General features: G+C 31.6%; 2 protein-coding genes across 2 annotated transcripts; both read left to right on the forward strand.

The window, feature by feature from the left end:
- Positions 1-18,774: 18,774 nt before the first annotated feature.
- On the forward strand, positions 18,775-112,011 carry LOC140058774 (potassium voltage-gated channel protein Shal-like). The gene is made up of 5 exons (XM_072104517.1): positions 18,775-20,297; positions 59,700-59,862; positions 80,101-80,190; positions 100,931-101,020; positions 111,087-112,011. Exons 1-5 carry the CDS (start codon positions 19,201-19,203, stop codon positions 111,531-111,533), a joined length of 1,887 nt encoding a protein of 628 aa, XP_071960618.1. The 5' UTR covers positions 18,775-19,200; the 3' UTR covers positions 111,534-112,011.
- On the forward strand, positions 83,157-86,381 carry LOC140058775 (uncharacterized). The gene is made up of 2 exons (XM_072104518.1): positions 83,157-83,870; positions 84,544-86,381. Exons 1-2 carry the CDS (start codon positions 83,420-83,422, stop codon positions 85,899-85,901), a joined length of 1,809 nt encoding a protein of 602 aa, XP_071960619.1. The 5' UTR covers positions 83,157-83,419; the 3' UTR covers positions 85,902-86,381.
- Positions 112,012-116,265: the final 4,254 nt, after the last annotated feature.

The following is a 116,265-nucleotide window of genomic DNA, read 5'->3' on the forward strand; positions in this document are numbered from 1 at the left end:
TTTGAATATTTGTTGTTGTTGAAATGATGGAATCCTAACTTCAATTTCCACGAACCCTTTTATTTAAATTTATTTGAATAGACCTCCATGTAAACTCATTAAAGGCTACATGATTGTTTTATATTTTAATATGTGATAGTAGAAAATCATTGTGTATAATGAGGACTATGAATCTGATATTTACTTGCATTCTCATCTTTTTAAATTATTATTTATAATGCCGGTAATGAGTTTAAAATTTAATTATATTGACTATTTTTTATAATCATCATGTCCTTATAAATTCATTTATATTTCTTTTGTGTAATATAGTTCATATATTATGTATTAAGTAAATTGGTAAGGCCCTATACTGTTACTATTTAAGGAAAGTTTATATACACTATTATTTTATGCCTACCAATATTAGTATTAATTGTTTATGTAAATATTTTGTCTAATTGCCTTGATTTTTTGTATAGGCCAATGGCATCAATGTTTTTCTCAAAGCAAATTAGCCTAATAATAATGCCACATTTAGACACATGATTCATTGATTTCTGATATTCTGTACATGTGTATGCATTACTAAAATAGTAGTTAATATATTTCATTTATAATGTATGTATAAACATATATTCATATTTTTTTTAACATTTTTAAATTTAAAAATTATTACAATACCTATCTACCTTTCTGATATTGTTACTATTATATAATATTCTTTGAGGCAGCAATAAAAAAAAAATTAGAACAATTAATTTGAGTTATACTGTACTATGTTAGTTCAGGAGATGAAGTGTGTGTTGGAGGTTGGTGGTGTGAGGTGTATAGTTGTCACTTTAAGACCTAAATTAGATGTTTTCTGAAGAAAAGAAGTAAGCGCATACGCTTTCAAACAACTCCAAGAAGATTCACACAAAAATAATTACTTTCCAATAAAGTAGTATAACAGTGTATATTACAGTACATTGAATAAACTCGAGCGGAATAATAACGCACATAAAAAACATTCATTTTCTTTTCGAAAAGTGCCCTCTCTAGTTTTCTATTAATTTATTAATAATTATTATTAATTAATGAGTAATATGAACATATTTTTAACATTCAATGCTGGAAGCTGGTTCTACTCCTAACAAAGTTTCATATCTCCAAATTTCATCAACATATTCAAAGCACTTCAATATTAAATATCACATTTAACATAAAAATTCGGGTTTTGGATAGAATTTTGCTTAAAAACATATACAAAAAACATCGATAAAAAATACTTTTCGTATTCAAAAACATTTGATACTTGGTATAAATGTTCACTATAGGTTGCTCTATTCACAGAAAAAAATTGCATTCATGGACGTTTTTTGTTGGTTGTTTTTTCAAAATAGTTATTAGCTTGAAAAAAATGAGTTGGAATTATATGGTCTTTCATAAGTGTACATTTTGTAAAAACGTAAATTTAAAAAATCAGTGATATGGCTTGATAGTTATTTTTTGTTTGCAATATGGATGGAGCAACCTATATTGAACAATTATACCAAGTATCAAATGTTTTTGAATACGAAAAGTATTTTTTATCGATGTTTTTTGTATGTGTTTTTAAGCAAAATTATATCCAAAACCTGAATTTGTAATGTTAAATGTAATTTATTTAAGTGCTTTGAATACGTTGATGAAATTTGGAGATATGAAACTTTGTTAGGAGTAGATACAGTTTCCAGCATTAAATTTTAAGAATATGTTCATATTACTCATTAATTGATAATAATTATTAATAAATTAATAGAAAACTAGAGAGGGCACTTTTCGACCAGAAAATGAATGTTTTTTTATGTGTGTTATTATTCCGCTCGAGTTTATTCAATGTACTGTAATATACACTGTTATACTATTTTATTGGAAAGTAATTATTTTTGTGTGAATCTTCTTGGAGTTGTTTGAAAGCGTATCCGCTTACTTCTTTTCTTCAGAAAACATCTAATTTAGGTCTTAAAGTGACAACTATACACCTCACACCACCAACCTTCAACACACTAGTTTCTGCCCACACACACTTCATCTCCTGAACTAACATAGTACAGTATAAGTCAAATAAATTTTTTAATTTTTTTTTATTGCTGCCTCAAAAAATATTATATAATAGTAACAATATCAGAAAGGTAGATAGGTATTGTAATAATTTTTAAATTTAAAAATGTTAAAAAAAATATGAATATATGTTTATATGCCTACATACATTATAAATGAAATATATTAACTACTATTTTAGTAATGCATACACAAGTACAGAATATCAGAAATCAATGAATCATGTGTCTAAATGTGGCATTATTAGGCTAATTTGCTTTGAGAAAAACATTGATGCCATTGGCCTATACAAAAATCAAGGCAATTAGACAAAATATTTACATAAACAATTAATACTAATATTGGTAGGCATAAAATAATAGTGTATATAAACTTTCCTTAAATAATAACAGTATAGGGCCTTACCAATTTATTTAATACATAATATATGAACTATATTACACAAAAAAAGTATAAATGAATTTATAAGGACATGATGATTTATCAAAAATAGTCAATATAATTAAATTTTAAACTCATTACCGGCATTTAAAAACAATATTTTAAAAAGATAAGAATGCAAGTAAATATCAGATTCATAGTCCTCATTATACACAATGATTTCCTACTATCACATATTAAACTATAAAACAATCATGTAGCCTTTAATTACTTTACATGGAGGTCTATTCAAATATTTAAATAAAAGGGTCATAATATGTCTTCGTCTCCAGTTCGTGGAAATTGAAGTTAGGATTCCATCATTTCAACAACAAAAAATATTCAAAATATCCTGCCAGTTTGCATTCAAGACCTGCAACCTGCTTAGTTTTTAATACGAGTACTGCTTTCTATACACATAACAAAAAAAAACAAAACTCTGTAATAATGTACTTTAATTACTGTAATATTAATCTAGGTATAGATTATGTTGACCGGGCCAGTGAGAGTGCGATCGACTGTACTACCATAAGTCCTGTAGGTGTATACAACTTATTTCTTGTCTACAAAGTGTATAGTAGTATGCTAATAGTACTATTATTAGATTAGGTAGTTGGGAGTAGTTTGGAGAGATACATCTATCTATAAAAGAGTACTGTATATATGGAACTATCTGTGTTAGTCGCCTTTGTATTTTTAGATATAATACCAATAGGTACTATGTATTGGGAAACAATTCAACAGTTATGAATAAAAAAAGTCCTATGTACTCTGTATGTTGGAGGAAATAAGCATAAGAGCAAATAAAGCCTTGACCACAGGGTGTAAGTCACTATTTTGAATCAGTAGTATGACTTCTTAAGAAGTAATTAAAAAAATATCATTGTATGATCAAAAAGAAATATTATAATATCTAACTTTCTCCTTTATATAAATATATTATTTTATCCAAGGGGTTGCAAACACAAGTGTTCACATGTCTTGTTAAGTATTGCACCTTTGTCCTGTCTTTATGTTTTCTGTAATGTCACTGCACTAACGGGTGACCGGTAAACGAGCTTCGCTCTTACGGTTATCCATCCATATAAGTTGTTCATCTCTTATGTTCAGAAATTGAAATGGTAAATAAACTGAAACTGAAACTGTGCTTATGTGGTACAGGTTGACGAGCCAGGAATGATGGTAGTGCCAATATACGGTGTAGTTTAGCCTCAAGGCAATACCATGTAGCTGGAGTAGCTTGGACAAATACAGTAGAGATTTATGAGACTTGGTGTGTGATGATTCAGTATGATAAATTTGTGCTGTGAAAGACAAAATTGTAGAATTAGGAAGAAAATATTGTAAAATATAACAAGGAAATTATACTATAGTATAATTAAGGGGTAACAGTATAATACATAATTAATAGTAATAAAGGCAATGGCAATTACTTATATTATGTATACATTACAATATTACAAATAAATTCATATATTATTTTATTATAAGGAAATCTGTTTTAGAATGAGAAAAAGCCGTCCCAACACAGATTTGAACCCAGCTATCAATAAAGCTATAAAACAAAATAGACCATATTGTAGCCGGACTGGGTAGCGTAGACTTACTTGAGGCCAAGGCATAGTACGATTAGCTAGATTAGAAGGATACAGGTCAACCCGTACCCATGCCATGCCAACACACTCGTACCCAAATTTTGGTTTACATATATCCAGAATTTTGGCTTACTCGTACCCATCATGGGCTGCCTAGTAGTAGTAGTAGTAGTAGCCTAGCCTAAGGCAGCAGGCCCGGCCCTAGCCTACTACAACTTAAGTCTAGGCCTAGCCTAGTAGGCCTCTAGGCCTAGCCTAGATAGGCCCTAGTAGTTAACATCATACATACGCCCAGTAGTAGCTACCTACTACTCACTAGCTAGGCCTAGGTAGTAGCAGTAGTAGTTATTGTAGTAGTATTATTGTATTGTAGTATTAGTTGTAGCTGTCCGGTGATCCTTGGTCACTTGTCTAGATCCCCTAGTAGGCCTAGGCTAGGCCTAGTACGTAGTTATTCTTCAACAGTCACACAATTCAGATTCTGCCGGCCGCTGATTGCTAGTGAACAGGGGGAGGGAGAGAAAGAGTTAGAAGAACTGAAATAAGCCGTGACGTATAATAAACATCATACAAAATAATAATATAACTAACGAATCCGTATAATATAATAATGTTGTATGTTATAAAGTAAAGTAAATGCGTTTAATATAATACAATTATATTATAATATAATGTATTTTATTACTAATATAATATTAAATGTTCATAATATAATGCTAAAACCAAATAATATAATACAAAAAGTCAATAATTTGTTACATTTTTCACATAATATATTAGAAATAGATATAATATAATGCTAAAACCAAGTAATATAATGCAAAACGTATAATTCATTACAATACAATATATAATATAATAGAAAATGATATAATAATATAATATTTTGAATACTTCAGACAGCTGAGGCTTGCCATAGTGGCCACCTCAATCTTCTTTCCCTTCCTTTTAACCTTTCTTCTCTTATTTTATCTTTTTTTTCTTTACCTTTTCTTTTTTTACATTTTCTTATGTTGATATAAAGTTTCCGGTACACCATGTACGTTACTTTTGATATTCTTTTCGCCAGTATAATACTTTTTCTTCTTTATTTACTTTTTTTCTAATTTCTTTTCCTTTCTTATTTTTTCTTATATTTCTAAGTTTTTTTTTTTTTTTGTGGTTTATTTTCTTCTTTTTCTCACCTTTGTTTATTTGTTATTTGATTTTGATTCTTCATATTGGATTCTTGTTATTATTATTTTCCATTAGGGTTTTCTTATTTCCAATTAGGCCTATGATCATTATTTGTTTTAACTTTATCTTTTTCTTTGTTTTTTGTTTTCTTTTTATAGTGTTTTTCCTTCATATTCAATTCTTTTTTTTAATAAATAGGCCTAGTTACTTTTTTATTTATTTTTCGGGTTTTTTGTTTATTATTATTTCACTATCAACGTTTTTTTTGTTTTCTTCCCCAATTCTTTAATTAAATATCTATTGAGATCAATTGGATTCATACTTATCTTTCCAATTCGGTATTATAGGCCTACTACAGTTACCTACTATAAACTAAATAGTAATAAAGTTTGTCAAAGAATTCTGTTTACAAATTATTATATAAATAGGTACAATTGTATCCTTGTAATAAATTAATAAGTACAAAAAGTATAGAAAAGATTATGAAGCAGCTGTAAATTCACTATAATATTTATTTCAATACAACACAACATAAAATAACAATAAACTGAGAATTGAAGCTACATTAATTATAGCAATAAATGTAAAATACACGTGTGAAGGTAAAAACCATTTACTGTGATTAAAAAAAACACTTCAACTTTTCCGGATATACCAATCGGATATTTAATAAGTTTTATTGCTTCCCGAGGAAGTAATAGATAAGCAGTCAATTTAATATGGTTACAATTAATAATGTTATAGGTTGTATTTAATTAACTAAGACAGTACCGGTATTGAAAGTAATCAAGATCTTCCAGTAAGAAACCTTTTTTGACAATAAAGGAATAAACAAAACGTTCGTTCCTTTTCTGCTGCTTTTATTGTCCGATCTTTTAATTGTTTATTTTTTTTTTATAAAAGATAGATAGAAATGCCGCTATGCGAACGGATTTTTGTAACAAGTAAATTTACTCTTCGGTATTGTGCTAACTTCTGGAAATCGGTATTGTTCACTTTTGGAAATCGAAAATTACTCCAAAAAAAGTTGAAGTCATTAATAAACCTTTATAAGGTTAAAAGCAAATTTGTTAAAATTTTGCGATGAACCATTTACATCATTAAAAGTAAAATCCTGTTGACACATTATCTAGGTGGGCCAAACAAAAATAACGATTTAACGATTAAACGACTTTTAAATGTTAAAAAAATGTAAAATAAATAGAAATGGAAACAACTAAAAATATTTTTAACCGGTTTCTTTTGTTCTTTTAGCTATTCAACTTTTTATTTCATTTATTTGTTCATTTCTTGTTCTTTTTCTTTTTTCATTTTGATTTGATTTTTCTTTTACTTTTTCTATTCATCATACTTTTTCTTTCTTTTCTATGTTCTTTTTTGTTCTATTAATAGTCATACTTTGTGCCTTCTTTTCTTTACTTCAATTTAAAGATTCTGAAAATGGTTTATTGTTTTTGTATAAATTGCAATTTCTTTACTTTTGTATTCAGTCGTTTTGCTTTTAACAGATGCAATATTGCCCATGGGCGTGTCCCATGAGTTTAATCGGGTAGGATGAACATAATCCCTATCAATCATCACCTTGTTATGTAACATTGATCAACCTATCCATTATATATTTCGTTTATTATACAATATTCTGACCCATTATCATTGCGTGACTGTGTTTCTGTTCGATTACTTCTTATCACTATCATCTATATTAATGATGAACAGTAATTTACACATTTTTCTTCAGGGAATAGGCAAAATAAAATACTACTATTTTAACGGCGACGGAATTTTCATATTTCATTTATCGTCTAACTTGATGATGATGCTTTTTCAACTTTTCCTCCCAATTTTACATATTATCCCATGTTTTGAAATCATAAACCAGTAAAGATCCCAGGTTTTAGATTCTTTTTTTTTATTTTTATATTTTACTTATTTCCAGTATTCATAAAACAATAACTAGATTCATAAATCAGTAAAGATCACAAGTTTCAGATTCATAAACCAGTAAAGGTCCCATGTTTTAGATTCATAAACCAGTAAAGGTCTTATGTTTTCGATTCATAAATCAGTCAATCTGTTACTGGTTCTTTACCACTACCTCTACTCTCAACACTAAATGTCTTCATAACCTAACCTTACATGATACCACATGTTATAAAAATGATATGCTGTTATTACCAAATATTCCTATGATACTGGGCAAATAGTGTAGTAACTATGTGGAGATATAGCACGAAGAATCCAGTATTCTTTAGTACCATAATATGACAAAAATACCAAACTTTTTTTCAAAATAAATGCGTAATACGACGAAATGTCCCTCTTAATTGAAAAAAAACCACTAATAATTAATAATTGCAGAATAGTTCTGAATGAACAATATCATACGCTTGGATGTCTAATAACTGCTGTGGGATTTGCCTTGTGAGTTTAATGAACAGTCAGTGTTGCAGAATTCAAGGATTTTTACATGGGGTTCTTTTTTTCCACATAAAGTGCAAGCGTACCAATTGAAGAAAAGATAGATTTTAGTCTAGTCTAGTAGATGGAAATAATTGGCCTTATTTATTTATTTTTTATTTAAACCTTGTCTGTCTATATTTGTCTGAAATTGAATATATATCCAATATGTTATCAGTGTTACCATGCAATTCATATTTTTATTTTATATGGAAGAAGATGTATTTTGTAACCAAACCATGGAAACAACTCTTAAGTTATTTAAAAAATGTGAAATAAGTCCAAATACTTAATTAACAGTAGGCCCTATTCATTTATTGTTTAAATTATTTTTTTTTATTATATTGCAATCTGTGTTTTAATGAATTACTAATTTACAAGCACGAACAAATAATTTTCCAAGATAAATGGATATTGTATCTTTAAAATTATGTGTTGTGGAAATAAGAGCATTTGATAGAATAGCGACAATATAGGCACATTATTCAAACATAGTAAACAGTACTATATAACACGTTTCCGATATGTATAATTAACTATAGGCCGATAAAATAGTTAATAACGTTGATATGCATATGCTTGTCACGTGCAGACTAGAGAACGTTAAGTATTATAGTCCATAGAAAAATATATAACAAAAATTGATCGATCGGTAGAATATAAAAGATTGATTGTATATGCTTTACTGTGTTATTGAAGACCTATGGCACACATTATTCCGATGGGTATTTAATAATATTACTCTTGTGAAATCATTTTGTTTTACAGCTCTGCCCGGAGCACTGTAATCCATTATTATTGTAAGAGAATTTTATTTTCTTGGATGTCGTTAACTTGTAAGTCTTCAGACAGTCATCAAGTCAGCGATATGCTGGTCCGGAGGGGTTAGAGTAAATTATTATGTAAGTAGTTAGTGTAATGACATACATATTGATTTCACTCGATGGCCATCTTGTATATGTGACGTGAAGATGTAAACAATGTACATTAAATAAGAGAAGAATTATTATTAACTGGATACAGTTCCGGATGCTATCAATTTGCTATTAAAAAGTAGAGTAGGGTCGTCGCTATAGTTGTGCTTCATAAAAGCAATAAAAAGTACAGTGTTAATGTAGCTAACGGTTTAAAAAGTGTGTGTTAAATTATAATTTATCATTTCCTCGAGTGTGACAACCAAGCGGGTGGTTATATTGGCGCGGTCAGGATGCAATTCTTCTTTTGGTTGGAGCATTGTGCTCATGACGTACATGGAAATGAAGGAGTGGATTGGAGTGGAGTACACGAGGTCTTTCGGTTGCCCCATGCAGCTTTATATGGCCTACTTTTTGGAATTTGATTTAGGCGAACAATTTACTGTAGTGGGGAGTACGAGAGTGGGGTGGAGCCGAATATCCATGATAGCCACCACACGTTCTAATCATGTGATATCCTACTACCTTAATCTACTATTCTAAAGTAACCAATACAGACATTATATATGCATGCTAAATGGCAAGAGATCAAGTGCTGAATTTCATCGGTACATGCGCTCTGGGATTACAAAAATACAGCAAATATTAGGTTCGTGCATATAAATTATATGATAACACAGTTCACAGACAAATTAGGGATTCGCCGTTCTTTGATGTATTGCGGATTACGTATAAAGATGTAAATGCCTTGATAAATTGAACGTAAACTCGTTATGTCATCATCAACTAAATTATTCATTAATATTCAAAATTTGAAAACTCAGCATATGTGCGTTTTTTGTTTATATTATTTTGATATATCACTAGAAAGTGCAAGTGAGTACAGTTTATAGCATAACGTAGTTTGATGACGATGGCCCTACAATGTCTATATTATAACGCTTATCATTGGATGACAAATCCCAGACTGTATACAGGGTGCAATCATCGCCTGTTGAAATAAATTATTTCCCATGCAGAGAGAGCGAAACCCGTAACATGCCTAGGTCGTCTTAGGCCAATGTTTTGTAGTCAAACAATGAACTTGCTGTGCCGAATGTGAAAAGCTGCTACGCAGCAATACGTACTGTTGTTTTAGTATTGTAGTATAAAATGACAATGTACACTATTGAAATCCTTTTTCATAATATAAATTATATCTACTATAATTTAAATTACTATCTAACTTATTTTAAAGGTTTTTTTTAGCCGTGATTTATTCTTCAAGTAACATTAAATAACAGACTTATTCCTTCAAAAGACTGCTGGGTACATTATGTAATGTTTCAAAGACAGACTCGACATTTTCTATTTTTTTCTCTTACGTTGTATATGTAATTATTTATTTTTTAACTTGTCTAATATTTTGACAAGATGACTTTAACAAATGGAACAATCCATTGATTTTTGGCCGGAATCCTATAATTATATTATCATATTGAACATTAGTAATAATACTAATTAAACAGAAGTTTGTAATCAAAAATTGTTGAGGACAAATTTAATTTTTTTTACGCGAAATATATTCAAATTAATATTTCTCACGTTTACTATTAATGTTGCAGGTAGTACAGGGGATTTGTCATAAAGCATCTTCTGAACGTAGGCCTACGTTGTTGACAGGAGACTACGTGGCCAGGGAACTGACCTCCCCGTGCCCTACCACAAAATGCCGAAACAGAATGACTAAGACTAATGACATAAGCTGTGTTTAATAATGACATTTCTTGAAATTTTCGGAAAATACAAAGAGACAATTATCATATGTTAATCGCCAATTATGTTTTGTATTAGGGCCAAATGCCAATGTACTTATAGAATATCTTCTTAATGGGAAAGAAGATACAATATGCATGACATAATTCCCTTTTTGTTAAGTATACCTTGTTGAATTCTTATCAAAGAGACAGGTTTACGCTTACGCGGGAAGCACTGGTATGGTGTCCCATAAATAGATGGAAGGGATTCTACTGTAATTTTCTGTAAATTGTGTTCTTTCCTTTTGTATTTATATGGTGTTTGATTATTTTGTAATATCACAAACTTGTCTAAAAATTTAACAAGTTGTGCTGTGAATCTGTCTCGTGAATAAATAAAGTTTATATATAGGCCTATGCCTATTTTAATTAAGCGATATAGGCCTATCAGTATATTTTTAAAACATCAACACAGAAAACAGGAATTTAAATTCGCAAAGCAATATAAGAATAAGCTTATCAAAAGATGGTTTTACTTTTTAAAATTACTTGTGGATTCTGTTCTATTTTTAATACCTTTAGGCCTATACCAAAATTATCACACCTAACAACTTACGAATGAAGTACTGACGTCACAATGATATTTAAACTTCACGGTCAATTTCCGAATGATAGTAAAAAAATAGTGTTAGTCTTGTGGAAATGAGCCATTACACTATAATATACTTCAACTGATTATGTTAACTTTTTAAAATAGATGTAATTACCTTTGGCTATACAAACATATTAAATATGCTTTTACTATAAAATTGATAAGGTAATAACATTTTCTCACTAAAACTTTATCTCCATTTTCCAACCAACTCTACTAAAAATATGCCAATTATTAAAATTAGATTTTGATTTGATTTGATTGAATATTCCTTATTTTTCACTCAAAATTCATAAAAATACATTAAAAAAAAAGAAAATAAAGTACAATAAAGTTTGAAAAAAACAGGATAATTACAAGCAAGCAAAGCTTTTAATTTGTGGCACCCTTAACTTAAAATATAAATTTACAAAAACATTACAAAAAGGTTTTCATGTAGTATAATAAATTATAAATTATTAAGGAAAATACAACGTACTATAATATATGTATACATCACAGGAAATGTAATTGATTAATTTTGAACGATAAAGATACAAGATGATGAATATGTGATGTGATACGTTTACAAATGTTGTTTTCACATTTGGTACCAACAAAATTGTTCCGGTAAAAAATGACACCTAATAGCACAGAAAACAAGCCCATTGCAACTTTGTTTTTTCCACCACTCCACCCTCCACCCAAATGTGATAATGGCATGAGAGTCTATTATGGTGGCTTTTATCCAATACTCCATGGTTAAAGGCACCTAACAATGGGCCATTATCCTTACCATACAATGTTCATTATTGGGTGGCTTTTCAACAATCATCGTTTTGTTTTGTGTACAGTTTATGAATCAGAAATGCTGAGGAGTGGCAATTTTGATTATCCAGTTGATTATAAAAGGCCACGTTTTTTTAAAACACGAATCATTTTTCGAAATGGAGTTTATTAAGAGTAACAAGGGAGGTCGCAAATTAAGCTATAACGGTTATCTTTATACCAAACGCAAGTCGAACAAAACTTCAATGATTTGGGAGTGTTCTTCTCGTAGGAAGTTTGCTTGTAGTGGTGTGCTACGTACGGACATTGGCATGACCGAAGTGAAATATGTTTCCGAACATAACCACGCGGTTGACACCATGAAGGTAAAGATAGAGAAAATAAGGCAAGATATCATGGAGAGAGCAAAGACTTCAAGAGCAACTCCAGCCCAGTTAGTTAAGGACGAGATGTTAAGGCAACCAGCTAGTGTTCGAGTCATGTTATCAAATGTGGAGAGTCTGAAAAGAAATATCAGAAAGACAAGAAGCAGGAATCGCACTGAAACTTCTCTGGTAATTCCTGTCGTCAAAGACGATGAATGAACTATGGCGGCTGCTGATGATAAACTGAATGAGGATGACTCGTTGGTAGGGCCTAACATATTATGACGTGGATAACCGGTACCAGTGAAGCTATATCCACCACAGCACGGGCATATCGAGTTCCAAGATTGGACTATGACAGAATAAGTGGTGTTTTCTACAAGGAAATTATTATTGTGATGTAGAGTTCTAACTTATTCTGGGTGTCTCTGTGATCTCACTTTTACATCATCTTCATTTTGTACTGCTGGATTGTAATCAAGTTGATATTCTAGATATGATATTATTACTATATTATGTGCTGATCTGGTAGGCGCTGCTGGCTGCCGTGGGTCCGTGGAGGGCCTAATCCGAATTTCCTCAGTTTCCAGTTAAGCTTGAGGACAAATATAAATACCTTTACATTTATGATTTAGATTTTGTTTGATTCACAAAAAAATTGAAACCAAACAGATATATGTATACGAAATGCTGTAATAGAAGAAACAATAAAAAGAGAAACGAAGACATAAGGAATTGTCTGGCGGTTTTACTTTATCGTTTTAATTTAGCTTTCGCTTTTTGTGTATCTCCATTGAGATACAGACACTGATACACGCAGTATTGTCATTTTTTCAGTAATTTGGATCAATTTAAATAAAGGCTTATGTGTTATCTGATGTGATGAATATTATATTGATTATAATAATAAATAGAAAGTGGCAATGTTAGGAACTATTTTGATTAAAACATTAAAGAAAGACATAGGCCCACGTATGGATCATAAATAGTATGTGTCTAAATGAATGTTGTGTATGTAGCTTAATCATGCATTATACTGTAATACTAAAGAGAGTTGCAATGCCGAAAACACTTTTGATTAAAACATGATAATAAAGATATTGCATATCTGAAGGAAAGAAATGAAAATCAGACCACCCACTCTACAAACAATGGACTCTACCAAGTTGGTAGGGTGGGGATGGTTAACCACGATGACGTCACGAAACTATTTGGGTTGGGTAGGTGGTCGCCAAAAAATGTGTAAATTAAAAACCATGATTAAAATAACAACAAGCACAGGTTGACAACGGTAGTACTGTAGTCGGTAAATCAGAACACATTTACCTGTTTATTACCTGAAAATTTAAATAAATAGTGGTTTTCTTTCAATTGGGTTTTGGTAAAATCTGTCTACACCCAAATTAGAATGTGCCATATAGTATTTTGAGTAATTTTGTTGTTTAAAATGTAACTTGCTCGTTTGAAATTATGAATAATTACCGATTTTACCTTTTGGTAAATAGCGCCCCAAACGGTTTGTTTTGATTCGACACCCATTTCAGTTTCAATCTTCTATTCACTATTTTGGATTGATTTTGTCTACCTTTCCAATTATGATGCATCTAATGCAATTTAATTACTTTGAAAATCCACTTTCTCCTATTAATTTTATACATTTAAGAGATTCAGTAGTGATATAAACATAGGAAATGTACATTATGAAACGAAGATTTATGTAGTTTAACTATATATTATTTGTAAAAACAAAGTGCAGTAGTTTGCAGTATAATTATAAAATGTTTTTAGTTACCCTAAATTGTTTTACTTATGGTATTATCTGGGAAAATTCGTATTATTAATTTGCTTTCAATGATTAAAATGAAATTTTGGAAGATAAGCTAAACAGACAAAAGACAAGATGTTTAAAATAGAGGCTACACAATTTCCAATCTATTTCTATTGCTCAACTAGAGAAAAGAACCCTAAAATTAATGGAATAGTCCAAATGTTAAAAATGAAATGCACAAAAAAAATATTCTAGTACCTTATACACCAAGATACAACAATATTATATTAACTAGATTAAATTCGTCACTTTGACGAATTATTTAATTAAATCGTCACACACAACATCCTATTTATAATAGTGTTGTTTCTAATTTTATTTCTTTTGAATTAAACGGAAGTTATTTTACGAAGTTACGAAGTCTTGAATGCAGTATAAAAATGCTGTATATGGAAGCTGTAAGAAACCTATTCAAAATTATTACAGTAACGGTATATTTAGTTTACTTTACTATTTAAGCTTCAACCTGTTTACGCTTTAACCTGTTTACTATTAACCTGTTTACTTTTTAACCCGTTTACTTTTTAACTTGTTTATGCTATAACCTGTTTATGCTTTAACTTGTTTACTCTTTAACATATTTACTATTTAATCTGTTTACTCTTTTATTTGTTTACGCTTTAACCTGTACATGCCTTAACATGTTTACTATTTTACCTCTTTACTATGTTACCTGTTTATTCTTTAACATGTTTACACTTTAGTTTTAGTCTTTAACCGGTTTACTCATTAACCTGTTTACGCTTTAACCTGTTTAATCATTAACCTGTTTACTCTTTATCCTGTTTACTCTTTAACCTGTTTACGTTTTAACCTGTTTAATCATTATTATAACCTGTTTGCTCTTTAACCTGTTTACTCTTAATTAGCTTGTTTTGAGTAATCATACACACTGAATTTTAATGAATGCCTCATACACTTCTACAGAAATAAAATATTATATTATTGCGGTGAAAAACTGAAGTTACTTCAGTAACTCCAGTATAATCTGATATGATCCCTATACTAAATTTGTTGAATTTTAACATGTTTTACTAATGCCGTGTTTTGACATTCATGATTATATATGTATGGTATTAATTTATTTGAATTATATTGCAGTAATGTTATGCGGAAAATAAACTGAGTTGCCAGTAGTCGTAAGCGATATAGTTTATCTAATAAAATATATTCATGTTTTATGAGAGAGAAATGATATCTTGAAATCTGACAAAGTTAATGTTGATTCATACTAGTTTTTTTGCAAGAATTTAGTGCGCCTTACTAATAATTTAGGTCGAAGCTAGGAAAAATCACAGAGGATGCGTATTGTATCATCTTATAATATAAGATGGTATAATGCGCAAAAAAAATTGATTATAATATTATCGTAATTAATTTTTATATTATATGCGATAATTAATTTATAATGCACAGTCATATTACATTTATTTATTTTATTTATTAAATGCATATTCTAGAAAGGACACCATTATAATTAATTGTTTCCTTTTTCCTATAACTTGATTAGTGAATATGACCACACGACAAATTCAGAAAGCTTTTGTCAATGTGGTTTGGAACAAAAGTCGTCTGAAGACCCGAATGGTTGTCGAGCCTTTGACATTGGACTTATAAACGATGGAACAATCGTCCTAATCTATTTTCACCTTCTACCAACGTTTTTAAATCCCATTTAAAACCTCATCTTTTTAATTCATTGTAATTTATTCAATTTCGTTTCAATCGCTTTGAACAATATGCTGATTCTTAAACGGGCTATATAAATTCGACAATATAATAATACATTCAGTATAGTAATGTGGAATATAATTATTGTATGCTGGAGCAATATTGGTATGTCTATACAGTAGTTGCATTTTCATGAACGGAAATGTGTTTGCTACCGCCAACGGTGAACAAAATAAGGAACTTCATCCACCAGTTGGCCTTAGTATCATTCAATCACCCCAGGGAAAGATCGCCTTGTACGGTGTTCAGTATTCAGGTCCAAGCTTCCACAATTTTCATTAATCATTTTTAGAGTGTAGCACAAAGACTAAACTAAATCAATAAATCAACTCTCCAAAACAAAACAAAAAAATTAAATAAAAACATTTTTTAACCGACTGAAAGAGACGAATTGAAAACTAAGTTATTCCCAAAGTTTGTTAGAAGTGTAGACCAGTTGACACACTTCGTCAAACTCTCTACATTAGAAAACTTTAATGGACTACAAACAAGTGGACTTGTTACAAACTCGGTAAGGTTTGCTAATGTAGGAATCTGTAGATGTTGGTATTTTTTTCAAAAAAGGAAATCAAGTTGAAAATGTCTCGACTTTGTGCTCTACAACCGTCTTCAATATGTTGGTTGTGCTGCAACCGTCTTAGATGTTTTTATGATGCAACCTTCTTAGATGTTGTTGTGCTGCAACCGTCTTAGATGTTGCTTTGCTTCACCCGTCTTCAAGATTTTGGTTGTGCTGAAGCCGTCTTAGATGTTGTTTAGCTACAACCGTCTTCAAGATTTTGGTTGTGCTTCAACCGTCTTAGATGTTGTTGCTGCAACCGTCTTAGATGTTGTTGTGCTTCAACCGTCTTAGATGTTGATGTTGTGCAGCAACCTTATGTTGTTGCCTCAACCGCCTTAGATGTTTTGCCTCAACCGCCTTAGATGTTGTGTAGCGGCCGTCTTAGATTTTGTTTAGCTGCAACCGTCTTGATGTTGTCGTGCTTCAATCTTCTAAGATGTTGTCGTGCTGCGTACAACCTTCTTAGATGTTGCTGAGCTGCAACCGTCTTAGATGTTGTTTTTCTGCAACCGTCTTCAGGAATAAGTGACTACTTTACTAGTTAGAAAAAAATATTATAAAGAAACCTGAGAATAGCTTTTTAAATTTCTAAATTGACTTTTTAAAATCCTTTATTGCAATTTATGTAAAGCTCTGTCTACAGTATCAAACTAGTTTAACTATAAAAAAAAGTTCGATTTTCCCAAATATGGTAGTGATATGCTTAATGATGGTAGTGATATAACGACACCGTGTCCATATATGGGAATCACATTTTGGTTCACATAAAGATTGACAGAGCTTTAGATATCGCCAGTTATTGTGAGGAAAAGATTATTTATTTCTGTGAACGCGTCTTTGGCGCTCAACAATGTCGTGGAAATCATGGATTAAGTTGATGACACTTCTTTGTAATCCCATTCAATGTCAGAACGTCAACATTAATCTTGTATGGTTGAAAGTTAATAATAGTGTTGCTAATCACAAGCTTAAAGATTATCCTTTTTTATCCCCGTTGATAAAGATCTGTTTACACTATCAAACTAAAACTGTGTGACAAATATAGCAGATAGAAGTGACCTGACATCATCGTGTCCATATTTGGGTACATTTTTTGTCACATAAAGTTTGATTGGTATAATAGGTATAATTCAAAAGTACACACACGTCGAACATTTGGCATCGGGTTTAATTCAGTGACTATTCTTAAGAAACTTTAAGCTATCCTAAAACAATTGTTTAAAAAGTAATGCTATAATGACTTAACTATGTCTATTTAAAGAATAGTGCCATTTATATACGTTCTACACGTCACCTGACATTAGGCCGATTTCCTCCCAATGTTAATATAAAACAAGATAACAAATGGACTCGGACTAGGCCTACTTGTTATACGTTTGGCCACTCTTCGTTTAACAGAACTAAACTTAGACCATCAACAAAACTTTTGTCTTCTGAAAAATTACTATGTGTGTGTTTTATTTATTTCTTTATTCTGACATAAAACCATAGGATAAAAGCACAATAAAGTACCAAGACGGCAAACTTATTTCCATTGGTTCCCTTCAACTTTGGGTAGGCCAAAGTGTATGCCGCATATTATATATTTTTTTTCTCTTTCTCTGAAAAAATCTGTCTCTAACTCACAATGCTCAATATTCAATTTACTCAAACTTTATAAAAATGTTTATTCCAGTTCTTCAATGAAAAAAAAAGACTCTTGTGTGTATGTGTTTTGATTATTAATGCTATTGCATAATGCCCTTGCAAGTTATGTGATGGTAGGCATCTTGCCATGGTTAAACTAAATGCTTATTAGGCCTAGGCCTATAGGTGACTGAGACCTGTTAGGCCTATGTGACGGGACAAATTACGTCATGTTTTACAGTTTGTATTTACTGTATATGGATCAGGGATTACCATTAATAGATAAATAGAAAGTAAGGATGTGAGAAAAATTTGTAAGGCCTACAAATAAAATATTTGTAGAATGCACCATTAGGCCTACAGCATTATAATACATTAACGCTATGTGGAGCAACATTTATCAACTCCATCATTAAAACACAGCATTTAGAATGTTTTATAAATCTAATTTTAAGCATGTGTTTTGTCATTCCAATTTTCAGTTGTGTTCCAAAAAGATACACATTTATATAAGGTGAGCTTCAATATTTAACATTATATTAATATTTGTATGATATAAAAAAAAACCATATATTTATAATATATAAGTACATATTATATATATAAACATCATATATTTGCATAATAGAAAAATATATATTTGTATAATATAGAAATACCCGCACTCTAGATCGATATTGAATATTCCATACTTAATTAAAGTTCGACCAATAACAAGGCTTAAAGCTATGTTGTATGACCTCCAATTTTTTAGACGTGTAAATTATCATTTTGGCTTATTATTGCAGTGTTTTAAACGAATGGTATACTATGGACATATATTTGTAGTTAATATTTATTAAAGAAACCGATATTGGATATATATAGAGAAATAGTAATATTTCAGCTGCGGCATATTATAATTGCTGATCGTCGTACAATTCTCTGTACATAATTAAGACCGATCTTAGCACACACAGATCATAGACTGAAAACCAAGCGATCATGGCGTCAAAACGACCAACATTTCGCAGTATTAGCGAGGTCGTATATTTAGTTTGCAGAGGAAAATAAGGTTGGAATTTTTACCGTAAGACTGCAACAGACATCCTCTTTATCATGGATGTCTGAAACTGTGAATTTATTTTTGTTTAAGCCCGTTTGTTTATAATAAAGGTTGTCGATCGTGGAAACAAGTATCTGAGCTTGGCACCGCGATAGCGATCAAACAGCTGGAGGAAGATAAGCACCGTACCCTCGATCGAACCGCTACATTTTAGGCCTGGATTTTACTTTCGTTTTTAGCAAATAAGGAATATAGATAATCATGGCGGCGGCATGGCTGCCGTTTGCGAGGGCTGCGGCAATAGGGTGGGTGCCGATTGCAAACACCCCAATGCCAGATATCGCCAGAAGAACATCAGAAGGAAATATGAACTCTCGTGTCATTATAAACATTAGTGGACGAATGTTTGAAACGTGGAGATACAGTCTTGAAAAGTACCCGGACACATTACTTGGGAGTAACGAAAAAGAATTCTTTTACGACGAAGAAAAGGATGAATATTTCTTTGATCGTGATCCAGAGTTTTTTCGTCACATACTAACATTTTACCGTACTGGACACATGCATTTTCCCCGTTCTGAATGTATTAGCGCGTTTGATGAAGAGCTATCATTTTTTGGAATACTCCCTGAAATTATTGGTGATTGTTGTTACGAAGATTATCGGGATAGAAAAAGAGATAATAGCGATCGTGTAGCGGACGAGAAATCATCGGAAGTTGAAGATACAGTTTTGCCATCTACATTCAGGGGGAAAGTTTTTAGAGCGTTTGAAAATCCTCAATCTAGTACGATGGCACTTGTCATTTATTACGTGACTGGATTTTTCATTGCCGTCTCTGTGATAGCAAACGTTACTGAAACGGTTCATTGCGATCCATTTCCGGGAAAAACATCTGCTGTGCCTTGTGGAGAAAGATACGAAAAAGGATTTTTTATTCTTGATACAGCATGCGTAATGATATTTACAATGGAATATTTAGCCCGATTATGGGCCGCAGAAGATCGGTGCAAATTTATGCGGAGTGTTATGTCCGTTATAGACGTAGTCGCAATTCTTCCTTACTACGTTGGACTTTTCGTTACCGGTGATGAACTGACTGGTATGTTCGTTACACTTAGAGTTTTCCGAGTATTTAGAATTTTTAAATTTTCCCGGCATTCACAAGGCCTACGAATCTTGGGATACACGCTGAAAAGTTGTGCGAGTGAACTAGGATTTTTACTCTTTTCGTTGACTATGGCGATTATCATCTTTGCGACAATAATGTACTACGCGGAAAAAAGTGATACCAATACCGTGTTTATAAGTATCCCAGCAGCATTTTGGTATACTATAGTGACCATGACAACCCTTGGGTAAGTTAACATGTTAAACGTTCAAAATCAAAATGTTACATGTCGTTTTTATTTATTACAATCATTTATATGTTCTCGTATTCTTCATTGTTGGTTTTCATCTCTTTGTGTTCCATAGCAGTTTAGTATAAAATATAGATTTTTCCTTTCGTAAAGCTCATTAAAAATTAATGTGCATTATTGTGAACGGAGCGTTCATAAGTTGGTATAGTCCATTTCTTTATATAGGTATATACTGTACTTATACAAATTTAACAGGTATGTGCAGTATAATATGCACTCGAAATTAATTTGTTTGGTTGTGCTCTGTGCATATGGCGAAGTTTGCAGTCTCGAATGACCATTAAATGTTGAAAGCAAAATAGACATGACATTACCGGTATTACTGTCTCAGGGCAGTTAGAGGATGTATGTAACATTGATCACTGTCAGTAAAATAAAGAACAAGCCATTTGGTTTTCTGAAAATGGGTTTCTGTTAGAGCAATTTGTTCTACTGTGTGAAAAAATTATTGTGTTAAAAATTTACTCCTAGAACAAGTAAAGAAACACAAATTTCAATTGACATACACGGTACATTGTACAAGTCGTTTTATGTTGGTTCAACAGGGTTTGCCTGTAGGTTTTTTGGGAGTTTTGCAGAGTTTATCACATTTTTAACCAAAATAGGAGTGTCACAACACAAATTTCAGTCATATGCTACTGTACATGCTTTAATAACTTTTATTTCGATTTGATAGAGGTTTGTTATATTTTATTGGGAGGGTAGCAGGGTACATTGATAATTTTTAACCAAAACATTATATTTTACCAGAAAATACGTAGAAAGCATTCTAACATACGGTAATAATATTTATTGACATACAGTAAGAAAACTATATATACCTGTACCTACAATACATCAGTGGCTCTCAATACTATATTTAGATTTTGATAGCAAACAAAATAATTTGACATTTCTCAAGAGTTGCTATCTGATAACTCAAGTATAATTATTTATTGTCAGTAAGTTTATCTAATTGATTTAAAGGTTTACATATGTACATTGATTCTATTTAAATCTTGTCTGATATATAAAATCCCATTTAAAAACATTGGTCGCCCCTTTTGTTTTCTTCCATTGTTCTTTAAAAGCTACTTTACTATTTCAGGGATATGTACTGTATGGCTCAATCTTTTGTTAAACTTGATTATTTATGTATTTAAACCACACAATACTGTACATATACTTTACTTGACTATTCCACTGGTAATTGTCAATGTTATCCGAAAAGAGCTGGTTTTTAGTGAAAAGAAATATTGTATTTTTTGTGTAAAATGACATTTGACATGTATTGTACTGTAGAGGTGCCTGGAAAGTCCTTAAAGTTTAAACATGAAATGTGTCCTGGTTACTGACATTTACCTGATGGTAGCACATAATATACCTTTTATCCAACAAAACTTTACAACAGTGTAGAGTAGGCCTACTGTACCGTACATGCTGAAAATATCTCTCAACTACAGTTTTTTGTATTGTGTAGTCATTTTTGACTAATTTTAATCTTCCTTAAGGGCCTCTTCATGTTGAGTTCTGTCAACAATGGCATTAATTCTGAGATGGCCCAATATACACTGGGGTAACCTCATACTTAACCGAACAAATTATTAAGTTTTAACTGAATATAAGACACATGATAAGCCAGTTTCATTTGTACGCCGGACCTCCATTAGTTGTAAGCCCTGCCAAGTACACTTTTTGTACTGTACCACCAGGACTATTTTCGGGGAGGGCTTTGAATCTGGCTGTACTGTATGCTGATTCGTTAGCTACATGGCTTTGTCACTCCAGCCTTGGTGTTCAGTCACTCAACTCAACTATTTCTCAAATATACTGGTGTTATGTTTGGAAACATACAGTGCTGATTGTTAAATGCTTTAAAAAATTATCCTTGTTAATTTCTAAATTATAATCTTAAAATTTTGTGAACTAATGTTCTAAGATATTTTTAATGAGTTTCTGGCGTCATTATAAGACCACATTAACAGCATGCTTTGGCAAGTGTGTACAGTGGATGGTTAATGTCATACAGACGTATTCCATCCTTGATATTAATTACTTTGGAGAACATCTACAGCTTGCTAAAATGCTAATGTTGTTATGCGTTTAATGTTTATGTCATGACAACACATCATACTGTAGGGAAACATGAACACTTTGAATTTTATTATTCATAAATGGTTTTCTAATAAAAATACACGGTGTTCTATAATTTGATACAGTGATTCTGAATGTTATGCTTTTTTTTAAATACACAATACAGTACATAATTATTTGATACACAGTATGATTTACATGAGATGAGGTGTACAGTACTGTACCTTAGTAATAAAATCTGTAGTACTGTCGTAGTCCCCATTTAGACTTTTTTTTGACTAGGGTAAGTTGGTTCCCATCAAAGTTTGTGATACATTTATCAATTAAAAACCAACTTTAGGTATTTGGTGATACTTTAACTAATAATCTATGGATGTACCGTAATTGTGCCCAATTGAAGTGGTGATTGGAGGCAACCTACTGTACCCTCAAGCATTTTTACCTATCCAAATTTCATCCAAGCTGAGGGGATACATTTAAGAACTATTTATTTTCCCCACCCTTTCTTAATTTGTTGACAATATTGCTTTTTCTTTTTCTAGTACTGTACATTAAGCAAAAACCTCTAACCAACCATACTGAAGATTATAAGTGATTAATGGTATTTTAGGGTCACCTTATAGTTTTAATGTAGGCCCCTCTATCATACTGATACTGGTTTTCAGACTTATCATAACCTGGAATAGACTACAGTAAAGCCTGGTTTCCATAAAATCGCTACACCGTGTTGCCGACTGCTGTCGCCGACACAGCGTAGCGATTCTATGGAAACGTTAGAATTTATCAAGGATCTAGTACGCGAGCGCTAATTATTCTTTTTTACACGCGTATACGACAAAATCGGCAAAGTTGAACATGGTTGAACTTTGCCGATTTTTCTGCGATGAATCGGGGAGACCTCCCTGATGCGCGTCGGCGACATCTGCGCGTGTAGCGATTTCAATGGAAACGGTGTAGCAATTTTATTGAAACCAGGCTTTACATGCACAGTACTACTCGAGGCTCACAGTTCAGTATGCCATATGTAGATAATGATTTGGTCAATGTATTCTGAACAATTTTGTTACTGTAGTGAACCACATAAGCAATACATTGTAATATACAGTGTACACTATAATAACAAGCTTCAGGATATACAGTACTGTACATTGCTATATACACACAGTATAAGCTATGCACACTTGAATTTAACGATACTTTAATATGTTAATTGCATTGATGACATATGTGTGTGCTGTAAGATAGCTCTTCACAAGTGTCTGTAATCAGTGGCTTTACAACCCACATCATTAGAATGTTTTAGAGACTCCTTGAAAGCATTTAAAGCATTGTGTCAAGTACTGGTTTGCATGTTCAATCTCTTGCAGTACTTTATTGTTAATAAGTTTATGGTCAAATTAGAGAAGAGTGCTGTCAAACGTGAAATGATGATATTAATAATCTTTATTTTGAAAGCTTGTTAATGTTAGTGTTGAGTCTAAAGCACTGTTTCGCATGTTCAATCTCTTGCAGTATTTATTGTTAATAGGTTTATGATCAAATTAGAGAGAAATACTGTACTGTCAAACGTGAAATGATGTTATTAATAAAATCTTAATTTGGAAGCTTGTACAGTAGTATTGAGTCAGTACTGTTTGCATGTTCGATCATGTTCAATTGTAGTAATAGGTTTTTAGAGAGAAGTACAGTACTGTCAAATTTGTGAAATGATGATGATTATCAATTTGTTATTTTGAAATGGAAGTTTGTTCTCAAACTGCATGTTCTTCCACGAGGCCGTGAAAGAAATAAGATCCTTATTATTTAAATATTAGAAGTTTCCTAAAAAAAGGTGTTCTACCCATATTTATCTAAGACTAGGAAGGCGGAGTGCAAATGGTTTACATTGCCTCAACCTCTAGAAAAATATGCTTATATAGTACAAATAACAAATTGTACTATGTACAATTCATGTATTTGAAAGAACATGGTAATGTGTTATTCAAACAATATTAAAGCTATTCAATGATTATTGTTTACTACCAACAAATGTACAGTATGATGTCAAGGTTGGAATTGCGAGGTCACTAAATTATATTTCTCAATTCAAGGTAAAAAAAGCTAATTATGTTTGAGTTTATGTACTGTAAAAAGTACTGTCAAAATATATGTTCATTTATTACTGGTAATACTGTAATTTCACCGCCAATTATTGAGAATTCAAGTTTACAATTGTGCAGCTGTGTACAGTAATACTGTAAATGCATGGTTGTGAGTTCAAAGTTCAAAGACATGGGCTTATATCCGAGGACCGAAAAAATATTGAGTAATAACATAGAATTACAGCATTTGCATATTTACTTTATTCTGAAGGCGAGTCAGGTACAGTTAGTCATTGTACTTATGGAGACTAATTTTTGCCTCACTTACCCGGATAAACCGATAACAGCCTTTTCTCCTCAAAACAACCCTTTCCATAAATGGTACAGTTTGCAAAACACGCTCTCAAGTGAGAGAGTCTCTTCAACTTACATTGTCTCGAATTGCTTTACTATAATTGATCAATTATAATATAATAATAGCAAACGATTTTATACTGTATTATAGTTTAGGAAAACCATAGCATTCCAAATGTATTCATATATGCTGAAGAACATCCTCTCCATAATTTAAAAAGTGGATTTTGTAAGAGTTGATATGTTCTGGTACGGTTGGATGAAAATGTAAGGGCTATTGTCAACTGGCACTTTTATGTGTATACTCTAGGCTTTCACTAGTAGCTACTGTGTCAATAGAAGCTGTTTGCAGGGCCTACATTACCTGTTGTCTGTGTACAATAGACTTCATTCAATGTTAGTTTTAAGACGCACCTTAACTTTCTACCATGCCTATATAGGCATACTGATAGACAGAGCATCACACTCGTACCTCCATGATGAGACTAGAGGAAACACATTATTTGCAGACCTTTTTTACCCATATTTAAAATCTACCGTACGGTTAACCTCATGTACCTTTATTTATTTCTGACCTGAATTTAGTAATTACATAGGCATCAACAAAATATGAATATAATACTGTGATATTTTCAAAATAGATATGGATGTTTTTTTTTAGCCATACAGAAGAGTAGAAATGATAATATTACAGTAGAGATAGTTAGATTTGATATTTGTGGACTATACCATTTGTGGAGTAGGGTGTTTTTGTTGGTTTACCACACTGTATACAATTATAAGTTTGTGTCAAAGTAACCATCCATTTGATCTTCTTAATTTTGTCCTAAATACAAATACAAGTTATTTTATCTGATTCTTATTAATTCTGAAACAGTCGTCTGCTTTTACTAGGAACGCTTCAATTATACATTAATAATACATTTGGGAATTAATCCTCAACGATGAACGATTGAAGAAAAATTGATAAATGTCTTAAACAATTCATTAACTGACCAACAGGCGTTCTGAAAGTAGTAGTCATCGCAAATATGTGTTGAAAGTTTAATAATCATTCGGAAATTACTTGCTCCCGGTTTTCTCGTAAATATGACTTGTATATAGGACGACAAAAGTTATGTTAATTTGTTGTTCAATACCTGTACCATATTGTTTATTAGAAGTTGCTGTTTTCTTTTGGTAAATAACACAGTGAAAAGGCTTAAAATCTAAATAAAGAGCCTCCATAAAAACTATCCATCTCTTGTTTATGTGTCAGTAAAGTTTAGTAATTCCGAACATGTTTTAAATGGTAAAAATGGTAAATTTGTACATGTATCAAGAAAAGTCTGGTTTGTAGCGAGTTCCCGGTTTTTAGAAAAGCCTGTGTTGGGAGAATTTACAGTATTTTTAAATAGAATATGTTAAAGTGTCAATTCAATCCATTTTTTTTAATTCAAAGCCATTGTTAAGCAAATCTTTTGTGAATAATAATTGTGGGAAAACTTTCAGTGTTCCGGAACAGTTTTAAGCTGTGACGTTTAATCCTTCTGAAGATATAATCAACATTTGTGTTTTTTATACTGATCTTGGCTAGACTGTTACTATATTTAAAAATGTGTGACGTTTTTATCAGATATTATAGGTTAAATAACACTTAACATAATTTTCATGACTTTTGCTTTCACGCATTAAATTTGTAACAAAAATGTTATCTACTATTCTGTTAAAGAAGAGATTTATACATTATCGGGCGAAAACATTAAAAACACCTAAAAACCACAGGCCATGAACTTGATAAATCCAACGTCAAGGTTTTATGTCGAGAGGACAAATTAATTCCCAGGAAAATAGGGGAGGCTATTTATATTAAGAGAAAATCCAGTCCAACCTTAAACAGAGACAGGGGCCGAGAACTTTCAAATGTTTCTATCAGTCGTCAGTCAGCCAACACCCGCTGAGGACGGATAATGGTTTCTCCGAAAGTATTACGGAAATTATTTTAGTGTGAGTGTCGTAGAACAGTATTAAACCTTAATTTAATATTCTGTTAAAATCGATTGTCTCTACTGTATTGAAGGCATAGTAAAATGTCACATGTAGTATTATGTTAAGGCTACAGTATGCTAATCTTGATACAGGTGTCACATGTTACATATGTTACACTGTATTGCACAATTTGCCTACATGTTTCTGAGTTAATTATAGATACCATACCAGTGTCAGTTATCTCTACAATAGATGACTAGATAAGTTCTCTGAAACATGTCGTTGCCATCTATTAGGTATACATGTCAATACGCTACTGCAGTAGAATCTTTTATTACTGTATAATAAAGTTTTTTCCATCTTTCAAAAGAGAATAACGCACATGGCTACTGTATGCCCTTAATCTTCGTCTTACCCCACTTCTTGTTGACTTGGATTACTTTCTATATAATAAGTATAAAGAAAGAGGTTTGTGTTGCCCCCAAAGCTCTGCAATTTCTTTCTGGCTATTTATATAATTTTGATTAGCTTTTATGTTATTCATATCTCTATTGAGATCCAGCCACTGATACCCACATCATCAGTAATTTGCTTTTTGATTCATAAAAAAACTAATTTATAAACTTTTAAACAATATTTAGTAACATCCAAGCTAATTATCTCTTGTGAAACTTGTGTCTGGCAATAAATAAAATAAAATGAATTCTCTGAAATCTGTAAAGATAATTATCTTTGAAAAAAAAAGTGAAAATAGAATCAAATTACATACCTAATTGAAAAGAGTAACATGTGATTCATCATAGTTACTGTACCTGTCACTTTATGGTCATATTTCTACCAGACAAATTAATATTAATCGCTATATAATATGATGTTATTTTCCAAGAAATAATTTTGTTTCAAAAGCAATAATTGGTCAGATGTTTTCTTTACTCTGATGCAATTTATACACTGTATGCTATTAATACATTTGAAATGTATGGTCTACTTACGATCCCGACAAGACGGGTGATTACAGGTGATTACAGGTGATTAGGTGATTTGAGAACACACATTTTTTTTAGGAAAAACTTTACAATAGTAACTACTTTGTCTGTACACTGGATTGTAATGGGATTTTATGTAAAAAATTAAGAGTGAATGAGTAGAGAAAAACGTTAATATCAAGATGTAATTGTACAGTACTTACAGTAGGTGTTGTGTTGAAATTAAGTCTTTTTGGTACAGTAGGCTTAGACTGAGTAAGTGTAGAGCTGTTGGGTTTATCAGGGTATGAGAAGAAGTGCTAAACTTACCTAGATAAACCGACAATAGTCTGAGCTCTCCATGGGGAAGCCTTATATAAGTCGTAACATCTCAGTACAAAAATAAAATTGATGGCATTTGGGACATTCTCACATGAGTGCGTGGATGTGGACTAGTCCATTATAATATAGAGGTTTTCTAGGAACTTTAACTTTTCCTATATCTAGGCCCTCCTGAAGAGCACTGGCTATTGTCGGTTTATCCAGGTAATCGGCACCCATAGACTACTAACTATTGGTTTTTGTAATTTTGCTCTTTTTTTTGGAATGAAAAACATAATTTTTATATGATGTATGAATTTAGAAATTTACAATTGGAATAAAAAACTTGGTAAAACAGGGCTGAGCGAACCCACTTGCCCGACGCCCGGGACAAGTGTTTTTTACGGTCGGACAACCACATTTGACGTATCCTCTTGTCCGAGGACAAGCACTTTTGAAATTCAGGAAATTAAACTAAGAGCACAGAAAACCATGTGCCAACACAGTTAGCCATGTGCATTAATAAAAATAGCAGGCTTCTTCAAAGCACATTAAACCCAGTGCATTTAATACATCACTGATTGGTCAATGACCCGAGTCACATCATTATAGATTACACGATTTTCTATTTGGGGATGTAATTAAAACATTTTTGGACCATGCAGTGGTTGAGACATAGGTTAACTGGGTAATTAAAAAAATGCCCAGTTAAAAAGAACCCCCGTAATTAATGGACTCTACCAGGTATTGTTGATTAAAAATACCATGCATCAAGATGGAAGCTGTATACACGCGAGGAGAGGTAGTAGGCCCAGTATTTAAATTTTTCTCTGTACATCGTGCATGGAACGGACAATTGATAAAGTGGTTTCATAGGGAAAAGAATGTTTTTTATAAATTTACCTGTGAAATGCAACAAGCTATTTTATTTAGTGAATTGGATAATAACAAAAACATCCTCTCTCCGTCCGTACAGAAGTTGTAGAGTAGGAGGCCTAACTTTTCTACTAGAGTAAGGATGGCCTGGGGCCAGGAGGTATTTTTCTCTCTCTCCGTGGTGACGGTCTAAGGCCTAGTGTCTGGATGGCAAGCTATTGGGCCTAGCCAGACCTACATTAATTCGGTATTATTTGTTAACTAATTATGCCTGGACAAAATAATTATTTTTAAAAATAATTTTAATTATGCCTGAACAAAATAAAAATTATTTAAAAAAATAATTTAAATATACATAGCTAGCCGGCATAGCTACAGTAGGCAAAGATCAGTTCACATGTATGACTAGGCTATGATACGTTTGTACAGTATATAATATTAATAGATACCACAGTTTTTTTGGTAATTCAATTCTTTTATTTTTTATTTACTAACTACTATTTATTAATTAGGCCTACAGACAGTACTCTACACACTGTTGTGTTAATGAAATAAAACCTAAAAATTACCGTTATTTTTATCAAAATATTGAGCAGGCTAAAAAAGTCTAGGCTAGGCCTATAAACTGCTAAATTTTAAATAGACAATAAACACTTGCGTGACATTTGTCGACACTTGTGTAATTTTTTGCCTATTGCGCAATAAAGAGGGACAAGTACATTTTTTTCTCGGACAAGTGAATTCCGTGCAGGTACTTGTCCGGGGACAAGTGAAAGAAATTGAAATTCCCTCACCCCTGTAAAAGCTTTAAAGATTTGGTTTGTTAAAAAGAAATGTCTAAAATTCATTTAGTATTTCAAACCAGATAAATATCAGTAATCAACCATTGTTATTATTAGTAAATGGATTTAATTAATGCATGAAATCCAACGTTTACAATGCGTCTGTTAATCGCAATGTATGTTTGTTGTTCATATTGAAAAGGTCATGACTAGAGTTTGTCTGAATATTGACCATTTGAATGAGATCATTTGAATGAGATCATTAACATGAATTATTGGAGAGGTTAATTAAGCTGATGCGTTGCCTCATTCTCGACAGGGTAAAAATAGCATCAAACATTGTATTTTTGAAAGAGAAATGATTAAGTACTGTAGTTATAACACTACATAAATAGTATTCTGAAATTATTCTATTAGCTACTTGTACAATAGGTAGCACGCACAGGGAGAATATCATTATAATATTTAACATTACAATGTCTGTACACCTGCATGGCTAAGTATTGTACATACTCTTTGTGAATTTCAACAAGGAATTTAAGATATGGAAGAAATATTTAGAATATAAAATAAGGAATATTACGTTTAAAAAATAAATGAACACAAACCAGATGTAAAACCAAAGGATCAAATATAATTGAACATCTCCTTTTCAGGAGATATCCACTATTAAAGGAAGAACAATACAGTTACAGTATCTCTCCCAAAACAGGACACACTTACGCCCGTATTCTTAAACCAGACATTAGTCATAGTTCGAGCTAAAACTAAAAAAATGACGTCATTTTAATTCATAAACCGAACTTCAACTAAATCACCGACTAAATCAGGCCAACCTCGACTAAATCGAGACGGATTTTGATCGATTTTTTTAGTCCTGGAGGGGGCAGGCTAAATGGTCGACTAAATGGTTTTTAAACGATGTTTATAAAAAATGTAACAGTCATTGAGTTGTTATATTGGCCAGATATTGAAGAATGAAATATCTATATTCATATTAGCTTAATTAAATATGCATTGGTATAAGTTATAATAATGAAAATCAACTTTATTTACAACTGTATACAAATTACATTATTTTCTTTGCGCAAGTCCGACTTGAGCTACGTCACGCCATAGCAACAATGGGAGATGCGGCAATTCACCACGCGATGGAATGTTTAGGGGCCTAGCGCTTTCTTGTCACGCTATGAAGTGCGTGGTTCGTCGCGATCATACTTTGTCTGGGGGCCTAGAAAATATAAAAGTTACCGTACCGCCATGGTTCCTAAATATATTTTGAAGATTTATTTTGTTGTTAATCAAATATACTTCACTGTTAAATTAATACTGATATTGTTCTAATAATTAACGATTAAAATTATTTTTCATGTATATAGTCCTGATGCGTAAAAAGTGTTGTAAGAAATGGAAAGTGATATCAATGCGCAAAATTTTGTCTGCTCCTCAAATACTCTCTTGTCATTGGCCAATGTATAGCCTTTGTGCAACTCGACTAAAAGCTCGACTTCATTAAGTCGAACTGAAAACTTCGACTACTTCGTTTTTGAATCGAATTTGAAGTAATAGCTCGTACTACGACTTTTTCAAGTCGAACTTCGAACTACGACTAAAGTCCGGTTTAAGAATACGGGCGTTAGGCTGGGCTAATATGTCTGGTTTTATAGAAAGTCTGGTATTTAGAATTGTGTTTTAAATAGTAAGAAAGATTTTAGGACTTCTGGAAAATCTGGTTTATAGTGGAGTTTTCCATGTGTTTCCAGTAAGGATTTGGATGTTTCCCCCTTCCACACCTCTTGGGCAATCCAGGTTTACAGCTAGGCCCAAAATACTATAAACTATTTAAAATAAATTAGTTCTTGAATATTCAATTTTTACTAATTTTTATAGTCTATTTTGTGCCCATTTACTTGGATAAACCAATACTAGCCCTTTTCCCATGAAGTGAGGCACAAATACAAAATGGAAAATTGTTATTGGGATATTGATTATTTCAATGGGACAGTCCGCTATGGCCACCCAATCATTGAAACATTCCAACGTATTTCTTTTCCTACCTGTATACATATATATATAATCGTGTAGACATTTTTAAAATTACTTATTTGTGTTTATAAACGGGGTAATACAAAATGTCTTGTCGGTCTAAATTTGAAAAAGATAAATATTTTCCTCTAATTTGTAGGGAAACTTCATTTGACATGACTGTGACCTTTCATGACGCCTATATGCCCAATCCAGCCGTCATCTTCAAACTATCGCAATGTCCAATGGTCAGTTAACCGTCACTGAATGTATTCAATTAATTAGCGGCAATTCATGGTTCAATAGAATTAATAATACTTATTGCAAATTTCGTCACATGTGGATTAGTGTATTGTCCTTTTGCTTCAGTGAATATATTGTTCCAGCGCAGCCTAGTGAGCACTCTATTCATGCTTGAGTGATTTTGCCACGCGACACTGTGTACATGTCGCGTTTAATGCGTTTTGGCTCCTATTGGAATGCTTGGACACAGACAGGTATGCCTAGGAAATATTGGCTATTGCTGGAGTAGATTTTCTTTTGTCTAAAGCCTAGATCGCGCTGGATTTTATTTGGTCAAAGTGACCAAGAAAAGTCCAATCCCAACATAAAATTTCCTGAAGGTTAAATTACCCAACTCTGATGGTTAAATTTACCGACCACTGCCTGCTCAGTAGAACTTACCATGGTCTCTGGTAAACACATGACCTCACAATGCTAGTCAGTCATAGTTTTTAACAACACTGTTAAACCATGGTAAAACTAACTGCGTGAAAGTGCGAACAATGGTCAAATTTTCCAATAGGTCAAATTACCGTGGTTAATTTAGCAGTGTGAACAAGGCTTAATTGAACCAAGGCAATCAAACAACACAAAGAGTTTATCTGTAGCTGCGACTCTATCAGTTCCACGCTCCCGGAAATAAGACTATGTTGTAGTTAGATTACTGTACACTTTCCTGTTAAAAAAAACTTTTTTTCGTTTTTTAATTTAGAAAAAGCACAACCTGCCCTTTTTATATTTAAAGCATCTTAATATCAAATGTTTTTACCAAAGGTTACTCATTTACTGTATGTTTCAATCTTTAGTATGTAGTAATATTGGATTGTTTTGATCGGTTCTAATTTGCAGTATATTTAATTATCCTTACTTTACCGTATTGTCTCCAACAACACAATAAATTAAGTACTGAGAAACAACAGACAAATATTTAGCAAAATGCATTTTCCTGAAGTGGAACATAAAAAGCAACATGAACAAAAAAATATGAATAGAAATGACATTAAATAAGCTATTTGTAATTTTGATATTCATTTTATTATTATTCACTTTTGCCACATAAATATTTACAAAACGATTGGTTTGCTTATAAGGAAGACATTTGGAACAGTTTACATTTTACCAGCAACCTGACTTTTAGACGATAGATTTCTAGTTGACTATTAACAAAAAAAAAAAAAATGCAGTTTTATCAGAGGTAAATTCATTTTTTAGATCTAATGTTTGTATGGTAAAACTGAAATATTATTATGTAAAATTAAAACAGTTTTAAAAATAATTTTTTTGGGAAGAAATATTTAAGGTACACCACATCCAAAATGTTATCTTTAATGTAATCTGCGAACCCCACCTTCAAATAGAAGAATCTCAACAACATACGATTATTTCATGAACACTCAATATATTTCTGATTACATGAATTATCAAATTGCTTATTAATTATGAAAAACAGGCCTTTCATGCCCGTTGAGATGACATTCATCACATTCAAACATGTGACAATCTTCTGATAATGAAAGCAGATGAATTTTTAAAAATTGTTGAAATGTATTTTAGTGCTTTTAAAACATTTTATGCATACATAATATTTCTCAGTTCGAAGCTCATTTAAAAAAAATTAACCTTAATACTACTGTATATTGCTTAAAGTCAAAACCAAACAAAAATTCTGCAGAAAAATTTGTTGTTGAGTTGGTCAGTTTTGCTGAGAAAATATTTTTGATATAGAAATCTAGAATTTCCAAATTCCCTAACATTTTCAGTTTTCCCTTTTTGAGCTAGTGCTTTTGAAAAATTGTATGCATACATAATATTTCTCAGTTCGAAAAAAAAATTATAAATGTTGTTGAGTTTGTCAGTTTTGCTGAGAAATTAATTTCACAGGAAACTCTGGAGTTCCAAATTCCTAAATATGTACCATTTGTAGTCCCCCCCCCCGCCCCACCTCAAATATCATGATCTACCAGTATGTCTTTTTAATTGACAATTAACAAATAGTCACTGTTTACTGTTACTCCCATGTATTGTATTGTAAATAAAAAAACAACATGGAATTAACAACTTTCATGTCAACTGTAAATAGAGGAAATCCGGAAAAAGCCACCCCTGTAGTAAAAATAGAACAGTCAATCTTTCAATGCAAGAAAACATTCTATACAATCTACTCTTTAACATTCATTATTTGTATATAATAAACTTATCAACATTTTCGGATATTCATTACACACATTATAGATATTCTGAACTGCTATACATGCATTTAATTATTTCACTGTGCATACATGAGCATCATATAGAACTATTAATAATAATGATTTATGTTTTTCAAAAGATATGCAAGCTTGTCATGTACATATTGAAGTTTTCTTAAATAAATAGCAAAACATACAATTAATCAACAGTGATGTCAATTGCTGATAATTAGTTTGGGACTATATAAAAATACATTCTACTGCAGTTTTTGCAGTAATTGTATTTTAGCAGTTTATCCAATTATTGAACAGGTATCTCATAAACTTTTACATAGAAACAAACTGAAATCCCAATTTATTGCTGTAAAAAATTGTAGTTACTGCAGTAACTACAGTAAAGTAGTTTGACTAGGTGGAATTTAATACTTTTTTCAGGATTATACTTCATATCATTTCATGTTTTAAAATTACTAAACATACTTTTATTAGATTTATGGTATCTCTGCAAGCATGTTTAAATACTTATTATTTGCTAATGAAAACGTTGAAACCGTAATTTGTTCTTGATTTTTTCTTAACATTTTCTGTCTTCCGACATTAATACGCTTTCCACAATTTGTTTCCATGTTTGTCTGTTTATGGCAGGATGGTTTGTTAATTGTGTTAGTGTCTACATGTCCTTGTAAGTCTTTCTTTATTTGGTTCATCTGGTTATTTTATACATTATCTAATTAATTATTAATGATGTTATCCAAATTCCTTCACTTGCACTGATGAAGGGCTAGTGTTGCCCGAAAGCTTTGCTAACTTTTCTGGCTGTTTTTCTTATCGTTTTGATTTAGCTTTTCGCTTTTTTTTTTGTATCTCCATTGAGATCCAGCCACTGATACCCACAGCATTGTCATTTTTTCAGTAATTTGCCTTTGGATTTAATTAATTAATTATGTGGTAATTAGGTATTTTATACATTAATTAATTAATTATGTGATAATTAGGTATTTTATACATTAATTAATTAATTATGTGATATTTAAAAAAATTACCTGTACAGTAGATACTGTACAAATGTAGAGTTTGATATATTATTATATGGCTAATGAATACTAAATATACTCTATTTAAATAATTATACTGAATTCTATACATTAATGTGATGTTTTAAATTTTCCGACTTCTTTACATAAGGGGTGTTTTAAAGTTATTTAACTTGTCTTATTTTATTATAAAATTTATTTACTGTACTCCCATTGTTGTTTGAGATTGTCAGTTAAAAAGCTAGGTAGTTAGTTTCCCTTTTCAACTTTCTCAGATTTCAAATTTAAATAAAAGAACATCCCCAACCAGCCAATTGTTTTGCAGGGATGGCAATCCCATCCCTGTCTATCAATCCCATCCCTGTCTATCTGCCCCATCCCTGTCTATCTGCAATTAATTTATTTGTAAATACATTTGTATGTTAATCTGCTCACAGTACTCACTCGCAGTTTGTAATTTCTAGTATTTCTGAGTTCTTCATTGAAACTTTTGGCATTTTGTTTACTCTATATTGTTTTCTCTTGATTTCTAATTATCTATTGGTTGCATTTTAAATATATATTTACACAATAATTTCGGAGTTTTTAATTAAAATATGGGAGTTTCCTGAAATGAATTTTAGTACATACAATGTTTATTGCTCTTGATCAAAATTTGATGCCTTTTTTATACATTAATGTAGTTGTTTTCGAACCATTGTTTTGTTTGTACAGTTAATCCAAATATTCTGTAACATAATACAGCACTAAAAGTAAGTATAGTATAACCTCCACTAAAGGATCGTACAAATTGGCCCCTTAACAGGGGTGTTCCCCAAATAAGGACCATGACCATAGTTTTAAAACATAAATATCTCCTTGTTCGTTTGACATGAAAGCATCCCCTTAATATTCTACTGTTTAATTACAATATACCACAAAACATATAGTATAAACATAAAATCAAATAACTGCCTCAATATAATTTTATTTTTATAATAATACAAATCAGCCAATCAAAGATGTTAACAAACAAAGACATAGTTATAAAGGCACGCCTCCAAAAGCTTTGGAGTATTCAGTATTCAGTATTCAGTATTTATTGGTACTCACTTTCGAATCAGTGACACACACCTTTCGGTGGTGCGTCCATACAAATATAAACAACAACATATAAAAGGTAAATGATGATAAAACTTACATAATTAACTTACATTGAAAAAAAACCAAAAAAAACAAAACAAATGTACAGTAGTAATTGCAAACTTGAGGGGTACTAAGCAGAAATGGTTGCTTACAGTATAAAGCAGAAAATTTAAAACAAAGACAAACATTTCAAGTGTGAATAATTATTAATATGTGAATGTCTCTGGCAAAATTAATGTTTAATTAATTGTTTTATTATGTAATTTTGTGACTTATATATGTTATCCTTTGTTACAATTCTCTTCACCTGACTATGGGCTGTGCCCGAAACATGTCGTAAAAATAAACTTATATTGAGGCAGTTTTTTTTTTCTATATCCTTCCTATGCAGCTCTTTGATTTATATTAGTATAAACATATATTTACAACAATACCCAAGATAAAAAGGTGCAAAACAAAAATTATTAATTATGCAATATTATTTATACACTAGTTATGTCAGAATATTTATTAAATGTGGTGTTTTAATATTTATACTTGCATACATGCATATGTTTTTACTGGCTTCGTTCCGATGATTTTGTATATTCGCTATATGCTGGTATCGTATCACGATTCTATTCTAATTATACCAATTGATTCCACAATGTCATGAAAACCTTGATGAAAATACTCCGCACACATCAATATGAGATTGATTTCTTCAGAAAAATGTAAATGGTTAAAGAAAGGAACTTCATTAATGTTTGTGTTAATGCATTTATGTTAGTGCTAATTTGTAGTAATAATATGATACGATCAAATACTATGAAACGACCATCGCAAAGGCAACGTAAATGTTATTACGGCATTGTTATAAATCTAACAATGTGTTTGTAAAATATATTTTCGAGGTTATTGCTACCGCATTTGTAATTCTCGATGCGATCAATATGATCGCCAAGTCTGCTTCCATTCAGCAACCTCTGACTGCTATGACTGGAATGAGTTGATAGAAATTAATATTTATGAGTTACTCAAGCGTGAACTATGCATGAGTTACTCAAGCATAAATAGATCTATAACTTAAATGAATATGTTAACCAAGTACTGTTTGTGGCGTCTTCTGTTATGACCTCTTATTTGGGGTCATATCTGATTTTAGTTTACATATTTTTGATAAATAATATTATTTAAGGAACACTGTACTATTCATGGTGTGATGTGACTTATGTATGTAGTTTTATTAATATTCATAATAATATTTATAAATGTGTATAGCATTCGTTATATTAATGAATGGCATTAGACAATGAAGTCCAAGTATCTTTTACATTTTAAAAGTACTTTCCCTGAATCACTTACGTTTTACACTTTTCTGATGGCCTTTCTGGCCATTTAAATATGGCCACATTAAAGGACAACTTGACCGAGGACCATATTTTCACAACGTATTTAGGGATGTACATATGTTGTCAGAACCAATGCGAAATTAAGAATATTGCCGCATGCGCTCGCCATACAGCCATCGCCGTAAATTGCTGTGACGTCACAGGTGCATCGCAAACTGTACGTAATGAGTTTTCTGGCAAAGTCTAGCAAATCGGGAAAAATTTCTAGTAAACACACTTTGTAAATAAATCATAAAAAATATAAATGTTGATTTTTTTTATTGTTTCTTTGCTTATCTGGACTCATTAAGTAGATTTTGCGATGCACGTGTGACGTCACAGCAATTTACGGCGACAAATGTACGGCGAACGCGTTCTGCGATATCCTTAATCTCGTGATTGTTCTGAAATTATATGTTCAGTACATCCCTAATACGTTGTAAAAATATGGTCCTCGGTCAAGTTGTCCTTTAAGTCATTGGTAATTATCTTCAAATTTATCCAAGTGTCGCTGGAATTAGCTCTTTGGCATTTTACCGAAGATGTGTTATGTAGCTGTCGTAGCCAAGGGCGTGGCGTAGTTAGTGAAGTTAACAATGCCACTACCCAGGCGTGGATTTAGGCGGGGCTAAACCTAAGTCCCCCCTAAAATTTAACTCTTTAAAATAAAATAACTATTTTAATTTTTCCACAACTTGACAGATCATTTTTATCTTTTAATATATATTTAGCCCCCCCCCCCCCTAATCTATAATGCTGGATCTGTCCCTGCTACCTACAGTGCTGTAGCCACAAGAAATAAAGTGGTGCTATTGTCGCATGAAAAGGGAACAATCTCTGGTCAAAACAGGTTGTCAAAGGCCTAAGTTGAAACCATACCGGTAGCTATGTCCCTGGCTTAGTTTAAATGCAAATGTGCAAGACGTACGCCAGCCATTATCCGCAGATACAGTACATGATAATATAGAACATGATGTTTATTGTCTGTATGAGGGTTAATAACATTTAAACTTGTTTTGCCTCAACTTCTTAACTGGCTATTTTTATGTTTTGAGTAGCACGTTGAACTCTTAACATTGCTCTTTACACATATGCAACATGTCAAACATAGCACATTTTTTCGCAAGTAATCTCAATGTACTTGGTATAAAGTACAAATTACGTCAGAGTAGGGCAAAACATCTGACCAATTACTTCTCCACTTTAGTTACAAACAATTACAAAATAAAAAATCTTGTATAAAATAGATAATTTATATTTGCGTTCAAAAAAATTATTTTATGACTGGGACGGAAGTCTTAATCAACCAAGCAAATTTATATTTTCGTATTATAATTTGTTTTCTAATTTTAAAGAAAAAGTAATGTGTGCTATGATTTTATGTTGCTATTCATTAAAAACATTGTCCACAGAACATAATTTTTTGTTTGTATTTCTGGATGTAAATGTAAAACAAATGTTACCGTTCTGTTAAAAGAGGTGGAGATGAGAAGTTAGGAGGTTGAGGAGGCGGTGGGGTTCTATAGGGGATGGGGAGGGGTGGGGTTCTATAGGGGATGGGGAGGGGGTGATAATGTATACCCATGCGTGATGTGCGGTATATTTGTTAGATGGGACTGGTATCAGTGATTAGTGGAAACACTCAAAACTAAAATATTTTAATCTGTGTACATTTGCGTTCCATACTTATCACTTATCACTCTTGAGCAAAAAAAGTGTTTGCCTTTTTCAAGTGGGCGTCTCAATAAATGAATTTCTTAAAAGTAGGACTTGCGAATCTGTCAAATTGACTGTAGAAAGTAGGCCTCTGAATATCAGTAGGGGACATAAGATTTATTATACGTTTTTAGTTTCCTAAGAGGAATCTCACAGATATTGGGTAGTTTATCAGCATGTTAGTTATAATGTTTATGGATTGGTTCTATTTATAGAATGTATTTCACCAAGTAACCCATTCTGAAATATAACGTAGCAATTCTATCAACACTTCGTATCTTTTTCTTCTGTATTTTTCTACTGAATATATCAGAATTGTGTTTTTGTCTGAATATAAGGTATTTTAATTAAGAGTTTTAATACCAAAATCACAGTGAATTCTTGAGCTCTGTCTACACTATCAACTGTGACAACATTTTGAAATAATAATAAACTTTTCAAAACCAGAATTTTTATTATTTACTTATTATATATATTCAATTGGAATCTGTGAATTTGTACAATTTGTTAGTGCAAGGATAATTAAAATCACTAATTCACTGTAAAATTATGTTTTGTGGAGTTTTTAAAAAAATAGTTACACAATTTTGACTCAATTTTTGGTGACCTTTTGCCTGCTTGATTCAATATTTTCCTCAATTTTAATATAATTGATTTGATGATGATTTAAAATTTAAAAAAATAAATTTAAAAATAAAAAAAAATTACATAAATTAAAAAAGAAACAGAACAAAAAAGTTTATTTTTAAAAGTAGGTAAGATTCAGAAACATGTTACAAACGTTCCAACATCTTGTAATGTGTATTTAGTTTTCAGTTAAAAAATGAAAATGCATTATTGTTTTTTTCATTCCAGTACAATTAAAGAAAAGAATTATACGTAATGTACCATAAAAGAATTTTCGTGGAAGGAGACATACTTTTGTAAAAATTTTGGATTGAATCTGAGACTGCAATTATACGGATAATTGCCTAGTCATAACTCATTTTGTGTACTTTTATTTTTTGCTGTATATATATATATATATATATATATATATATATTTTGTTTGATATATAGAAAACGGCTGATTTCAAGTCATCAGATTCAGGTTTTGTTGATGTTTCATATTCGTTTTCCTTTGACTTTAATTGCGATCTGTTTTTACATTGATTTATTGTACTGATCTGGTGTTTTAAAGTTTTAGCTTTCATACTTCAGTTGCTTCTTCATCAACATTTTCAAGATTTTAACAACAAAACATTGATTATTTATTTTTTATATCCTAAATATTTGTTTGGTTACTTTAGATTTATTGCCATTCAATATTATACAAATAATGAATTTTTATGGTACACAAAAATTCATGAGGTGAAAGATGAAATTCTATTTTCAGGTAAAGCCCATTCATTATTTGTATATCATGCAATATAACTGACTCTAAATGATACATGATACAAAGTAACCAATCAAATGGCAAGGATATACTCATGTGTGTTATTATTTGAAATATTGAATCGTTTGAGGATGGCACGTACAGTATTTCATTGCTTTCAATATGTATACTTTAATACGTGGAAACAGAACATAAGGTTATGAACCCTACTATTACAAATATGCATAGAAATATTGTCTTAAATAAAAAAATGTGGTTTAGAATTCCAGAAAATACAGTTTGAGTTTGAATTGATTATGTAAACTAATGTATAATATTATGCGAAAAAATTGGCTTTGAGCCAATTTATGATTCTTCGCATTTTATTTGAATATATTTTTAAAAATCTGATTTTGTTTTTCTGTTATTTTCATATTGTTCTTCAAATACTATTAGAAATTTAAAATCGGAAAGCTCTCCTCCCATAGTCTTACCTTACGTTCATGAATAATGTATTTTCATAATTCACCTAGTTTATACTTACACTGGTTTCATCATTTTCCATATCAATATTTATAGTTTAACATCTAAAATATTTTATTTCATTAAGATTATGTTGAAATTCACACATTTGTACCCTTAAACTTTTGAAGTAATCTGTTGTGGTTGAGTAAATTTTTTATATGAACCCAATAGATATAGACCCATATCATGATTTGTGTAGAACTACAATTTTGCACAAACTGGCAGTTTTCTACTCCGTGCCAACTTACCTGGATAAACCGACATACAGTACAGAAAGAAATTACTGCTTCGTATCTACGCGTAGGCTTTCGTAGGTAGAACGTAGGTCATTGTTCTCTCCTACGATGTATTGTTTGTAGCCTACGATGTATTGTTTGTAGCCTACGATGTATTGTTCTCTCCTACGATGTATTGTTCGTAGCCTACGATGTATTGTTCTCTCCTACCTACGATGTATTGTTCGTAGCCTACGATGTATTGTTATGAAATCTAGGCTACGCCTCGATCGTAGGGTGGTTCGTAGAAGCATGGACAATGCAAACAAACAATGTATTGTTTGCTAATTAAAATCCTACCTAAAGATAGTAGGTCAATTTTTGTAGCCGCCCTACCCATCGGTTATCCTAATTTGGACGGAAATCCGCCGACGAAACGACATCGGGCCGGTGGACCTCAGCTCATGTAGAGAGAGTCGAGGCTAGGCCTAGCCTGTTTCGGCGGCCTACACTATAAATTATTTATTCCTACCTTGTTGGGTTAGCGAATTATAAAAACAACGACACCTACGCTAGGACACCAACAAAATATATGCAAAATAAATATATATTCCATATTAAGATTTAACATACATAAATAGGCCTTTTTTAAAATGATTACGACATGTATAAAGAAAAAGGCCCGACCAGAATTTGGAGGGGAAAAAACATGTGAGCTGAGCACAGTAGAGAGAGTATTATGTTTCATGTCATGTGACACAAAATCCAGGTACACGATCTTAATTACTGTTTTATCGTCGTCAGACGGTAGCCACCCTCTCGTCGAGCTCGTACTGAGTAAAAAAAAACATGTGAGAGATTGCGGTAAGCAGAGAGTATCGCGTTTCATGCCATGTGACAAAAAAAAACTAGGTCTGTATTAATTACAGTCTTCTGTCGGCAGTCTTTTTGAGCGACCGATTGAACGTCCTGATGCTATATTTAGAATGAATTGTTTACGATCTTTTTTTCTCGGCATCGTTTCTGGATATGGATGGGACGTTCGCTATATTATGTTTATTATATTAGTTGGCCTGTTCGTTGCGGTTCACCACCTGTGTTGGATCGTGTCTCTCTCTACGTTATACATCGTGGGAAATTTATATTTATATTCGCCGTTGAGTAGGTAAACACGCACGAAGGAAAATATTACGATTAAAAAATATTATTTATTTTTTATTAATTTACAACTTTGTCCTCCGCCAATTAAATTTAACACATTAATTTCACACCTTACTTCACTAAGAACATCGTAGGGTTGTTTATTTAGGTTACGAACTCCCTACGAAGTTCAGAACGTAGCTCATTGAAATTTGTTTATTGAGGTTACGAAGCCAAACAATGGAACCTACGAAGCCAACAACGTAGCCTACGTTCCATCTACGAAGCTACTTCGTAGGTAAAGTTGCAGTATTTTCTTTCTGTACTGTAGGCCTTTTGCTTTTTGAATTATGAATAAATGATTGCCTCTCCAAGATAGTGGTATCATCTGTGAGCCACAGCCTCAAGTGGGCAAGACCACATACCTCGGCGTATTTTGACAAGAGGACATACGGTACATTACAAGAACATGAGAAAGAAATACATTACTTTAGTGGGTTTACTGATATTCCGTCCGTCGTCTTAATAAAATTTACATTTTGTTTAGGTGTTCAAAGTATTATAAATTAGATTATTCTGAAAACATCATTTAATTTTTTCTATTTCTGTTTTCTACAAATTGGAAGTAAATTTATTCACGGCTTGCACTCAGATTTGTTCACCTTTATATTCAGCATGTCATTTTGTAACGATCAAAAAAGACAATTATTGATAGCAAGGAAATAATCATATGTACAGTAAGATGTAGAGTAATATCTGTCTTATCAATCTCTATCTACCCTATGTGAAGTATCTCAACCGCAGCAAAAAAAATGCAGCTTAGCGACTTTTGGTACCCCATCTTAAACCACTCATTTCAACTGATTGTATTGTGTTGTTTTTTGTCCCAAGCAAATCTCTCAGACAGCGCTACTAGTCCATATAGCTTTTATGTTAATTGCTGATGTATTGGTAGGCCTCTTTGTGGAGTATCTCAGAATGAGAAGAAACAAGGCAGCTTTGCGACTTGTTGGTACCCCATCTTAAACCACTCTAGGCCCCTTTCCTACTGATTGTATTGTGTTGTTTTCTGTCCCAAGCCAGCCAAGCTACTCCATAGAGTTTGGTCATTGATTGCCTAAAGACGTACTTCATTGCTTTTTAAAATGATGTTCGATTTCGATCTTTAATGAGTCTGGCATTTGTCTTTTCAAATTGTATCTGTGTGTTTACATTAGTTCTTCTAAATTATGTGCTGATTAAAAAATCTTAAATTTAGTGGTTTAATTTAACTTTAATTTACACTGATTTGTAAACAGATATTGATGTATGTGACTTCAGGAATCTCTCTTGCCTTGGTATTTAAAAAAAAATAACTGTATCAAATCTGAGGATTTGATTTTTCTGAAATGTTTGGTGGTCTGGAGTTAATTTTGTTTATATTATATTAATCAAAAATAAAATTTATAAAATTAAAATAAATATCTGTATAGAGTTCTGCGGTGTGACGATAGAGGGCACTGCATGGTTGCTAGACAACCAAAAAATGCGTTCAACACTACTATGTTGATAAACTGTATAAATCTGTAAATATGTATCTTAGTTTGATTTTTTTTAACTTAAACTGTAGTTAAAGAATAAATAGATGATTAAAAACAAAGATCTAGTGATCTTTTAAAGTTGGTTATCCGCACTTGTTTTAGCTTGTTTTTATTTAAAATTATTAAGTTTAAAATGACTACTTCAATAAGCCTTTTCCAAACCATTGGTGACCTGAGAGTCACTCAGGCAAGTTGAACGCCTGACGTTAGCACTGCAGAACTCTATACAATTCTTTTTACGTTGAACCAGTAATTAGATATGTACAGTACGTGTGCGACGTTTTAACTTGCTGTAGACAATTTCTAATTTGTCAGTGACTGGTTGTTTGTCATTGCTAAGAGTAGCTTTGCTATTGGTAGAACAGCATCCCCTATTTGCAAACCTGGTCTGTGATTTGCCGAAGTTTTCCGTCTTTTCAGTTATGTTATTCTCAAGAAAGAAAACCATTTCAATAAGAGGATGAATATCGACGGAAATGTTAATATTACCCAAAATGCAATGCACTCGAACAGTTACAGGGTTGTGCTAAATATTACACAGCAATAACCGGTTAAATGGCGTTCCAACATCCAGTTAAATGGCGTTCCAACACCCAGTTAAATGGCGTTCAATACCCAGTTAAATGGGGTTCTAACACCCAGTTAAATGGCGTTCCAACACCCAGTTAAATGGCGTTCCAACACCCAGTTAAATGGCGTTCAACACCCCGTTAAATGGCGTTCAACACCCCGTTAAAATAGGGTCCTAACACCCATTTAAATGGTGTTCCAACACCCAGTTAAATGGTGTTCCAACACCCAGTTAATTGGCGTTCCAACACCTAGTTAATTGGCGTTCCAACACCCAGTTAAATGGCGTTCCATCACCCAGTTAAATGGTCTTTCAACACCCAGTTAAATGCTGTTTCAACACGCAGTTAAATGGTGTTTTAACGCCCAGTCGAATAGGTAGTTATGTCATTCAACCAGTAATTCCAAATTTCTGCAGTTACACAGGTGTAAAAAATACATATGTATAGAATAGGCTTATATTGTATTTCTATAGTATACTGTGTATAACTTTTTATACTGTATTTAGAAATATATTGTACTGTATATTATACAATAGTGCCTGCTTAGAGGTTAAATATAAGATTTGATATCCCCGAGGGAATGCTATTTCGTTCGAGGGAATTCATTTCCCGAAGCGTGCAAGCACTGTACCATTGACAGTATAGAGTGTGGTGTTCAATGAATGTTTTACTTTTCGAGTATATCTCGCTCTTTGAGGAGAATAAGGCATATTTGTTTTTTTATTTATTTATGGTTTATTAAAAGACATGGCAGTACAAAACTGAATTGCGTCCAAACGCCTTAACCCATATGTGTCGGTTTATCCAGGTTAGTGGCAATCATAGACTACACCCTTTCTGGTTTGTGTATTCTCTATCTTTTGCGATTAGTAGTTAGTAATTTATTTTAATGATTAATTAGTTTGATAATTATACATGTGATATGTCTAGTTCCATTACCACAAGTTTGTTTAATTTTCTTGTTGCTGATTTCTGCTGGTTGTATAGGCATTGTTTGTAGAATTTAAGTATAAATTATTTATTTGGTTAAATTAAACATTTAAATCTATGTGTGTTTAGATTTTTCAGTATGTATACACCCATATTATGAATTTACAGTTCAAGTTTGAAATGTTAAATAACTAAAACAAAAATTAATCATAATTGATATTACTGTATAAATAATAAGAGAAATGTCCAATATATAGATATAATTTAATTTATTAATTATTTAAGGAAAGCTCCCAGGTTTGAAATTTCTATTTCGATTTTCTGTTTAAACCCTTTGCAACAGCCTACCTTTTTGGTATATATAGCATTTGGTACATGTAGGATTTTTACTATTATTACAATACAAATTATGTTAATGTTAAAAAAAAAACCAGAAGATAGTTACTGCTCAGTAGACCTTGGGGTAGGCTTATTGTAAGAAATTATTATTCCAACTAATATCATGTAATGAGAAAGCTATTTACCATGTCATTTTGAAAATGAGAAGAACATAGCTTGTCAATTATGCGGCGTGTAGTAGCAACGTTAAGCCCAGGAGACCCGTGCACGCCTTGCATATTACGTCACGAGCCAGCTGTGTGTTGGTTGTAACACCGGTAGATCCAATCCTTATCGCTCAAATAATTTGTATTGAATTATATAGGTCAGTGGATTAGTTGGAACCGCTGCAGGGAAAACATTGCCACTGTCTGAGGCTCCCTAGCTTGCAGGCTAAACAAATATTAGTATAAAGGCACTGCTAACAGTTATTGCGAGGGCATCGGCATGTTCAAAGACATGATTTGATTATTCAGATAATTTAGTCCATCACTTTTTAATTAGTAATTCATAATTTATATCGTCTCCCTGAAAAAAAAAATTAAATTTGCATATGCATTTTTAACTTCGCATAATAATTATTCCCTTTGACCAAAAATTTGATTGGCTTAAAAATTATTTGCCTGAAAAAAAATCTTCCTCTAATTTAAAGCAAAACAATAGCCAATTTTTTTAAATTTTTTTTTTAGGTAAAGTTTTACTATTTATTTTGTCGTCTTATATTTATAAGTTAAATAATTTTTTTGGTTCGTTTTTTCGTAAATAAATTCATTAAAACTGCCAAATGGCCCATTCAAATTCTGATTTTGTAAATCTTTATTTTTCATAATTTTGGGTACAATACATCTTTAAGATTTGTCTTTTTTTAAATTGTATAAACATATTGTTCACTAATATAATTTTAAGAAACTTGAGTTTTCAATGATTGGTGAATGATCAGAAACTGAGTTATGACAAGCAAATTGTGAACCCCTTTTGGTTTGTGTTACTGTATGTACTATGATGGCCATTGAAAGACTGATTTGTGGACTATGATATATTTTAGTAACTTGTTTGGTTTGTGTTATACTATGTTTTTTTTGTTTCTTTTTCTCTTTGATAAAGTTTTTTAAATATTTATGTCAACTTCATCACTGTTTACTGGATGCAATAAAGGAGAAAGAATAAATAGGCCTAATAGTCATTATAATTTTTCTACATAATTATCACTGTTTTATGTTCTATTGCATATTCTATCGACTACTCTTCCATTACGGTAGTTGCATTTCCATCAACTTTGCCTTGCTTTGTTGCTATACTTAAATTAACTTCTCCATTTAAATATGGTTTTACTATCTGCAATAAAAGGGAGTGTAGGAATGAGTGATGAATATTCTCTGAAAAGCGGGAAAACTGCCAAAATAGGGAATTGGACCAAGATGTTTTAGTCTCATTACCTCGTTCTTCAGATGGAACATAAAGTAGTTTGTCCCATACACATGCACTGTCAAAACTTTGATACATTATTTGAAAAGAACAGGAAATCATCTTCTGGTGTGCTGACCTGGATAGGCACATAGATAGGTCATAGGTTAATAGAGTTTCAATCCTCAGTTTTTCTTGAGGACGATTATTTCTATACAGTATGTATATACCATAATGCCATGATTAAATGTAGTAGAAATATTTAAAATTGTAAATTTTTGGAGTAGTTTTTTGTTTGTGAATGTAATTATGCCGGATTGAGGTGGGCGGACACACCCACCTTCCTGTCTAAAACCAAGCATTCTACCCAACCGACTGTTTACCCACTCAAGACTACCTCAAAAGTGACTTTCACACCTACTCTTAGATTTGTTATCACCCAGCTACAAATCTAACATTAATATACATAATCTACAAAACATTATCATAGCATAGAAAAGTACTAACTGTAGTTCTGATATTTTGATTCTCTACAGATTACTTAGAAAATAAAAAATGCAAAACATTGGTAATTAATGTTGAGAAAAACTACTTATTATACAAATTTCAATGACCAATTATAATATATTTTATCTCTAAGGACGTATAAAACTGATACAATCTCCACGTTACAGCGAAGCATTACTAAAAATAAAAAATAAATTGTAAAAAAAATCATAAATAAATCAACAATAAACCTGCTCTAGACGTGCATATCAAATTTGAATTATATTTAGAAATATACTATTAAAAATGACTTTATAATTTATATAACAAGATTTCAGAAAAATATAAAAAAAAACTTTTCCAGTACAACATCTGCAGCCGTAGTAATATCTTTCTATAAATTATAAAATTGAGATTTATTATTTTTTTATGACTAGGAAGTGGTATATGTTGAAGCTGCTGTGAAAACTGTTATTGTTTTTCCCAAACTTATTAGCCCTCAATCAGAGAAAAGTGGGATTGTTTAGTATCTTCTTGATTCTTTCCAGTTTTATTTTCCACTTGCATTTTATTCCAAGAGCTAAAATATGGAATTATAGATAGGCTTTGTAGATGTTGTTTGTCTGTTTTGTATTGTTATGTTCAACAGTTTTGTAAAAAACTTGAAAAGTCAGAAAGTGATATCACCATATGGAATTTATTTAACTGCAGTTACTGCAGTAACTACATTTTATTTACTCTTTAAGCAGCAATTTTTAATCAACCATTTTTGCAGTAATCGTATGTCATTGTTTTTTTTTCAAAGACTGCCTTAAAAACTTCTACATTGAAACAAAATCATTTAGGGAAAAAAATTCAGTAAGTGAGTAGCTGTAGTAGGATAATTTTGAAGTATCAATAACAAATGAAAAAGACAATAATGACAAAAACTACAGTAATTATGGTATAATCAATACAAATTATAAACATTTATAATTTCCTTTTATATTCTAACATCCATAGGGTATTGTACAAATTTACTGACCAACTGTGTTTTTTTGACCATCTGTGTTTTAGTCGCAGCTGACTGATGTGTTCTATAATTAGAAAGTGGAGAAACCAGCAGTGATTTTTCTGGTCTATGCTGAGTGGACAAAGCGACGCTCAGTTGACCAAGCGCCTGTTGGTGTTCGTAGCAACGTGTCAAAGGGGCAATAATATTGCACCTGATGGTCAATCTGAAAGGCATATATGGCAACTTTTCAACTTTAGGTGTTGGGTAGACCTATAGAGAATCAGCGTTTGTTTGGTATTAACATCTGTTAAGGCCAATGTTGCCTGTGGAGTTTTTTCAAAGCTCTCAATGGCAAGTTGATAGATCTTGGGTATGGCCTACCTAATTGATGTTTACTATAAAAGATAAATACTTTATACATTTATTTGTATTTGCCCATTACAGTATTTTTGCTATTGCACACCTCCATACACATGGGGAATCAAAATGACTGGAATTACACTGGGAAGGTTTAAAATGTCATTTGAAAACTACCCACAATAAACTAGACTGAATGGGAGGAGGTGGGGAAAGGGCAGGCCTACTGTTTCTTGTGTTCAATAAGTTTAGAGGTTCAGGTTAGGAGTATGAGGTCAGAGCAGGGAGTAACTTGTTCAAGCACCGCTATATGCCTGTATTTCAGCATGTTAACTGTCTTAACGCAAGAGCATATTCATTGAATGCAAAAATTAAGACTTTCACAGACGTTTCAATGCTCCCGATTTCTCCAGGAGCCTCTTGAATTTTCATCCAATCTTCCGAATAGAAAATATATTTGTATCATATGTCGTAACGCTTCCGAAAGATGACAGTGGTACGTTAGACCGTTCCCACATGATGGCATGTTTGCGGACTAGTCCAATATGGTACAGGAGTGTTCTAGAAACCTTTTAATATTGTATCTAAGACCTTCAATTTGGAGAGCACAGTAGGCTGTTGTCGGTTTAAATAGGTAAGCTATCACTCATACTCTAACACCAGTATTGGTGTGTATTTAAGATAAAAACATTTTTACCCATGTTTTTTAGAAGGTTATTTATTTAATACATAATTGCATCCGATTAGTTACTAGATTGTGTGACGTACGTCTGGTAAACATTAAAATGCCGTTTGCGTGAGGTATTTTGTGGTGAATTTGAAACACGTCAAATCCTGAAAATATTAACTTTCATCTGCTTTTACCAAAAACATTTTGTTGCCATAATATTAAGTAGTCTGTATGTTTTGAAATTGTCTCATTAATTGTTTAGGGGCTATTTCCTGATCGTATCTATAAAATAATTAATATGAATAAAATTAAAATGAATAACATCATCATTTGCTTTATTAATTTGTTGATTGTGATTACATACAATCAAATCAGATATATGTAGAAATTAATTGTATTCATAAATCCATTTTTGCTAATTAACAACGGTGAGTGACCGACCTTTGGACTCGAGTAGGGAGTCCACTCATATGCAATTACGCACCATGTTGTATTAACACATAAACCATGTTAGCCTGTTAGGCATCAGTGAACATGCAACGCATATAATTAACTTAATTATATTTCTTTTGAAGAGATTGCTCATAGTTATTTTAAACCTTGGCATCGTAGATGTTTAAACACATTACAATAATATTTCTGTTGTTTATGTTTGGCATACCTTAAAAAAAATGTGATTTTATTACCTCTAACAAGGGTGCCTTTAACATTTTGTGATGTTCAGACCACATGAACAACCTCCTGGATCCTTCAATGGTTTTATAAAATGAATGTATGCATCTCCAGTCATCATTCATAAAGAATAATCTAAAGCCATTCCTATTTTAGGTAGTTTCAGTACTATCAATAATTGCATTTTAGAACCTGTATTAAGGGGACACCTTTGGGTTCAACAAATTTCCTCTTTATAGGTGTCCTCTAAGGGTGTACTTGGTGTCCACTGAGTAGGAGATGATTATAGTGTTACAAAGTATTGCCTCTTGTTCACTTTACAGGAAAGTGTCTTTTTAATCAAGAGTGTAATAAAAGTGTCCTTTAATTTAGTACTGTTTTTTTTTGTTAAATGTATTTCGATAAATTCTGCTAAATTTATTTACAAATTATATTTAAAGAGAGTTACAGAAACTGAATCTACCAATTGTTAAAGCCTTATGCAAGCATATTGATTAACTTTGTTTGCTCAATTGAAAATAATGCTAGTACTAATCGTAAGTCTTAGAGGGCGTTGTATCGCAGTGTATTGACTGGTTATGGATATTTATCGAGGCTTGCGAATTGTTGTAGTTCAGTGTTTGCGTGACATAGTTTGAACTGAGAACAAAGTCAAGGTTATATTGATTGAAGAGTACATTGTACTATATTACAGCATGTACAGTCAAAATACAGTACACACAGTATAGTAGTCATGAGAAAAAAAGTGGAGAGGTGGTTGCAAGAAAAGGGAACAATTTGTGTGCTGGTCATAGGGTTGTCCTATTTCCAATAGGCCTAGCTATGAAAAAGTGGTGGGCTAGGTTGAAACCTTACAAACCGTACAGTTGGCTATGGCCCTGACATAGACAAAGGTGCTCGAACTATACCTTGCTGTACAGTATGGTTGAAATATCTTTAGGTCTGCAGAAAAGTATGTGTTGTGTGTGATTTTGCCTATGCGAAATTAAACATGAACATATTTATAGTAGGGATGCATTTGTCATAAAATCTAGGGAATAAATGTCCTTCAGCAGATGATCCTAACCTGCACTATCCAATGCAATAGCTCAGGAGTAAAAAGAGAGAGAGAGTTAGTAAATGAGGAAGTTAAGAAGACATAAAAAGATCAATGCGAAGGACATGTGAACGTACCCTGATATAATTGTATTATAAAAATTAAGTTTTGAAAAATCTCTACCTTTCCTGTTTTCTTTCAAAATAAACCTCTGATATAATAGACTAGAAGAGTTTCCTAAGCTTTTAGTGTTGTTGTTTCCTTGTCACTATCATACAATTTGTTGTGTTTCTCCATAAACATGCCTTGAACACTTTAAAGACCCCTTCCCTGCAATTTTGGACGTTTTTTGGAAAATAATACATATATATCACTTTAAAAACATTAAACCATGTCATTCCTTGTCTTAAATGTACGTTTTATGGTAAATTATGATAAAAAGTGAGAAACAATGCACTACCTAAGTAGCTCGCGGCGATCGACCTCTCGTGGACGGTCTTAGGCCTAGCCTAGCTAGGCTTAGTTTTGTAGGCCTAGCTAGTAAACATCGGTAACGTACGAACATCGTACGCGAGCTATATACCTAGCCTGACGTTGTATAGTTGCTGCATTAATTGTCTTTCTATTTTTGCCAGACTCCGTTGATACAAATTGGGGAAAACCCGGTATTTTCGCTGAAAAGTTAGGAGTCTTCCATTTGTTTTGGCCTCACGATCGATCGAAAAGTGGGCGAATTACAGGTGAAAAACAAAAATATCAATCCGCGCGCAATGCATTTTGGGATTTATAGCGGGCCGCTATAATTATTAGAATCGGCTTATTTTTCACATTTTTAACCGTTTAAAGACGAAAAAAGTTATCGCAATAGGACCATATAGTATTATTTTTACATTAAATATAGTTTGTGATCTTAAATTAGATCTAAAAAACGTAGGGAATGGGGCTTTAAGCCAAATTGTATCTTTCTATGAGTAGTTACTGAGATACAAGACTACCTTAGTCAAAAGTAAAACATTTGCTCCCTTCAAAGTCTTCATCCAAAATAAAATTATTACTACTTTATTGTCAAAATGATATAAAAAATAATATTACAAATTTATATTAAAATATATGTTTTAGACAAAAGGTGTCATATATGGCATGTTTCTATAAAAAAATCAGTGGGTAAACTTTGTTAATAGTAGGTCCTCTATCATCATTCAAACTAATCAACCACTTAGTACCAATGGTAAGATTCACAGTCTGTCAAGAAAATGAATATTCATCATTTAATATTAAGTCAATGTCTTAATTTGATATTTTACATTAAAAAAAATTGTTTCATGATAATTATACTCTAAAAATTGTATGAAATGTTAATAATATTAATTGTCTTAAATTAGTAGATAGGTAAATATCTTATTTGAGTTTTACTTTCAGACAGCGATAAATTTCAAGAAAGCTATTATCCGTCACATTTATCAAACTAATTTTGACACCTATGTTTAAACATATCATTGTGTTTGTATAATTTGATGATAATCTTCTGCCATGTGACACTTACAAATGTCAAAGCAATCAAATTTCTCCAGCTCGCTTTTTTTACTTTATCTATGTTTTATGATATTTCAAGTTTTCTTTGAATATTTGAACGATTGTTTAGTATTATACACATCAATTCACTCGACCATTTCAGAATTTTAAATTATTATGGAACGTCCGTAATTACTAGGGATATTTGGTATAGTGTTAAATTATGATTGCTGTAAAGCAAAACAAAAGCATGAGTAAACATGAATAATAAATCAACTACCCACACACAATGAAAAGCCATGATCTTGTAATCATTGTATAGATTGAAATTCGTAAAAACATGCCTATTTTAAATCAGTTGGCTCTTCGGAATAAATAGAGACCACCACATTTATTTTCCAAATATAGTCAATGAATTTTAGAATTCATGTACTACTGTATTTGGCCTATAAAATGTTGTAATATCATCACCACCAAAAACATGATTTTCATCAACTTTGCCATAGTTAGTTAGATACAGCGTATCTCGCATCTTTGGTCGATACATATATGCTGAAAAAAATAGGTATTTTGAACTGGGCATTCTCAAACCCTATAAAAGCACATCTGGGAGAAGAGAGTCTATGAGATGTATCTAGATAGTAGTCTGGCTTTCAACATATGCATTTATTATTGAATGATGGTCAAATCATTCCTCTATGGTAATGTTGAGTCTTGTTTTTTGTAAGAAATATTTCTTGTAATAATATGATATATTCTAAATTCAATGTATTCAAACTGCCAGCATATTTGTAAATACTTATAATATTAAAATCTTTTTCCTTGCATATAGATTTATACTCACCGTAAAATTACCTTTTTTCAATATGGAAACACACTCTAAATAATATAGTGTTTATTCTAAATATGTATTCATTTGTATATTTAAATTCATATTTCATATTAAAATCCTTTTCGCGGCATATAGATTTATACTGAATGTTAATGAAAAAAACGTTGATGGATATACGGTCAACCGACAATCTCGATAATCTAGATTGTCAATGTGGTCATTTTACAGTCTATAATTAGCGATATCTTTTTGCGGTTAAGCTGACACCACGATCAACGCAAATGCTATCGGACTTGGTATACAATATCCTAACACATGACGTTATTCTAGCAACATGATTATGTTTCCCTTAATGTTTGATTTGATCAATAAGAATAACATATACATATTATGTATATATGTATAATCACACCTGTGTATTGCCTTGCGCTGTAAATGGCTCTTGATCAATTATATGATTATTATTTGAAACAAAACCATTAAGGTGTTTTTATGCACCTGGCTATTTTAATTATTTTCTATAGATTTGATTAGAGCATCTGTTATTTGATATCTTTTCAAACAATGCTTTTTTTGAAAGCATTTCCAACAAATTGATTTTAAACAATATTTCAATAGATTGCTGAATTTATTTACCAGTGGAAAAATAATTTGTTTGACACAAATACATACAGTTAAACAATTTCAATTTAAAGTGTTTTGACAAAACAGATACAGATACAGATTCATTTATTGTCCAAAATATTAATGGAAATTACAGTGCTCATAAAACTTGGCTTGCCTAAAATAAATAAATATATATATATATATATAAAACACAGGAAAGCTTATGATAACAATTTTCTGTCGTCAGTTTTTCCAAAAAACTAAGGTTACCAAATATCCTGAGAAAAATAGAGAAAAAATAAATATAAAAAATATATAAACGGACTATAAAGAGCAATAAAAAAGGTGATGTGGAAGAGATCTACTGGACCTTTAAAGCAGTCAAGTACCTTTTTTTTTGTTTAAATATTTTAAATATTTTTTTACAAACATGATTTACAGAATTTAGAAAATGCTTATTGAATTGGATGACATTTGGAACATTGGCAATAAGTTACTTAAGAAACCAATGTTAAGTTTAGCATTAAACATTTGTCAAAGTTTGCTAATTGTCCAGTTCACAAACTTTGGAAAACTGCAGAAAAATAGTGTACAGAAGTTAGGCCATGCAATTTCATGACTTGCTGAGATTTGCAAACTCAGCCAATCAGAGTTTTGTAGTTATGTGATTCTGCAGGTGGCGTGGACAAAATGAAAGCCCCAAGTAAACATCATGGTATGTTTACTTCAAGAACTTCTGCAAACAGTGGAAACCCACAACCAACTGACTAGTAGACTAGGCTCAACTTGAAATAATGTGACTTATTAGTGCATATGCCGAGAGAAACCTGAAGCTAAATGGAGCCATTGAGCATATAGTCAATGAGTGCAATCAATAGATATCAAATAAAGTAATATACATATTTATTACTACTCCATATCTGGCCTTGGGATTGTGTTTCAGTCAATTTGACGGAATTATCGAACGAAATCAATTAGTGAGAGCAAACAAATCTGATTCGACAGCTACCTGTGTGTTGGAAGTAACGTTACGCCACTGTCTGTGTATTTATCCGATTCTAAGTATTGTGTATATACTGTACAAATGGCATTATTCGTCCTGTATCATTGACAAATTCTGCAATACAGGGTCCCATGTGTATCACATATACAGTAGTATCATAGGAGCAATATCACAAATGTCACCTAACCTTGATGATACAAGAATTCCCATGTTACTCTATTGTTTGTAAGGTAGCCTTGAGAAAAATTTTATATTGACTTATTCATCAACTAATCTATGTAAATATCTTTTCAAGTTTATGCAAATGTCTTCATGTAAGTTTATGCGAAAGTGTAAAGTATGCAAATGTCTTCACATTTATAAATGTCTTCAGGTTAATACAAATGTCTTTTCAAGTTTATGAAAACGCATTTTCTAGCTTATGCAAATGTCTTTAAGCTTATGCAAATGTATTTTCAAGTTTATGTAAATGTCTTCAAGCTTATGCAAATGTCTTTTCAAGTTTCTGCAAATTTCTCTTCAGGTTTTATATACAGAAGTCTTCAAGTTTATAAAAATGTTGTATTTTCAAGTTTATGCAAATGTATTTTAAAGTTTATGCACATGCCTTCAAGTTTATTTAAATGTCTTTTCCAGTTTATGCAAAATTCTTTTCCAGTTTATGCATATGTATTTTCAAGTTTTGTAAATGTCTTCAAGCTTGAGATAACAAGTTACTTGAAAATACAAATGTCTTTTCAATTTTCTGCAAATATCTCTGGAGTTTTTATTTACAAAAGTATTTAAGTTTATAAAAATGTATTTTCAAGTAGTGTATAAACATTTATTTTCAAGTTTATGCATATATATATTCAACTTTATGCAAATTTATATTTCAATTTTATGCAAACGTATTGTCAACTTAACAATACTTGATCCAACTGAGTTTTGCATTCAATTCTCTAAAGCTGCTAGAGAAAGATTATATTAAATCAATCAATCAATGTATGGAAAAAAATGTTTGATTTGTATTGACTATAACCCCAAGCTAAACAAGTGTTTAACATTTGTTAATTATTGAATTTTCCATTGTATATATAATGTATTAATAATTGTATTTATGAAATGCTTATTAGTTATTAGTACAAATGCGGGCTTTGGTTTCATTATCTACCAAAAAAACAACTATTGTGTTTCTGCTGCGGAGTGCAGTTACCTCGTCGAATCGGTAACTAAATACCGTTGAACTGTTGTGTCAACAGACACAAATCACAGATATTTCATTAATAAATGTAAAAGGCTAAGTTACAAAATCAAATTACGTTTAACTTATGCAATTTGTATGCTGAACTTTACTCATTTGAAAATATAATTTTGTTTTAAATACGGCGACGTGTTACGGCATGTGGATAGTATAACATAATTTCATAAGTTGTATGGATAGCTAAAAACAATAACACACTACTACATTTGTTAAATTACATAAAAAAAAAAAATTCTGTTAGACTTTTTTTTTCATAGATTTATGCAATTTTTTTCATATATTGTATAATTTAGTTATTTCCATTCAGAAAAATAGTTGCTTTATCATAGTTTCATTAATTTCATAAATATTATTTCAATATTAAAATTAAGTTATTGTCAATCTCAAATTTGTTCTTTATATTGATGATTAAATAAATGGTATCTTGAGATATTCATAGATTCCTCCCAGGAGAATTATATATTTGTTTGATCATAGTTCAATGGTTTGATTAATTTATTCATTCATTCGATCTTTGATTCCGCTATTCTACAAGTACATTTTTTATATAAATAAGTACATGAATTATTCATTTCATGATGTATACTATCTCATTGGGCCCTATAGGCCCGGATGCTCCTTATATTTTGGAAGTTCATGCTTTTACTTTCAGGAAAAACGTCGTTGTTTTCTGTATGTACTTAGCAAATATAAATAAATCAGTTAAGTGGCATGGGTGCTACAGTTGTTTAAAATTTCAAGTTGTAGGCCTACTCTTGCCGACAATCAGTTGGTGCCAATTGTAATGGAGCTAGCAGTGGCATAACGTAGGAGGAAAAGTCCCTGATTTAGCACTGTTAAGACACCCTCCAATGCGAGGTAGTTGCATCAGGGCTGATCATGCTCTGGTGCCTCTTAAATCCAGAAACCCCTGATTTAGCACTGTTAAGTCACCCTCCAATGCGAGGTAGTTGCATCAGGGCTGATCATGCTCCGGTGCCTCTTAAATCCAGAAACCCCTGGTTTAGCACTAACAAAGGACCCTCCAATGCTGGGTTGTTGCATAAGTGCTGATCATGCTCTGGGGCCCCGTAAGTCCAGGAACCCCTGGGTTTAACACTCTTAAGTAGCCCTTCATATGCGGGGTAGTTGCATCAGGGCTGATCATGCCCATAAGCTCTGGGGCCCCTGGGTTTAGCCATTGACATAATGCAGTGATTGACTCAGGATTTAAAAATGGTGCTGAAATTAATCTGATATTTTGCATACAAATGTCCAAATTTAGCAGGGGTCATGCCAGCTGGACCATGGCTGGACACCTCCTTGTATTCCTAGTTGATGGTTTGCAGCTTAAATCACTTAGTCACTAGACTCACCTTGATTTGCAATTCATAGGTTGATAATAGGTGCTGCCACCGCAACCCCATGACCATTTGTATGGCAGCATATTGCCAAATAAAATGTTAGTTCTAAAATAAAATTGATATATCGACCCAATTTCTAGTAGGTTTGTGCTGCCAAAAAACACCAGTCCAACAGGTTTCATGTTATGTTTGATTGGTAAAAAAAAATTGTTAGTAATTAAATGATTAAACATGTTATTACTTAATCTCATTTTTACTGTAATGCATTTATTTTCTATCCTTGTATTTCATTATTATGAATTATTATCATATTTATGACAAGTATGAACCTGGTTCAATTCATTCCTGATGATGTATTTATTACTTTGCTGTCAAATTTGATATGATTAATCAAATAATATATTCATATAGAATTCTTGACTTTTGTATGGCTTTCATTGTTTCATCTCTATGATATTCCAATCAACTTTCCACCTCTCTGAAAACCTGCAGACTCTCCTAGACTTTGTCCAAATTCTTTAAAAAAATAACACACTTAAAATACAGTGAAACCCCTAATTAAGGGGACAGAGATATTGTTTCTTTTTCGTTTCACCAGAAAGTGGCTCCTCAATAGTGTCCCCTGAATAATGGTGTCCCCTGAATAGGGGTGTCCCCTGAACAGGGGTGTCCCCTGAACAGGGGTGTCCCCTGAATAGGGATGTCCCCTGAATAGGGGTGTCCCCTGAATAGTGGCGTCCCCTGAATAGTGGTGTCCCCTGAATAGTGGTGTCCCCTGAATAGGGGTTTCCTAATGGATAGGTTCTATTGTAGTAGCCAATAGTTTGTAGAAGATATATAGAATAGGAACCTCGTACGCAATAGGTTTCTTGTTTCTTATTTTTCATTAACATTTATTTTTCTCTCATTTTCTTTTTTTTTACATTTTTTAATATGAATTTATTGATGTTGTTTTGTTTTTGAGTATGTGATAGGCATGGTTTCCAACCTATCAGTACTATATTGATTATTCTTAGGCAAGATATTTTACTCTCAATGCCTCATCCTTTGGATGAGACGTAAAGCTGTTGGTCCCATGTACTTAGAACTTTGTATACTATTAAAAAAGCAGGGGATCGTCTCCAATTGAGCTGATCTGGGTAGGCGCTGCACTGCTGGCTGCCGTTGGTTCATAGAAGGCAAATCCAAATTTTCTCAGTTTCTGGTTAAGCTTGAGGACATACCTTTTAATTTGTTTAAATAAATCTTAATATTTATTGTCTATTTCGTGCCTAACTTACCTGGATAATCGAAATATAAAATTTGTCTTTTTGTATCTCCTAATAGGTACGGTGATATGGTTCCAACAACGATCTTAGGAAAAATTGTAGGTGGTATGTGCTCACTATGCGGGGTGTTAGTGATAGCTTTACCCGTGCCTGTTATTGTCTCAAACTTCAGTCGAATTTATCACCAAAGCCAGAGAACAGATAAACGAAAAGCACAAAGAGTAAGTACACAATCGTTTTTTGAATCTTTAAATCAATAACATTATCGCTTTTTTTTATATGGTACCATTTTTGTGATGCATGTTTTCTTAAAATTTACCATGAATTGTTTTTAAAGGGTTTTTAAATTGAAACATTGAAAATTTATGTCTAGCTAAACATATTTCAGCCCTTTCTCGCCAAAAAAATGTGGAATGACATATTAAGGTCTGTAAATATCTAACATAAAAATCAGAGTGAATATTTTTTCTTGTTTGATCTAAAAGTTCACTTTGCAGTGCTGTAGCCACGAAAAATAAAAGTGGTAAGGTGAAAAGGGAAGGGAATGACCAATCTGTGCGCTGGCCAAAGGGTTGTCTTGGTCATATTGAACCAACCATATTAGTGGCTACGGCCCTGTTTTGTTTATCAATTGGGAGGCAATTCTTTTACGCATACACATTTCATGCAGTTTTGTTTGTATTTAGCCCATAACTAGTATTTTTACAGGCGTTCGTTCTTCTACAAAAGGGCAAAATGTTATCACCACCTAGGCTAGTTACATCTGTTTATCATTTCTTCCACTGATGATCTCTTGTTGAAGAGAGCACTTTTGAGGCAAAATGGTGATTCGTTGTTATTATACTGATTATAAAAGCAACATAATTTCTTAATTTAAAATTGCAGATTATTCTAAAAAATTTACGACAATATAATATTTTTATTCAATTGATATTCTTCAGAATTTAAGTCTTTGGGATTTGTATTTGATTAACACACTTTAATAATTTGCATGAAAAAGAAAGTACTGATTGAAATGTAATTCCAATTTTTTGACCCAGTTTTGATGAATAAGTTTGAATAATCTTCGACAAGGAAAATTTGTGTAAAGTGTGCAAGTGGCCAAGTGGTTTAAAGACAGTGGAATCATGATCTAATAGCCATATTTTGGTTTGGGTTTGGTGGTAGTCTTCTTGGAGTCTTCTTGGATAAAGACTATATAAATCTGTTGAGACTTTTTAGGGGTTACCATGGTGTACTAGTTCACACACACACAGAGCCTCTGTGTTGGGAGCACTGATATGACGTGATCCTTCAAAGGAGTAGAAGCATGTAGTTGAAAAGTGTAACATAAAGTCCAGAACACCATGGACAATGATCGGAATTGTGCTACAAATGGAAATATATCATCAACATTATTATTATAAATTCAAACGCATATGTTTAAAAAAATATAGTTATTATTGTATAATAATTTTGACATGATCATGTTTGTATTTTAGTCCTTGTCAGTAGGTTACTTACAGTACGTAGTCCCGAAAATTCTGTTGCACTATCTGCTTCCTTTCTTTCATATACTCTCTTTAAAGTCACTCCATCCTCCCACCCTCAATCCACACCTGACCTCTGTGACCTTCTATTTATACCATCCTTGCTAGAGTTTTCTCCTGTACTTCCACACACTAAATCAGCTTGAATCTCTAGAATACTTCCCTCCCCCCCCCCACCCCAAGATATACAGTACAGTCGACCTTCTCATTTACACACTTCTCAATTACGAACCTTCTATTTTACGAACGCCGTTCGAACGATGACGTCATCAGTAATATTAATAAAACTTTTACGTACCTACTAATTTATTATCTTCTTAATTTATTAAACTACCCCAAAACAATTATTTCATAAATAAAGCAAAGCTTATTAAAAAAGATCCACGATTTATTTCTAGTTTAAAAGTTGTCTATTCCTAGGCCGTTAGCTAGGCCGTTTAGCTAGGCCTAGGCCGTTTAGTCTAGGCCTAAGCTAGAGATCATCATCCCCACTGCTGGTGGAGTGCATGGAGAGCACCCTGCACGTGTTTTTGAAAAAAAACAAAGGTTGATCGCGAACTGCAAAAAAGGCTAGCTACGATGACCATACTATCAATTTAGTTTGGTTTGTGCATGTGGTTACGATATAAAAAAACACTTGACTCTTATTTATTAACATTTTAAAACTTTGTTGTCAGTCGTTGCGTAGCCATTTTTCTGGGAATTCCATTTTACTTGCTGTCAAACGCCACACATACATAGTAGCTTAAAAATGTAAATATTTGCGGTCCAGAACGGATTTGATATTATTACTTTAGGAACAAGTTCGTAAATTACAGTTTGTGTCACAATATGCACAATAAAAAGTAAACGATGGAATTTTGGTACAGAGAATGTGTGTAACATAACAAAAAGCAGAAATATCAATCTTTTTGGCATTTAAGGTGTTAATTTACATGTTAAATCTAATAGTTTTATACTGTATTTTTAATACTGTTTGTTCTTTATAGTGTACTATACACAGTAAGTTGTACATAGGGCATTTTGTTTGGACATGTTTTTACCACTGATTTAATAGAGGGCGCTTTTTTCCGAACCTTCTCATTTACGAACTATTTCATTTACGAACGCCTCTCAGACCAAGGGGTACGTAAATGAGAAGGTCGACTGTATATAAGATTGTATTATCAGTGCTTGGTTTTCCAGTTCATTTAAATAATTTAATTTAGCCTGTATTGTTTATAGTGAAAAAATGAATCAAGTGAAGCAGAAATTATTGTATATTAATAATTAAATTATAAGCTAACTAATTCACATTATTGCAAAATTGATGTAATCATAATGCGATATTGTTTATATATAGAAACAGAGACGTGTTTGATGAACTTTTATTTTTTTTATTATCACATAGATGAGGACATTAAAATATAAGCCAAAAATGTTTAGCAATAGCCACTGTAGCGTGATTTATCACCGTTTATGGAATGGAGCCTCTGTTTTAACAGTTTTCAGTTCAATGGTGGATTTCAGATGTTGTCTCGGACTTTTTATTTTGTCTTAAAGTCATAAGGAGAGGAGGATCGTACACACAAAATGTATATTTTTCATACATTTCGGTTATTATAAACTCCTATCCGTCTTAATAAAGTTTAAATTTATGTTGAAATAATACCTTTGTTCCAATTCACCCTAGTTATATAAATTCTCCATATTGTTCATTTTTAGGTAGGTTAATACATTGATCTTTATTTAAGTAAGATAAAGAATTGGTTTTTTTAAAGACTATCATTTTTTTTTTATTTAACCAGAACAATTCAGAATATTTATTTTTGATATATTCATTATTTTTATCTAGATTGTTCAAAACCTGCTAGACTTTTTTTTTCAAAATAAATGAATAAAGGTTGAATTTAAATTTTTTTAAACATAGGTAGTTCTTAATTAGTTTTGTTATGCATGCTACTGTAGCTACATTCAATAAATGATATTTCAAATTCGGTTAAAATATACCATTTTTGACACATGATTATTAAATTTAAATTTGAATAAATGAAGGATAAGAAATAATAAACTAAAATATAATATAAAATATAATTAACTGTGGAATAGCAAATTTTCAAAAAAATATTAAAAGGTATTAGTTTTGTTATGCATGCTACTGTAGCTACATTCAATAAATGATATTTCAAATTCGGTTAAAATATACCATTTTTGACACATGATTATTAAATTTAAATTTGAATAAATGAAGTATATAAGAAATAATAAACTCAAATATAAGGAACAAACTGCGGAATAGCTAATTTTCAAACAAAATAATAAAAGAATTACTTTCATATGCACTGCAGTGCCATTAAATTGATGTCATTTCAAATTCTGTTAAATACCATTTAAACCCAATTTTCAGAAGTGGTTGTTAATTTACAATGTGTATCTGAACATGAATGTTAATCATTAAAGGTCACAATAGGTAGTGTACAACTAGATCAATCAATTGACTATGCTAATAAGACAAGTCAACCAATATATTATATTGATTTTGCATACGTTTACATATTAATATTATGGTATGAAGTTTAAATGAAGTATTTAGTAATAAAGTAAAAGAAATCAAATAGATAGTACATAATCTGTTTTGGCAGATTCCTTCCTGTTCGGATAAAATGTAAATTTCTATAATTTGTTCACGGACAGTATTTTCAACAGTATTTTTAATATTAGCCTATTTATAGTATTGTAACATTGGCCTATAGCGTTTTTACAATTTGATGTATTTTTCTTTGTAGTTTTATTGTCTCTATTCCAAGCAAAGTGATTTTTTTCATTTTCACCAATTTTGTTTTTATTTGGACCATTAACATTTTGTTTATTTTCGCTATATGTAAGACGATAATGTAATTTTTAAATAGTTTACATTTTTAACAGTTTTTTTATTTTTAACTTTTTATCTTGTATTTTAATCTGTTATAATACTGCACGTTTTAAATTGTTGCATTTTTATGTTGGTTTTTTATTGTTGTTTTAATCTACCAAGCAAAGTGAATTTCCATTTTTATGGACAAATAAATTTCTTGAATCTTGAATCTATATAAATCTATCTATTATTACTATTATTATTTTGAATCCTGAATTTGTCCGAGATTTTTCGGTAATGTCAAGTGTGCCAAGGAAATAGATGGTACTACAATGAAACTTTCATTTCAATATTGAACACAAATAATATTAAAAATTCAAAGCAAAGTAAAACTGACTGGGAGAGGAACTCGAACAAGTTGGTTGCTTAAAATATGTATACCACATTTAAAGAAAGATGAAAAAATGTTTATTATTCCCAAACTGGAGAGTGCTGATTACACCAGAGAGTTCAATAGCAAGGCAGGGATATAAAGTAGCATGTGATAAAATTGGATCAAATTTACAGTAGTATAAAATATCAATCATAAAAAAACGCTATTTTTAAAAAAAGTATTAAACAACATCTTTTTACAAATTATTTATTGTCCTCGTGTCTAACTTTTAATCTGTTAAGATAAGATAAGATAGTCAGTTGTTTTCACTTAAGTTTCTGTGAATGTTTTGTGTCATTTTGAAGCTGTGAAAATGCTTCCTGAATTATCTTTATTTTTGTTGGGGTTTTTTAAATGGATATTTCATGGCCTTTTTTTTTTTGTATCACTTGAAACATTTGCATTTGGCATTATATATAGAATTATTGTTAGTACTTGTCTCTGGCAATCATTGTATTTATGTGTTTATAGTTATTTTTATATTAGAAAATGTTTTTTTTTTCATTATTATTTTTGAAAATACAATTAGATGACAGGTGTTTTAAATGTTAAACTAAATTTGTCTTAATGTTTATAGTTTCAATAATTATAGCCATAAAATCATAAATTACCAAAGTATAAAAAAAAAATCTAAAAAATAATTATTGCGGTTTAGTAATCAAGTATATAGCAATAACCTCATAATGGTATAACTTGTTATATAACATAGTTGTTACTATTCTTGCCTGCTAATCAAATGTCCCGGAAACATATAGATAAAAAGTGGAAGTTCCTTTTATTATATCCCTAAAAAGCCTCTGGAAAAAGTGAAGATTAACTTTCCTAAATGATTCTGACTGTATCAATTTAATTGATAAACTAAAGATTTTTAAAATATTGGAAAAAATGAAATTTCCAAATATCTTGGAAACACGAATGGAAAAATGTAAATTCCTTTTATCATACCCATAGAGGAAACCCCTCAGTGAACATTAATTTTCTTGAAATAATTATGACTGTATAAATATAAATATGAACCAAGATTAATAATTTAGAATAAAAAGTAAAGATATTTGAACAAAGAAAAATGTAAATTTAACAAATATCAAAGAAACATAGATAAAAAAAAGTAGAAACATTGATGTTGATCATATCTGTAAAAAGCTTCTAGAGAAAGCAAAGATTAATGTATAAATTTAAATGATAAACTGATTTTATTGCAAATTTAATATTACAAATTAATGCACATATTGCATAACCATATTAGATAGGCTTGCTATCCGCTTGTAAATTATATTAATTAAGCTTTAAACAAATTAGTTAATAGTTTGTAGGCGGTATTAAGACCAATAATAGGCTACAATTGCACAAACAAACCCATTACCTTTTTTTTCTCTTTGTTAAATGAGCGGACGTGAATCTGTAAAGATGAAATTTGTACTGTAATCCACACTCCCGACTTGTTGACTTTGTTTATAGTGTTCAATCAGGGACGTACCGTGAAATCCGAGGGGTTGAAACGGCAGCACTTGATGATGTGTTAGAACTGAAATAATCATGACTTTGTTATAAATCTTTTTTGTCCATTTTCAAAAGGGCACATCCCTTCAAGGGGAAGTGGTACTGCACCTATGGACACGTTCCTTTTGTACACCCTATTCATTTTTAATAATTAGACAGAATGTTTCTACATGGGTATTGAAAACATTATCAAGTTAATTCATGCAGGATGTATTTAAAATAAAAATACTACTGAACTATTTATCCATAGTGGAAATATAATTTTTTCATCATTAGTTTCCTCTGGTATTGTATCTAAAGTAAAGTATCCTAGGCAAAATACATTAGAGGCATATAGTACATAACACACACTATAACCGTAACATATTACAGCCATCACATGTGATACATATGTGACACTGTATTTCTGAATTTGATACTGGCATTGTGGAGACACATTGCAGAGAATCCGGTTCTTGGTTCTTATTAGTCCTATGTATTCTCCAGAACTGGAATATGCTATAACATTTCAGAATCATTTTTCAAACATCTAACTACAATATTTTTTGTTTAGTGCATAGATTGCTTTACATAAGATTTTTAATTATAGTTTGTATTTTATGTGTTACATGTGTTCATTGTGTAAGCCATTGTAAAATTATACATGTTGGTAAAAGTTCCAGTTGTTAGTTTAGCTTTAATTTGATATTTATTGTCAACATTTTAATGAATGCGTGGGTGGTACTATATACGTATAGCATTTGTTTAATGTCGAAGGCCTTTCCTTTAATGTTTTTAAATGTAAAAGGTTTTTTTTTTCGGTGGAATAGAATCCTGTCTCGGATATGTACTCATTATTTGATCAACTGTTGATACTGAGGTCTAGGCATTTATCAGTCTTTTTACTTTGGTCTTTATTGGATCTATTATTTTACACTTATTTACATTGCTTATTACAATTTATTCACTCTAAATATAATTTATTCACTCCACAAAATTGATTTCACTCCATTCAATTTGTTCACCTCACTCTATGTATTCACCCCTCTCAATGTATTCACCCCACTCATTTTATTCACTCCACTTAATTTATTCACTCCACTCAATATATTTACTCAGTTCAATTTGTTCAATCTAATTATAATTTATTCACTCCATAAAATTGATTCACTCCATTCAATTTGTTCACTCCACTCAATGTATACATCCCACTGAATTTATTCACTCCACTCAATTTATTCACTCAGTTCAATTTGTTCACTCCACTCAATTTATTCACTCCACTCAATTTATTCACTTCACTCAATTTTCCAGTGAATTTATATATAAACTATTTTTGTGTCAACTTTGTTTACACTTTATAGATAAAATTTAATTAAAGATTGTCATCTATGAATTAATTTTGTTTATCACTTCATACATCAATTGTAAAACTGTACTTTGTAGTGCCCTTGGTCTACTGATTCTACAGATATTGAATATAGAAATACATGCAATTTAATATCAAGTGTTAAGCACGCATAATAATTTAATATCTAAGTACAGTACAACTGAATTTCATGGTTTAGTTTACAGAAAAATATTAGTTGATAGAATAAAAGATATTATGAATAAATTCCTACTTTTACTTTATACAATACTTTATACCTTCAAGTTAGTTTCATCAAACAGTTGTTATGGTTTCATGTACCAATTATTTCTAACTTACCTGGTTAGGTCATCAACCTACCTAGGCCAATAAACAGGGCCTGAAAGGGCTCAACATGTCCCCTTCAGCAGACCCTCTTTTTATGAAGCTGTCCTGTTAATAAGAAGCTGTCCTGTTAACAAGATTAACCAGTTTATAAGAAGCTGACAAGTTTTAAGAAGCTGACCAGTTTATTCAAAGATTGCCTGTTGAAGAAGCTGACCAGTTTATAAGAAGCTTACTAGTTTATTCAAAGATTGCCTGTTGAAGAAGCTGACCATTTTATAAGGAGCTGACCAGTTTTAAGAAACTGACCAGTTTTAAGAAGCTGACCAGTTTATAAGAAGCTGACCAGTTTATAAGAAGCTGACCAGTTTTAAGAAGCTGACCAGTTTTAAGAAGCTGACCAGTTTTAAGAAGCTGACCAGTTTATAAAAAGATGGCCTGTTTAGGAAGCTGACAAGTTTATAAGAAGCTGACCCGTTTTAAGAAGCTGAACACCTGTTTACAAGCAGCCGACCAGGTTATAAGCAGGTGACCTGTTTATAAGAAGCTGACTTGTTTAAAAGAATTAATAATGGAGTTGTAATTATGTTCCACTGTATCCTCAAACCATACAATAATTAGCATCAATTCTGTCAACCACACTCTTGGTACAAGGCACTCGGTCTAATACGACTGTGTTCTTCTTTCCGATACTAAACCTGGATGGTCTTTTTCTACTGGTTCCTCCATAATTTCAATTATAATCTGATAAAATAAGAGGCATCATTAACATCATCAATTACACCTCTCTTCTTGTTACATGATCAACGCAAATACAATTTTAAGCCATTTCCTCTGTGTCTGGCAGGATGGTTTGTATTGTGGCCTGTGTAATTTCTTTTAAAACATTTTTGATTCATGTAGATTTTGGTCTTCCTCTTGGTCTTTTGCATATATTTGTTTTTACCCATTGATGGGCAGATCCAAGGGTAGCACTTGGGCATGTATGCCATCCTTATGAAATTCCTATTTTCTATATCTATTTTTGACAGACTGTTAATATTATTTAGCACTCTCCCGTTTGTAAAGCATAGGTCCGATCTAAAGTTATTGTTATTTAGTAGCTTTTTAATTTCAAGTATACCTTTTTGAACAGTTCTTATTGTTTCCTTATTGACTTTTTCCATCAAGATTTTCTTGTACATTGTGATACAGTGGATGTTATATTCAATTCTATGGAATAAATTAGTAGAAGTATATTTAATTTATACAACATACTTTTTGAGAGACGGATAAGAATTATAGTTATATTTTGTTGAAACGCTAACAAAATGTATACCATATTTTGTCCACATGTTATGTAACGACACAGCATTTTTATTACGATTTAACTTGATATTTTGACTTTGAAGATTAAATTTAGAAAAAACGCAATATTGGATTACCTGCAGTTATTCATGTTTCATAAATTCTTACCTTTTATAGACATAAATTTAATATATACATATAAATTTATGTTGTTCGTGTACACTGTATTTCCTTTCTGAACTTTATATACATTTATACTCACTAGGGATCATGTGAAAACTATTATAATGTAGTTACTGCAGTAACTACATTTTCTACTGCATTAAAGTATGATTTTTTTGTCAATGTGGACATTTATTAGACAGTCACTGCAATAAACCATGTGTGTGTGTGAATAGTAAAAAATATTGGTATTTAAATAATTGCAATAAGGCCCATTCACACTAGGACGATCGATCGACGATAAATATATAAGCATGCATTTTTTTTAAACATAAAACAAAAGAAATTAGAAAGGGTTTCGTTCTAGGACTATAGGATAATCATTTATGCTGTCTTTGATAAAAATAATATTTTTAAAATTCCAATCAAATGACGTCATGATACCTAAAAACAATAAAATCGTTGTATTGTCACGATATTATTCTCTTACTAATCATGACGTCATTTGATTGGACATGTGAAAATATAATTTTCATCAAAGGAAGCATAGATGGTCATTCTATAGTTCTAGAATGAAAAGGTTTTATATTTCTTTTATTTTATGTATGAAAAATGCAAATTATTGTCTATTATCGTCGATCGTTATCGTCCTAGTGTGAATGGGCCTTTAAATAGGTAAATAAGAGTAAATAAAATGTAGAAACTGCAGTAGAATGATTTTAACATGGTTCCACAAATCATGAAATCTCTTTAAAATAGTGTTATATAATAATATCTACTCCAATTTTAAATTTCTGTTTCAACTAGTAGCAACATCAAATTACAATTAAGACTAAGATTAATATATTATAATAATAATAAAAATGATTGCATAACATTTTAAAAAAATGATTTCCCTCTTTGGCTTGATATATAACACACTTTCAAAATATTAATTATAACTTCCAATTATTAAAGTGTCTTTAATTCCAGACATAAAATACAAGTTTTAATACGAGAATGATGCATTGAGTATTGTATACAGTATGTTTTTGTTGCCAAAATATGTTTAAAAAGCTGATCAGTTTATTAAGCTGTACTGTTTATAAGGAGCTGACTAGTTTATAAGAAGCTGATCCGTTTATAAGAAGTTGACTAGTTTATAAGAAGCAGACTAGTTTATAAGAAGATGACTTGTTTATATGAATTAATAATGCAGTTTGGAATTATTTTCCACTGTACCCTCAAACTATAAAATATTTTGCATCAGTTCTGTCAACCACACTCTTGGTACAAGGCACTCGATCTAATACGACCGTGCTCTTCTTTCCGATACTAAACCTGGATGGTCTTTTATTATTGGTTCCTCCATAATTTAACATAGAAGACGTTAATAAGAAGCTGACCTGTTATTAAAAAGCTGACTTCTTTATATATTTATTTTCTATATTTTATTTAAAAATATATTTTTAAAATATAGCTTTAGTGAGTGTTATAAGTTTCTGGAAGCACAGTTTAGCAATAGTTGTTCGAATATGAAACAATATTATATAGTATAATGAAAAGCATGTTTGAAATATATTGTTAAATATGAACTAAAGTGCCTCAGTGCTTATCTAAGAAACATGTTTAACTGCATTTAAAAACATGCTATGCTATTCAAAATAACATTCAATAATTAAGTCTGTACTATTAACCAAACAAAGTTTAAGGAAATATAAAGGTAATGAAGAAAATGAAAAGATTCAATGATTTTTTTTTGTGAGAGATTTGGTGTGAGTGTTGTGCAAGAAGGCAAACACTTTTTCTTGATACATTTGTAGAAGATTTATCATGTCATAAACATTTATTTTATTTGTAGTTGGAAGACTAAGTCCTAATTTCAGTCGTACAATGTGTTATGTGTTACTCTTATTTTGAACATATTGCTTGGTGAAATTTAAATTTGTTTTTATTTGTCTGTTTAGGGTTGACCAACTATCATGTGTTTAGCACCTGTTAGATCTTTCTTTACCTTTCATATTTGTTTGTTTTGTGTTTAGATGAAAAATTGAGTACATAAAAAGAATAAATATTGTCATAATCATGAACTAACCTTTAATATTTCATATTTCAATTCCAAATTTATTTTCTCTCTTCTGGCTTGCGAGCTTAATCGACTCTTTAGAATTCCAAGACATTTTTTTTAACAAATAAGTGGAACGAAATTTGATCGATTAAAGGAGCTGGAGCTTGGTGGTGTAGTGGAGCTGTAACTTGGTGGTTAACCTGCTTTTCTTCCAATCCAAAGATCCAGGGTTTAATCCTCACCTAGTTCCAGATTCTACGACTCTTTCAACTCCACTTCCTAACCCTCAAATGAGACTTAGTTTCTAAACATGATAAATTGTAATAACAAAATAGTTTATCCATCCTGTAATTGGCAACTTGCTGTTGAGTGCATATGGAATAACAAAATAAAAGTTGTATAAACTTTTTATAGAAAATATATAATCACAGATACTTATTGTTCATTTATTTTAAATTCTATTTGTTTTCTTTCCTTCAACCCTCCAGCATCTTAAGGTATGTTTACTGTCTTGAATGTTCAATATTCCTTTTTTTTTCTGCTTGCTTTTGTCATTGTTGGTTTCCATTACGATAAATTTATAATTGAAAAGTTCAGACATTCAGTAAAAATTAAAATTAAACTAAAAAGTGATTGACTAAATGCCCCCATATTTTTTAAGTAGTTCTGAATATAAAGCACCTCTCTTTAAGTTTTTCTTTTAAATATATGACAGTCAAGTAAGTGCTTATTTCTATTGAAAAATTAGTACTGATTTTTTAATACGGCATGCTCTCAAATAAGTGCCACTTTTAGATGCTATTAAAGAAGTAATGCTTTTTAGTATATGTCACACTCAGATTAGTGATGGTATTGACAAAATAATTCTATGAATATGTGATGCTCTCAAATAAGTTTTTAGTCTTTAGAAAGAGCCACACTTAGATTAGTGATGCTTTTGAATAAGTGATGCTTTTGAATAAGTGATGCTTTTTAATATGTGATGCTCTCAAATAAGTGATGCGTTTGCATATAGTGCTACTCATAGATTAGTCATTGAAGAAATGGTGCTATATGAATATGTGATCTCTCAAATAAGTTCTTTATAAAAATGTTTGGCCAATCAGATTAGTGATGCTATTGAAGAAATAATGGTTTCAAATAACTCTCAGACTAGTGATGGTATTGAATAAGTGTTGCTATCAAATAAGTGATGCTATCAAATAAGTGTTGCTATCAAATAAGTGATGCTATCAAATAAGTGATGCTATCAAATAAGTGATGCTATCAAATAAGTTCTTCTTTTTAGTAAACGCAACTGCCAGTTACTGTGAAAAAGTTATGTTGCTATTTTAGAGTTTGCCTCTTTTAGAGTATGTCTTTATTTTGAGTAAGCACTATTCTTGACTTAGTGCTTCTTTTTAATAAGTTCTTTTTTGAGTATGTTTGGAACTTATATGTTTCTTCTGAATAAGCACAACTTGCAGCTTAGTGCTTCTGTAAGTCTTTAAATTTCTTTTGAGTAAGTGTCACTCTCTCAGCTTAGTCCTGGTTTAAGTTAGTTTCTTCAACTAAGTGCTTCTTTTGAATAAGTGCCCTCTCAGCTTAGTGGTTCCTTTAAGTATAGTGTCTCTAAAAAAAGTACCACTAACAGATTTGACCTTGATAAACATCTCTTCGTATAGGCGTCATTCTCTTTCAGCTCAAATAGAAAGTTAATAAATACTATTTGTAATAAATGAGATTGTTCATATCTGGTATTACAATATCAAATAGTATAAGATAATTAAAAATAATATTTACTAGTTTAAATGAGATAGATTTATAGACTAGTTTAAATAAGATAGTTAATTTATTGACTAGTTTAAATAAGATAATACATTTATTTTATATATTTGTTTATTTAATTGATATATTGGATAGTCTTTATATCAAATATTATATTTCTCCATGGTATATTAGATAATTTGAAATATAATAGTTGACTAAGTTTAAATAGATAGTTAATATATTGACTAGTTTAAATAAGATAGTTAATTTATTGACTAGTTTTAAATAAGATAGTTAATTTATTGACTAGTTTACAAGATAGTATGTTAATGTATATAAAGATAGTTAATTTATTGACTAGTGAGTTTATATTAGTTCATGAATCATGATTAAATAATGATATAAAAAGTTTTTTTAATGAATATTTATTAATCAATGTTTTCATATTTTATACATAGCATATTATTTTTTTTTCGTTTTTGCAAGGGATGTGTATTTTGATTGTTTGTCTTGTGTGTTTTTAACATGTACATGTTTTTTTGTGTAATTTTTTTCTAGTATGTAGTAGATTTATTTTAGCTTTTAATTTAATGAAATAGATACATAAAAACAATTTTAAATTAGTCTAATTTTGCAAATTTTTTCCTTACATTTTTAATTTAATATAATTTGAACTAAACTTTTTCAAATTTACTATTTAGTAGTTTAGTTTTTAAACTGTTATTTTGTAATTTTTTATTGTTTAAATGTATTTGTTTATGTTTGTTTGTTATTGTACATAACCATACTGCAGGTGATCACAAGTTAAACATACAGTATATGACACTGTATTGTATAATTCTCCTATGATACTGGACATACAGTACCATATGTGGAGATACAGGTTACGTATATCTCAAAACTGCATAAAATAATTCCAAGTCATTACTCTGTTTACGCATCGCTGATTCGGAAACATTTGTGAACATATTAATATACAGAATTGATGAAGAAGATATGCCTTTCTTAGTAGTACCGCTTAGTTTAATTTAGCATAGCATTGGGAAATTATAGTTATGAATTTCTTTAATACAGTTAGTTTGAGAAACTAGAATGTTTATTATTCTGGTAATGTATGAACATTTCTTTTATTTTCTCAATTGATTGTGTTACCACACTGTATTTATTATAAACAATTAATCAATGTCTATTTTTTGTCTAGCTTACCTGGATAAACCAACAATATCCATTGCTCTCCTAAGCAATGATATAAATACATAAATCTTTGAATATTTCTCTACAGTAATGAACTATTCTACCAATTATGTCATGCATTTATATTTGTTGCCAGTTTATCTGGATAAACTGACAATAGCCCTTGATCTTCGGAGCAATGATAAAAATAGATAAATTTTCGAATATCCCTCCATAATAGTGGCCTAATCCAACATCAATGTCATGCATTTCGGTACCTCTAGTTGTCTTTATCATTCATATTTCAGCTAAAGAACCTTAGAATGGAAAATCTTAAATATTACTGACTTAATTGTTATATACAAATCAAATCACCTGATTTAATCAATTGATCTTGTATCATCTTGGTAAAATTAAATAAAAATGTAAAACCTTAATTGATGACGTTTTGATTGTGAAATTAAAGAATTTTCAATGAATATGATTTGTCAAAAACAATTTTTCTACAAAAGCCTGTAGCCATGTAGCTTAGATTTCTGCAATATCCTTCAGATCATTTTAATTATGTATTTAATCAATTCCCCCTCTTAACTTGGATATGATAATAATAAGTTATTTATGCCTTGGGCTTATATTATAATGGATTTTTAATATTTTGAAAATAAATATTAAATCAATAATAACAAATTATTGTCTATTTATACAATAATCAGACATATTAGTGTAGATTTCTTATATACTTCTGTATGGTGCTAATATGCTGCATATTACAATCAGGCATGCATTCCAAGATTGTCACAATCCTTGTGAGTTTATGCACTTTATAGAAATCAGGATTTTACAATAATTATTAACCCATTCCCCCAAAAAATTGGCCGATACTCTACCTATAGAGAGAGAGAGAATTTGTACTTATGTTCGTTATACACATTTTACTAATGAACACATTCATTACACATATCGGACTGGGAATGTGTAAATGTAGCTAAAACTGTCTCCTATAGATCCATATCGACCACAAATGACGTCGAACATCTCAAAGGCTCTACTTTCTCAGAAAACTCAAGTAAATTAGAGTTGATAACACTATTTTAATTCTATTTTATCAAAGTATTATTCAAAGTATTCTATCTTTTAGCATTGGATGTTTTTATGGTAACTTTACTGAAAATGATAAGAAAAATATTGAGAGACCACGTAAAATTGCACAAAGTATTATTAAAGCTGATCTTACGCCTTGTTCATTTATCTATGAAAAGAGTATTCTAAAAAAAGTAAACAATATTATGAAAGACCCCACTCATCCGTTACATTACTGTTATAACTTAAATAGATCAGGCATTAGGCTACGACCTCCAAGAGCAAATCTTTGTAGAACTAGAAAATCCTTCGTTGTAAATAGCATTCATATTTTTAATTCTAATGTAAGACGTTAATGCAATTTTTAATAGTTTTACATTTTTAACAGTATTTTTAACTTTTTATCTTGTATTTTTAATCTGTTATAATACTGCACGTTTTTAAATTGTTGCAATATTGTTGTTTTAATCTACCAAGCAAAGTGAATTTTGCATTTTTATGGACAAATAAAATTTCTTGAATCTTGAATCTTGAACTTGAGAGAGAACTGGAGAGATTCCCACTCTTGGGCGGTTATTACTCTGAGTGTAAAGTAGGTGAAAATCTGACCTTTATAGTTTTAGTGGAGGTGTAAAAATTGAGGAGTTTTTCCTTGAATTTCAAGGATAAGATGTATTTAAATTTAATGAATATATAGTTAAATTTTACTTTAATTTCTACTGGCAGGAATTTACTGTCAGAATAACCTTCATTTTTTTTTCCATCAAAACGATTTACTGCAGTATAACTTTTGTGTACTGCAGTATAACTTTTGTGTACTGCAGTATAACTTTATGAAACAGTCATTACAATATACAGTGTGTATAATGATACACCCCAAAAGAACTTGTTAAACAATTGAATATGTATAATGTAATTACTACAGTAACTGCAGTAGATTCATTTATGTACATGTTGGTCCCTATAGAGCTAAAAGTTAAAGGAAACAGAAATTTTCAGTGAATGGCCATCATCATCATAATAAAAAGTTGCAATAAAGCCATTCTAGTCAAATAGAAAGGAACGTGCATTTCTCAATTTACTTCTAGGTAAAAAAACTCCACTGCAAACATATGTCTGTAAATTACAACGATTTATCACTAATTGTCATCTGTCTTGTTCGAAAGCAAGATGATAATTATCATTATCACAGTGCATATTAATCTACAGGAATTTGTTTAAATGTATTAACATAGAAATCTTGATGACAACAGAAGCTAAAGTAACTTCATTTGAGAGTAAATTTATCATATCCAATTCTATTTTCTCTTTCCTCGATTGATTCCCCCGGGTCTTGCTTTTATACAGTTTGATTCCAGTTCTCTGTAACACGCTGGTTTGTTTTATGATTACATTGAACGAAGTATTGAATTACTTTAATGGAATCGAGTTGTTAATTCACGAGTCTAAATTCCGCAGATTTATTGAGCGTTTGTTTGCAAGTAGCTTCAGTATACTTTAATGTGTGCCAGAATATTATATAACCAGTTGCTTTTTCCAATTTTAAGTATTTTTTTTTATGGTCTATAATTTTAGGTTTTTAGGTCACAATGTTTTCACCTGCTAATAAAATGTGTAATGTGAACCATTATGTTTGTGGGGAGGCTCCCACCTAAGGGCATAGTTTATGGACTATACAATTTATGGAGAGGGGTGTTCAATGAAAATGTCTACTTTTCGAGGTATATCTCGCTCTTCAAGGAGAAAGGGCTATTATCGGTTTATCCAGGTAAGCTAGGCACAAATAGACTCGGATTAGCCTATGTAGTCCAGTCTGTTTGTAGAATTTGTGGTGCCTAGCTTACCCGGATAAACTGACATTAGCCTATTTCTCTTTGAGGAAAGTGCTCAAATATGTTTAAAAAATCAGTCTTTAGAAAATCAACAGTGTTTTGAAGATCTATTTAGCTGTAGCTTCCATAAAGAACTTTTCTGATCAGTGCTATAGGATCCATAAAATAATTTAGTATTTTGAAAAGCAAGTTCTTTTGTGTGGAGTTTGGTGGTTTTGATACCATGGATCCTAACATCTTGTCAGATATCAGGATTTTTTGTGGAAATGTTCAACAAAACTCCCAAAGAGTTTGTTTGTGTACAATATCTTGGTTGTTTGTCCTGCGAATTGGATAGCTATCACTCTGGAAGACAGGTTCACTTGGCAATCCTTGATATACTGTATATACTAAGACTATACCTTAATATATTATTATATATGTTTGTATAAGTGTCATATGTATTGTTACGAAAAACAATTGGTACAATTTTTCAGTTTTAATAGATAGAATTACTATTGTTTTTGCAAGTTTAGAAAAAGATATAACTCATAACTTCTTTTAATGATAATACAATTAATATTCATAAGTATAATTTGCATAGACCAGAAGCTTTTAGTGCAGAATCACCAGAATGCACATTCTATGTACAGTATTAGCCATCATAATCCTTATCAATATATGTTAATTAATACAGATTATTCAGCAGTTGTTTTTAATACCTATATCAGATAAAATAAATTGGCAATCAGAAATTGAATTATACTATGGACTAATGAATTAGTTATCACATAAAAGCAATCCATTTAACATGACCAGATTTTAATATATATGAAAGACCCCGCAAAGATAGTCTTTATAATTGATTGTGTTTTTTTTGTGGATTCAATATTTGATTATTGATTTTTCTTGTTAATGTGATATTTGCCCTGTGTGCCATTTCTTGGTAACAATATTTATTGTGTTTACGATCATACTTTCATTATTCATTAATTTAGATAGGCAATGATAGTAGGCGCCATATGATTAATATTTTGACGGCAGTGGTAATGATTTGCATATGGATGTCAGTACTAGAGACTTGGACATAGTTTACCTGGATTTCATGCATAGGTTACCTGGATAAACCAACATTGGCCTTTTTCCCTAGGAGGGGAGAAATTAACTCTAAAAGTGATACACATCCTGTATCGTCCATGAGCCATTGTTTGTGTTTTAGTCTATTGCGTTTTTAGCTTACCTAGATGAACCGCATAGGCCTCTTCCCCTTCAAAAGGGAGAACATAATTGAAAAGTAAACATTTCTTCCTGAACTCCCCTCCAAGACATTGGTATTTCCCATAAGCCACGCCCTCATGTGGATAGCAGTACTTATTATTGGGACCTCCATGTGTATTTCCGGTGAATTTGAGAATTGTTGTTTTTGTTGTGCATGTTTTTGATAATATAAATCAATATTGACAGGGCATATCGAATCCAGCCAATCGTTAACACATTTATTTGTATGTGGGTGACATACACATATCCCCATAGAACAGATTGGATGTTGATTTCTGGCACAGACTACACTTTCTCCATTTTTCTTTAAATCTTCCACTTGTTTTCAGAGAGTTTTGCCACTTTATAAATTCATAATCATTAATACCTTGCAGTAAATAATGGAGTTTTTCCCGATAGAAATTTAGAAATGAAGTATTTATGGCAATATTTCTTGAAATGATACACTTTGTTTAGATGACTTTTATGATCATTATTGTGAATGATACCAATGATGAGGAAAATGCATTTGATATTAAATCCTTAAAAATACTGATGTTGCACATTACCAGTAATTGTTGGATGATTTTTTATATTATGATTTAAATACAGTTGTCTTTGATATCAGTTTGATTCTAAACAGCTATATTCTGCAAAGAAGTAAAGCTATTCATCAATTTTGTAGAATATAGAATGTAATATTAAGTAAATCAGTGTTAAAAAGAAATGCTTTATAAGGCTTTTCAAAACGTAAAAACTTTTACATAATAAACGAACATGATCATTCATCAACTTTTGTTTGATAGCATTTTGAGTGGAAAGTGATTAATTTAGAACTAAGTTGAGATCAGAGATCGCAGCCTAGCAGCAATTAAGGTCTAAGCAACTTGGCTAAACTTTTATTGAGCTATGATTATAGATGTTTATGAAGGCATGGTGAGATATGGTGTTAGCATGCCACACGTTTTGTAACCTTCTTGCGGTGTCCTTCTTTCTGATGATTGATTTCATGTAAAGATATTTTTTTGCTGATAATCATTTCCATGCTTCTTTATTTTTATATAAATTCAAATAATGAAAGGGAAAATAATACTGTATAATAAATAATTATTGATAAGTAGTAAACGTAAAAAAAAATGCCAGAAATTTGAATAAAGAATAAGTGTTGGTAGTCCTGACCAAATTGAAAAGTTGTATTTCCTCATCATATTCATTTTCACCATCATTGTCATCTTCATGATCCTTTTCCTTTCACTGTACAGAACCATATTTTAAGTAGTTGCAAATGTGGCCTAGTTGTCGCATAAAAAAAGACAATTTAACAGCAGGACACCAAGCTCTCCTTGCCAAGATAGGAACTTGTAATAGTCCTTTGATCTTATGTCTGGCTACGAAAAATACCAACAGTATATACTGTGTACATATTCTCTGAGGCGCATGGAACTGATTGTGTCACAGCCACAGATAAACCCTTTGATCTCCGGACCTCATCATCCTTTTATCTCCTATATAAACTAAACTATGCTCATCCATCTTGTCCACAACGACATGGTCTAAAATTGACCAGTACACCGGAATACATTATACTCTATTAAAAAATGTACTGGCTTCCTAAAAGTCTAGATGGTTACTTTGGACCCACAGTTTTGAGTTCATATCCAAGATTTGGTCGAGAAGAGAAGTCTAAGTCTGTTTGTACATGCTTACCTGGATAAACTGACATTAGACTGGCTCCACTTCATGGGAAAGGGCTAATGTTGGTTTATCCAGGTAAGCGGCACTCATATAGACTACTAACATCATGTCCGATTTGTGAATTAACCTTGCCCTTAACCTTGAAATCTATCTGAATATATAATTTAAAATATATTTATTTAATATTATAAATATTAAATTTTTAAATAAATCATACTTTGTATTTTTCAGACGGCAAGGTTAGCAAGAATAAAACTGGCAAAGAATGCAAGTGGTACCGCATTTGTAGCCCGCAAGAAGGAAGCTGAACGACTTGCCCAGGTAAGAACAACATAATTTTAAGTTTATTTGAGACCTTTTCATTACATTTGTTTTTTCCTAGTTTTGGTTTATTTCATGTCTATTATTTCTTTCTGATAATATTCTAAATTCTCCTAAAGGAGCGAATATAAACTAAAGAGTAGGGGATTGTCTCCTGATGTGCTGATTCTGGAAGGCACTGCACTGCTGGCTGATGTGGATCCATAGAGGCTCTAATCCGAACTTCCTTAATTTCTAGGCATACCTTTACTATACCAACCTAATAATAATATCGACCTTTTAACAACACCACATAGCTGTTGAGTCTAATTGTCATTTTGAGTATATTTATTGAGCTGCATATTTCCATGGAGATAAAAGTTTGCTAAAAACATTTGAAAAAGGATACTTGAACAGCGGTAACGTCCAACCTGTTTCCCGTTGGGTTTGGTCCGTAAGAATTTGGTGTTCATATACATGATTGGTTGCATGACATCTCAAACTCGCTAAAGCCTGTTTTCCTGTTGAGTTGCGATGGGTTGTGTTGAATTGACCAGATTCAACGTCAGAACCAAAAAATGTGTAAATATTAGTGGTCTAGCTTGATCATCGTTGTCATTATTTAATTATTTGAAAATTCAATGTAGCTCGACTGGAAACAGGCTTAATAAATTACTCCTATTGTTATTAATGACATTACTGGTTATGTTTCTCTAATGCAATGGTATTACTTTTAATGAGAGAATGTTTACATTAATGTAATTTATACGTAGCATTAAGATGTGATATAATGTGGACGGATCTCCCTTGAGGCATATTGCAGACATTCTTTCTTGAACTTCTTTTGTCTCAGGAGAAAGGTAGATAATTGTATCATGCATGTTATGTATTTAATAGAAATAACTTTTGTTGTCTGTGAATTTCAGAGCCTGCCTAATGTTAATACTCTTAAAACTATAATTCCAAGTATGTAATGCTAAGATTCTTTGGTTTTAACACCATTTCTCAAATATTGATACTCTTTAATCTTATCACTATGACATTTTTTGACAAAAGCTCTATATGCTCTAATTTAGTGTATATGCTCCAACACAATAGTAACACATTTAATTCTAAAACGAATGCAGTAAATAAGTGTCTATGCTAATAGGCAAAGAAGTGTTCTGAGACGAATGCTCCAAATTAATGTCTATGCTCAGACACAATAACGAAATATTTAATTCTGAGATGAATGCTGATAATTTAGTGTCTATGATCAGGCACAATATTTTTTTGAGACGAATGCTCCAATTTATTGTCTATGCTAAGTCACAATAGTGTTCTGAGACGAATGCTCCAAATTAGTGTCTATGTTCAGGCACAATAGTGTTCTGAGACGAATGCTCCAAATTAGTGTCTATGTTCAGGCACAATAGTGTTCTGAGACGAATGCTCATAAATCAGTGTTATGTTCAGACACAATAGATAAACATATAATTCTCAGATGAACACTGTAATTTAATCTCTATGCTCAGACACACAATAGTGAAACGTCTAGTTATTATAGGGTTGGACTTGGAGGTTAGAACATATCTTTCCCCTTGATTATTCATGGAAATATGTTCCCTAAATAGAGGTATATCCCCTGAATGGTATGTTCTAAAAGTATTTATCCCAGTACAGTAACTCTGTAAATGCTGATTTAAAGTTTGCACCACTTGTTTGCAAATTAGGACTGTACACTATATTTTTATAGTAAAAATGAAATAAAAATTAATATCTTCTAATAAACTTTTGTGAAGGAAGGTCAAAATAAATCATTTTCCTGTCTCCTAATAAGATCATTATAAAACTTTAATAACTTGAGTCATGTGTTTTAAGACCTAAACAAATCAAAACACCAACATGATATCATATACCATATCCTCTGGTATAATCCCACTTCCCAAAATGATTGGTAAGCATTTCTTGTAAAACCTTATTTGAACTGGCTAGAGAGAGGCTTGCATCCAGACCAAAAGTCAATACTGGGACTATACCTGAGATATGCCTACGGTATTTCTAAAAACAGACATAAAGTAATAGATTATTGGTAATATTTCCAACACCCCTTTAAAAAGGTGTTGTATTCACCAATCACAACACAAATAAAATCCCTTCCCTTAAAATATTCCACAATAATTAAATAAACATTTAAAAGGTTTTCATAATTTTTACGGATATTCGCCTGCTTAGTGAAATATAACATTTGACTTATATTTTACCTTATCCCAATCAAATATCAATATCAAATGTTGTGTTTCAATGATATAAAAGTTATTAGTCAAATATTACCCTGGCTGGATTGGCCAAGCCTGCCTAGTTAGGATTTTATATAGATAATGACTTAAAACGGAAACTATACACAAAAATGATGAATATTAAAGTCCTAGGATTCATAATGTTTACAATATTTTAAACAGTAGTCATGTGATGCAATTTTGATAAACAAATTGTTTATTTTATTCAGTAGGAGGAGCTAATTACTTAATTAGCCCTCATTAGCATTTCATGTCACCAACTTCTGTGCTTGTACATGTAAGATTATTATTTGGGTTTTACTTGATCTTGGAAATGGTTCTATGATGGTTGGTACTGAAATGTTGATGCTGATATGTCTGTATTTGTCTGTTTTATATGCATTTTGTATAGAAATTATAATATAATAATACACTTTATTTAATTGTGGTTACACTTGTTCACCTCCTTTACAACAAAACAGTACTAATATAATAATAATTAAAAAAAAAATAATAATACAAATATAATGACACAAAAAGTGGAAAATAAAATACCTTTCACACATTTTACAATACATTCTATAGATAGTTTTTATTTAAACGAAATAACTTAAGTGTAAAAAAAAATCATCAACAATTATCTCGAAAAAGTACAAAGCTCCCAAGATTAAACAACATTAAAAAAATATTCCTAAATATATATATATGAAGGCCTCAGTGGAAAAACCAGATAAGTCACATTTTGTGAAAATTGAGTTAACAACCTGGCAATTATCTTCATTGGGTTTACTCAATAACTAAATAACTAATCCTGTGAAAAAAACAGCTAAATCCACCGTAATGCATGGGCAAACATATACCACATCATGGAAGAATCAGATAAGTCCAAGTGTTCAAATGGAAAAAGTAGACTAGTCCAAAATGACAGTATCACATGGCCATTATCAGCCAATCAGAACTCGCCATCATAAAATCTAGACATTTAAAAAAAAATGGCCGACCATGATCGCGACAGACAACCTGAACTCACAGATAAGCCTAGAAAGAGAAAAATACACGGTTCTAAGAAGGAAAAAATGAAATTTCAGAGATTATCTGGACACTCAATTGGAGAAGATTGTAGATGTACACGATATCAGTGTTTTAATTCTGTGAATCAGGCAGAGAGGCAGCAGCTAGTCGACAAGTTTAATGAGTGTCCGAACAAGAACGCTCAAGATGCATACCTCTCAACATTGGTGAAGCTTCGGTCAGTCGCTCGACGTCGCCCGCGAGCAGAAGAAAACGCAAGTCTCCGTGCACACTCAGTCCAATACACTGTGAAAGTACAAAGGCCGGGCCAACAAGTAAAAGAGGTTCAAGTTTGCCAAAAAGCTTTCTGTAGCATATTTGGCATAACCAAGAACAGAGTAGAGACAATAAGGAAAGCCTTATCCACTATAGGTAATTAAATTATCCTAGCTAGGCCTAGGCCTAGCCAGAGCCAGTAGTCGGGCTAGGCTAGGCCTACGTTTGATTAATTTATTCTTAAAATGTTTTGTTATTGAAATGTTAGGCCGATTTATCTAGGCCATGGCAGGCCTCCTTGATCAGTGATATAGGCATATAGTGGACACAGGCCCAGGGCCTACTATAATAATAGGCCTAGACTAGGCCTGTACTTCTCTACTTTTAGGGCCTATCTTAAAAGCCCTACATAGGCTACACGTTAACATACATTGAATGTGCCACTGTGGTAGTTTCCTAGGGTATGCCCTAACATACTGTACAGCTTGGCATATGCCTAAGCTATAGACTAGAGTAGGCCCCCTATTCGGGTAGGGCAGTTATTCTAACAGGGCGGTTATTCAAGCGTACGTCTGATATTCCATCCCTCTCTGGCCTACTTAACTAGGCCTAGATGGCCTACCCTCTATAGCCACTACTGCCTATAGATTACACAAATGCACTGGTTTGTGGAGTGGGAAAGTATTCAAAGAGGGGCGTTTGTTTATCGTTAACCATTTTATGTGTAGATTTAATAATACTAGCTAAATCATGATGTACTGGAAATTATTATTAAATTATTGTCTATTCGCCATACCATGTGCTAAAATTTTCTTTTTTAATCTTCTAGGTCATCCACCAAAAGATGGCAGAGGTCAGCACAAAAATAGACCACACAAGCTAAAAGATGAAACTAAAAAGGCCATACAAGACCACATCTCTTCATTCAGGGGAAGATCTTCCCATTACGCTATGGCGCAGACAAGGAGGCTATATTTGCCCGAGGATCTCAATGTATCAAAGATGTTTGATATGTTCAATAAACTGCACCCTGATGCCACTGTGAAGTATGAAACCTATCGGAAATTATTCAACTCCGATTTCAATATTGGTTTTGGCTATCCGAGGAAGGATACATGTCCAACATGTGATGAATTCAGAGTAAACCTTGAACATAATAGTCAACAAATACTCCATGCCGATGGTGACAATTTGCTTCACCTAACACAGCAGAGGGAAGAGCTGATGATACAAAAAGAAATCCATGTGAGGAAGGCCAATACATTTTATAGTCGGAAAGCAGATGCAAAAACGAGGGCTAAGGCTAATCCTGAATTCGAAGCCATTGCTTTTGATTATCAGAAGAACCTACCATTGCCAAACAAAACCGCTAACGATGTTTATTATAAGCGCCAGCTCACATTCTTCACGTTTTGTATTCATGTGCTATCTACAGACGAAGTTTATTTTTATACATATGACGAGACAATTGCAAAAAAAGGAGCAGATGATGTTTGTTCGATGCTGAATAACTTTGTACAAAATTATCTTCCAGACACTGTGACTGAAATTTCTTTTTTCTGCGATGTTTGTCCAGGCCAAAACAAGAATTTCACCGTGTTTAGGTTTTTTAATTATCTTGTACATGATTTGAAACGATTACATGCCGTAAAGTGTTTATTCCCAATTAGGGGGCATTCATACATGGAATGCGATAGGGATATGGGAAACATTAACTCGAAGGCTGATGTGGAACTACCACAGGAATGGAGAGATGTGTTTCTTTCCGCGAGGAAAAAACCATCGCCATTCAATGTAATAGCAATGGGCCAGGATTCATTCTTTGCTTTCACAACCTTTCTTAAGGGAAACTTTAGGGGAGCATGCCCTGTCCCAACACGGCCAATAAGGGAGCTTAAATTTGAAAACGCCAATCCACAGGTCATTAAGTTCCGCAACAATTGGAACGGGCCATTTGAATCGGCAGTGTTTCGCAAACCTATACCTAGGGCAAGGGGACGACGAGCAGAACCAGTTTTGGCCCGCTCATACACCGAGCTACTTCCAATAAAAAAGGCCAAGTATGATGATCTGCAAGTCTTGAAGAAGCTATGTAAGCCAAGTAATCATGCTTTCTTTGACAACCTCCCCGCTGTTGGGATTCAGGCCAGTTCAAGTTCTGATTCAGAACTTTCTGATGAAGATTAGGTGGGCAATCACACCCCCATATTTTTATCAAGTAAACTGTCCTGCCCTGAATGGTTTGCTAAGTAAACAATGATATGATACGTTGTTCAGTTTTGCTTTAATTTTAAAACCCCGACAAAAGCACAAGAAATTGATGCTCACATATTCTGAAATGAATAGCAACTTAATTTTGCTTTGTTACTCTTGTGTTTTAATAAATAGCCTGTTGTAAAATTATTGTCTTCAATTGTCACATGTTTAACGTACTGAATTTTCACTTTTGATTTTACTCCATCAGTATTACCATACGGGTTCTTCTGTAGGAATATTCCCCCACCCTACAGGTACCTCCAATGTGTTGTATGTACAACAACAACCACACTGGAGACTTGGTGGATTTGAACAGCAATGACATTGTTTAAAACATCAGCACACTGGATTTGACCTACAGCGGGTAATGGGATGGAGATGATATGGCAAAAAGAAATTACCCAATGAACATTGGCGTTCTTCTCAGGGGTGGAGCGGGAGGGGGGTGAAGATTTTTTTTGGGGGGGGGGGAGAGAAGAATATTCCCCCACCCTTACTGGTACCTCCAATGTGTTGTATGTACAAGAATAAGCACACTGGAGAGGGTGAATTTGATCTATGAAGATTGTTTTCATGTAAAGTGGAAAAAGCAGATAAGTCCAAAATTGAAAGGGGTTAACCAAATTGGGCAGACCCCCATCATATATGATACAAATTCAAATTTAAGTTAAGAATCTTGTAAGAAAATGTGTAAAGAGATAATATGACAACCATCAACAATTTACTTTTATATATTGTATGACATATTGGGTTTCTAATTTTAAAATTCAATTTTCTGTACTTTCATAAAATGTGACTTATCTGTTTTTTCCACTGAGGCCTTCATATGTATTATTCAATAACTAAAACTGTTTATATGTTGACATACGTTTATTAGCCTCAGCAGCAATGCCTAATGGGGATAATTTTGAATCATTCTGTCCCCTTTTTTCCTCTTAAGAACATTGCAATGTTTATGATAATCTTTGGCCATGCACATTAATCACAGCTCACATTATGTTCAACAGTATCTTCTCATCTACTTAAATTTGACGTGCCTTGTTACGACATTACCAACTGTTGTCAATTGTATTCCGTAAATGTAGTACTCAATGTTTTCAAGCACTCAGGCTTTTCTTCTCAAGCAGAGGCCTAGCAGGGTGGCTAAAGGATGATGTTTGTGCTACAGATCTACTTATAGTTTTCTTAAATTTAACAAAAACCAAGAGATCATATTTTAGTACTGAAAGTTTTCGAGCACTCTGGCTTCTCTTCTAAACCAAGGGCCTAGCAGGGTGGCTAAAGGATGATGTTTGTGCTACAGATCTACTTATAGTTTCCTTAAATTTAACAAAAACCAAGAGATCATATTTTAGTACTGAAAGTTTTCGAGCACTCTGGCTTCTCTGCTAAACCAAGGGCCTAGCAGGGTGGATAAAGAATGATGTTTCTGCTACAGATACTTATAGTTTTCTTAAATTTAACAAAAACCAAGAGATCATATTTTAGTACTGAAAGTTTTTGAGCACTCTAGCTTCTCTTCTAAACCAAGGGCCTAGCAGGGTGGATAAAGAATGATGTTTCTGCTATGGATATCTACATATACTTCTCTTAAATTTAACAAAAATCAAGCGATTATATTTTAGCACACTCTGGCTTTTCTTCTCAACCAGGGGCCTTGAGTAGCTAACGGATGATCTGATGATTCTTGGGATCTACTACCTATAGTTTTCTTTATCTAGAATTAACAGAAGCCATATAATATTATCTTCTATTCCCATTACAGTGTAGTATAGTTCTCAATGCTATCAAAGCTTTTCTTCTCAACCAGGTGCCTAGAAGGTTGACTATTAAACAGATAATCTGATATTTCAGATATGAACCTACAGTATAGTTTTTGTAGTATAGCAAAAACAAAGAATCATATTTTTCTTTCCACTTTCTAATCTTTGAATTTTAATCTTTAAATTTAATTAAAACAAAAATTTAGACAATGTCCATATTTAATATTTATTTATTTATTCCTTTCAGTGAAACATAAAAAGGGAGCACTGGCATGTCTGAATATTTTAAACAATTACATCAGTCTTTACATCACAGTATTTCTTTCATTCATTCATAATAACATTTATTTATTATTTTTCAAAGTAAACAAAATAACAATTTAAATGTAAATAATAAATCAACAAATCTGAAATGAGGACCAACCTAGAAGAAACAGTTGGCCCTTTAAAATGGTTATAAAAAATAATAAGAACAATTGAGGTATGAGCATCAGTAATAATATATAATGAAACAATGAAATGTTATTTATTTATTAAAGATATTTCTTTAATTCTTTCTTAAATTGAACAAAATGTTTGATTTCTTTTATATTTAAAATAGGAAGCTTAATCATTAAAGGTAAAACATTTAAAATTGTTTCGATTGGTAAACACTCAATAATCATTACACAAGTAATACATAATAAAGGATCTATTCATTGACAAAAACATTGCTTTATAATTATACTTTTCCCGTTCTTTCACTGAAGAAGATTTAGCTGGTAATAAACATATCATAGATTCTCTCCCACTGTGATGTGATCTTTTTCTTTTGAATTACACACAATTTCATCATCATTGCATTTTTATTGCCTAAAACATTTTCCTGAATATTCAACTCAATCTCTGTGAATTTTCAAAGAAATATAATGAAAAAAAAAAGTAGAACCGATGTTAAGGGAACATATATACCGTAAATATATCTAACATTTGTGTGTAATAGTGTGTGTCCTTCAAATAGAAGTTGGCTGTAGTGTTATAACATATATTGCCTGTTCCCTAAATAGAGGTGTAATAATTTCAACTCAGACTTACTCAGCAATATATAGTTGTGTAATTGTTATATGCAATATTGCAGAGAAAGGTTTATTTTCTCTAGTCATAAACAAAAAAACAGCATTTAATAGACATATTCATTATTTTATAGTGGTTCTATATTGATCATAACTATTTCATTTTTGTATCTGTAAATATATTCACACTTAAAGCAGCAACAAATTAAGGGATTGTTTGTCTACTGCGGTAACCCCACTTTGTTTCTATTTTTTAATTATTTAGCAATGCTCTTTTATTCTTTTCTATACTGCCTCATTTGTTTAATTCCTCTGAGGAGAAAGACTGCTGAATTTTCTTTTGTTGCTGCATAATTCTCAACCAGAAAGACCTGTTTGAAAGTTACTAGATGACCGACTCTGGAAAAGACTCTTGGGTTTTCTTTTGTTGCTGCATAATTCTCAACCAGAAAGACCTGTTTGAAAGTTACTTGATGATAGACTCTGGAAAAGACTGTTGGATTTTCTTTTGTTGCTGCATAATTCTCAACCAGAAAGACCTGTTTGAAAGTTACTTGATGACAGACTCTGGAAAAGACTGTTGGATTTTATTTTGTTGCTGCATTATTCTCAACCAAAAAGACCTGTTTAAAAGTTACTTGATGACCGACTCTGGAAAAGACTGTTGGATTTTCTTTTGTTGCTGCATTATTCTCAACCAGAAAGACCGGTTTGAAAGTTACTTGTAAACACCTGTTTGAAAGTTACTTGATGATAAACTCTGGAAATGTCTTTTGGATTTTGTTTTGTTCCTGCATAATTTTCAACCAGATGAACCCATTCGGAAAAAGACTACTGGATTTCCTTCTGTGAACTTCTTAATTTGTAACCAGAAAGTTGGTTTACAGTTTTTTTGATGACACTGAAAAAAAGAAGTGGAATGCGTTTTTTTTATTTTCTAAACAAGGAGATTTAACCCGTATAAAATGTTTATTTCAGAATATTTGCATTCATATTTATTGTTTCCCTTATTTCTGCAGGAGTATATTAAGGGCCTGTTCAGACCTGCAGAGTTATGCTTTCGTATCGTACACAGCATACAACTCTTACGAAAGCTCAAGGTACAAAAACGACGCTTATGATATGACAGTCATGCATTAATGAATTTGACCTCAAACTAATCATATTTACTCTTGCATACCAGATGTTTGCCCAAATCTGTCACATTTCAGTTTTTAACGAAAACGTTAGTTAAGTGAGTTTGAACACATTGCTGTTATGATGCTAATTATAATATGATTCCATGGATCTGAACATACCCCTCCCTAGTTTTCAAATAATTCTCATGTGTGCAGCCTACTACTACAAGAACCATTCAATGGTAAAACACTTCAATTTCTTGACAAATTGCTTTAACTCAACTTATCAATAGATATCAACCTTAATTTGAATGTCAATTTTGTTTACATTGTACACCTTTTACAAGATTTAGGTAGGAGTTTTGATGGCCACATTGTTGATACCTGGCTAAATATTTGGATAGATGACTTATTTTATCTAAGGACTATGTATATGATTGACATTTGCAAAAGTTGATAGTAGGCTATGAAACTCCAGTGTATTTAGATTTATAAATAACTGAAATAATGGACACAATGGAATGAAAAAATACAGTTATGAAAAAGTATAACATGCTTGAGTATAATCCCATCCCTTTATTTAGACTCAATTCTAACATGTAAATCTATTTTTATAATCCAAGTATAATCCCATTACCCATTTATTTGGCTAAATTTTGATTCAAACCTGCAATGTTCTGCTTGACATGTAGACCATTGGGGGCTTTCATAGTATGGTTCAAATTTGATTGAATAGTGACCCAATGCACCGAGAATATTCCATCTTATGTTATCATTTGCATTCGTTAACAGGTGGTTGTCAAAGTTTAATTAACATGAATTTTGTGATATTAATATTGATTATATTATTAAGTTAAAGTATGTTGGGTTTATGTAAACATTTTCCAAATGGTGTATGCCCCAGGGTGAAGATGTTTACAGCAGTAGGCCAGGCTAAGTCATCAATTCTCTTTACTCAATTGTTTTTAATATGTTTATGATACATATTAAAAAGTGAACTCTATGCTCCAGGACTATAGACTGTATTTAATAAGTTTGGTGAATTGGAAATAATAAACCAAAGTTTGTTTTGCTACTACTACAAGCTGTGTACATACAGTGAGTATTTAGCCTTTTGTACTACAGGCTGACGTCAGGTGACATTATGTGCCTGTTGGGCATTAGCCTGTTTCTGCTTAGAACGCACATCAAGCCTGTAGCCAAGTTTTTTAAAGGGAGGGTTCCTTTTTTAGGCCAACCTCTATAACAATTAACTAAATGTATTCTTTGGAGTTTTACCATTTAAGATTAGGTGCCAAATAGGTTAAAACAAATTAAAATATTACTATAAAAGTTTCAGTCAGTGATCTATTGGTCTGCTAATCAAGCATAAGGTTCCTGGTTCGAATCTCGATCAGGACAGCTTTTTCAAAGTCTCTCAGATTTCCATTACTCATCTTTAGAGCATTCAGTGTTTACCATTCCTGAGCTTTTACAGGATTATCTAAATATGCAAAGCTCATTATCTTATATATTCCAACTGATATGTGACATTTTCTGAAACATATTTCGTTTTAATTTCTGTGTAGAAATATTTTTATCGAATAACTACATACGCCATTCAAATCAAATTCTATTTCTATTTGTTTTAAAGAATTTGTTGATGAGAATGTTCAAAAGGATTAGATCTATAAGATTCTGATTGCAATGTTAATTTTTATCTAATCATAATTATTTAATGATGCTTCTTTTACAAACAGTGTTTAGTTTGATGCTATATAGCAGAATAAAAAGAGTAAAAATATAACTTAAAAAAACCCACATCAAAATATTTATTTAAAAAAATGTTAATATAAAACAATAATGAAATCAATACATTTAAAGGAGTTATACAAAAAGCATGATGGGTAGTAACAAAGTGCGAGGCAGCGAGGCACGCGAGGCAGGGAAGGCATGCGAGGCAAGTCAGAAATTTATGCGAGGCATCGTTTTACCATCATCAAAAAATGCGAGGCATCATTTTATCATTTCTCAAAATTGCAAGGCAGGAAATCACCGAAATTGAAGTAGCCTAGGCCTAGGCCCGCTAGGCTAGTTTCCTTTTGTACCTGCCTTGTAATTTAACCAAGGCTTTATCCTGAATACCACAGCTTAGAATTAGTAGGCCTACTTTAATGAAGAAAAATCACATAAAAGTAACAATAAATCCATTAAATTGGTGATTTTACAGACGTTGTTTTTCTCGCATTTCGCACACTCAATGTTCAATATTTTGGTTTCTATGGAACGCCAAAAGAGCAAAATTAATTAGAGGGCTAAAAACTCTGTGGAATCCATTTATATTTAACGCATTATTTGGTGAAAATCAAGTACAATTTCAATAGATTTTGTCACTGTCAGTAAGGAAAAATGTTACTGTTGATAATGTACACGGTTTCGTTAACCTTTCAAAGAATAAAATAGAAAAATTCATCATAATATCCTTAGTAGGATGTCCTAGGTCTAGACTAGGTAGTGATGTTGATTTAGGATCGATTATTATTCTTTGAAAACAGAACAGTATCAGCAGTAACATATTACAACATTTTTATTGACAAATTAACAAATATATTGAAATAAAACGTGTTTTTCACCAATAAATGCATGAGAAATTGACGCATTCCACTGAGTTTTAGTCCTCTATTATCGTTGCTCTTTTGGCGCTCCATAGAAACAAAAATATTGAACATTAAATAAGTGAAATTCGCGAACAGTGTGCGAGAAACACGCCTGTAAAATCATTAATTTAAGGATTTATTTGTTACTTTTTATGTGATTCTTTCATTAAAGTACTCTTTATATATATATACACACATATATATGTATACTTCTAAGGTGTGTGGTATTCACACGATAAAGTTAGTTATCAAATTTGGAGTAAAAATACAAGCGAAGGAAACTAGCGCCAGGTTTATTAGTACGTACATGGACAACAATAAATAAAAATCGTTCGTAATATACCTAGCTTACTAAAACAGGAATAGTGTATCATTATTAAATATTACACCAATTATTATTTTATCAAAATTGATTAAATTATTTTCTACATAGGCCTTTATCTAGGTTAGGGCTAAGCATATTAGCTAAAGTTTAATTTTAGGCCTAGTATTACAATTGTCGGACGTAAGTCTTTTTTCACACGCGCTCCAGAATTCTGTCGCAATTTTTTTCTTTGCGGCATGTTATTTGATCGGCATATCAGTTACCTTTTATTCACCGCCAGTTATTGAACTTGTCCTGGCAAGATCGCTGTTCACCTTATTTGCGAGAGAGGTACACGTGTTGTTCCTAGAGAATGGAATGTCAAAAATGTCTTTGGCACGCCGCTCAGAGAGAATTCTGTGCGTTGCTGCTGAAACCACGTGCTATAGGAGGGGAATGCACCACAATCCTCTGAGCTGAGGGCTGAATCATTCCGCTACCTGCTAAATAGTAAAGAGGGATTTTCCATCTCTCGGGTCTACCGGATCTAGGCGCAGGGGTGTGACAAAATATTATTTTCACTCTGCTATGTTCGAGAGACATGTGAGTGAACACGCTCGAAATGCCAACAAACATTGCAGTCATTTGATGAGTGTGTCGCTATAACAATTATTGTTTATCGAAAGTTGAAGACTGTCGTTCAGATTTTTGAACCGTAGTTTGGGCACTTTTGTAAAAGTAAAATTTGACACGATATGACTTGAATGAAAAAACAATCGTTACATAAAAATAAACAACATGATGAGTGTATACACGAATCTATTTAGATACGCTTGTATCGATTGATTATTAGGCCTATAATATAGCATAATAGCACGTTAAGATATGCCTCGCACCTTTTTGAAATTGTAAACTATATGCATCGCATGCCTCGCACTTTTGGAAATGATAAAATGATGCCTCGCACAAATATTTGGCATGCCGCGCATGCCTCGCTTGCCTCGCGTTCCTCGCTGCCTCGCACTTTGTCAACACTCAAGCATGATGCTATATAAAAGAATATTGCAAAATTAAAACCTAAAAACCTACAACATCAAAATAATTAAAAAAATAAATAAATATAAAACAATAATGGAATTAATACATTTACAAGAGTTATACAAATTTATTTTATCAAAAATATATAGCAAATATTGTGTACAATTAATAATATACAAATAATGAATGTTTATAAGTTGGATGGTGAGAATATTTAATGAGTTGAAAGATTGACTGCTCCATTCAATGAATACACTCATTAATTGTTTTATAAAACACCTACTGTTATAAAATAAGCTTTTATTCAACATAAATCATTGACATAGGCCGAGGAGCTAGGCCGAGGAGCTAGGCCGAGGAGCTAGGCCGAGGAGCTAGGCCGAGAAGCTAGGCCATTTATAAAGCAGTGCTCCAACTTTGGACAGGCAGGGAGACTATTGAAATACATTCTACGTACAGTATATGACTATATAATGTCTGTAAATTATGGGTTGCATTCTATAAATTGTTTTTTGACACCTGACTTGAAGGGATCTAGACCATGTGTTGTCATCCTGCCATATCTATACATTGCTTCAATTCTCTAATTTGAATTAAGTAAATGATGTAATTGTTTTTTCTGCCATTAGCTTAATTTCTTTTTCCTTGATTCAATTTATCAGCTTAGTATGTCCTAGCCAAATATTTGCCAACTGCATCTAGAATATCATGCAGAGAGAATCAAGTAACTAATAATGACTTGCGTAGTAGAGGTATTACAATCTCAGCGTGCAAGGAGACAAGGTGAAAGCAGGCAACGAGCTGGTTAAATCATCTTATTGTCGGCTCTTCAGTGGCCTAGTATTCTACCTATCGTGGCCTAGGCATTTGTAACGTTAGCATCTGTTGCGTTGCTGCCTGGCTAAAGGTTAACAGAACTCGTTAGGCAAAGATAGGGGTTGACAGGTGACCAATAAAAATACTTTTGTCAAATATGATAACTAAATGTATTATGTACAATTACAAAAAACATTTTTTGTCATCGTTTGACGGGTAAAAATGTGAGGTTGTCGTTCATGTTTTTGTATAGCTTTTAGATAATTTTGGTATTTGTCCTGTGATTGAAATATAATTTAGACTATAAACCAGTTACGATTTTCAAAAATTTGCTAATAAACTAATAATTAACTAACTTACTAATCGATAAAAAAGTAAATTTTTTTCTCTGCGGTTTACAATTTACAATTGTTTAGGTGTTTTCACACTGCCATTTTCTCGGTTATTGGAAACTTTTTTTTTGTGCTGCCAAGAAATTGGGTGTGATTTATTCACATGGTTTGCAGCGGATCCATGAGAATTTCGGACCTCTTGTTCATTGCGAAATCATCTGATATGGTTGACACCTTTTTTTCATAAAACCTTGTAAAAGCAGATAATATACAGTGAGGTTTTATATCACCACCAGCCTCAAGGTCAAATTTGTCCCATTTCTTCTTCCAAACAATTGGGGTTAATTTATTAAAGACGGTTATTAATCAGCTATTTTGGCAGCAGAATTTTGGACCCCCGGTTTATTGCAAAATCATCTGACATGGTTCACACCTTTTTTCCTATCTTGCTAGCACATCACATCACACAGCCAGGTTTTATATCACCACAGGCCTCGTGGTCAAATTAACTGTCAGTATCTTTACATGTAATGAAATCATAATTAGGCAAGTGTAAGGTTACTATGATTGATAATAGAGCTTTTTAATTGGTTGAATAATAAAAATAATAATAGTTCATTCTTATATAGCGCATATAAGCAAGCTCTCAATGCGCTGATCATTATTACCCAGTCATTTTTTTGCATCAAACACGTATGGAAACATACTTCCATAATGCAGGTAGTAATCAGCGCAAAGTTGTGTCTTGATCTAACCGGGTACCCATTTATACACCTGGGTGGAGAGAGGCAAACGCCTTGAAAATACATGCAACGTTTTAGAATTTTCCCAATTAAGGCAGGGGCGTTGTTTACTGTACCTAAAGAGCCAACAGTATCTACATGGTTTGAGGCTAACTCGCCCATAGTTCTCTTGAGAAAAGTAGGGGTTACCCCGGTGTAGGGGTTACCCTGGTGTACTAGTACACACACAGCCACTCATCATAACTTGGCTCTCTGGGAGAACAGTTTTTGGCTGAAGAGGCCACCTGGTATAAAGAATAAATAATACTAAAATTAATATGTAACTATAAGAATATAAATTTAAAATATGAACGCAACAAAACTCTTTAAGAGAGTAGGTGCAGAAAAATATAATAACTTCTATGATTTTAATTTAGCATGGCAGGTTTTATTGTTACTATGACCATCCTGTGCCCGGCAATTAGAATAGTTTTTGTTTCATGTCTATTTTAACCTTCTCTCAAAGTTGCCTCTGACAGCCTTAAGTACCTTTAACCGATAATACCCCAGACATCTGATAGCACGACGTCAGATGACGACAATCAGTGAATATTACTGTGTGTGTATTCATAGCCTGGCAAGGTGAATATTTTTCTGATAGTGTACTGCAAGTATTTATGATCTCGTCAAATATACAACTAGCCATTCTTGCATTGACGTCATCTATTCATATACCCTGTTATATCAAACGAGGAATTTTAATTTCTGATCTCTCGTGATTATCCTTTCGACACCAAACAACCTAAGTTGACACTATCTGGTTATAAAAATCGTTTGTTTACGTGGCAATGATTAGGATACAATTGTTCGAATGAACTAATATAATAGACTTGATACAGAATAATAACAACAATGTATTAATTTATATTGTGAAAATTCCATCTTGTTCAAATAACACTTGCATATTGTTACCCATTTTTTGATCAAACACATATGAAAACATACTTCCATAATATTGCAGCTAGTAATCAGAATAGTTCTTATTTTTATGACCTTACCAGGTACCCATTTGTGAATCTAGATGGAGAGAGTAAAGTGTCTAAGGATACAAGTAATGTGACGGGCATTTGATTTAAACTCCCGATTTTGCGATCAGAGATAAAAAAAATCCAACGCACTGCACCCCACAATCAATTTCTGTAGTAAATATACATTCAAACAGCATACGCACATTTTTCTGGGTATTCAAAGAATGATTTTCCAAATTGTATTTTTATGTAGTGACTTGGCGGCCTTGCTTGCTCTTACGGTCACGGAAAATACAGATAGAGGGCTTTTTATTTTTGTGCGTTGTGTGATTCCGTACATCCATAATTGGACCGTATCCATAGATGATCTGTAGTACTCCAACTGCTACACAAATCTAGTAACATTACCGCAGCTATTTCTCAACATTTAACATGCAAACAATATATTAAACAAACATTATACATGGAGCATTATATACTTAAATTTAAAAGGATGCTCGTGGGCATAATCACTGTTGGAACCTTTCTATGAGCAGGTGTCAACCAATATAATCCGTGCCATATGCTTCTAACATTTGTTTTTTTATGTTCCACCCACATTAGTCTCCTGTCCAGATTTTAAGTTAAAAACCTATGCTTTTAACATTTGTTTTTATGTTCCACCCACATTAGTCTCCTGTCCAGATTTTAGGTTAAAAACCTATGCTTCTAACATTTGTTTTTAGAGGACAGATCCATCCATGCCAACATATGATATTAATAATCCGTCAATAATAGATATTACAAATGTCATTCATAATTTCAATGGAGGGAGGGTGCAACCCATGTTCTATCCCCAGGATCCACCCCTAGTTTTATTCAAGTTTCATTCTTTTATTTCACCCACAATAGTCTCCTATCCAGATTTTTATAGGTAAAAATATATATTTTAATATGAAACTTGTGTTAACTTAATTAAAGATTTTTTGTCAGCCTAGTAAAATTAATGAATTATTTATCGCATTAAAATATTTGCATAATCAAACTTTATTAAGAATATGTTTTTTAATACGAAAGGGATGAGCATGGCTTTTTAAAGGGAAAGGGATTGCCTACTACTTAAACCATGGAGTTATTTTATTTTTCTATGTTTAAACCTTTGACTTCCCCAAAACATTACATCTGCTATAATATTTACAGCCTACACAAAAATAAAATAGAATCAATGATGTTTAGACAATAATGAGATGCAATATATTTGGTTTGTGCGTAGCCGTTTCGGTTATAGCGGGGGCGCGAATGGCTTCTTATAGGCGCCCGAATCAATACAACATAGACATCCGGATGGAATACCAATTGTATGATGACTCTAAGGTGAAGTTACGATGCAGTAACTAGATCAGGCGTTCATCGCATTTAAAACTCTGGAGATTTGTACATTATAATAACAAACTACCTGGCTTCAATTGAACTTGAAATAATTTGAGATGTTTCGTTTTTTTTTTAACTTTTTTAATTTTTGTTTACGGTATCAGCAGATTCAGTAAATTAAATGTAACATTAATGTAGTTATAATTTACATATCCAGCTAAAAATTGACTGAAAACTCATCTTTATTTGTCAATTATTATCATGTCCGTTTAATTTAATATACTAAATCAATATCATTGATATCAAATATCAAATTGGGGATCATGTCAAAAGTATCCTAATGCAGTTTAACTACATATTTTTACTGCAATAGTAAAAGTATGATTTTATTTGATTAAACATATAAGGAGTATAAATAAAATGTAGTTACTGCAGTAACTGCAGTAAAATTCTATTCTAATGCAGTCTACATATTTTTACTGCAATAGAAGTATGATTTTATTTTGTTTCAATATGAACCTTTATGAGACGGTGACTATTGGATTAAACAGATAAAGAGTAAATAAAATTTAGTTACTGCAGTTACTAATTGGTTTAAACAGGTATAAAATGTACTTACTGCAGTAACATTATTTTGATTTTAGGTCTTTTACCTATTTATTTGCCTACTGATATTTTTTTTTTAGCTAGAGTGACATGTTTTTGACAAATGAGGATTTTTAGAAGTTCTTTATCAAGCAGGAAAGGATTTTAAAATTGAGTGTAGCCTAATCGTGATCTTTGCCATTTATAATCAATGTGTTGTGTTTAAAGTTGAAAAGTATTACACAAATCCTGCTGAACCTACTGTGTAAATGTCTGTTTAATAATCTTGATATGTCCCTCACTGACTTTAAATCATTCTTTCAAACTATCTTTTACGTGACGTTTACCTCAACAAAACAAATCTTTGTTAGAACTTGTGTTTACTTACATACAAGTGCTGCAGCCGCGAGAAATAAAATGGTGCGGTGGTTGGAAAGAAAATGGAACAATCTCTGCGCAGGCCACAGGGTTGCCAAGGGCCTCCGTGAAAAAATGGTCAGTTTGATTAGACCGTACCAACCATACTGGTGGCTAAAGCCCTGACAAGTAGATGGATCCTACAATCTAATGGAGTAGAGCATGGGTGAAAGGGAAGGAATAGGAGGAGGAATTCTCATCCCCAACCTTGCTTGTTTGTTTGTAAAGTACTTCCTGTTACTGCCTAATCTTTCGTTATTACACAAGAAGAAAAAAATGACATGTCATTCTCTCAAGCCTGCAGCCATTTTTGTGTGTTTTTTTCACAATTGTGTAAAAATTTGTTATTGTTAGTTGTAACTTCTACTGCTAGTTAGAGAATGGAAATGGATTTCGTTTGAATCCAAAAAACACCCCTGTTACGTAAACTTGTTTTTTCAGTTGATGATTTAGCGAAGGTCTACATTCAATAGGTGTTGGGAGGTGCCATGATTCAACTGCTTAAAAAAATCATAAAAATTCTGTTAAATTTTCGGAATGATTGCTTATATATTTTCTTAGAAGAATGAAAATTAGAAAAAGAATAAAATGTTAATTTTTCTAGAAATATTCACAAGTATATTTGAAAACATAAATATTTCAATGCATTGCAACAGCAATGCATTTTCATATGCTTAAATTACTGCTGTTTAAAAAAAAAGCAACGGTACTACTGTATTTAATTTCATAAACAATTACAATTTCTGCAGTAATATTGCTGTAGTATTATGCAAATATTCAGTAAAATTGATATATATTCATATGGAAGTAAGAGGTTTTGAACCGTGTTTATACCATTAATAACAGTGTATGTGACAGTGTGCATTTAACACCTTTAATAGAGGCTCCGGTGAACAAACGCAGCAGAAATCAATCAGTTATAGATTGTTGGCAATGTACGAATAATTTTTCCCCCTTTTTTTTTTCATCAAGAAGTGTTAAGTAATACATACATATACTGTATTTAATGTTTTCTTCCAATTAGCAACCTAGTTTGGTTACTAATTAGAAGCATTAACATAATTAGGTACAGTTGGGTTACCCTTTGCACACATACCTTTATTTTGTGACGGATACAAAAAAAGTGTATTGGAACATATCAAACTAGTCTCCAAAAGCCCACTCGGTTCCGTTGTTTTCATCCCTTTCCCTTTACAAAATATATGATATAAATTGCCTTCAACAATGTATTTGTGTTTACTCTTAGATAAATTCTATAATCCCCACTCAATTTTAACCCTCACATTTAATTTAAATTATTATAGTCATGACACAAGAACCTAAAAAAAATACATATTCCATTACACAAAACACTATCTTTGCAACATAACATTCAGTTTTCAGGGCCAAAATATTGGAACAAACTTATACCCAAATACATAACCAAATCATTAACAATAAAACATTTCTCATTTAAACTAAAAAAGCATCTATTATCCACATACAATCACTGAATCATAAATAATATTAATTCAAATTTCATTGATATTTTCAATCGGTTTCATTTTTATTTATTGTTTTTTTTTGATAAATTTGTACCTTATTTTAGGCAGCCCTTTCCAAGTTTTTCTTTTTTGGGTTTCGCCTCTCGTATTTATAAATTATTTTATCATAAATCTTTTACATATAAAAAGAAAATAGAAAAAAATGTGTCTAGGCATCAATAATTATACAGTTGTTTTCCTAGAGCTAAAAGTGGTCTATATTAATTAAAGAAATGTTTTCACCTAAATCTAATATATATGTTCTTTTTTTCACAGAGTGGTTGTTCACAAGAAGAAATACAGAATAAAATTAGTTCATATGAAACGCAACATCATCATTTGTTGGCGTGTCTAGAAAATGCTACGGTAAGATATTTTTTTTCGATTTTCATTTTCAAACTTTTAATTATTTCTTTTTAAATTTAATTTGTTCATCAAACAACTAGCAAAAGAATTTACAAATGAAGACTTTTAATACACTGTCAAATTTGAGTTGAGTGGCAGAGCGATTAAAGTTGCTTTTACATTGTGGCCGGATTCAGTGCGGTGCCCTGAGAAAAATATCAGGTTTAGAGGTAAAACATAGGATCACACCAAAACCTTAAGATTTGAATTCGTAACTGATCCATGCTAAAATTGGAGCTATTTGTACGATTTTTTTCTTTTTTAAGCAATGAACAGTGATTATGAATGACCTCGCTTGACAGATAACTGAATTTGTGCTCCATGTGAAAGCATTCTCAACACTTCAAAAATGTTTTTTTCAAGGTGCCCGACTGAATCCAACAGGGGCGCCGCAGACATAAAAGCATAGGTGTATGCTTGAGTAGTTCAGGTTGATTTCCTCTTTAAGAAACTTTACTATTGAAGTGTATATAAAAAATGAATACAAAAAAATACTATAGAACGAAGAAGATGGTGAGGTGGGGATGTTTTTATACAGACCAGAAATTAAATGGCAAAACTCAACAAATTTGAGATGCGACATTTTTAATACTAGTGACGATAAATGACCCGATATTGATAAATTTGTTCCAGCATTTGTCTTTATTCAGTAGGAATATAAAACACATTTACATGTGGCCTTACTAAATGTAAAAAAATATCTTGATAGGCTTGATTTAACCTCTTGATAATATTCTTGACATTTTCACAAAATGAGATGTGTATGTAACTACTGTAATATGAGCCGTGGAAATATTTTAAAATTTGGGTCACTTTTGATGGTGCCTACCAACAAGCATAAGAAGTTCTTCGTTTCGAGAAAGTAAATGTCAGTTTTTATGTGAAAGTTGTGAACCGACACGGTGAGTACGACGGTCACATAATTAGCTCAGACTGTGATGGATGTCTGATGCTGACATTCCTAGGTGTCGCTTCCCAGGGGAGATGCATGTTATTAGGTGGTATGAATGAAAGCGTTAATTGGTTGCAAAATCGATAAAATGAATAGTGATAATCGGGAGTCTGGATAGGAACAAACAGGGTTGTTACTCATGTTTTGCAAATGAATAGCTTCACGTTGAACGAGACACTTTTGCATAATGATAAATTATTTCAAACCTTACACGAATAATCACTTTAATGTATATTTTCACATGATATCAAATCATAATATGTTACTTTTTTAATCTATTCAAACGTGGATTTAGTCTATGTTTTGTGTTGTGGTCGATAAGTTGGGGTACGATTTAGTAAATATTTCATACTACTTTCACATCGCGCTCGGATTTGGCCTGGCGTCCTGAGAAAAATATTGCGAGCATTGAGCTTTCACTTCAAGCATGAATTCACTTATCCGGTGACAAGCTAGAGCATTCGTGCTCACTGTTGATTGGTCATAATGAAAAAAAATCATACTATTTCAGCCACCAAAAGACTTCTTGATCCATCGCAGTGGTACATATCAAAATTGTACAAATTTGGTGTGAACGATCCTATGCTTTACCCCAAACCCATTTTCCACGATATTTTTCTTAGGGCGCCGGACCGAATCCTGGCGCGATGTGAAAGCACCTTACTGTAAACCAGATATTGTGTTTGTACGCCAATGATACAGAAACTGCACTGGTTGTGTTACAGTTCCAATATGAAACCAAGTGTGCCTGTGTCTGCATTATTGTGGGGACTCTACTCCACTGTCTTAACCACTGAAAATAATTTAGTGTTGGGTTCAGGTCACTCAGTAGGTGCGAAAGTGCAGTAGTGCCATTGTGGGGTGGAATGATTTAGTGGAGTTGTGGCTTGGTGGTTATGATGCTTGGCTACCACTCCAAGGGTCCTGGGTTCAAGTCCTGTTACATGTCAAAAACGAAGATCTTCGTTTTTGGAAACACAACGCTTGACTGCCAAACACGAAGATCTTCGTTTTTCGCGTTTTTTTACGAAATCCGGTAGATAGGTTAATTATTGGTATATACTATAAATATGGACACTAAATTCGGTCTGGACCGTGAATATTTTACCTTTTGAAAGTAACTAATCTGGTTACGAACGATTGTCAAAATGGTACCTGTCGAAATAACATACACCGCGCATCACAGAGTAGCGCGTACAGAGCGATGGTTTGGCGCATTGTGTATCGGTCGCGCGCTAGCTATGCCGCCGAAGCATTACAAAGGTTTATGTGGATTGCCATGTTTGTTTGTTATCTGAATAAAAAATAATGGATGAATTTTCAATAAGAAGTCTTTTAATTTTATTATTGTATGTATACCCTAATTTTTTTGGTGTTTCACTGTAAGTGGCCGAGTTTCACGCAACAAACTTGTTTAGAAATGGTATGAATATTATCATCAGTTTATTAGCTAGGCTAGTAGTACTAGGCTATAGCCTAGGCCTAGTCGTAAAACGGTTTCCGGACCAACTTTAGGCCTAGTTAACTAGGCCTGGTGTCTTTACTATGTGGATTTTGGCGAAACATTGATGTAAGATTTATGATTTATAAAATGTAATACATTTTTCGATAGTGATAACTTGTTTTTATAGGCCTACCGGTGCCGTGTAAGTAACTTGTTCGTTGTTTGTTGATCTCACCGGGCGATATTTTCATATTGTGAGGTCTTGCACAAAATCGCGAATATCTCGACTTTCTTGCGCGAAACTACGAAAAACTCAAAAAGTGCGTTAATTTCATTTTACTATTACGATTTACATTTTGCGATTTTAAAATCGTTCTTGGTACCATTGTAAAGCTAAAATCTTTATGATTATTTTAGTCTAAATTACATGTAAATCAGATCACATACATAGTTTCAATGAGCTTTAATAAAAACATTGAATTGGGCTATAAACGCTGGCGGTGGCAGTTTCTAACTGGAAAAACCTCTGGCAGTCAAATTGTTAAGGACAAGATTACAACTCCACTCCCAAAGACTTGTAATAAGACTTTGTTTATGTAGAGCATCTTGTTTATATGTTTGTCTTGTGAATCCTCATTAAATTAAAAAAAAATATGAGAGCATGCACATTTAACAATGATTATAAATTTGGGAAAAACAATATTTTTTAAATCACGTGTTAATAAAAATGTCAGCATCATGATTATTCGAATATGTAGTGAATTCTATCATACCCAAGTGCTTAAATTTCGTACATATTGTTGTTTAAATGGTTTGCATTTTAAATTGGTCCATACTTTATATCTATTTTTGTTTTGTTTTATTGTTTCATTCACTTTCCTTGTTTTATGTTGATATTACCGAAGTACACATTCTTAATTAAGTTGACATTTTGTAAATACCCATGCTTTATTACAAGCTTCTTAAGACAATTGGCTGTGTCTGTGCCGCGACCGCTTCAGGCTTCGTTGAGTCTCAAATTAGCGGGCATTGGAAGAGTGCAGGTGTGACGTTGTACAGTAAGCCTACATACTCATGTTCAGTGAAGCGTGTAAGCATATGGTCTAAATATATGTCAACATCAATAAAGGCTCATTATAGACATTGATTCTGTGACAATGATGGGAACCTTGAGTTCAGTCAGTGTATTCAATAAAGATCTATATTTTATTGGATTAAGTCAATAGAGATAATACGAATTGCCAAATTTATAGCTATATATATGCCTTTTGCATTCTTTATTATATTTCTTTTTTCTTTAAAGATGAATTGTCCTGAAAAAAAAGTACGCTATTTTCAATTCACATAATGGTTATCCACTTTAAACAAAAATTGGATCGAAAACAAATTTATTTACCTGAAAAAACTGTAATTTAAAGAAATAATATTCAAATTGGCTACCAGCCAATGAGTTTTTAGTTCGATTTAACCATTTATTTTGTCATTTTATAAGTGAAAACATTTGTTTTCGTTTTTTTATACGGAAGTGAAATCATTTATTAAAACTACATAACCTATTGAAAATCTTATTTTATTTTCTTTTTTGGGGTAGGGGTGGGGTATACATCTTTAAACCTATTACAAATGTACTGATTTCTAATTTCTAACATATAAAATATAAATACTAAAAAGGAAAACGAGATAAACTATTTACAATCTTTAAAAAGAAATGCTATATGCTAGCCTACTTTTCCTATAAAAATAGTCACCCCATTCAATAAATAAGAGGAATTCATTTTTGGTTTATGATTATGATTTTAATACACAACTCCGTTAATTTAGCTTACAAGTAGTTCTGAAAGATAGATTTTTAAGTTCACATGCCGTTTTCTAACATTTATTTTATAGACACAGTTAAAATCTTAATTATCTAACAAACTTTTTTTATTTATCATAACAATTTGCAAATTTGCTGTACACAGAAAAAAAAGGACTATTAAGCAATCGTTAAATAGTATGTACTATTGCACAAAACGTGACCCACAATTGTCCATTCAAATGACAGGAATTTATTTTGGAATTATATAAAAACTATTATTGGGTTGTTCCCATTATTAAATATATTGAAATGGCAAGCAGATTTCGATTTAGGAATCAAAATAACCCATTTAGAGGTACAATTTTCGTACTGCTTTTAAACAATGCCTTTTTAACATTTATGTTTTAAAGAAAATATTAAAGTATTATTTCTATCTTTAACACTAGGTTAATTCATTATAAACTATAGAGGGCAGCATTCGATGCATGTATGTTAATTAACTACAATCCTGTCCCTATACAGAATCAATCAAGCTATTCTAAAATTTGTTATATACTCTAGCTTACCTTTTCACTGCGTAATCAATCTTACTTTTAGTATATTTTTGCGTGTATTCCTTGACAAGAAACATTCTGTGAAAATTCACAATAGGGCTGCTTCTTCCTAATTATAATAAATTTACATTATTGAGTTTACAGAAAATTGATGATTTAGAAAAATGAAAACCATAAGTCTATATAATTTTAAATTAAAATTAAAGAGATATAGAATGTTCTTTTACCTTTCTTGGTCCTCTTGACAAGTTATTATTATATAATAAAACTTTAAACCGCCCAGTGAATACATTTATTCACAATAGGTGAAGACAAGAAAATCTGTGTGAATGAGAAAATCTGTGTGAATGAGAAGTCTAAGATTCGACCCAGGGATCTTCACAAAATGGTTCAAATTCGATTGGATCTTATAACATACATTTGAGATAATTGCCAGATGTAAAGTTAACATAAACCATAGCGTACTTGACCCTTTTATGGTTTATGTGCTGTGCAGTCTGAATATATTTTTTTCCTTTTTGTGGCTTAAAACCACAACTTTTATTCAACTTCCTCAATTTCATTTTCACATGATTATCTTATCTTATCATTTTTACATTATTTTATTATATCTTTTTCTACTTGTCTAAGATACATGATTAAAATGTGAATTCATTATATTTTATATTTATTAATTAGTTTGTTAGCCAAGCTATAGTATTTGAATACATTTTGAATTTTTAAATAGGCCTAAGTGGAAATTCAATTAAAATACTAAGTTTCAGAAAATTGATAATTAAAAATAAAAAATGGGAAGCCTAAAACAATATTTTTAAATGTAAAGAGCGCTATAGAATATTCTTGCTTTATAAGGTTTCAAGTAAGAATATTCTTGGTCCTTCTGACAAGTTCTTATATAATAAATAAAATATTATTATTCTATCTTAAGCTTCTGTCCGTGATCGTGGCAATAATATACACAGCAATAAATAAAGGTGTCATCATGTTATAATCATCAACGCTTTATTCAGAAATACCATTATATTGTCTTATATCTGTTTTTGATTAGTTTTATATCCACCATCACACTATGAACATTTTATCATATTTACCGTCAGGGATTGGTTGAAAGAGCACCACAAGATAATTAGTATAAATATTATATAAAAATGTATTTACTATATTTACTGTAAAATGACGTCAATTTAATATTAACCTGTAGAATAAGTCGCCTTAAACTTGTGTACTAAACTTGAGAGCCACCTTTTTATATGCCCTCGACCAGTCAAATGTTCGCTCCAGTCAGTTACCTTCTAAAAGGAGGTCAAATTAAGAAACCAGTTTTTTAAACTGCTTTTTTTAATGATTGAGAATGCAAACAAATGGATTTTTAAACAGTTTTTTTTTTAATGGAAAACTGTCTTTTTTCAGTAGTGCGATTTCCAGTGCCAGAGGAAAAAAGTTATTTTCTGAAAACCATTTTCTGACTCTGAAAACAGTCGGAACAGGCTGATAAACTTTGTCAGTTGTGTTATTTGCACGTATTTAACTGGTTTCTGGATGAAAATAGTGAGATTAAATTACAAAAGTAAATAGATAAATCATTGTGGTTTCTTTCAATACAAAGTAAAAAACCTCTTAATTTACACATTCAATGCCCTGATGCCTTAGTAACCATGGTTACAACAAGATATTTTTAATTACTAGCGTCATAATTACTTTATTTCTTTATGTTACCCGCATTTGACACATCTGATGGAAAAGAATTTAATTTTGCTTATTGTTAGAAATGTAATCATTACCAGATTAGTACAAGCATCAATTTTTCAATACCCTGTACATTTTTTTTCTTACTGAAAAAAAAGCTATATAAGAGTGAATGTGGAATGGAGAGAAAGATTGACTATTCAATGTACAGTCCATCTTCCAATGAATGAAAATGTTATCTCTTTTGCATGATTACAAATCAGTCATTATTTGTTGTATAACACCTTCAAATGTGAATGTTGATGGCTAGACCCTATGCAACAGCACTCAAAATTCACAGAGCCTCGCATTGCAAACTTAATTGTCAGGGATGGATCTAATGCACAGCATGTAATATAATTTAACCAGCAATCAAATGTATGATCGTTGTAAAACATCGTATTAATAACATATCTCTGGTGCAGAATGACAAATAGAAAGCAGAAGCATAAAATAATTTTAGTAGCCTACTTACAGAATTGCTTCATTGTTTTACAACCCAAGGGGCTACCTTTGGGCTTTATGTCCGATTTGTATGTAATTATTGTAATTATGAACAGAATTAAATAGTCCATAGTATTTTACTGTATATTGGTAGTTTATTAAAACATGTTGATGGTGTTAGCTCATTTCACTATTATTTACACAATGTTTTTTTCAATTTCTCTTTGTTACAATTTTCAGTGTGGTATGTAATCACTGACATTTAGAAAACTATAAATCTTAATTAAAATTGGTTTATTTTTGTAGCCTGAATTATTTTAATGATGAACAAAGGCTACTCCAAATATTGGAGAAGGGGGTCATACAATAATGTCCTTGCTCTTGAGAAAAATAAATAAATTTCAGGTAGGCCAAGAAAATTATTTTTTTATTTCCAAAATGCATGCTGGGGGTGTTGTGTGGTGGACTCATTCATCATATCGAGATGGACAATTAGAGAAATGTGAAAGGAATTACATTTTTTGTTTTGTTTTTGTAAAAAAAAAAATTTTTTTTGCATTTACTATTGCGCAATTTCAGCATTGGTCAAGTCCAGCAATATTTACTGAAAAAATTATGGCATTACTGCAGTAGAATATATATTAAAGCCAAGGCAAATTGCAGCAACAAATTTTAGTTTTTTTTTTCTGCGATAATAATTTATAAATTATTTATTTATTTATTATTAATTTAAATTTGTTGGTTTTCAGTTTTGTAAATTATAGTTTAGTGACATTTTTATTCAAAAAAATAATATATGCGTTGTTTATAGTATTTTCACTGATTATGCTAATTACACCCTTATTTGCATAACTACTCCATTTGCAATTTGATTTGTTGTTCCATTTTCTGTATAAATAATTATATTAAAATTAATAGTCTCGTCAACTTTTGACAGTAATTATAAATAAGAAAATGAAATCATATTATGTTTTAATCAATTTAATTTCTTCTTTATATTAAATTAAAATTATATCATGATAAATTAATTAATGTTTGTTCATTCAAAAAAGTATGTTACAAAGGTTGTATGAATCAACTTCATCGGTAGTTTAAAAAAATAGGCTTCAGATCCGGATATATGTGCCGACATTAACGAAATTACAACATTTGCACTTTAAAAAAATCATTGTCTATTGTATACATGTTCTAAGGGTCATTTGTTCTAGAGCACGCTACATTGTGGAGTGAAACTATAGTGACGCAAACAAACCAACCAAACGTGTTACATTTTACAAGGTGAAATAGAATGATTGGGATTTACATTTTTAAAGGGAAAGATATAAAAACTGTCCAGTAATAATGCTATAATAACTTAAGAATTACATTATGGCAATCTGGATTCAAATTTAGACTCTTGACACATCAATATAATTTACGGACAAATACTGTGATTAAAAAAAATGGTTGACATATTTTAATGAATAACTAAATTTACAAATATAGTTACGGTTTTCTCATTTCTTGAAAATCTATTTTTAGTTCTTTATTCTTTTTATCAAGGAATCTCTCAGAGTGAATTTGCATACCTGTTAACAGCTAATAATTATGATCCTTAGGTCAATAAATTAAAAACTAAAATCACTTTTCAATGTCACAGACCACCGTTGTGTTAAACCATGGTTTAAATGATGGGATTAAGAAATATAAAATGTAATTTACTAATTCTTATGCAGGGTGTATAAATCATTGGAGTTGATCCTTGTCATATTCATTAATTGATGTGTCCAAATATGGTAGTGATATGCCCAAATATGGTAGTGATATGACATCATCATGTCTATATATGGGCACATCACATTTGTTTGTCACATAAAGTTTGATAGTGTAGACAGAGCTTTAGTTATGTTAATTCTTATAGTGTCAAACTCTCTGATAATGTAAAGTGACATTATACAGTGTGCACAATACAATTACACAATTAAATTAATATCCAATTGGAATGTTTGTAATATATTAATAATAATGTATCAAATTTGTGATATTGTTAACTAATACTTAATAAAGTTCACAGTTAATAATCACTGTAAACAAAACTAGCATTAGTAGTACTTTATATCACATGACAGAAAACCTCTTTATAGACATAATGATACGCATTTTTAACTGGACAGTCGTGACTAAGCCAATCCAAACCAGCATATGGCATAATAGGTTTGAACTGAACAGCATTTGACCCTTACAAAATTATGCATATTATAAGAGTAATTGAGATAGTTTGAAATAATAATTTATATGTCCATCATTGAATGTCTGTCTGGTGTACCAGTATCTGTACATAAAACAATAACATAGAAAATGAGTAATGAGGATAAGTATGTGTGACCTTTAACCTGTATAGTTACAGAAGATATATTATTCCAATTTGATCATACACATCTTCAGTAATTATTTGGGTATTTGGGTATTTGGGGACAGTACCTTGAAGCCTTGAAAAGTTGCCTAATTTCAAGATAGTATGGGCTTCTTTTCAAGGTAGTATGGGCTTCTTTTCGAGACTTTATTTGAATGTCAAATGGATAGAATAGCATGTTTGTTCCTACCGAACGCATCGGTACACATGAGGTATATCGAAATGACTGCTTTGTATTACTGCATTGTATTGGACAGTTTTATTATGACATTTGAATATTATCCGCCATATTTGGTCAAACATAACTGCCAAAATTGCACCTAAATTTCCCCACTTGGTCCATTTGTTTGTTATTTTTTTGCATATAAACACCAAACCCAGATTTTTCCCAAGATTCCAGTTTTTTTTCCAGACTTTTTGATCTTAATAGTATCAATGTTTAAGTTTATTTATCAATGGTATGTCTATACAGTACAAAACTGGTCTGTCCTTTAAAATGGCTTATTTATTCTTTAAAAATGTCATATGAAGCCTGAAAGAAATCTAAATGGTTGGAGTAAAATATGCTTACAAGTAAATATTAGTATTAACATACAAACGAAAATCGGACCGATTTTGGCGTTTCACTCTTCACTCACTGTATTAGTGATTACAATTTTTTCATGTAATTCTAACTGATCTCTATCGTTAAAGGATTATTATTGTTTCTTTTTTTCAGAATCGTGAATTTGTAGAAACAGAATATACGTACAATGGCATTCCGTTTGCACGTACGTTGACGCCTCACCATGATACACCACATTCGCTGTCAAATAGTCCAACAGATAACACTACACAAGAATTCCAAGGAAATACGATATGTTGCAATCGTTCAGGTAAACGTTACATGCAAGCAAACACGACGGAAGACGGCACGGAACTGAACGAAATCCATATCCGGCAGCCGAACAGGACAAGAGCGGATCTGAACACAAACAATCCGAGGGGTAATTGTACACCAATGGTGACAACGACAATTGTGACTCTAAGCACGCCAACATCCCCGTTAGATTCAGACTCTATCCATTCCCGTCACTCTGCGTATTCAACGCATTCAGCAAATAGTTCAAACTCGGAGGGCGATGCATTTGATAACAGCTGTATTATGCGAGTTTCGGCCTTATAGCAGCTGTTTATAAGTAACCTGATTTATGCAAAGTGGACTCAAGTCACGTAACATTATGCTTGCCAATTAAACTTCCATGCCTTTCGTACATAGATTTTCACCCTCAGTTTCGCTCATGGTAAGACGAGATAGAGATACTGCCCCAGGCATTAGGTACGTGACAATTAAGCGTGTTGTTTATTTGTGAGCGTGAAAAGTTGTTCTTCCATTTAATTGTGTGTTCATTTCGATTCGTGGTATTCAAAAGGCAAACATTCTGAACAAAGCTCATACATCTTGATAGCGCAACCATTATAGTGTAGTGTGTTTCTACACCAAGGTACAAACATGAAATATTAACAGAAAGATAGAGTCAGATGGGCTCGACCAACAAGCTCAAAATATGTCATTTTTTCAATTGTGTTTTAACAATATTATAATAATGCATTTTTCTTTCTTTTTTTTAATGGTTTTTTTATGCTTTTGCTGTTTTGTATGTCCAAACTTGCTTTCAAATAACTATTAGTCGATGTAGAATTAAAAAAAAATTTTTTTTTTTATATTAATGTGAATCATAGTTTTAAAAATACAATTGCAAGTAAAAGAAAAAAGTTTTCAGTAGCTGTAATGACAAGATTACATCTCTATAAACGTTCAATTGGTACACATGTATATCAAATTCTGATTGGTTGAAATTAAATCGCGTAATTACAGTTTTCCACCAGTTACATCACGCATCACATATCGATAACAATTGAATACTGGACCAGTAAACTACTTCATTGCAACTTGTAACTTTTCTATTATTTTTCTTTCTGTATTTATTGAACATTCTTCGTCAGATGATGGTGTACACGTTCTATCCTTGGTTACTCGTGAACGAATATTGCAATATGTTTACGTGCAAAAGTTATATATTGTCTCTCTTATATTTGACATTTTTTTATCTATATAATATATATATATATATTTAACGTATATTTTATTATTATGTGTGTACATATACAATTATATTATATAATTTTCTATATACTATAATATATTGTATATGTATACAATTTGTTCATCTTTCACATCGTTCAGTACAAACTAACTTATTTGTTGTTAATTTATTATTTTTTTCTTAATTGTGTATTGCATGCAAGTCTCGACATTGGGGTTAATATAACGTTTATAAAGTGTGTTTGAATGGGGTTTTTTTTATTTTATTTTACATTCGTCTTATAAATATAAAGCAAACTAAGACATTTTATATTGTACATAAAATAGGGTTAAGTCTATAGCTGTTGCCAATATGGGTATTTGTTTATGATAGTAAAGACATTAACAATTTTGTTTTTCATTCATTAGTGTAGTATATACAAGTCTGCTACGTGTGTGTACATTTAGCTTTGCTACTAAACTCGCATGAATGATTTTATATCTATATGATTTAGTTTCAGTTTTTGCATTTTGTAAAAAAAAAAGAAAATTCAATGAAAATACATTCTCTTCAAACAGTGTGTAGAATCGAAGGTGAGGGGTTGGGGAGATTTATTATTTATTTTTAAGAATGAATGAAAAGCCATGACAATTATATTAAATACATATTTATATTTTATATTCTACCAAAAAAGGTCTCTATGCATTTATGGCTATTGTAATATTAACTGAGAGAATTCCTAAAGTGATCATGTCAAAATCAGTCTACTGCATTTACTGCAGTAACTACATAATTTTATTTCAATATGATACAAGGTTGTTCAAATAAACCTTAAATAAACAGTGTGTATATGATTAGACATAAATACTTGGTAAATAATTTCATAACCTTGTTATGAGTAAACAAACTGCAGTTACTGCAGTAGAATAATGTTGACGTGGTACCTAAAAGGATTTTATTCAATACTCATGTGAACATTTTTGTTGAAAAGCTACTGTATATCATTATAATATCATATTAAATGTGGCTTAGCTAAATTTACCTACATGAAGCAGTCATATGTATAGATATTATATTATTGACTAATCTATTAATATATGATAATCATATTTTTACCCAAATGTTAAATTATACCTATTGATACTACAAAAATTGTAAATAAATCTGCATATGTTGTATATTATGATAAATAATTAACATAATTTGTATAGTTTTCCATTCATAAATGGCAAAAAAAAAATTGTATTTTACATATTTTCCGAAAGGATTTCTTCGAGCTGATAAAGTCAACATTTGTACATAATGTAGGTTATTCTCAAAGAAACATTGTTTATCATATCCGGCATATCATATTCCACATGACCACACTAAATCCTTAGAAATTACTAACCAAAAATAACTGAAGATTAATAGATTGCACTTAAATTTAAATTTGGTTAAATTTAAATGCATTCCAATATTATGATCTTCAACTTTTGCAATGTTTAATATAATAAAAGATATAATATAATAGTAATAATGATGATAATAATTATATTTAAAGCATTTTCTTTTTTTTTTCTTTCTCCTATCTAACCATTTTGATACAAGTTCACATGTTGCTTTTCAGATTGTGTTATTGATCTTAAATTATTTATTAAACTATCTTTTGTACTGTAAATAACTCTATGGACAAATAATAAGTAAAGAAGAATATTAATATACGGATAGGATAATATTTGTAGGAGATTAGTGTATATTTAGTCGCTTATTTGAGTTTTTGTTTGCGATTATTTTTAATTTAATGATATTCATCTTATTCTGTCTGTAATGTTTTGTTTTATGTTGTTTATTTTGTAGGTGAAAATTCACGCAGCATCATTCAAACAAAAGACAATCTATATAATATTTGCATAATATTGTAGACCACCTGTTGATCTCCCCAACACATGCGATGCTCATAACTCATCACTATCCACCTGCAAAACTCTATTCATTTGCATATTTAAATAAGGTATATATAATAATCAGGGAATCTTATTTTAACATTGATATTCAGATATGGGTAAGTCATCATCTAGATATTACCATAACCTTAGAAACGTCCACCTTGTAATTTGCATATTTCAGGTAGTTCATTTAAAGTACTAAACTTTATCACCTTCGTTCTTGTCATATTTTTATTTAAATATTTTCATCAATCTATCAATTTTTCTTACTGACTAAAATAGTCTTAAATGAGCATTATCTTCTGCAGTTTCCAATGTACAAGTGTGTCCAAAGTTCCAAAAATATTTGCCTTTTTTTTCATCTATTTATGGATTAGTTTTTAATACACTTACAGAATGAAATGTGGAAATAATGGCTAACAGATTTTTTTCTACAGAAAATAAATGAAATTAGAAATCTTTTGAAGAAAATAATATTTTTAAAAATCTATTCAGATGACATAATGATCAATTGAAAACGATTTTGGTGTTTTGTACAGATCATGACGGTGTCATTTCAGCATAGGCCTATTTGCGAAACTCTTATTTTCATCGAAGAAATGACACATGGTTATTTTATAGTTTAGAATGAATCCATTTTCTATTTTCTTTGTATTGACACTTGTCATCGTGCATAATATGAACAGACCTCTATTTCTGGAATATTTTTTAAAAATCACTAAAAGATAATTGTACAAATAGAACGAGGACATTCAAGAGAAAAAACCTTTAGTAATTATTTTATTCTTTGAATAATTATTTTGCTTTTAAACATATGGAAATTCTGTTGCTGAATATAGCTGGAGGTAGTTTAAAATATTGTATTTTCCAATTACTAATTAATTTCATTTCTAATATAATTTCCATAAAATTATCAGTTGATATTGATTAATTACAAATAAATTAGTTAAATAATGATTTTATAATTACGTAAGTGAAGTAATTACTATTCATTTAGAGGGTAGCGCTTGGTTCGTGCTGTTAAAATAGAGATTTGAAATAGAGATTTGTAATTGTGAGATCTTTTGACAGATTAAAAACATATATATTCCTGAAATTTTTCTGTAGGAAAAAACCCCAACAAATCATGTTTTCAGTTATGAAAGACAAAAATGGTTTAATTCAACAAAAAACCACATTGGCTGCCGTAGCCAATTTGAAGATTTTATTGCCCTTTTTTCAGGTAAATAATTTTTTTTAAAGTATGTTTTCTGGTGACAATATCTCTATAAAAACATCCTTATCAATTTTACTTTTGGTGAATTTAATCCGTCATCTGCCTTAACATTTACGAGTCATAGTAGAGTATGATCGAATGATTAGATTATCCTGAGTTACCCGAGAATGAGTAGTCAATTAGACTTGCGTTTACACTGATCATCTCATTGTTTACTCTCATTGCCGTGACCGCTTTCGTTATGTTAGCTTTTTGTATGGATGGATTACCGTTGCGAACTCAATCACTGAATGGACGTGGATAAATGATGTGGATGTTAATTAAAAGAAGTCCATCAGTCATGTTGTTTTCAGTAGAAAAATTGAAAAGTAAATGTTTAGCTTCGTTATCATTCAGTTATTTATAATATTAATTTTTTTTTCATACTATAAAAATCCCAAGGCCGCCAGTTAGGGTCCTTAAGACAGGGCCTTCAGGCCTCATGCATCACTGATAGTAATATCAAAGTCAACACAATTCACTTCGAACACTCTCATCTACAAAATATGTTTGATGTGAACACATACTGTACCTACAGAACACAACCCTAATTCATTAATGTTTCAGTGTTTATCAATGGCTTTAACTACACTGTACTACATTTAATAATCTAATAATTTATCTTTATCTTCAGTTATGTTTCTCATT

This window comes from Antedon mediterranea, chromosome 9 (genome assembly GCF_964355755.1).
Source record: "Antedon mediterranea chromosome 9, ecAntMedi1.1, whole genome shotgun sequence".
Classification (NCBI taxonomy): domain Eukaryota; kingdom Metazoa; phylum Echinodermata; class Crinoidea; order Comatulida; family Antedonidae; genus Antedon; species Antedon mediterranea.

Coding starts and splice junctions, on each gene's coding strand:
- LOC140058774 (XM_072104517.1), top strand. CDS start 19,201: ATGGCGGCGGCATGGCTGCCGTTTGCGAGGGCTGCGGCAATAGGGTGG. Junction 20,298..59,699: donor GTGACCATGACAACCCTTGG/GTAAGTTAACAT, acceptor ATCTCCTAATAG/GTACGGTGATATGGTTCCAA. Junction 59,863..80,100: donor ATAAACGAAAAGCACAAAGA/GTAAGTACACAA, acceptor TGTATTTTTCAG/ACGGCAAGGTTAGCAAGAAT.
- LOC140058775 (XM_072104518.1), top strand. CDS start 83,420: ATGGCCGACCATGATCGCGACAGACAACCTGAACTCACAGATAAGCCT. Junction 83,871..84,543: donor GAAAGCCTTATCCACTATAG/GTAATTAAATTA, acceptor TTAATCTTCTAG/GTCATCCACCAAAAGATGGC.